The 144179-nt window shown below is 39.3% G+C and overlaps 3 protein-coding genes across 16 annotated transcripts in view; 1 reads left to right on the top strand and 2 right to left on the bottom strand.

The window, feature by feature from the left end:
• Positions 1–9284: 9284 nt before the first annotated feature.
• RPRD1A (regulation of nuclear pre-mRNA domain containing 1A) lies at positions 9285–83634 on the bottom strand. 4 transcript variants are annotated; one of them, XM_025365091.1, is made up of 9 exons: positions 83294–83634; positions 59064–59122; positions 51503–51632; positions 48819–48925; positions 48637–48734; positions 45599–45725; positions 45316–45491; positions 12567–12765; positions 9285–10057 (listed from the first exon to the last, which is right to left on the bottom strand). In XM_025365091.1, exons 2-8 carry the CDS (start codon positions 59119–59121, stop codon positions 12616–12618), a joined length of 846 nt encoding a protein of 281 aa, XP_025220876.1. In that variant the 5' UTR covers position 59122; positions 83294–83634; the 3' UTR covers positions 9285–10057; positions 12567–12615. The 4 variants fall into 4 exon arrangements, with proteins under 4 accessions (XP_025220876.1, XP_025220874.1, XP_025220875.1 ...); XM_025365089.1 differs by lacking the exon at positions 59064–59122; XM_025365090.1 differs by having other exon boundaries at positions 9289–12765.
• Positions 83635–114488: 30854 nt separating this feature from the next.
• SLC39A6 (solute carrier family 39 member 6) lies at positions 114489–136178 on the bottom strand. 2 transcript variants are annotated; one of them, XM_025364876.1, is made up of 10 exons: positions 135478–136178; positions 132627–133364; positions 130916–131096; positions 129895–130064; positions 128450–128668; positions 123040–123145; positions 120131–120508; positions 118522–118602; positions 117048–117238; positions 114489–115702 (listed from the first exon to the last, which is right to left on the bottom strand). In XM_025364876.1, exons 2-10 carry the CDS (start codon positions 133353–133355, stop codon positions 115550–115552), a joined length of 2208 nt encoding a protein of 735 aa, XP_025220661.1. In that variant the 5' UTR covers positions 133356–133364; positions 135478–136178; the 3' UTR covers positions 114489–115549. The 2 variants fall into 2 exon arrangements, with proteins under 2 accessions (XP_025220661.1, XP_025220662.1); XM_025364877.1 differs by lacking the exons at positions 114489–115702; positions 132627–133364 and having other exon boundaries at positions 116989–117238; positions 135489–135769.
• The window catches only part of ELP2 (elongator acetyltransferase complex subunit 2), a 39566-nt gene continuing 31564 nt past the window's right edge, over positions 136178–144179 (top strand). For 6 of the 10 annotated variants that reach the window (XR_003116615.1, XR_003116616.1, XR_003116617.1 and 3 more), the window contains exons 1-3: positions 136244–136440; positions 139622–139700; positions 142669–142739. Coding sequence is in view for 7 of the 10 variants with exons in the window: in XM_025364868.1 (XP_025220653.1) it covers positions 136303–136440; positions 139622–139700; positions 142669–142739 (288 nt within the window). In the remaining 3 variants the exon portion in view is untranslated. Of the gene's footprint in view, positions 136441–139621; positions 139701–142668; positions 142740–144179 lie in introns of all 10 variants that reach the window. The other 4 variants (XM_025364873.1, XM_025364870.1, XM_025364875.1 and 1 more) reach the window with 2 other exon arrangements.

Genomic DNA, 144179 nt, shown 5'->3' on the forward strand with positions numbered 1-144179 from the left:
TTTACACAATGGTGACTTCTAATTTGATCCCTACTCAAATTTTAGAACTCCCAAGTAATGTTCCCAAATGGATCATATCGAAGAGGAGCAGTACCAGTGAATTAACTGGGTCTCAAAATACAATTGCACATTTCAGACGTTGCCTTAAAGTTGTGTCCTCTCATTTTCTCATTCCTGTTCAGTTATAATAGGCAGTCTTCCTCTTATTCACCAGGGGATTCCATCCCTCTGATTCAGGACCATGGTATATGGAATCGCCCTGCCTTCTCATCTTCAGCCTCTTGCTGTACGGGATCCATCCTCTTAGCACTTTTTTTCTCTAAGTAAACTATTTATTGCTGTGTAACACAGAGAAACACTCATAGCTCTGATCACAAATCTGAGTCAGATGCCTCCTGAAGAATGGACTGCTGAGGAGCACCATACTCACCCTAGCGCAGCTCTCACACAGGAGTTTGCTGAGAGTCTCCTGCCTGTGTGCCTTCCAGTATGTGAGCTCTGTGAGGGCTGTAACCCCAGGGTGTAAGTAACTCATCTAGAACATGTGCAATAAACTTCTCTCTGTACTGATGTTAAACTTACAATGAAATAGTTTTCAGAATAAAAATAAATTTGTATATATTAGTTATTTGGAAAGAAAATCTCAATTTTTCTTTTAAAAACGTTATGACAGAAACAGTTTTTCACAGTCTACTTGTTTTAATTAATTACAATTTGTATTTTCCATTTTGGTGCTCAAGTTGTTAAATCTTGGCCAGTAGGAGCTCCTCGAGCTCCTTGTAAAAGCTGGCTGCTTTGTTCAGCACCATCAAAACTTTGAAGGCATCCCCTCCTTGCTTCTCTGCAAAGAAAAGTTCCAGGACCATCTTCACTCCTTCAGCCCCTGACATGGAAGCAGCCACTGTCCAAGAAATCCTGCTACTTTTGAGCAGAAATTCATAGTGACACCAAAAACCAAAGATTGGGCTGCTTTTACTCAGGAACGGTAATGGTGCTGCTACCCTAGACCACGTCAGAGACAGAGCTGGAAGAGAGAAATTCCTTTAAAACATCATGAGTTTGCATATCTTATCACTTAACATTACTTGAATGTTTTAACCCTTCAACCAAATAATAGTATCTTTTCTAACTTGATAAATCATATAATTATTCCTCATTGAAAATTCATGGCCAGGCATGGTGGCTCATGCCTGTAATCCCAGCACTTTGAGAGGCCAAGGTGGGCGTATCACTTGAGGCCAGGGGTAAAAGACCAGCCTGGCTAACATGGTGAAACCCCATCTCTACTAAAAATACAAAAATTAGCCAGGCATGGTGGCACACACCTGTAATCCCAGCCACTAGGGAAGCTGAGGCATGAGAATCGCTTGAATCTGGGAGGCAGAGGTTGCAGTGAACCGAGATTGCACCACTGCACTCCACCCTGGGCAAAAGCTTCAGGTTTTTTTGGAGACTGTCTCAAAAAAAAAAAAAAAAATTCTTAATTATGACCAAGAATTACGTGTTTGAGAGGCAATATAGCCTGCTGGTTAAGCTTGTAGTCTTTGAGGTCCTGTCCTGGTACAGTACCTGGCTGTGTCACTTATTAACTGTGTAATCTTCAACAAATTCTCAATTTATCTGAGTGTTTCTTTATATGTAAAACGAAGATATTAACAGTACCTACCTCATAAAAACTTTGTTGAGGTCTCAATGAGATGGTGCATGAAAAACATCTAGAAGAGTAGATGGAATATTGAAAGTGCTCAGCTGAGCTGTGCTGTTATCATTGATCGATACATCTATGAAATATTAATATCACTACCAACAATAAAACCACTGATGACCAACAAGATTTTAGCACCTACCCTACAGTGGTTCTTCTTTGAATACATCCCACTAATAATGCAGGCAAATTGTTTTGGGGTATTTGTAAACATTTTTTGGTTGTGATAATTTTAACAGACTCTCTTCTTTAGACAGGCTTCTCTGAGCCCTCTTTTCAACTAGGCCTCATCCTTGGGCTCTGTCTTTGGCTTTGCCTAGCCCAGTTTTAGCAAGAATCCTGCTAAATCAGTTTAGTGGGAATTCCCCACCCTTGATATCTGACCACTCTGGCCTGCCTTCAGCAAGAATCCTGTCAAAGTCAGTTTAGCAAGAATCTCCCTATCCATGATGTCTCCTCTTGGTAGTTTTCCATCCACTATCCCCCTCACTCTGCTCACTGGCTACAAAGCCCCAGCTGTCTTTGCTATATTGAGGTTAGCCCAATCTCTCTCCCTTATCGTGATAGTCTTGACACCTATAGCAATAGTCCCGAATAGAATTTTCCCTACCGTTGTAACGTGTAATTTTTTCTTTAACAATATAAACACTTTTCTAATACATCTTTAGTTGTTTATGTTCATTTGAAGGCAGCTTAGTCAGTCTAAGACAGACTTACTTTGATAGCTGCTTTCACTTATGATCCTTTCTTGAAGTGGCATGTAGGTACTAGAGTTAAAGAAGCCCTGATCTGTGAATTCACTTCATGAAATGTAGAAAACACAAATGACCCGATCTCCAAAATTACATACAAGAGGTCCTTTCAGCCTCAGTTGGGTCTTCCTGTAATGACTTAATGCATAGTTGTAAGTACAAGATGTATATAAATCATTTTCGGCCAGGCATGGTGGCTCACCCCTGTAATCCCAGCACTTTGGGAGGCTGAGGTGGGCAGATCACCTGAGGTCCGGAGTTTGAGACCAGCCTGGTCAACATGGTGAAACCCCATCTCTACTAAAATTACAAAAATTAGTTGGACATGGTGGTGCGCGCCTATAATCCCAGCTACTCTGAAGGCTGAGGCATAAGAATCGCCTGAACCCAGGAGGCAGAGGTTGCAGTGAGCCGAGACTGGGCCACTGCACTTCAGCCTGGGTGACAGAGTGAGACTCTGTCTCAGGAAAAATCAATCAATCAATCAATCAATCAATCATTTTCTCTGAAATAATTCCAAATCTTTTATTTTTCTCAAGGATGGAAATTATAGCAAAACTTTTAGAACTGACATATTCTTTTATAAATTGGGCATCCCAAAATGATGGTTTACAAACCTTGGGTATGGTCCTCTGTTGTCAATATTAACAGACAAAAGAAAATGCAATAGTATAGGTGTTTAAAGTACACAGTTTTCAATATATTCAGTTCAACTTTAAGCCCTTTTTAGCCCAGTCTTAATATGAAAGCTTTTAAATTTATCTATTCAGAGCTATCAGCTTTTTAGAGAATATTTTCTTACCAACTTTAATATGAAATCACACACCCCAGTATACCAAATTATGTTTACATTTACAATATTTAAAGCATGTTTTAAAATCCTTAACTTTTAAAGATATAATAAAATCTCTAACATATCAACAGATCATATGTATTTCAAATTAGTTATTGCATTATTTCATTCTGGACTTAGGAAAAGATCACACAAAGCTTATGGGACAATTGGGTAGTAGTATTAAGTATCCATGTTTTGGATTTTTGTTTCGATATCTTGGAATTACATTTATAGCATATAGATCTAAATAATTCTCCCTGTCAGTCTTAGTGTATCATAGTACTAGCTACCGTTCTTCATATGCCCTCAGGGAAACCTGGGAATGATACTTGATACTTGGTATTGAAATAGAATTGTATGTGATTCGTATAAAAAAACTAGCCTAGGTGCACTCCAGCCTAGGTGACAGAGCAAGACCTTGTCTCAAAAAAAAAAAAAAAAAAAAAATTTTTTTTTTCCCCTCTCTAAAGCCTCACCCTTTCCAACAGACCTACCCTAAGCTTAACCATGTAAACTTAACATGCATTCAGATTCATTTGATGCATTCAGATTTACACTGGGCAAAGACCATTAACAGCACAAACCTTTTTTTTTTTGAGGTGGAGTCTCACTCTGTCATCCAGGCTGGTGTGCAGTGGCACGATCTTGGCTCACTGTACCCTCTGCCTCCCAGGTTCAAGCAATTCTCCTGCCTCAGCCTCCCCAGCCTCCCGAGTAGCTGGGACTACAGGCATGTGCCACCACGCCTGGCTATTTTTTTTTTCTTTTGGTATGGGGTTTCACCATGTTAGCCAAGACAGTCTTGATCTCCTGACCTTGTGATCCACCTGCCTCAGCCTCCCAAAGTGCTGGGATTACTGGCATGAGCCACCGCACCTGGCCACAGCACTAACTTTTGGTAGTGCTTTATAGTTTACAAAAAGTATGTTTATATATACTGTCTCATCCTGTTTAGTTTTCATTTAATTCATCAGTATGTTGAGACAGGTTTTCAAAAAAGAACTTTTAAAAGTCTTTTTCATTGTTTGTTTGACCCATGGTCAGTTGATCAACCTTCAGAAATGAGTACATATGTCATTCCTAGAGCTATAAAGCACTATCCATCTATTTCCCACAGATATCAACCATCCCTTCCTCAGTGTTGTGTAACTTTTTCACACCACTTGTGTAGAACTTATGACATTATTTAAGCATCTGTCTCCTACATTAAATTCTGAGTTCTATGAGGGCAAGCTGTATCTCACTCATCTTTAAATCCTTTCTTATGCTTCTATAATGTCTGCCACATAGTAAAGGCTCAACATATCCATTCAACAACCTTAGAAACTATGCTTGCTATATTGAATGGGTAAGAGGTGTTTATTTAGATACTCTGACTTATTAACTGGACTTCTGACAACTTAGGTCCATAAAATGCAGAAAAGCTGAGAAGAATTTTTCAATGGGTACCCTTAGGAAACCACAAAAGCCGAGACCATGTTCCTCTTACTGTTCACTATAGTTCAGTTGGCACCACTTCTGAAGCTGAAAGGAACCCATCAAACTTTTCACCTAGACAGATAGCAAAGAAATGTATTTTAACTCCTGTTCCAACTCCAGTCAACTTGGTAATGGCTATTTGGAGTGCTGATTGTATTCAGGCTTCATAGAATTAGTGATGTAGGCCATAAGCAAGAGACAGAGGAATGTAAGATGAGAAAGGCATATATGGCATACACCTGTCACCCTTCTCTGAAGGGATGATGGCATGGGTTCAGACACAATGCAAATCTGTAGAGTTCTTTGATACACTATTGTCCAAAGTAAAGAGAACTGAAGATGCTACAATTTTGAGTTTATAACTAAATTTTGTTGGCTTTTATTGATAAGTTCAGATGGTATGTATGTCTAAAGACTAAGATTATTTTTTAAATCAGAACACATCTGCAAACAATTATTGAAGTCATGTTTCAATTTTATCCTTCGGAAAACAAAAGTACACTGTGTGGATTTTTAGAAGATATAAAATACTATTTTAATTTCATTAAGTAGCATATAAAGAAGTCTGTGCATCTTTAACGTATTTAAAAAACAAATGAGATTTCTAGTACAGAATGAAGGAATTCCAAAGGGCTTACAGAAGCTATCTAAATCCACGCAATGTACTAAGTAACTTAGGTCCATAAAATGCTGCAAAGGTGAGGAAGAATTGTGCAATGGGTATTCTTAGAAAACTACAAACTCAAAGAGCACGATCCTCTTACTGTTCACTATGAATGTTCTAAGTAATATATATTATAACGAAGATGGAAGCCAAATCAGAGTCCAAAACAAAATGAAACTGAAGAATATTTTAACCAAATGATGTATAATGATGGCAATAACTTTCCGTAATAAAAGTATTTAGAATTTGTAAAATGATACATAACACTTAATATGTTCATTGTATCTAACCTCATTATAGTATTCAAAGGTTATTAACTGCCAAAAATATATGTAATGAATATTTTATTTCATATATGACTACAAGTAAGATAACAGCTGAAAATAAAATTGCTTAACTATTCCCCTGGGTTATCTAAAAAAGCAATTGTTTCACTTTATAAGAACTTATAAACTAATTTAAATATTAAAATATATAGCTTTTTAAAAAATTCATATTCTGAAAACACTTTCCTTATATTTTAAAAAATTAAGCTTTCTGTTTCTAAGTGGTATTCTTCAAAAGAGATGCCCTTAAAAAAAAAAAAAAGATTTTTCTAACCCAAAGCTTTATGCCATACTGCAAAAACTGGTTAAAATTATATTTTAACCAATCAATAAGTTCATCACTAGCAGTTAGCTTCCTACTGGTTCCTGGAAGGAAAATTATGCTCACGTGGAAAAAGATGGTGCTTTATGCTACCGGTATAAAATTTTACCACAACTATAACTGTTCTGTTCCATCAATGGATATAAAAGAAAGAAAGGAAAGAGACAGAAACTAGAAAGAAGTTGCAATCTTTCTTCATCATGCTAGCCAACACATAAAGATACTAGAAACTCAAACAGGGAGAATGCTAAGCACCGATGACATCTGCCTGTACTTGGGCATCCACAGCTATTAGCTATATAGGGATCCAAGGAATTGGACATGAAGCTCACCAGAGGTCCTGCAGCACTCAAACACCAGCTCGGAACGCAGAATGCAAACAGAATTTAACCTACCGCAGTTTACCACATTCCTGCTGCAGCCTAGCAACTCAAATCACAAAACCACAACCCAGGCACCACTTCCCACCTTATGGAAGTATAATGAAATTACACAAAAGTACCTCTAAAAGAATCAAATAGCATTGTGAGCACTCTGCTAATCTTGTACTTTTTCTATAAAAATACAAGATTTTATAACTTAAATATCAAGAGCTAGAAAAGACAATAAATACTAACACAGTATTTTGAAAAAGCCATGTTTTAATGTATGATTTAAACTTCTTAAAATTTCTCACTTATCTTGTTTTTCCATTAAGTAACATGAAATTTCCTTCACTGAACAAAGAAATATGACTTTAAAAAGATTATAAAACTGGCTTGGTGTGGTGTCTCACACCTATAATCCTAGCACTTTGGGTGGCCAAGGCAGGAGGATCACTTGAGGCCAGAGTTCGGGACCAGCCTGGTCAAAATAGGAAGACCCCAACTCTATTAAAAAAAAAAAAAAAAAAAAAAAAGATGATAAAACTAACGACACAATACCTGTACAACTGAATTTTTAAAGACAGATCTGAATAAACTTAATGGCTCTGGACCACAATATCATTTACATTAATTCAAAATTTCAGTTTTATACTTTTTCCATGAAGCACAGAACTCAGATATATGTATAATTCTATGGTTCACTGCAAATTCTACTTTAGTCCATGATCCATTTATCGAAGAGACATTAAAATACAGTTTCCATTTTTTTATGTCATCCAAAAAACCTGTGGTGGTATAATCATACCAAGGGCTACTAAGTCTTTTATGGTAAGGCAGATGATGGTCAGACCCCAAAATGCATTTCTGTTTCTCTTTCACTCTTCCATCCTCAGAAGAATCATAAGAACTGTGCTAGACAGAGAAATGAAATAAGAAAATATAGAGGAATTTGCCCAGGTGGACAACGGGGTTCTTAAGTTTAAAATAAGGAAGATGAGGAGGAAGAGCATCAGGAAGAATAGCTAATACATGCGGGGTGACGGGTTGATAGGTGCACCAAACCACCATGGCACGTGTTTACCCACGTAACAATAACAAACTTGCACATCCCGCACATGTAAACTTAAAAATAAGGCAGATGAAAAGCATTTTTTTGGCTTGTCAGGAAGGCCTGCTATTACAATTGCTTTTGTTGGAACAAAAAGTCCTTTTAAAACCTCTAAAGGTTTGCCATATGTGAGAAGAAGTCTATTTGAGGTAACATGTTGGATGCCTAGAACAGTAGTTCCCAAAACAGACCTGGAACTCAACAGTGCGTTTAGCTGACATCTTGCTTTTTAGTTTGAATACTTGGATAACATTAATTTCACTATCACATGAAATGTTATGCAAAATATAGACTTAGTGATAGTGGAACTGCAAAACAACACATCAGTGTAAGAGGCAGCATCACGTAGTGGTTAAGGAGCACCAGCTTGGAGTCAAACTTGGAGCCAGGTTTGAATCTCATCTTCACCATCTACTCGTGCAGAGTCACACAGAACTTAAATTATTTTCGTTGCCCAGATATAAAAGTGGAATAATCAGAATATTTACCACAAAGGATAAGTGAGGTGCTTAGAACAGTTCCTGGTGCACAGTAAGTACCATATATGTGAGCTACCATTATTATCTGTTAGAAACCATACATTGCTTTGTAGGGCATGTTTCTCAAAGTGCATTCTATGAATTACCTGCATTAGAATCATCTGGGTAGCTTGTTTAAAATGCAGATTTCTGCATCTATCCCAAATCTTCTGAAACAGAATCTATGGGTATGGGTTCCACTGTATAAAACCTACTACTGCAGAGGCAAAAAAGTGGATGGGAATGGGAAGTATCTGAATTCAGATAAAGTGACCAGATGCCACCCAGGAATAGAGAACCAGGGGTACCGGCCAGAGGACTGCATCTCCCCAACTTTTTAGATGGTAAGAATCACAGAAAATTTTCTCACTAGGTATGTATCCTTTTTGTAAATGCTCCAACTGAGTTTATCAAAAATTATGGAAAACACTGCCCTGGAGATTCTCACAGATTTCTAGTATTTTCAATTTTGCTTTAAATTCAAGGAGTGGTGAAAGGGCATAGGCTCCAGGAGGTTGAAAGTACCAATTGAATCTGTTCACTCAAAAGCACTTAATAAAGCACTACTAAGCAGTGGACCAGAAAAGAATATGTGGTCTTATTCTTTTCCCATAAGGAACTTGCTATATAATGAATTGTAAAAACCATACTTTATTATATTATCTTGTTACCTGGAATTTGTTTAGAGCAGTGGTTGTCAGAATGTGGTCCGTAACCCCAGTGGCATCAGCATCAAGTTGTTTGAACTGTAAACCATCAGGCCTTACCCCAGACCTACTGAATCAGAAGCTCTGGGAGTGGGGACCAACTCTCTGTAGTTTATAAATCCTCTAGGTCAGGGCTGTCCAATCTTTTGACTTCCCTGGGCCACACTGGAAGAAGAATTGTCTTGGGCCGCACATTAAATACACTAATGATAGCTAAATGAGCTTTAAAAAAAAAAATCTCTTTATGTTTTAGTTTACAAATTTGTGTTGCACCACACTCAAAGATGTCCTGGGTCACGTGCAGCCCACAGGTTGGACAAACTGGCTCTAGGTAATTCTGATGCTCGCTCAAGTTTGGGAACTACTAGCCACATAATCTCCTCCTTCAGCAGTCTCTCTACCATAACATCAGAATTACTTCCAGTACTTTGCTTCCCTCCCAGTCCATTAATCTTTCCCCTTCCCACCCCACATCCAATGAATCAGATTCACAAAACAACCTACACATTTCAAAAAGAACATAAAACTTTATTAAGAACATCTTATACTGTCATCAGATACAGCCAAAGAAAAACAGGTAAACAAACAGGGAAAGTTCATCTTCCCATGTGCTATTGCCACCTCAAAACAGACTCCTGTGTGGATGGCTGGAACAACAGTTGGCAACAAATGCTCTGTATAAATAATTCATTAAGTAACACAATGTTTCCTTTCTATACAGAGAAGAATTGGGCTTACATTTTAAGCTTTGATATAGTGCAACAACTATGAAACAAGACTACATCTTTAGGAGCTATTTCTTAATAGAATACAAAGCAGTTTAGTAGCTTTATGTTATTTCAGATAATGTAATTTTTTTAATGAAAAGTTCAGAAAGGACATTCTAACTTTCCCAATTAGTTATATTTGTACTGTTGAGTTTTTTCTCTCTAAAGATTTCTCAGAATCAGTTCAGTAACTATACTTTAAAAAGATGAGCTGCTCATCTATAGTGATAATTGACAACTTAGTTTTGTGATTTTGCAAATCAAGATGTCTGGGTCATCCCCACTTTTGCTGATTCTGAAAGATTTCTTATAGAAAAACCCTGATTCAGAGTGCATGTGAGAGGAGGTACCAAAATAGCTGCATCTGGACAGGGAGGTTGGCTATTGAGCACAGCTGATTCTCTGATTCCTGGTTCCCCTCTATGGTCCTTTTACTTACTGTAGTGATGGAAGGAGAGAAGGAGCACCCGGGAATCTGTTCAGATTGCCACTCCAGACAGCTCTCTGCACTGTATGTGGAGAAAAGAGTGATGGTATCCATTCAAACCATAGTAGCCCTACGGCACCATGCTTTTCTCTTGAGGGGCCAGACCAAACTGCACTCAAAGATGCATGATTTGCCTCAGGTACACAGTGGAGAAAATGCTCATGATTTACAATTTGGTATTATAATACCCCCAACTAATCCCATTTCTTGAGAAAATGAAGTCTTCCTTTTAGGAAGAACGTTTGCTGCTAAGGCTTACCATGTTAATTATCACACGGCTGAAAAGATGACTTCTAAATCAGACTGTATTGTCTGTGTTCAGTTAATAAGTTAACCAACAACTGAAGTTTGTGGAGGATTGGTCGAGGGGTGGGATTCAGGTTTTTGAGTACTATCACTTATCACAAATCTCATCAAGCTTTTTAAAAAAATAATGCATTTTTATCATAAATATTTAGAGCAGATACTGGCATTAAAATCAGTATCTAAGTCAGAAGTCTGTCTGAAATGGTGAAAATATTTCAACAAACTTCTAAAAGATTTCAAATCTTCCCAGGAGTACATAGTTTATAAATTAGTTTTAAATGGAAAAAAATATATATTTTGAATGGATAAATCACCACATTAGCAGATCATAAATAAGGTCAAGAGATTGAAAATAAGTTAACATACAAGTTTTTGCTTTCACATTAATAAAAACTTAGTATACTTTCATAACATGTACAACCAGGTTTCATAATTGTGCAATTGTCACCTCCCCACTCGGCTGAATCTTTTTCTTCAATTTCCTACACCTAGGGACAGAGGTACACAGCACAGGCAGACATCCCAGGGTGTGAGTGTGGCTGCTGCATGCTGTGTTCTACTTAGAGCGGTGTTACAAATGTTGGTCAAGATCTATGATTAGTAACCTGTGAACCACGTTACAAGTAAAGGACATTCATGGTTAAGTGGATTCAGTTCCCAGGTGAGCTATCAGCGGTAGTGTTAGGGAATCTACTATTCTTTCTGTGAGAAAATGCACCCCAAGTCCCAAAAGTTGACTAAAAAACTTTGGAATAAGCCATGTATTATTAGTAGTGCATGGAGGGGCACTACTTATATGTGTCTCTGTTTTGGAGAGAGGTCAAATTGTTAAAAGAACTATTTGCAGAACTACTTGGCTATTAAAAATAAATGTCTGCCTTCTTCATATGTAATTCATTTTAACTACAATTTCTAATACTGAGAAAGAAACAATGAAGCCATTCAGACTAGAGAGACATAACTGGCTTGTGGGATTTTTCAAGATGTTTTATTGACTACCTAATTTGAATCTACTTACAAGGAGAAGAAAAATGTCTACTATGTAAAGCAATGAATGAAAATAAACGTTTATCCTAAGTCATTATTAAGTACAAATCCACAGCTTAACAACGTGTTTTTAAAAGCAGGAGAGCATGCAACTGCTCTAACACACAGGGTTAGAAATAAAAGGTAAAAGTACATTTGTTTTGGTAACTGCAAATATACAAATATAAAATTTACCATATCTACCCTGTAGTGTGGCACTGCTTAACTGCCAAATACACAGTCATTCAAAAACCTTAAGGAAACATTTAAAATGTCTCAGGCTACTTTACTGAACATTAACGAATATTGTGTTCTTGAGCTATTAGAGCTAAAAATACTATTTTTTAAAGTTATATGAGTAAGGGAATAATAAAAGTATCATTATTTCATGTGTCTTTTAAACCCATAGAAGGCTTTTTGTTAAAGGGATCAATTATGTTAAAAGGAACTGATTTGACAAACTGAAACCAGTTCCAGAACCAAAGTTGTCCTCTTGGTAGAATGTCAAAATTTATATTATTTCCAAAGTATTTTCATTATTAATCTACTCAAATAATTACAAACAGTTTAATCAAGGGAGTCACTATTTAACATTTTTAAAATCTACACTGGCAGTTGGAATGGAACTTTTACAATGCTATTAAGGAACAGTTTTCTAGACTTTCATCTGCCCCTCAAAGTGACTTCTATGTTGAATGTTAAATTACCGACCTCTAAGGAATCAAAGGCATGTAGAGACACAGAATAGATATTTTGTTTGGGGAGAAGGGTAAAGATTATGTTGGAACATTTAGTCCCTTCTACAATCAAGTCCTAACTATACCATAATAAAGTCTCAATCAACTCCTAATTAGTTCTTCCCCTTTAGGAATTACATAGTATACAGTGATTAGATGCTGAAAAAAATAAAGAAAAACAATGGAAAATACCTGAAGAAATAGAAACAAGGGATTTCTCACAAGGCCCCAGATCAAAAAAAAAAAAAATTTACAAAACATCTTTTGAAAATAATCACTATTTGTGAGCTTATTAATACACACAAATCATCACTTTGTTCAAATCAAGTCATGTTAATTTACCAATAAAATAGTAAACAAACCAACATTTTAAACAATTTTATAAATTACTCGTTGTTCCTTTTGTTAGTGTTTCTTTCTCAACAATATACAAAAATAACACTACAGGACTATCCACCTAACCTGTCTCCATCTCTTGCAAAGTCCTGGGACCTGGGAAGAGGCTGGTCCATCAATCTTCACTGTAGATGTCTCCCGCAAAGGGCAGGTGCATGTGGCTGCCAGTGACGTTGGGCAATCGAGATAAGTCTGGCAGGTTCTGGATCCGGGACCTGAGTTCTTTGCGCACCAGGGAAACTCTGGCTAGCTTGCGCTTGTACTCCTGTAACATCAAACCACTTTCATTAGCATTCAGGGATTGAAAGAACTTCCTAGCTAATAATGACCTACATCAAGTTAATGCCATATTTAAAAAGGTTATTCCAGTGTGAGTTTTCGCATCAAAAGATGAGCTTTGGAAATACATAACTAGTAAACTATTATTATTAAGAAAAACCACAATCTTTAGCTGTTGCTTCACACCAGTAGAAAGAAGACTAACATTAATATGCTTAACCTCGACATATAAGATGTTCAGTTATTCTTGAGTTTGGGCAAGAAAAAGTACATATTTATTTTCACCAACCTTAACTAAAATTTGGTAAGAACATCTATGAAAACTCAGTAAGAATGGCAAGAGTCTGTGGTGTCTGAAGCAGGACTGCTCCCTTCCTGTGCCCTCCCATCTAAGCAAGGAGGGTCCACTCCAGACTGCTGCAGCCAAGAATACAGGATCACTCTCCCTACAACTCCCAGCAGGAGGGCTTTATTCCCAGAAAGAGTGCCTCTCATCCTACCCCAGCTACCTGGTGCTGAAGCTAAGTCCTGAGATAGAGCAGGCAAGAGCCTGGGGAATCCCTCCTGCCCAGCCCCTACTCTTGGAAAAGAAGTTCTTTCTTATGCATGGAGGACTGAGAATACTTGGGCCCTGATAAGCCTCACCCCCAACTCATGAGGAGGTGGCTCCACAGAAGAAGAGGCAAGCCAAGACAGCCTCAGGCTGCTGCACCCCTCCCCTTCTCCAACAGCTCAGCACCCACAGCAGGGTATCACTCAGAGAAAAGCTTCCCACTATATCCATCTCAGTTCCACGGTCCTGACTCAGAGATTTGGTCTGAAGGAAGTAGCAGGCAGTAAAATAGATATGTCCATGGCAATTCACTACTACCACAGTGCATGGCACAAAGCAGGGAGATTCAGGCTCTTTCCAAATGTCACAGGTAAGTCCTGAGAGGACCATCCTAGCGAGTGCATAGATGAGGAAACACCTAAGGAAGAAACCCAGCTAGGAGTTTACTGCTACTCTTCAGGAAAGAAAGGACTAGGGCCTGAACCAAACCAACAGTAGTAAGGATAGAGCAATGTCCTTTATAAACTACATTATATGTACATAATACCTTAATTTCAAAGACTAAAACAATGTTTAGAAAGAAAAATCAGCAGGAATTGGCTGTGGTTCTGCTGTGAGGAATAATGAGGGTTCAGGCTTCAAAAGCAGGTGGATATCAGGGCCATCATCTGAGATAGCAAAGACAGGGGCACAAACTCCTTTGGAGAAGGATACAGAGTTCATTTTTAAGCATGTTAAGTGTGAGTTATCCATGGGATTTCTAGTAGGCACTTGGAAATGTGATTACAGTATTCTCAGCTACAAATAAAAATTTAGGCTTTATAACTGACAAATTCTAGCTAAAACCAAGAGAAGAGTATGAGCCACTTAGGTTTATATAAATAACCTACATTTCTCAATCATTTTGCCCCTCCCTTCTCTACTCTTCTGCACATCTACCATGAGCCAAGATTTTGTCAAACTTTATTTTTTGTGGTTTTAGTAAAAACATACATATAATGAATCTATCTGATTTTCTATCTTTTCCATCACACCACACTACCTCCCATGATTCTAATGTGTCCACCCAAAAGATGGCATGACCCCCCTCCCTCTCCTGGTTAAGAATCACAGTACACACAGGAAGGAAGAGAAGTGAGCTAATAGCAAAATGCAGAAATGTCACCAATGTTGAAAAGGATCATGAAAAGAGCAGTAAAAGAGTAGTAGATACCAGGATAGAGAAGTGAGCATGTATCTGGAAAGTTTCCAACTTTTTTCTTATGAAAATACTGGCTTGCTGAACAGATGCTTTGGATGTGGTAACTATAATCCAACCCTTCAAGAACAATACCACTCACATCCATTATCTGAATAACTCAGTAATTATCCTTAACTAAGAATATCTACTTTTTTTTTTTTTTTTTTTTTTTGAGACGGAGTTTCGCTTTTGTTGCCCAGGTTGGAGTGCAATGGTGCCATCTCAGCTCACCACAACCTTCACCTCCTGGGTTCAAGTGATTCTCCTGCTTCGGCCTCCTGAGTAGCTGGGATTACAGGCATGTGTCACCATGCCCAGCTAAGTTTTTTGTATTTTTAGTAGAGACGGGGTTTCTCCATATTGGTCAGGCTGGTCTCGAATTCCCGACCTCAGGAGATCCACCTGCCTCGGTCTCCCAAAGTGCTGGGATTACAGGCGTGAGCCACTGCGCCCGGCCTGCTCTCCAAGATCTTATAAAAGAATACAATAACAAATTCATTGTAATTTGATATTTGAAAAAGGTTCACCTACAGTATTTCATATTTGAAGTTTCCCACTTCTTAAGTGTGGGCTGTGCGTGATGACTGACTTCCGAAGAGTACAGTATAAAAAGGAGGGAAAAAAGATCAACTTTACAGAGGAGAAAAATGACAATACCTAAGCCATGTGATAAAGGCCCTATCAACACTATCACTCAGGTTGACAGTATTTCCTTTGACATGAGATGAAAATGGCATTCTCCTTCTACGGTCTTCCTCCCTGAAACATATGACTCCACTTTAGCTGTGAGAAAAACATCAGAAAATCCCAACTGAGGGACATGACCAGTAGCGCTGAAAACTATCAAGGTCATCAAAGACAAGGAAAGCCAGAGGAACTGTCACACCCAAGAGAAGCAGAACAACCAAATCTAATGTGATATTCTGGATGGGATCCTGGAACAGAAAAAAGGACATTAGGTAAAAATTAAGAAAATCTGAATAAAGTATGGCCTTTAGTCAATAATGTATCAATACTGGTTCACTACTTATGACAAATGTATCATACTAATGCAAGATGTTACAATAGGGGAAACTGGATGTGAAGTGTATGAGAATTTTCTATACTGTCTTCATAGTTTTTTGGTAAACCTAAAATTATTCTAAAATTAAAACTTAAAAAAAAAGTCTGATGGACAAATTAAACATTTTCCCAGATTATCAAAGCTGTTTTGCATAATTCTTAATCTTCACGAAAATGTTAAAACACAGGCATCATTATTTCTGTTCCATAGATAAGAAAACTGAGGCTTTGAAAACTGAAGATAACACGCTGGTTTCCCTTCAGGTAATACAAATCTTCCAACTTTTACTAAAAACTGAACATAAACTGCTCAAGGTTCATTAACACCAGGCACCATGTAACATAATTGATTTTGATACATCAAAATTGATGAATAAATTAATAGATCTCAGTTATTTCTGGTCAAATGATACAACATTTGCTATTCAAAAAGATACAACCAAAAACATTTTGAGATGTTTTGCAGAGTAGCAGTTGTATTATCCACTGTGATGCAACTTGGTTAAAAATACTGGCCAGGCACAGTGGATCACACCTGTAATTCCAGCATTTTGGGAGGTCGAGGCGGGTGGAATGCTTGAGCTCACGAGTTTGAGACCAGCCTGGGCAATACGGTGAAACTTCTTGTCTCTACAAAAAGTACAAAACTTATCCAGACATGGGTGACATGCACCTGTAGTCCCAGCTACACAGAAGGCTAAAGTGGGAGTCACCTGAGCCCAGGAGGTCGAGGCTGCAATAAGCCATGATTGTGCCACTGCACTCCAGCCTAGGCAATACAGTGAGACCCTGTCTCAAACAATAAAATAAAATAAAAAATAAAATAAAATAGAAAGAAATATCTGTATTTAAGATTACAAATAATGTATGGCCACTACAGCAAATATATTAGTTATTTTAAACTGTATAGAATTTTTATGCCCAATATGAACAAAATTCCCTTAAAGTCAAATACAGTAAAAATTCCTATTTAGAATCTTTTGTTCAAGATTTTCCTCCTTTACCTGTCCAGGATTCCAATTTCTTTCCATATTTCCAAGTGCCAGCTGAAACTCTACATTGAACCTTCCCTAATGCCTTTTCTCATATCTAAACTTTCACTATTTTCTGACCATGTAACATTTAACATCCTATTGACCATTTACATATCACATATATAGAAAACACTTTTTTAAAAAAACTGATGAATGAAATGTCAAAAATAAGAGGGAAAAAATTCTATCATTTGAATGGTTAAACCTCTTTCACACACGTGTATATACATATGTCTCTCTTAAGAAATGCAACATTCATAAGCAAAACATTCAATATCCAACATTCATAAGCAATTTATTTATATTGACTTAGCTACATGCCTTTAAAAATTATTTTTGGAAAGCAGAGAATGTAAATAAAAGGAATGTAACTGAGTATCTATTCTACTACAAATAAGATCAGCAAAGAAAACCAACTTTGCATGTTTTTCCTCTACTACAAATTTTGCTCTTCTTTCCATCTTACCCATCTTTAGTCAAAAGCTACTTGAAGTTTTTAAATTGGGGCACAACATAAAACTCGTTACTAAGAAGATACTTCAGTTAGTATATATGTGTATCCATCCGTGTAACCAACACCTAGATCAAGATACAGGCTTTTTCAGAACCCCAGAAATTTTCCTCATACCACCTCTCCCAACTTTTAATCACTATTTTCCAAACTTCAATTAGTTAACTACCATCCTTCATAATGTTCTTTACCACGACTCACTTACACTATTTACATAATATTTAAATCAACTCATTTTTTAACATCTTCATTCTAAGAAATAATATCCATGCAATCACAGGTTTGTCGTGCTCATTTTGGTTTTGACTCATACATCAAAATAAACGTAACTAGGGCCAGGTGCGGTGGCTCACGCCTGTAACCCTAGCACTTTGGGAGGCCGAGCCAGGCGGATCACCTGAAGTCACGAGTTCAAGATCAGCCTGGCCAACATGGTGAAACCCCGTCTCTACTAAAAATACAAAAATTAGCTGGGTGTGGTGGTGGGCACCTGTAATCCCAGCTACTTGGGAGGCTGAGGCAGAAGAATCACTTGAACCTGGGAGATGGAGGTTGCAGTGAGCCGAGATTACACCGTTGCACTTAAGCATGGGCGACAAGAGCAAAACTGTTTCAAAAAACTTTAAAAAAGTAACTATTAAAATAAATGTTATCAGGTGGCACCATGGCATGGGTGCATTTGGGAACCAATGCTTTACCTCATTCTTTTTACTCTGTTGACCTAAGCCACTTTACTTCCCGTTTTCCTCATTCAACAAGGCCCACCTTTCTGTCCTTAATTTACCCTTTACTTGCCACCAGTGTCATCACTACCACCCTAAAGTTTGTTATCACCTCAGTCATGAGCAACCCTCATGTCAGTTTCTGCAGTTCCAGCTTCATACCAAGGCTCAATTCCACTGATCATATCCAAGCCCCTCCACTCTTCAAAATTTTGCCCACCGGTCATAAGCCAGGCAAATTTTCACTTTGCCTAAAACTTTTCCACTGTTCTTACCATCCTTACTCTAGGCTCCTAGCTGAAACTATGTCTGTACTGTTTGGTTGTTAATACGTGTAAGCCTCTGTCTTGTCTTTCCGAGGGCAGAAGCCTTCTTTACACTGCTATACTTCAGCACTAGTGAACTAGGAGGTGTGATTTGCCTTGTGTGCACTGCAAGTGGGCTACAGCTTCTTGAAATCTGAACCACCATTACAGATTTCTTTACAGTTAGGATCCAAATTTTATATATTGTTCAAGACCTACATTAAGACTAAACACTGCCATAGAATCTTTTCTGACTCTGGCCTCAAGCTAACTTCCTAAGATATGCTACTACATGAGTTATTTCTGAATTACTACTGGATTGTTTTCTAATTTCATACCCATAATTAGGAGAAAACACACTTTCTATGTATCGACATTACTTGCAGTGTCCAGCAGGGGACTGAGTATTAACCAGTACGCCCCAGTCAACACTCCATGAAGTCAGAAGATCTGGATGGAGTACTGTTTCCTCAATCTACTATCTATGTAACCCTGGGCAAGGACTCCCAAAGATTATCTAAGTAAGTATCAGATGTCTCCTTCATAAAATAAGGGTACTATTTTACAGTGCTGTGTGGCCAAACTGATGTGGAAATTTTCAAATTAGGAAATGCTATATAATTGTAGTTATCATTCTGAGATGATATCAGAATCACCTTGCAGTTAAGAACATCTAAGCGAATAAATTTCCTGAAATTTGTAATTCTTGTTCATTTTAGGACTGACCCAGATAGCTGTTCTAAACTTCTAGTTGCTTTAAATATATATTATTTCTGAAATTAAAATATTTACATTGCTACCTTTTTCTTGCAGATGCTGCTAATAATTCTGCTTTTATCTTTCCTACATAATTGTAACAAAAAAAAAAAAGAGAGAGAATTTCAACTACATCCATACGGGTATTTTTAGTGGTCAATTAAAGGCTTTGGTCAATTCTAAGCATCATACTTACTGTATTGCAGACCTATGGCTTCCTACCCATTTCTTGATAAAAACAGCAGAATTTGTAGAGAAAACAGGTACAAAGTTTGTTTTCTCTGGTGACCTCATTTATCTTTAGTATAATGTCCTTTGCCTCTTTTAAGAAGTTAACATACAAGTCTTTCTTAAGCCACTGCCTTCAATAGAACTATTAAGAAGCTTCAGTTCTCATTTTTAGGAGCCATCACCATTTACTTTTACTTCGTTTAGCATGTCCTGGAATTGGGCCTCTTTTCCAGATTAGAGGGAAAAACTAACTGAAGTATTAATCAAGATATAACACGCACACATCCATTTTCTTTTTTAATAAGGCCAAGAAATTCCATGACGCCAGGGAGTTTCTGAAACTGCAGACTAGTCAAGTCTGTTACCATCCCCGGGGACAGAGTGCAAAGGAGATAAAGATCTCAGTGGCTTGCCCTTACCTTCTGGGAAACAAATGCTCAAATTCAGCTTGGTCTCTAATCCTGGAATTGACAATTTTAAAAATATACCACTCCAATGTATCAAATCCTTTCTCATTTCTTTTTACAAGTTATCCTATACATCTCAGATGGAGCAGTCATTTTTTTCCCCTTGACTGCAGAAGTTTTACTTTAGTGTAAGTATCACCTAATGAACTGTCTCACTTCCTTTAGTTCATTTCATTCTCTTAAGAAATCTACCACTGCGAAGTTTCATTAATCTTCCAGATTGTTAACAAGCATGTGGAAAAAGATATTTATCAGGTTTTCAGCAAGGAATCCAATGCCTGACTGTCAACTGGGTTTTGAAAAACCGGTAATGTTAAATTATTAGGGTAGATGTTACAAATAAACTTTATATATTCCAAGATTTCATATACCACACTGTGACCCTAACCAAATAGCTACTACACTTTTCATCTTACTACATGCCAAACATTGTTCAAAGTGCTCCATTTAACCTTCACAGATAGAGATTATTACTAACCATGTATTACAGATGATGAAACTAAATCACATTTAACCACTGATTAAGAAACTTCACCCAAAGTCAACAGACAGGGGCCAAAGGGGGCTCCAACTTTAGATAATCTGTCTTCAGAGTCCTCATGCTTAACCACTATGCTAACCTCTCTCTCGTATCCTGGAATTATTTTGGGGGTGGGCATTCTGAAGATGTTATCCAAACGAAAGCTCAACTAAGGGATCAGCACAGTGACAGGAGAACTAGTTATGTTCCTAAAACTCAAAATCCAACAAGGAAACACTGTGACTTGTATCAGGTAGTCTACTTCTGTCCTTAAAACATCTCTGACATTCCTAGCAGTGAAGCAGAGTTGTCATTTTCCCATGAATAACAGCATATGGGCCCCACAATAAATTTTCTTAAACAAGAGTAATAGCAGCAACATAAAGACACTAGGGAAAAGGCAGCAAGGGGCTAGTTGAACCAGAAAAGGTGCCCAGTGTCAGGAAAGCTGAACCTCCTAATAATGTTTTGACCTTGAGGGTGGAAGGATGGAGCAGAGAGAGTAAGCCAGGAGCTGATAAGCAGCATTTCACTTTGGTTATTTCTGTTAAGAAATTTCAAATCAAGCAGAGAGAAAGAATTTAAAGAAATGACCCTCCATAATCAGTCTTTCTACATGTACTCATATTCAAATGAGGAAGTTAATACTGTTACCTTTGTTTTCTAAGTAACGTTTTAGCCTCACTCACTCAGTACATATATTAGTTAATAAAGAATCCCATTTCTCAGGGTCATAAATGTCATCTAATCTGGTGTTTCCCAAATTGGGTGTTCCATGAAACATCATTCCATAAGGTTTTAACAAGTAGGCCAAAAGTCAGAGATTCTATGCTTATGTTTGTAAGCAAAAATAGGGTTCTTTGCTACAGGCCTGCTCTGATCCTCAGTATCTGAGCAGAGTGAAGTTCCAAGAGTACAATCCGGTTTGCAACATTCCTCAAAATCACTGAAATACATTTCTGCTGAACACTTACTACCATCTTACAGAGCTAACAGCTTATGTACCGAATACAGTTAGGCAAACATTGAACCCAGCATTTCTCGTCCTTGTTATTCAACCTCTTTTTGACCACCCCCAGCAGCAGCAAACTCACTAGTTTGTCTTTCACTTTTGAAGAATAATTTCATTGGGTATATAATTCTAAGTTGGTGAGTTTTTTCTTTCAACACTTATCATCTATCTTCTTGCTTGCATGGTTCTGCTGAGAAGGCCATAATTTATCTCTGTTACGCTACAGGTAAGGTAAGGTGATTCCCCCTCTGGCTTCTTTCAAGGTTTTACTTTGGTTTGCTGCACTTTGAATATGGCATGCCTAAGTAGAGATTGTAGGCATTTTGGTATCCTGCTTGGTGTTAGAGCTCTGAGTTTCCTGGATCGGTGATTGGGTGTCTGTCACTAATTTTTAAAATTCTTGGCTATTTTTACTTCAAATATTTATTCAGCTTCATTCTCCTGCTTTCTAGTATTCCAAGCCCATGTGCATTATACCTTTCCAAATGGTCCCACAATTCTTGGCTGTTCTGTTTATTTGTGGGGACTTCTTTTCCATTCTGTTTTCACTTTGCATTTCAGTTTGAGAAGTTTCTATAGACCTAGTCTTCAAGTTCACCACCTCCTTCCTTGGCAGTGTCCAGTCTGTTGAACTGCCCATCAAAGACACTTTTTTTTTTTTCCCACAGTCTCACTCTGTCACCCAGGCTGGAGTGCAGAGGCACAATCACAGCACATTGCAGCCTTCACCTCTTGGGCTCAAGTGGTCCTCCCACCTAAGCTTCCCAAAGTGTTGGTTATTTTTTCCCCCTAGCATTTGCTTTGGATTTTTTCTGGGCATTTCCACCTCTGTACTTATATTACCCACCTGTTCTTGCATTGTATCTACTTTTTCTGTTACACCCCTTTACATTTCAATTATTTTAAATTGTTGGTCTGATCATTTCAAAATTTGTGCCATATGTAAGTCTGGTTCTGATACTTGTTTTCTCTCTTCAGACTGTTTCTTGACTTTTAGCAGGCCTTGTAATTTTTTATTGAAACCCGAACATCAGGTAACAGTGAGGTAAATAGGTCAATAGTGTTATTAATCTAGCTAGGAGTTAGACTGTGCGTAAGATCTGCTATAGAGGTAGATGCCAGAGACTAAAACTCACAACTTCATTAAATAGCCCTTATACATTAGGAAGTTTTAAATGGCAGAGTGGTCTTGCTTGTCACCTGTAACACATCCACTTGTCCTAGTTCTGCTAGTAAACCCAAATCGTCTTTTCTGATAGCTTTCAAAGGTTCTGAAGATAGGTATTCACATAATTTATATCCCTCCCCAGCTCTGATCTCCCCAGTTCCCTCAACCATTCTCCAAGGAACCTTAGTTCCATTTCCCTTTGTTCTTGTCTCTGCCTCTGGATACACTGTAGCAAGTTAATTCATTTTGGTAATATGGAATCCAGAGTTGAAGGCAGAAACCCTGCTGTGGTTTAACCAGCATCTGATGAAACAGAAGCTATCTTCCACATTCTGATCACTTAGTTTATTAGCGTAGCTTAACACTAAACAAGCTGCATCACCATGCTAATAGCTATACTTGTTCAGTGCTTTCTCCCATTAAGTGATGCCAAGCCAGGTCCAGACAATACTGATGCAAATTAACTTTGGAAAATCAAAATAAGGGAATTTATACTAGAAATGTTTAGGCAAAGAAAGGTATAAAGAAAGAAATGCAGTGTTTCACAGTGATCTCCATTCAATTTGCACTGGTTATAGACGAATGGTCTAACCTGTCAAGAACATTACTTGACAGAAAGGTACCTTAACCATGGTTTAAGTGAATTAGCTACTGATGGGTGAGTTTCAGAAGCAGAAGTTCTAAGTAAATTCGTGTGCATATGTGCATTTTTCAAAACTGTTGGCAACTCAAAAAGTTAAAACTTCCATATTCTGCTTTTTGATATAACTGCTTTAAGAGGTTTGTATTTTAAACTTCTTCAGTGCAATGATATCAAAATATCAAAGTCTAAAGGTTTTTTTGTTTGGTTGGTTTTTTTAGAAAAGGTCTCACTCTGTTGCCCAGGCTGGAGTGCAGCAGCACAATCACAGCTCACTGCAGTCTCGACCTCCTGGGCTCCAGTGATCCTCCCACCTTTGCCTCTCAAGTAGCTATAACTACAGGTGCACACCACCAAACTTGGGGAGGGAGAGGGAGACAGACAGACAGACACAGAATTTTTCTTTTTTTTTTTTTCTTGGTAGAGACTGGGTTTCACCATGTTGCGTAGGCTGGTCTTGAACTCCTGGGCTCAAGTGATCCACCCAAAGTGCTGGGATTACAGGCATGAGCCACCATACCCAGACAAATTCTAGCTCTAACATGAATCTTACTTCAAAAGCTAGGAGGGGTTAAATACATTTAGAAGGTATTGTTACCAATGATAGCATTCCACCAATAAATCACAATGGCACACTGACAGATCTCCAATCTTACTTTCTTTTTTCCAAGATGGGTTCTCACTCTGTCACCCTGGTTGAAATGCAGTGGTACAGTATCAGCTTCCAACAACCTCTGCCTCCTGCGCTCAAATGACCTCCTGCCTCTGCCTCCCGAGTAGCTAGGACTACAGGTGCACACCACCATACCCAACTAATTTTTTTATTTCTTGTAGAGACAAGGTCTTGCTATGTTGCCCAGGCCGGTTTTGAACTCCTGGTTTCAAGCAATCCTCCCACCTCGGCTTCCCAAAGTGCTGGGATTACAGGCATGAGTTGGCGCCCAGACTCAATATTCTTTTCAGTAATCCACTGCCTGATTTGTTATGTAGGCCTAGTTCTTTCAATAAATCCAACAAGAATAACTTATTTATCCCCATGTGGATAAACAGACCTTTAAAAAGTTCCACTCTTATTTGAAATGAAAGAAACAAGAGATACCAGTCTGGCCAATATGGGGAAACACTGTCTCTACTAAAAATACAGAAATTAGCTGGGTGTGGTGGTGTGCACCTATAATCCCAGCTACTGAGGAGGCTGAGACAGGAGCATCACTTGAACCTGGGAGGCAGAGGTTGCAGTGAGCCAAAATCCTGCCATTGCACTTCAGCCTGGGCAACAGATCGAGACTCTAACTCAACTCAAAAAAAGAAAAGAAATAAAATAAATTAAAAAAATAAAAGACAATATAAATCTGGCTACCTATGTTAAGTTGAAGAAACTCACTTTCACAAAGACTTTTTAAAAAATACAACCACATATTTGCAACTATTTAAAACAAAAAAACAGTGAAACAAAATATATGAAAATTTTAATAATGGTTTTCAGTGACTGCTGTAAATTTGTGGGCGGTTTTTCTATTTTTCAGTATTTTCCAAATTTTCTCTAATAATTATGTATTGCTTTCATGAAGGGAAAATTCTTAGCAAAAAGAGGCAAGGAAAGAAAATTTTAAACTCTGTATGTCACTTTCATAAGTTGAATTAAAGTACTCAGAAGTATTCAACTATGAGACAGAAATACGGAAAAAGTTAAAAGGCACTGAATTTTAGAGCTAGGTCTTATAAATCATTAAGTTCAAAATCCACAGCATGAAAATGAAGAATGCCTCGATAGTATACAATTTATTCAAGTTCATACAGTCACTTCTAGAACCCATAACTCTCAATTCCCAGTTCATGATTTTACTCCATGTATCACTCACTGGAGACTAACCAAGATAGACAGCCAAGCAGGAATTAACTTTGTACACACAGCATGGCTACAACTGTGTTTTTGTTGTTGTTGTTTTTACAACTAGGTTTACAATGACATTTTTAATCATGATTTTTTGTAAAAAAAAAAAAGACTAAAGAAAATATATCAAAATGTGACCGGAGCTGTTTGAATGGTTTTAATGTATTTTTTCAAATTTCCCTTAAAGACAGTATGTTAATACCTCTGTGCCTCACTGTTTTCATTTATAAAACAGGTAAGATTAGAATCTACCTATGACACAGTATTAATGAAAATAGAAAAAGTACTTAGAACAGTGTCTTGGCACAGAGCTAATGCTAAGTATTATGTTATGATTAAATTTTAGAGTATTATCTCACATACAAGGGAGTTTAAGTGCCACGGCAGGGTTTTATTTTTTGGAGACAGGTCAGACAATCTGGAGTGCAGTGGCATCACCATGACTCACTGCACCCCTGACCTCCCAGGCTCAAGCAATCCTCCCACCTCAGCCTCCCAAGTAGCTGGGATTACAGGCATGTGCTGCCATGCCTAGCTAATTTTTTAAAAATGTTTATAGAGACAGGGTCTCGCTATGTTGCCAGGGCTGGTCTCAAACTCCTGGGCTCAAGCTATCCTCCCACTTCAGCCTCCCAAAGTCTTGGCATTACAGGCGTGAGTCACCATGCCTGGCCATAGCAAGGTTTCAGTTAGGTATAGACTGGCAATTTTTCACCCCCGTAGTGTACAGAAATGTTTTATGTAGTATTGGAGATTTAATTTGAGAGGCTTAAGAATTCTGAGAATCTTGAAACTAATAAGCTATTGGAGGCTTCAAGGGCAGCATCACCTGATAAAAAGGGAGCCCCCCCCATCCCCTAGCCCAATTATGCCTATAAATCCTCAAATGGAGGGAAATGGTGCTTGATGATTAGCCAGAAAGGGGTAAAAATGCCGGAATACAGACAAAATAAAATCTAGCAGGCTAAGCCCAACCTAACAATCCTAGAACCTGACAATCCTAGAACTCCCAGCTCACTAGCAGGTGACACCTAGATGCTCCCCTCCTTCCCACAGATGATACATTCTAAGAGAGTTGAGGGAAAAGGGTCATCTGGCCTATATGACACCTGCTTCTGCATGGGGACACAACATTCTGGCAGGCATGAATAAAGCTGTATTATGTGTTCCTGTCTTCTTTCCTCTTCCCAGTTTTCCTTCTGTCCTTTTTTCTCTTCTTTACTTTCCGATTTTGTCCCCTTGCCATCCTGTGGTTTACTGTCAAAGGAAACTCTTAACACTTTCATCATTTACAAGTGTACTGTGAAATTTCCAGTAGTTCTGAATTATCTACAAGAGATCTCCAACTTTCACACAAAGTCCACTTTATTACACAATACACTGTTAATCCTGAATGGCTTTTTTGAAGCAAAATTCAGGCTTTCACATATCAACTAATAAGCAGGTCAGAACTATCCCATGATGATGTTAGTCAGCATTTCAGTTTTGTACAACAGGGTCTGCAATGTGGGTGATACTTGTGATAAGAAACAAGGATAGGAATTAGACACACTGAGTGGCAAATATTCAGGTAGCTCACGTTATGTTCAACACTAAAGGAAAAGAATAAGAGAATTTTCTGATTCTGAATTGGAATTTAGCATCAAAAGATTCTAGAGATCCAAATGCAAAGGAAATGCAGGGATTCAGAGGAGGACACTGCTTCTTTACATCTCATGAAAAAGCAAGAGAATATAACTGTTACACATTTTTGCTTGACAGATTTAAGGTAAGTTAATAAAAATGAGATCACCATCAAAATCAACATAATTTCCAGATTGATCTACTAAAAACTAAATTCTGGCAGGGCGCAGTGGCTCATGCCTGAAATCCCAGCATTTTGGGAAGCTAAGGTGTGCAGATCACGAGGTCAAGAGATCAAAAACAGCCTGGACAACATGGCAAAACCCCGTCTCTACCAAAAATAAAAAATTAGCTGGGTGTGGCAGCGTGTGCCTGTAGTCCCAGCTCCTCAGTAGGCTGAGGCAGGAGAATCGCTTGAACCTGGGAGGCGGAGGTTGCAGTGAGCCGAGATCACGCCACCGCACTCCAGCCTGGGTGACAGAGATTCCAACTCTAAATAAATAAATAGACACAACTGCTTTTGTCCAAGAGTTTGAGACCAGCCTGGGAAACATAGAAAGACTGTCTCCAGAAAAAAACAAACCAAAACAAAAAATAACCTAAACTTCCCAACTTGAGGACCAGTTCCGCTTAACTACTAAAGTTACTTATTCCTGTTTAGCTGGGAGAGGCTACATTTTTAAAAGGCATTGACTGCATTTAATAATTTTTCCTATGATTTTACTAATTTTAAACTATTCCTTGGGTGCTTAAAAAGCATCAGTAACTGTAATTTTAAAAATTATAATTAGACTGGGTGCAGTGGCTCCTACCTGTAACCCCAGCGCTTTGGGATGCCGAGGTGAGAGGATCACTTGTGCCCAGGAGTTGAAGACCAGCCTGGGCAATACAAAGAGATCTCCTCTCTACAGAAAATACCAAAATTAGCCAGGCATGGTAGCATGCATCTGTAGTCCCAGTTACTCAGGAGGCTGAGTAGTGAGGATCACTTGAACCTAGGATGTCAAGGCTGCAGTGAGCCATGATTGTGCCATCACACTCTAGCCTGGGCGACACAGCAAGACCCTGTCTCAAAAAATATATATATATAAAAAACTTTAAAAATCTCTCTAGGAAAAAAATAACTGCCCCTCATGTATATCAATTTTGATATACTGAAATTCTGTATATTTTTATATACATTTGATGCTGGAATTTTGTATGACTTATTTTCATATATATTTTTAGGAATGCATTATGTGCAACGGTAGAGCACCATTTACTACATCAAGTTTAAACCACATCAGCACAACTCCAGTTTTCCAAAATCTCACAAAATCTCTCACTTGTTCCACTCTCATTCATCTCCTCTCATTTCACAGTCATTATGGCTTTGACTCTGTTACTTATGTTGTTCCTTGCTTACCTGCCTAGAATTCCCAAACATTCCTTTGCTGATCAGAAGTGAAGATACTCTCATCACACGGCTGTAAGGACACCCTGTTTTCTGATGGACACTAACTGGGTATGGGAGTAGGGAGAGGAAACTCCAGATGTTCAGGTATTTTCAGCAGTTATTTCACATAATTTTTTTTTTTTTTGTATTAACTATTTCCTAGGGGAAAGTTCTTCCCTTTGAGCTTTTTCCCTTACGTATTGTCTTTCCAAAAATGCTTAGTGGTTCAACCATCTTTACTTAAAGTACAGACTGTATGAATAACCCACTTGGGCTGTCAGAAGGGTGGAAGAGATTCAACATGGATTATCCCAGCAACTGGTTTTCCATATCGATTATCTCAACCACTTCTGGCCCTCATCAGCCTGGAGAAGACACTGCCCTTTTCCTCTGTTCCAAGCTCCAACACAGGCAGACTCCTCACCATTGCTACCTGGCCCAAGAAAGGATATTGAGGGGTTTACCCGCCTGATTGTTTCCACTGCAATGGAGTCACTGTGTGTTGTTCCAAACTCCTGCTTCCAGGTGTCTCACTTCTGGCATGGAACATTTGTGTAAACGCTTCCACCTTTACAACAGTACATGCTAGGATGTGAAATCTTTAATTCAATCCTGTCACTGTTCCATCTTCCATGAATACTGTCTCTTCTGGGGCACCCACAGCATTTCTTCTCTTATTAGAACAGAGATATTACATATATATTATAATTTCTTCATTTCCTATGTATCTATTTACTTCATCAATACTTATCTTTTTGGCAATCTTTATCAACCATTATGAATAGAACTGTGACAACGAAAATGTTCTTTATCTGCATTACCCAACATGGTAGCTAATAGCCATATGTGGTTACTGAGCACTTGAAATGTGCCTACTGCTACTGAGAAACTGGATTTTAATTCTTATTTAATTTTGATTAAACAGCACATGTGGCTGGTGGCTGCCTAGGGAACAGTACAGCTCTGTAACTCCACAGTGCACCCTCTCAACCCCTGCATTTCATGTGTCCCTCCCCCATTTCATTCCCATCTCCATTTCATTTCTCTCCCATTATATCTATCTTCACAGTCAACAGACATGTAACTTAGTATATATTTACATACATCTTTGTAATATATGAATTTTGTATACTATATAATATGGTATGATATATAAATTTTATAGTTATTTTAATATAAGGACAGAATATACTGTTTTATGTAATTATCATATTCTAACATACATTCTCTTTTCTATAAATTCTAGGAAAGAAAAGCTGCCGGGCGCGGTGGCTCACGCCTGTAATCCCAGCACTTTGGAAGGCCGAGGCGGGCGGATCACAAGGTCAGGAGATCGAGACCATGGTGAAACCCCGTCTCTACTAAAAACAGAAAAAATTAGCCGGGCGCAGTGGCGGGCGCCTGTAGTCCCAGCTACTCGGGAGGCTGAGGCAGGAGAATGGCGTGAACCCGGGAGGCGGAGCTTGCAGTGAGCCGAGATTGCGCCACTGCACTCCAGCCTGGGCGACAGAGCGAGACTCCGTCTCAAAAAAAAAAAAAAAAAAAAGAAAAGCTACAGACAGACCTGGTGGCACACGCCTGTAATCCCAGCACTTTTGTGAGGCCAGTGCGGGTGGATCGCTTGAGCCCAGGAGTTCAAGACAAGCCTGGGCAACATAGCAAGACCTTGTCTCTACCAAAAAAAATAAAAAATAAAAAATAAAAGATCAGTCAGGTGTGGTAGTGTGTGCCTGTAGTTCTAGCTTCTTGGGAAGCTGAGGTGGGAGGACTGCTTGAGCCCAGGAGTTGAAGATTTCAGTGAGCTATGATAATGCCACTGCACTCTAGCCTGAGCAACAAACAGAATGAGACCCTATCTCAAAAAAAAAAAAAAACAAAAGTTGAAACTCAGTCTAATACCTTAAAATAGAAGTTAAGGGTAGGACGTAAATGTCTTTTGTTTTTCTCTACAAAAGAGAGTGAAAATCTAAATCAGGCAAGGAAATGGGGCAAAACACCACTTTAATTGAATCCAAGTGTCCTAATTTCATCAATCATATTTGAGAACACTGGCAGGTTGGGGAATGTGGGGAGAAGAAAACACTTTGCACCAACTTGATTTCTGAAACAACTACTTCCAAGAAATCATGAAAAACTACCAAAACGGTAAACAGCAAATACTTTATTACCTCCAGTTGAAAGGAGATAGACTTCATAAAAGGCAGACAAGCAGGCTTGACTCAGATAAGCCAGAATCTCAAAAAAATGATTGAACATATTGTTTAAAAGAACTTGGGAACCCAGTTGCAATCACTGAGATACTAAGACTTAACTAGCAAAACACACACTTCCTCTTTGGTAGGACCACTGAGCTGCAGATATAAAAATACTACAGACATCTGAAAACTCAAGAGTATCCCCATAAAACTACCTGATTTCACTGGTTAAATGCTAGAGATATGCGAGCTAGAAAATCTCCAGGTTTTGTTGTTGTTGTTGTTGTTGGGGGCTAAAACCTCTGAGGTATTTACTGCATGTGTGGCAGTTTAAAGCACCTAACTCACTTAAATCCCATAATAACCAGATAAAGTCGGTACAATTATTATCCCTATTTTACAGACAAGGAAACAGAGGCCAAATGTGTTGTCGAATGTCACTGAGATAGTAAGTGGTGAAGCAGAACTGAAACTTAGGCAATCCTGCTCGAGTCCCCACTCTTCACCACAAAGCTAATCTGCCCCTCCAAATGTTTACTAATTTAAGACCAAAGTCAACCAGGAAAAGTTAATAACCACTGGCCTCTTTTCTGGCCTTGTATCTTCAACATGTAAAAATATTTTTATTTTTTTCTGTAATTAAAATACATCCTTAAGAAATCAGCAGAAGAAACAAAGCCAAGAGAGCCAAAATAAGAAATCACAAAAGTCAAGTTTTAAAAAAATTCAACAAGCTAAAACACTGGTTCAGCAAGATAAAAAAGACACATATTTTTTAAAACTACATAAGAATCTGATGAATATCTCCAAGATTAACAATGGCAGATGTTAAAAAAGAGAGGTTTGAGATAGTCCCAAAATTAACACAAGCAAAAAATGCCAATGCCACACTGCCAAAAATGTGCACCTTCCACAAGCAAAAAAGCTCAGAGTCTGTAAGTAAAATAATAGCTTATATGCAGCAAAAATAAATGTCATAAACTATTTATGCCACAGTAAAGATTTTGTAAGAGTCCACCCTTGTCTACAATTTCACCTTCCATGATTTCAGTTACCTAAGGTCAGTCTTGGTCCAAAAATATCATATGAAAAGTTCTAGAAATAAACAGTTCCCAAGTTTTAAATTGCATGCTGTTCTGAGTAGCATAATTACATTTTACATAATTACATCTTTTTGTCCATTCCACCCAGGACAAAAATCATCCCTTAATCCAGCGTTCTGTGTACGTTACTGCCCCCATACAATGTGACTGTATAGAAACAACAGTACAGTCATACACTGCATTACATTTTGGCCAACAATGAACTGCATATAAAACAGTGGTCCCATAAGGCTATAATGGACCTGCAAAATTCCTATCACCTAGTGACCATTCCTATCGCCTAGTGTAGCCATCCTAGCATCATAACACAATGCACTGCTCATGTGTTTGTGGTGACAGCCATGCTACCAGTTGTATAAAAGTACAGTACAATTATGTACAGTATATATTTGATAATGAAAATAAATGACTTTGTTATCGGTTTCTGTATTTACTACACTTTTTATTGTTAGATTATATTCTATTAAAAAAAAGTTAACTGTAAAATGGCCTCGGGTCCTTCAAGAGGTATATCAGAAGGCATTATCAGATACACAAATACTTACCACTGTATTACAACTGCCTACAGTATTCACTACAGTAACATGCTATATAGGTTTGTAGCCTAGAAGCAACAGGCTATACCATAAAGCCTCAGTGGGTAGTAGGTACATTGTCTAGGTTTGTGTAAGTGCATGCTACAATGTTCACACAATGACAAAACGCCTAACTATGCATTTCTCAGAATGTATCCCATCGGTAAGTGACACATGACTATACACAGTGTATAAGGTTCAGTATCATCACAAGTTTCAGGCATTCACTATGGGTCTTGGAACACGGGACCTACAGATAAGCAGGGGACTACTGCATTTACTGAAGTTTGTTTAAATAGTCTCTATTCAAATAATAATTAAAAATGTAAAAATTCATTAATGTTTATTAGTAGGCTAATTAAACAGTATTTTGCATTTACATTAAATAGGTCGGAACATTCCTACAGACTCTGCCAAGCTCTGGAGGTGTGAATATTTTAGTCATTACTCCACATCATTTTAACAAGGACAGCTGGTGACTGCTGTGGTTTCCAGAGGTACAGGGAGGATTCAGGGAGTACAATACCGGAATAATTGGATGGCAGGGCTGGTGTGCTGGCAAAAATAGAGGCAAGGTCCCAGTCAGATCTGGGCTGACTCAGCAAACTCTGGCACTAACATCTACGACTCCTGATTCCTTCTTAACTTGACTTGAGTTGTAGATCTGTGAACTAGCCAAGTAAACACAATGATAAATCCCTTTCTTCAACAGAGACCACAAAAATCTGACAAAACAATCTACGCTCCCAACATTAGACAAGCAGAGTTCTCATGCAGTAAGGAAGCATTAGTATAACAAAAAATAGCAACAACAACAAAACCATAGGAAATACTAAAGGAAAATGAGAAAAGTGAGGCAAAACAAAAGATGAGCAGCATGAAAAGTCAGAACATTCAATATACCTATAATAAGATTTAAGAAAAAAACTATAAACTGAGAAGCAAAAATAAAAGACAACTTGGGTCTTCCTAAGGGCACATCAACTATCAAGCAAAATTAATGAAAGACCAATATCCGAGATATGTGCTAGTCAGTGTAGGATAAAGGAAAAAAATACAGTATCTAGGCCGAAAGACAAAAAGATATTCAGTCAAGCTATTGTCCACAGGTGAACACGAAGGACAGCCACTCTCAGACATGCAAAGACCTGGGCCATTTTTGTTGCTCTTCATGACGTCTTTATTTTTATCCCTTATATTAAAATTTTAAAATGTAATTTCTCTTTTCTTTTTTCTGGAGTATCTTTTCAAGTAAAAAAAAAGCTTTTTTACATTTCTGACACATGAATCAAGTAAAATTTTAAGTGAGAAATAATGCATGAATAATGATAATGAAACAGTAAAACGTTTCAAAAATAAAATTTCTTAAACACCAACAAAATGATCTATCTAGAATCCTATAAACAAAGTAAGTCCATAAAAAACCATAAGGAAGGAGTCTGAGAGAAACTGATAATGGGCTATTGTTTCAAGTCATACATTTTCAGTATTTGTGGTTTTTATTATCTTCCTGTGATTTCTGGTACTCCACATTTTCTCCAAAGTGAGAGTATATAAATATACACACACCTACATACACATACATATATAAAAGAATATATGTATTTGGACAAATATTTTTTGCTAATTTCTTTAAAAAGCTTATAAATTTCTATTACTGCCAGCATGTGTCATAAATATTTAAACAAATAAAAAAGCTTATAAATTTCTAGCAACTGCCCAGAAGATAGAACAGACTACTCTCAAAACAGTATGTTCCCTTTACACCAGAAACTTCCAAGCAGAAGCTGGCTAAACTATCTCATCTTTCAGGAAAGATTCTAGAATCACATCCAGTACAAACTCAGTTAGATGGTCTCCAAATTCTTTCTAGTTCCTGGCTATAACAAATATCATCAACCTAAAATGATACCATCACTTACGACAGAAAAACAACCTGATTTTAAACTAGGAAAAGGACTTGAACAGACATTTCTCCAAAGCTAAACAGTCCATGAGCATATGAAAAAGATGTTCAATGTCATCAATTATTAGGGAAATGCAAATCAAAACCACAATGAGATACTACCTAATACACATTAGGATAGCTACTATCAACAAAAACAGAAAACAGCAAGTGCTGGTGAGGATGTGGAGAAAATGAAACCCTTGTGCACTGTTGGTGGGAATGCAAAATGTTGTAGCACTATGGAAACCAGTATGTCAGTTCTCAAGAAAATTTGAAAATAGAATTAATGTATAATCTAGCAATTCAACTTCTCAGTATATGCCCCCAAGTTGAAAGCAGGGTCTCAAAGACATATATATATTATTATTTTTTTTTTTTTTTGAGACAGAGTCTCACTCTGTCACCCAGGCTAGAGTGCACTGGCGTGATCTCGGCTCACTGCAACCTCCACCTCCTGGGTTCAAGTGATTCTCCTGCCTCAGCCTCTCAAATAGCTGGGACTACAGGCGCCAGCCACCACGCCCAGCTAATTTTTGTATTTTTAGTAGAAGCAGGGTTTCACCATGTTGGCCAGGCTGGTCTCAAACTCCTGACATAAAATAATCCACCCACAAAGTACTGGGATTACAGGCATGAGCCACCATGCCCAGCCTCAAAGATATTATTTGCACACCAACATTCATAGCAGCATTATTCACAATAGCCAAGAGGTGGAAGCAACCCAAGTATACATCCATGGTCAAATGAAAACATGCAGCGTATACATTCAACGGATTATCATTCGGCCTTAAAAAGGAAGAAAATTCTGACGTGTACTACAAATTGGATGAACCTAGAGGGCATTATGCTAAGGAAATAAGCCAGTCACAAAAAGAGAATACTGTATGCTTTCCCTTATATAAGGTATCTAGAGTAGTCAAATTCATAGAGACTGAAAGAAAAATTGGTGGCTGGGTGCAGGGGGAAATGAGAAATTGTTGTTGAATGGGTAGGTACAGTGTTTCAGTTCTGCAATACAAAGAGTTCTAGAAATAAGGTGCAAAATCATGTGAATATAATTAACACTAGTGACCTATATACACTTAAAAAAGCTTAATATGGTAAATTTTATGTGTATTTTACCTGAAGTTTTTTAAAACAGTAAAACAAAACTATACCATCCCTTTGACTGAACCCAGAATTTGGTCTAGTAGTTACTTTAAATCACTACATACATTTAAGTAATCTGATAAAAGGCAAAGAGAAAAAAATAAAATAAAATAAATGCTTCTGATACTTATTACCAAACTGTCCTCCACAGAGTGGACCGAATGAATTTACATCAACAATGTGTTAAGAGTTCCCATTTCCACAACCCCATGTCATTACAAAGAATATCACTTTCTTTCTTTTTTCTTTGTTTTGAAACGGAGTTCCGCTCGTTGCCCAGGCTGGAGTGCAATGGCGAAATCTTGGCTCACTGCAACCTCTGCCTCCTGAGTTCAAGCCATTCTCCTGCCTCAGCCTCCCGAGAAGCTGGGATTACAGGCATGCGCCACCACGCCCAGCTAATTTTTTATTTTTAGTAGAGATGGAGTTTCTCCATGTTGGTCAGGCTGGTCTCGAACTCCTGACCTCAGGTGATCTGCCCGCCTTGGCTTTGCAAAGTGCTGGGATTACAGGCGTGAGCCATCGTGCCCTGGCTGTTTTCTTAAACTGTCACTAATTCAAGCATGAAAACCGTATCTCCTTATTGCTTTTTCTTTTTCTTTTCTTTCACTTCTAGGAATTTATGAGAAGACTATCACGGATAAGCCAAAACTTAGCTGAAGGGTGATTCAGAGCAATGTTTTCAGTATCAAACTGGAAGTAACATAAATGCCAAAAGGTGATTTAAAGCAACATTCTTCAAGAGCAAGGAACTGGAAGAAATATAAACACTAAATAGTTAGCTGGCTAAACAAATACTACTACCTTTTTTTTTTTTTTTTTTTTGAGACGGAGTCTCGCTCTGTCACCCAGGCTGGAGTGCAGTGGCCGGATCTCAGCTCACTGCAAGCTCCACCTCCCGGGTTTACGCCATTCTCCTGCCTCAGCCTCCCGAGTAGCTGGGACTACAGGCGCCCACCACCATGCTTGGCTAGCTTTTTGTATTTTTAGTAGAGATGGGGTTTCACCGTGTTAGCCAGAATACTACTTCTATAGAACAATATAACTTAGCTATTAAATGAAATTTATAATCAGAAAATGTTTATAGTAAATGTGCAAAAAGACACTATATAAAATGGCATGTACAGTCTGATTCTATCCTTCTAAATCTCGCCAAAGGTTATATAATGGGTGATAAAAATTTTAGATGGTATCTGCATGTGCCTATCAATGATTTTTCAACTATGATAAGCATGTACTACTTTTGCAGTTAAAAAACAAAACAAAACAAAAAAAACCACTGTCAGATGTGGTGGCTCACGCCTGTAATCCCAGCACTTTGGGAGGCGAAGGCAGGTGGATCACCTGAGCTCAGCAGTACGAGACCAGCCTGGGCAACATGGTGAAACACTGTCTCTACAAAAAGCACATAAATTAGTCGGGCGTTGTGGCATTCGCCTGTAGTCCCAGCTACTCGGGAGGCTGATCCCCTGAGGCCTGTGAGGTCAAGGGTGCAGTGAATCATGATTGTGCCACTGTGCTCCAACCTAGGTAACAGAGTGAGACCTTGTCTCAAAACACACACACACACTTCACTGCTACCACCCACTGTAGTTCAGGCTTTTACTGCTCAGAACCTAAATTTTTGTAATTAAGTTGCATCTGGTCTCCCTACTGCGAATCTCCCTCCAATCCAATCCACTCAGCAACTTTAACCATTTTCAGACACTGCCAACACCACCACTCCTTTCTTCCCTTTGGCCTGTTATCAACCTCTACTGGGCCTGACATTCAAGTGCCCTCCACAATGTGGCTCCAAACTACTTTTCAGTCTCATCTAACTTCTAAGAACTGATACAGTAACAACAAAATGTAGTCTTTGTTACCAGTTTATTAAGGACTTCCTTTGTCTCAAGAAAATGTAACTGCCCATATACATCCTTTTAACCATCAGAGTTCCATGAACACCTCTCTTGACAGTTATTAGTATTAGTATTACATTTCCATTCCATGAATGAGTGAACAGGCACAAAGGGCAATAGACTGTAAATTCCTCTCTGTTACAGACTTTGATGTAAAGAACGAACACTGGCTTAAGGACTCTGGTTTCATCTGTAGCTCCAGTTCTTCCACTAGATGGCACTTTTACTCTGGCACTTTTACTCTTTACAAATTCAGTACTTATACAATGCTATGGATTACTACCGTTCATTTTTTATTCATGTTATTCTCACATATTGTTAGTGTTATTCTCCTATAGAAGGGAAAAAAACACAAGCTGGTAAAATAATTCTACAATTTAAAAATGATCATTTACTCCTTTGTTCAAAATGCTCAGCTGCAGCTCTACAAACTGCATGCCTTGAACACACAGCCCACTTAAGACTTTTTAAGTATTGGACTCTACTAAAATGATTTAACCAATTATGTTGGATATAAATTTTATTCAAAATCCTCAAGGGTCTTTCAATCATTTTTATTTATTAAAGTATCATTCTTTCCTGATTTAGCTGCAAATAAGTTATCAATTTAAAATATATACCTCTTGCAGGTTACATTTCTAATGGCATTCATTTACTTAACACAAACACCTGAGTGCCTACCAGGCGACAGAAACTACTCTAAGCATGGAGGGTATGGCAATAAACATGAAAAACAAAACAAGGTTCTTCATCTCATGAAACTAACATCCTAGTGGCAAGTGCACATGAAAACTAAGTATATAAAGTATTAATAGAAATAAATAATATGGAAGAAAAACAAAAACCAAAATGACAATGTAATACAGTTGGGAAGAGGGCGCCAGAGGAATGGGTAGGTGGGACCAAAAGAAAAAGATGTAGGACTCTCTGAAGACCTGACATAGGAATATAAACCTGAGTGGAAAAGGAGCCAGCTAAGGAAAGAGCAGGAGGCAAGGGCATTCCAGTCTCTCTCTCTTAACAATCAGCAAAGCAAAAACTCCGATTTTAGAACATGCCTGATATGCCTGAAAAACAAAAAGCACACCAAGGAGATGATACAAGATGAGGTTAAATGGTGTCTGATATGAGTTCAAAATAAGATCCAAAAGTGTATTGGGGGACCATTGATGAGTTTTTAAAGAGGGGTGTGATGGGATCTTATTTCTTAAAAGATCCATATGGTTGCAATGATGTAGGAAGTTGTGAGAGGGAGCAGGAAGATCATCTTTTAAGCTAGGTAATACATGACAACCACTTAGACAGGGGTCGTTTGGCAGCAGTTATGAAACACACATATTACAGTTCTACTTAATTAAGACATAAAAAGTCTTCCATTTATATGATAGAGCAAACTCATGTTTATCTGCTCCCTCCCAATAAGTCACTAAAATAATAAAGCAATTTACACAGGCAGAAATCCATAAGGACAGAGGAAAGTGGACCACAGCACACAGACGCCAAGAACCTGCTGGAAGGCCGGGTGTGGTGGCTCACGCCTGTGATCTCAGCACTCTGGGAGGCTGAGGTGGGCGGATAACTGAGGTCAGGAGTTTTGAGACAAGCCTGGCCAACACGGCGAAACCCTGTCTCTGCTAAAAACACAAAACTTAGACAGCCGTGATGGCACGCACCCGTAATCCCAGCTACTCAGGAGGCTGAGGCAGGAGAATCGCTTGAACCCAGGAGGCAGAAGTTGCAGTGAACTGAGATCATGCTACTACACTCCAGCCTAGGTGACAGAGTGAGACTCCATCTGAAAGAAGGAAAGGGAAAGGGAAAGGAAGAACGAACCTGTTGGAAGATGAGGACAACTGCAACAGGAAATAATGACCAAAAGTAATGCAATTCATCCCAAGGAATTGTGGATACGTTCCAGACTTTGAAGTACCAGCCTCCTTAATATGTAACGATGAGTCTTAAGGTTGACAATAAGGATCAACTAAAACTCTTTACACAAATCTGGTAAAACCCTTATCCCACAGAACTAAAAGATGGTAGAGAGAAACTCAGCAAAACAGTGTGTGCATTTAGGGACCCAAATCACAGTGCTAAGAGGTAAAGCACTGTTCTAAAACAGATGTCCTATGTTATCTAACCAGTAAATCTGAGGTGTTTCCCTCTGGAGAAAATGAATGGCCTTGGACAGAAGACATATAGATAATATTCAGAAATCATCAAAGACGGCAATAAGACTGGTAACAAGGATCAAGTCTTTAACATGAATCAGCGATTTCATCTTTAGAAATTTATCAGAAGAATTAACAGTATCAATATATACGGGTGAAAAGTTAACTAAAGAGATGTTCCCTGAAATTCTGTTAAGAATATAAAAGCAATAAAAATAGGCAGTCTGAGCAACATAGCAAAACCTTCTCTCTGCAAAAAATAAAATAAAAAATTGGTCAGGCGTGGTGATGTACACTTGTAGTCCTAGCTACTTGGGAGGCTGAGGCAGGAGTGTGAGGTTACAGTGAGCTGATCTTGCCACCGTACTCCAGTGTGGATGACAAAGTGAGATCTTGTCTATTAAAAAAAAAAAGTAACAACAGAGCAGTTAAATAAACTATGATACATCCATATATTCAAAGAAAAACAATGACATGTAAGATGCATATAATGTATTACATGAAAACAAAAGGATAGAAAATACAGAGCCCATAAACAGGGCTAAGTCTTTTGCTTAAGAAACTTTTTCCCTATGATGGAAAGAGATTACTTGTATCATTAACAACTAAAAGACTCGATTCCTGAAAAAACTGAGTTAAACATAAAATATTTTAGACAATATTTAGACCTCAAAAATATAAATCAAGAAACTAGTCACATGCTTCTTTGAAACATCCACAGAGCTGCATCTTACCAAATTCTCAATTTAAATCAAATACAGGCATACCTTGTTTTATCATGCTTCATTTTAATGCACTTTCAAGGTATTGTGTTTTCTTATAAGCTGAGTTTGTGGCAACCCAGCACCAAACAAGTCTACAGGTACCATTTTCCCAACAGTGTGTGCTCACTTAAGTGTCTGTCAAATTTTGGTATTTCTTGTGCTATTTCAAACTGCTTCACTATTCTTATGCATTATGGTAATCTGTGATGAGTGATTTAAGACAGCAAACTTAATCCACACACATTGTCTGTGTTCTCACTGCTCCAGTGACTGGCTGTCCCTGTCTCTCTCCCTCCCTATTTGCTGAGACACAATATTGGAATTGGGTCAATTAAGAATCCTACAGGTATCTCACTTTAAACCAAAAGCTAGAAGTGATTAAGCTTAGTGAGGAAGGCATGTCAAAAGCCAAAACAGGCCAAAAGTTAGGCCACTTGCACCAATTAGCCAAATTGTAAATACAAAAGCAAAGTTCTCAAAGGAAACTAAAATCGCCACTCCAGGCCAGGTGTGGTGGCTCATGCCTGTAATCTTAACACTTTGGGAGGCCACGGCAGGAGGACTGTTTTGAGTCCAGAAGGTCAAGACCAGCTTGGGCAACATAGTGAGACCCTGTCTCTACAAAAAAATTAAAAATTAGCCAGGCATGGTGTCACATGCCTCTATTTCCAGCTACTCAGGAGGCTGAAGTAGGATTGCTAGAGCTCAGGAGGTTGAAGTTGCAGTGAGCTGTGATCAAGCTACTGCACTCAAGCCTGGACAAGAGTGACACAATATCTCAAAAAAAGGTGGGGGACTACTCTAGTGTACACACAAATAAGAAAGCGAAAACAGCCTTACTGGTGATATGTAGAAAGTTTTAGTAGTCTGGATAGAAGATCAAACCAGCCACATTCCCTTAAACCAAAGCCTAATCCAGAGCAAGGCCCGAACTCTCAATTCTGTGAAGCCTGAGAGAGGTAAAGAAACTACAGAAGCCAAGCTTGAAATTAGCAAAGGGTTTATGGGGTTTATGGAAAGAAGCCGTCTCCATAACTTCAAAGTACAAAGTGAAGCAGCAAGTGGATATAAAAACTGCATCAAGTTACCTAGAGGCTCTAGCTAAGGTCCTTGATGACGGTGGCTAAACTCAACAACAGATTTTCCATGTAGAAAAAGAGACTGGTACGGGAAGAAGATGCCATCTGGGACTTTCACAGCTAGAGAGAAATAAATGCCTGGCTTCAAGCTTCAACAAACAAGCTGACCCCCATTAGGAGCTAAAGTAGCTGATGACTTTTAAGCAGAGGCCAATGTTCATTTACCATTCTGAAAATTCTAAGGTCCTTAAGAATTAATTATGCTAAATTTACTCTGCCTGTGCTTTATAAATGAAACAAGTATGGATGACAATACATCTATTTACAGTATAGTTTACTGAATATTTTAAGCCCACTGTTGAGACCTGTAAAATATTACTATTGGCCAGATGTAGTGATTCCCACCTGTAGTCACAGCACTTTGGGAGGCCAAGGTGGGAGGACTGCTTGACCCAAGAGTTCAAGACTAGCCTGGGCAACATAGCGGGAACTCTTCTTTACAAAACATTTACAAATTAGCCAGGCATGGTGGCACACACCTGCAGTCCTAGCTACTTGGGAGACTGAAGCAGGAAGATAACTTGTACTCATGAGTTCAAGGTTACGGTGAGCTGTGATTGCATGACCACTCCAGCCTGGGCGACAGAGCAAGAGCCTGTCTCCAAAATAACAACAGTAATAAATTACTATTCATTGACAACGTACCTGGTCACCCAAGAGCTCTGATGAAGATGCACAATGTGACTAGTGTTCATGTCTGCTAACACATGTGTTCTGCCACTTATAGATCAAAGAGTAATTTCGACATTCAAGTCTCACTATTTAAGAAATACATTTCATAAGGCCATATAGCTGCCATAGTGATTTCTGTGATGAATATGGGCAAAGTAAACTGAAAACTTTCAGAAAATGATTCACAATTCTAGATGGCATTAAGAACATTCATGATTCATGGGAGGAGATAAAATACCAACATTAACAGGAGTTTGGAAGAAGTTTATTCCAATTTTCATGACTGACTTTGTGGGGTTCAAGACTTCAGTGGTGGAAATAACTGTGATCTGCTGCAAATAGCAAGAGAATGAGAAATAGAAGTGGAGCCTGAAGATGCGACTGAATTGCTCCAATCTCGTGAAACTTGTTGATGAGGAGTTGCTCCTTATGGATGAGCAAAAAAAAGTGGTTTCCTGAGACGGAATCTACTCCCAGTGGAGGTGAAATGACAACAAAGGATTTACTAGATAAAGCAGTAGCAGGGCTTGAGAAAATTGATTCTAACTTTGAAAGACGTTCCACTGTAGGCAAAATGCTATCAAATTTACTGCATCCTACAGAGAAATCTTCTAAGAAAGAAGTCAATTGATACAGCAAACTTTATCACTGTGTTAATAAATTGCCACAGCCACCCCATCCTTCAGCAATCACCACCCTAATCAGTCAACAGCCATCAATATCGAGGCAAGACCCTCCACTAGCAAAGAGGATGACTACCAGAAGGCTCAGATGATTAATTTTTAGCAATGAAGTATTTTTAACTAAGATATACACATTTTCACGTGTAATGCTAATGCAAACTTAGACAACAGTAAAGTGTAAACATAACTTTTGTATGTACTAGGAAACAACGTCAAAATCAAAATGTCATTTTAATTATCCTATTCATGTATGCCTTCCAAGACAATAAGCTAACCGAACAACAGTTTATACAATACTTTCAACTTCGGAATGGTAACTGATTCCTATAGCAATCCCTAAAATAAATAAATGTAAACTAAATTTATTAATAGTCTATTTTAACAGTTATCTGCTGTATGTGTGCGTGTGTGTGTGTGACGGAGTCTCGCTCTGTCACCCAGTCTGGAAGGCAGTGATGTGATCTCAGCTCACTGCAACCTCCACCTCATGTTGGCCATGCTGGTCTTCAACTCCTGACCTCAAGTGATTCGCCCAGTTCAGCTTCCCAAAGTGATGAGACTACAGGCGTGAACCAGCATACCCGGCCCAACAGTTATCTGCTTCTGCTTGTAACCAACTATAGTCAGAAGTTTTAAAAATAATGATTAATGATTTCTTAAAACACAAATTTTAAACCACTTCATGTTTTCATTCATTACACATGCTTTAATAATGGCTTCCTTAAAAAATATGAAATGGCCAATTCCTGAATTGATACTTTAAATTTATGTTCCATTTTCAAAAAAGCAGCAACTAATGATACATCAGTATCTGGTCAATCACAGTTAATGCTCAAAGTTACAGTAGATGAAAATTATTTGATGGTATCACAGCTGATTCAGAAAATATAAATCTTCGCCTCTCAGTCTCAACTTCAAAGTGATGCCACCTACTTGGTACAAAAAAGTCTAAGTATCTCAAATCATTTCCACATCTTCTACAAAGGAATAACAGTTCTAAGTGATAATTTACAAAGAGTTCTGTGGAATAACTTTCAACTTTATTTCTCTACTTGTAAAGAGTATTTCTTTACTTGTTAAAAAAACAGCTGAACATAATTGAGGTGATTTCTTCTTTATAATATAAAATCCAGTTATGCAGAATAACAACAATAAAAGTTCCTAGAAAGCTTTATTTCAAGACAATAATTACCTCTGAGGAGAGAGGGAGCAGAAAAAGTTGGAAAAATAGGGCTTTAGCATTTGCTGTAATCTTAGATTTAAGTAAAAACAGGAAGCAAATGTGTCTTTTTGATGAAGCGCACTGGCTCTGGAGGCAGATTCTCTGGGTTCCAAACAACTCACTAGCTCTTTGTGACCTTAGGCAAGTTAACCTCCCTGCGCCTCAGTTCTGTATCTATCAAATGTGGATAATACATCCTGCTGTATAAGATTAAATGAGTGGATTATGTGATGGGCCAAGAATAGTACCTGACACATGAATGTTAACATTATTATTATCATCAGCCTCATTACCTATGACTGTTATTATCATCAGCCTCATAATCTATGACTACCAACTATGAAATGTGGCTGGAAGGCACTGGGAAAAGAGGGGATTATGCAGAGTGGCATCTGATCTATTTTCTACAGTTACACTTCAAATATAAGTTCTATTTTTGTAAACAGTGACAAAAGACCATCATCATAAGTGAGAAAGTATAAAGAAGAATAAAGTTACAGTCTTCTCTTCAATTTTCAAAAACATGAGACAATACAGGCTTTGGGGTTTGATATTTATTTTTAGCAGGAAGAATACACTAATGGTGATGACATCGTTAGAAGATACGCCCATGTCCAATATCTGCAACAGAAGCTCAATAGAAGTTAAAGAAACCGTACTGAAACACTAAAGACAAAAATTGTATGACATTACTTACCCTTAATTCTGTGGACAATAAAACAAGTAACACTATGTTTAAGATTCAGGTTTCATCACAAGGTGAAATACTGGCAAGTCAATTATCAAATTCATCTTTTTAAGAAAACCATCTTTTCCTTTCCATGTAGAAGTGGGCAACATCTTCAAAGGTAGAGCATAGTGCCCGCCAACAATTATCATCTGAGGGTATTTACATGAGCAGAGAAGGAGTAAATTGAAAAGGAGTAGTGCTAACTTGAGAGCCAGGAATTTGAGGTGGGAATAATTAAGTAGCAGCTCTCATTGGTAGCAATGGCAATCTAATCTAAGCACCATTTTTGGCACAATTAGAGACTGCTGAATCAATAACTAAACACGAATAAAAATAACTTAATGGGGTAGTACCATGACATTCCTACAGATTTACAGTGAGCTTTCTGTAAATAAAGGGATTCAAATAAGAAATTCTCCTACATATTATTACAATAAGAAATTGCCACAGCAATACAAGTTAAACAAGAACTCATCAACTAAAAGATTTTTTTTTACATAAAACCAAATCTGGCTCATGTATCCCTAACAATTGCTACTCTAATTAAAGGAAATATGAGCATTTTTTTTTTATTATCTCCTGCACTCCCAGATTTCTCATCAGCAGTACTAATTATTACTTAATTTACAGGAGCAATGAATTTCTACCTAAGGGTGTGAGCCAGGAGTGGGGCTGGGAACACGTAAGCATTAGAATCGGTGGGTGGAATTAAGTGAGTAATTTAAAGACTTAATGGTGTACCTAAAAGACTACATCTTCTCAAAACAGAAACTAAATAAATCCTACAAGTTACTGCCACCTGCTATTTTCCTATTATTTCTGTGATAGATAAGGGTTAAACTGATAAGACAAATTACAGTTGCATGGAATTTCACAAGAATAATTTTTAAATGCAACCAATTTTGCTAATTCCAAATTTCTAAGTTTACTTGCAAGGTTAATTTCGTTCAAGTAGAAGAAAAACCATTAATACAAGGAGAAGCTTACCTAGGCTACTGCCTAAAAAGGTCTATGTTAAAAAATGCAAAATGTGCATATAGATTAAAATATTTAAAAATTCCTAACAAAAAGTAAATTAAATAAATAAGCACTAAAGAAGAAAAAGGTTACGCACTTCCAATTTATGCTCTTTCTCTGCAAGGGCTTCCTTTTGACAACGAAGAAAATCTGCTAACATTCGAGTGAGTTGCTTCCTATCATCTATTTCTGCCGCCAATCTGCCATTGTAATCTGCCAGCAACATACACGCATCCTCTACCATTTTGGAAAGCCTTTCTCCAGATTCTTTATCTAAGAGAAGCACAGGATAATAAAATATTATACAACAAAAACAATGACATATGCTGTTCTCTCATCCAACTCCCAAAAAAGTTCTGGATCACATTTTCTTTTCTTACCTGTTATTTTATCTAATAGAGATACTTCTTGGACTTCAACAGGTAAAGAAGCTATCCTCTGATGAACTGCTGCATCACCTGAGGCTGCATTTTCTAGATCTTGTAATGCTCTAACGAGATCTAGAGTCTAAAAAGTACACAACTTCAGAACCAAAACAAATTAAGTTTAAACAAGTGCAAAAGACTTCAATTTCATATTTTTTCATCCCTATGGGCTATTTACTAGCACAAAGCTTCTAATATAAACTGCTTTTGAAGACAATCAATTTCTTTTATATATTAAGAAAAAAGGAAGCTATACTATGTTAGGTGTTGAAAATATAAACAAGGCCCTAGACCTTGAAGACAGCTTACTCCAGTGGTAGAGATAGAGTGTAAAAATAATTATCTGAGTACTAAAATGAGGTAAGCAACTGATTTATATGGCAAATACATCAGTGGTAAAAGAGAAGGTAGACTTTAACTTCAACCTAGAGAATACAAGTTTTATGTATGATATATTCATTACATTATCATTGTACACGAGATTTTTTTTTAGTATTAAATTAGATATTAGGGAAAGAGGGTTACAAATCATCTACTACAACACAGAAGAGTCTCCCAGATATCATTTCTAAGTGCTGTAATTAAAGCCCAAGAGAAATGTAGTTCCGGAATATGTTCAAATATGATATCTTCAACTACCCAATGGCTTGTTAATAAGATCATTAAAATATTTCAAAATTCCATAATCTGATGACTAGTATTTACATACTGCTTAACCAGTACTGAAATTATTTTATCATTAAAATATTTTACTTCCACTGTTTTCATACAAGCTATAATTAGGAGGGAAGAGCAACTCTTTGCTGGTGATTTCACAATTCATAATGTCTATAAAGTTATTCCAAAGAAAAACAATTGAATTTTATTTTACTAGTCTCCACTCTCCAGCCCATCTTTTTCATCTTTCTTTCTTCTTTTAATTTCTAAGACTAGACTCAGAAACACTAGGAAATTATACATACGCTTTAAAAAATATATGATATTAGTAATTCTGTGTATATATAAAGATTTTTAAACTATTCCCTTGAAAACAATGGTAGCACATGACAAATGATCAAATGTGGTAGGAATCAATGAAACTAATAAGAAATATACTATCCTACGTGTGCCCACTCATTAGAAGTGTTTAAAATTTCAGTATTTTAAAAAATAATTTCATTGTAAGATATATCCCCTCTACAATTCAAGTGTGCTTAAGAGTAACAACAATTACCAGAAAGCTTGTTTCTCATGTTGCCCCAACTAACTACTATTTTTTAAATCATTCTTAGAAAATTCTAATTGCCTGGAGTTCTAAGAAGAAATCTGGCTTTACTGTCTTGGCAATGCATTGATGCTTTAATTACAACCTGATCTCATCACGCCTTCACAATCCTACATAAGTACATTCTAAGTTCCCAACGCCTGATCAAGGATCCGGTAAGAAAGCAAAGTTGTATGAAACAACACTAAGCCTAGTACTTTCTACTAGAGGAGAATGAAATGAGTTTAACCGGATCCTACAAAGAGATTTTAGCCATTCTTATAAAGAATAACACACACAAAAAATGAAAACCACAAAGCTGAATCATTGATAATTAAGCAGCACAACTAATCTAAAAAACGGTCATTATAAAACAAAGAGCAATAGCATTTTATACAAGTATTAGAGAAAAGGCAAATGATTACTTAAAAACATTCCTAAGATATGCAACTGTGGTTACTCTTTCATCAGGGAGAGTGGAAGGAGGCCAGATCCTTTATCTAGAACTCAGGCAAAACACTGTTCATGGAATCATGAGGCTCTTAGCCAAAAATGATTTTCTGTCATGAGTTATTACCAAATAGGAAGAGACATAACTCTTAGCGTTTGGTTGTTCCAAATGTTACGTTTTTATCACTTTTCTATTCAAGCTCTTGTCCATAGTGGCCAGCGGGCTTCAGCATTCCTATCACTGAACAAACAGGTAGGCTGACTCAGGTCCTGGCCTTGGTCTCATTCCTTCTGCTTCTCCAGTACTCAGACTAATATAAATCCACAGTTACAGGTAGTAATTGATTGTATTTTTTTTCAAGTTCCCTTTATGGGGGAAAGAGCTCCTCCAAGCCTCTGATTTTATTCAGTGAATTTGGGTCCAGTCCTCTCACTCCCACGGAGCACTGTGAGTTCCTGCTGTCCTTGTGAGTTCCTGTGACCCTAGAGGATACTAATTTCTGGCAACCCCATGTCTGCTTCTGGACCAGGGCTCAGCAGGTGCCAGGTTTTGTCTCACCGCACTCAGCCACTCTAACACTACTTTTTACATTTAAAAACAAAAATACTTAAAGGGGCAGTGTTTATGTCCAAGAATGAAAATTTTAGTGTACATAAATCATATATGGGCCGGGCACAGTGGCTCATGCCTATAATCCCAGAACTTTGGGAGGCCAAGGCAGGAGGATCACTTGAGGCCAGGAGTTCAAGACCAGCCTAGCCAACATGGTGAAACCCTAATTCTATTAAAAATACAAAAATCAGCTGGGCTTGGTGGATCATGCCTGTAATCCCAGCTATTTGGAAGGCTGAGGCAGGAGAATCACTTGAACCCGGCAGGCAAAGGTTGCAGTGAGCCAAGATAGTGCCACTGCACTCTAGCCTGGGGTACAGAGTGAAACTCCATCTCAAAAAAAAAAAAAAAAAAAAAAAATCATATAACAGAATAGGCATGTTTTATTTTTAAAAGAATCTGTTTAAATAGCTGAAATCTCACCATATCTAACCATGATTGGCAATTAAAAATCCTCTTTCTATGCAAAATATGATTTCTATGCAAAATATACAATATATATAATATACAACATACTACATACTACATTAATTTGTTAATCAGGAAATAAGAGATATTCATGTGGCTTCTTTCTTATACCCAAAAGTATAATAGAAATCAATTTACAAAAGTGAAACAAAATTAATAAAGCTTGGTGGCAACATGAAGTAGAAGTCTGTAACTCTTTTAACAGGGTAAAACTTCTACCTGTGGTGGTTCACTTGGAGATCCCAGAGAGGAACAGTTTTCATTTTCATCCACCTTTATCTGTTCATAAGTTCGCTTCCTAGGCTTCTTATCGCCATCTGAAATGAAAGAACATTTAAGTTTTAATGAAGAATACATTTTAATGAAGAGATCAAGATAAGAGATCAGGATTCTACACTTACACAGAGCTTGTTTAAGTTGTTCCAACACGTCATTTTCATAAACAGACCTTTCTTCCCAAATAGATAACACTCTTCCAAGGTGCTTCTTACAACTTTCATCAGTTTCACTAAAAAAAACCAACAAAAAAAAGAAAAATGTTAACAGTAAAAATACATAGTGCTATTAAAAAGGTAATGGTAACTTTAAAGATAATCAGACATTCATTCCCTGGAAAAAAACTGTCCAAATATCTACTTAGCATCACTGTGTGGCCAGCAGTTCAAAAGTGAAGTGATCAAGACATACTGCTTGCTTCTAGTAAACATTTTATAAACATATTATTAAACAACCAAAAAAAGTTTAAACTGTAAAAGTTTTAGTACCGGCTACTAGGGATTTTCCTATCCTAATGGGGGCTAAACATAGGGCTAAGGAAGATTTCTAATAGATAGTTTTTTAATTTACTCAACAAATATTTATTGATCCAGTTACTATCTTTGACAAGGAGATACAAACGCAGCTTACAGCAGCTGTTACTTTATAAGTATCACAAAAGAGAACAAAGTGCTTAAGACAGACCTGGCCCAGTTTAAAAGATACCCGAAAGAGTATTTAAGGAAATGATACTGAATTGAGATCTTAAGACTAGACATATGGGGAAATGAAAAACAGACTACTCCCAACTGTTTCCTACCTCCTTCACTGCTATCACTGTAGACTGAAACACTATTATCTCTTGCTTAGAATTCTGTAGTCTTCTCACGATCTCCCTGCCTCTACTCTTTTACTCTATTCTGTACAAAGCATCCTAATGTAAATCAGGTTATACAGCTCTTGATCCTCCAAGAGCTACCAATCATATCAAAAATAAAGCCAAAATCCTTACTCTGGGCCACAAGGCCCACATGCTCTGCTTTCTGGCAATCCCTCAGTACATACTCCCTAATACCATACAAATTTCCTTGCTAAGGTCCTCAAACATGTCCAGCACACAGCTATCTCATTTCTTTTGGCCACATATTCTCTCTGCCTAGAATCCTTTCTGCCTAGTCAAATGGCTCATTTCATCCCTTCCTTTGGTCTTTGTTCAAATGCCACCTTCCCCAAATTGTTGTTCTTTATCTCATCACATAACTGAGCACCCTCATACCATCTAGTTCCTTCCCTGCTTTGTATCTCTTGCTAGCATTTGTCATCTGACATTATGCATTCACTCATCTATCTACTTATTACCTTTGTCATCCACTGAAATGCAGGCTCCAGTAGACCAAACTTTGGCTTGGTCACTACTACTCAGGGTTTTTGCATACAGTAGGCAGCCAAAAAATATTTTATTGAATTCTAGGGAGGGGCAACATATACATAAGCCTTAAGGCAGAAAGAACTAAAAATTAAGGTTAATTTAGCTTAAACTGTAGACTACAGATTGTGTGGAATAAATGTGAGACAGGAGTCTGGGGACACAGGAGTGCCACAAAGGAACATCTTAAGTCTTGCTCAGGACTTTAGACTTCATCTCTAAAACAAATGGAAACCACTCAAAAGCAAGGAAGTATTATGACCAGCTCTGCAACTCTGTTTAGTTTTCTAAAGAAATTAAACAATACTAAAGACTATTGCAATTATACCAAAAAGACATTATGGTAACTAAAAGGGAAAGAAATCCAAAGAACTGAGTCAAGGTGTACTATATGAGATATGGGGAGTGAAGGAGAAAGAAGAGTTTAAAGATAACACAATTTCTTGCACAGGCATCTGGATAAATCGAGTTGCCATTCAGAGTATAAAACCTACGGGAGGGGCAAGTATGGCGGGAAGCAAGGACATAATGAGTTCTGTATCAGACACAGCGAGTCTGAGATGTCTGAAGACACATACAACTAAAAATGTCAAAAGACAATTGGGCACACAGGTTTGGAACAAAAAAAATCTGGACTGCAGCATAAAACTATAAATCATTAAAGTGTGGAGAACATGCAATGTACAAAATTACCCAGAGGGCAAGTAAATAATAGAAACAGGCTGGGCATGGTGGTTCACGCCTGTAATCCCAACACTTTGGGAGGCTGAGGCAGGTGGATCATGAGGTCAGGAGTTCAAGACCAGCCTGGCCAAGATGGTGAAACCTTGTCTCTACTAAAAACACAAAAATTAGCTGGGCGCAGTGGCAGGCCACCTGTAATTCCAGCTACTCGGGAGGCTGAGGTAAGAGAATCGCTTGAATCCGGGCAGCAGAGGTTACAGTGAGCCGAAATTGCACCACTGTACTCCAGCCTGGGCGACAGAGTGAGACTCTGTCTCAAAAAAAACAACAACAACAAAAAATAGAAACAGTACTAAGTGCATATGGAAATATTCGTTACAAGACTGACAGCTATATAAACACACAAATTTTTAATTGTATACCTTCATTCATTTTTAATGAAGTTCATTCCAATATAGGAGTTGGTTCTGGTCTCTTAAAGGAAAGCTGTAATTCAAGTACTGCAAAGGCCCGCCTTAGCAACAGTTCAAAAAATATTTTTCCTTCAGAGAAGGCATGTAATACATTTATAAATGCCATGTAGAGGGAAGTCTTTTCAAATGAAAGCATCAAAGAACTATATTCCCTATTTTTTATTTTAATAGCTTAAGGCAAATTTTAGTGAAAGGATATATGGTACATTTAAAACAGATTACCTAATACCCAAAACAATGATCATACCTTGAAACATGCTTAAAAGCCTCCACTATAACTGGTGCAAAATCTTTTGTAAACTCTGGTCCCTTCCTCTTGCTGTTCTGTATGACATCATTGGCTAGGTAGAGAAAAGTAAGCTTCCTGTTTGGTTTGGCTGAAAAATAAGAAAAAGTTAAAAATCTACTTAAAACATCTTTACTTGGACAAACTTTCTCAATATCTGAATTAAGCATTTTGAGAACTAAAATAACCCTACTAACCTTATGTATCATTTCAACCCTAGTTTCTCATTTTACTACCAACTAACCAGAGTCACTGCTGCTAACTCACCAGAACGACTAATGTCTATGTAAAAATGCATCTCGGTGACTCCTGTCATCTAAATTTTATCTATCCTGTTACTAAATTTTAGTAAAACCATTACAAACTATATGAAATACAGTCATTTAAAATAAGATGGTGATTAGTCATGTTATTAAGATGACACCCTAAATCCTACATTGAATTTAGGATTATTTTAATAGACATGTTAATTCAAAATCATTGTTAAGCTACTGTAAAACAACAGAAGAGCATGAAATGTAAAACAGGTTGAAAGAGACATCCCTTCAATCAATTATACATTTTTTGTTTACGCAACAAATATTTTCCAAGGTAACAGATTAACTGCTAGGGAGAATAAATGGGAAAAGTTAAGATGTTTCTGTCTTTAGAATACATGGCCATAAATTTTAAACTGAATTCATTGTGACAAAAATATTCCCCTACTCACTATGCTCTGTGGGTGTCATCATTTCTCTAAGGAAGTAGACAAGATTTCAACAGTTGTGGGCCAGAGTACATTTTTACTGGTTACAATGTTAAATAGCAGAGTAGTACTGAATATGACTCAAACAAGACTATACATAAGGAAAACAGTGTTGAACATAATCTTTTATACTATTATTACATTTTACTAGAATTAAACTTGAATCACTCAACGTAGTACAGTCATATTCAGAAGCATTATACCTTGTGGCATCCATAGTACGACGCTGTAGGAAACTTATGCTCAGGACCAATTATGCAGTATCCTATTGATGTGGGCGATCTTATTGAATTTAAGACAAAAATTTTGATCAGGCTACATGTGGTCTTCTAGATGTTAAGAATTCAATTTACAAATTTAAGCATTCGACATATTAAAAAGTCACCTCTGAGTTCACATCATTCTTGAGGTACAACCAGAAGCCCAACCTTCTCACATACTGTCACAACTGATCAAACTTTACAAAACCTGTGCCATGCCACTGTATAACCTGGTTTGTCTGTTTAAACTGCTGTCTACCACTTTTCCTGCTTTTGAAAGTTGCTGGCATGGAATAAAGATAAGAAGAGATGGCAATAACAGAGAACAACTTCTGGTTTTCAGGCTCCTTGTCTGGTTAGATAAACCACAGTGTGTAACTGGTTAAGATATCAGGACCCTTTCGTAACATTCAGTCCTGTCTCTTTTTTACCCATCCCTGCCCTCTCAATCTCACCCACAAAATAGGTTGGTATTATTCAATCCAGGTTTTTGCCTTCCCAGTGTCAAATGAGTTTAGAAACTCAAATTTGTATTATCTAATTGGGAGGCTGCCTGCAATACTTTTGAATGGGTACCTGAACAAACGGAATCCTTTCACTGCTCTTTTACTATGTGCTACACACTATTCCAAGCACTTTACATATATTATCTCACTTAATCCTAACAATATGTCTCTATTTGGCAGTTGAACAAAGTCAAAAACGTTATTTGCCCCCAGGGAAATAATGAGGAAGAGATCAGCCAGGATTGGAATCCAAAAAGTCCAACAGCCAAGCAAATCCCTCTTAACAACTAGACCATGCTTCCTGTCATAATTAAAAGGGCATGTTAACCTTTTGAGACTCAAAAGTAGCAACTCAAAAGAAGAAAAAGATAAAACAATGCAAAACAAATAGTAGCAACTCAAAAATATTTTACAGCGTTAGCAGCATTATTCACAATAGCCAATAGGTAAGAGTACTGATCAATGAACAAACAAAACGTGAATTATATATTCAATAAAGTATTATTCAGCCTTATAAAAGAAGGAAATGTTGACACCTGTTACAACATAGATGAATCTTGAGGACATCATGTCAGGTGAAATAATCGAGTCACAAAAAAAGACAAACGACTGTCTGTTTTACTTATTGGAGGTAGTCAAATTCATAGAAAAAAGAGAGTAGAAGGGTAGTTGCCAAAGGCTGTGGGAATGGGAGGAGAATGGGAAATTATTAATGGGTACAGAGTTTCAGCTTTGCAAAATGAACAGTTCTGGAAACTGGCTACACAACAATGTACTTAATACTACTGGACTGTACACTGAAAAAATGAAGATGGCAAATAATATTTATTACCACAAAAACAAAAAACTTCAGTTTGTTTTTTTTTTGGTTTTTTTTTTTTTTTTTGAGACGGAGTCTTGCTCTGTCGCCCAGGCTGGAGTACAGTGGCACAATCTCTGCTCACTGCAAGCTTCGCCTCCCAGGTTCACGCCATTCTCCTGCCTCAGCCTCCCAAGTAGCTAGAACTACAGGCGCCCGCCACCACGCCCGGCTAGTTTTTTGTATTTTTTTTTTTAGTAGAGATGGGGTTTCACTGTGTTAGCCAGGATGGTCTCGATTTCCTGACCTCGTGATCCGCCCACCTCGGTCTCCCAAAGTGCTGGGATTACAGGCGTGAGCCACCGCGCCCGGCCAGTGTTTTTTTTTTTTTTTGAGACAAGGTCTCGCTGTCTCCCAGACTAAAGGCTCACTGCAGCCTCGACCTCCTGGGCTCAAGCAATCCTCCTGCCTCAGCTTACCAAGTAGCTGGAACCACAGGGGCATGCCACCATGCCTGGCTAATTTTTTTTTAACTTTTTGTAGAGATAAGGTCTTACTTCGTTGCCCAGGCTGGTCTTGAACTCCTGGGCTCAAGTGACCCTCCTATTTAGGCCTCCCAAAGTGCTGGGATTACTGGTGTAAGCCACTGTGCCTGGCCCTAGAATGTTTTTTAAATTCATGGGTTAATTTCTCAAAGAATCCAGAATTGTTTTTACAATATACACTAAAATAAAAATTTACAAGATTTAAAAATATATTTACCATTGTTTTCCAAAGGACAAATTCTATATTAGATGATTGAGCATAGGGTCCAAATACCAAGATACTATTTTTGCTTTTATCCTTGTAGAACCAAGCAAAAATATGAAAAATACCCAGCAATCATCACAACTTATGCCCTTCCCTAAATTTTCAGTGAATGAAATTTACTTCCATTTAAAATTATGTGTCCCTATACATACAACAAATAATTAATGGTGGTAATCACAACAAGCAATGTAAGAAAATTACAAAAAAAAATTTCAAATGAATTTTGATATTTTTAAAAATAACAGAGCCATAAATTGTTATTAAAAGAAAAACAGAAAGCTAACAGAAACGGAAAACAAACCATTTCATAATTCCTCAAAGAAATGCCACTGTTGGCAACAAAGAATGTAAGACTAAGTCTGACCTAGTTAATTCCTATATTTCCGTTGCTCATGGGGTTCCTTCCAAAAACATCTGTTTTCCAAACCTTCCATTCAATTTAAATAGCATTTATTATTTTAATGTTTTCCATGTACCAGGTACCACTCTAAGTACAGACTAAAATTAACCTTTCCTGTTCAATCAGGAGTTTGCAAGTTTCATACAAATTGGCAGATGACAGGTCACATCACTAAAATGTTAGTTCTTTTTTTTCCTTTATTTTTTCTCTCCATGAATATATCACAGCAACACAGAAACAATCATAAATAATATATATATTTGTGATATGGTTTGGCTGTGTCCCCATCCAAATCTCATCCTGAATTATGGTTCAAATAATCCCATGTGTCATAGGAGGAACCAGGTAGGAGATAATTGAATAATGGGGGCAGCTACCTCTATGTTTTTCTCATGTTAGTGAGTTCTCATGAGATCTGATGGTTTTATAAAGGGCTTTCCCCCACTTCACTCTGTACTTCCTGCCACCGCCATGTCAAGAAGGACGTGTTTGCTTCCTCTTCTGCCATGATTGTAAGTTTCCTGAGGCCTCCCCAGCCCTGAAGAACTGTGAGTCAATTAAATCTATTTCCTTTATAAATTACCCAGTCTCAGGTATTTCTTCATAGCAGCATGAGAACAGACTAATACAGTAAACTGGTACCAGGTAGTGGGGTACTGCTGTAAAGATACCTGAAAATGTGGACGTCACTTTGGAACTGGGTAACAGACAGAGGTTGGAACAGTCTGGAGGCCTCTGAAGACAACAGGAAGATGTGGGAAAGTTTGGAACTTCCTACAGACTTGCTGAATGGCTTTGACCATAATGCTGATAGTGAAGTAGACAATGAAGTCCAGGCTGAAGTGGTCTCAGATGGAGATGAGGAACCTGTTGGAAACTGAAATAAAGGTGACTCTAACTACGCTTTAGCAACAAGACTGGTGACATTTTGCACCTGTCCTAGAGATCTGTGGAACTTTGAAGTTGAAATAGATGATTTAGGGTATCTGGTGGAAGAAATTTCTAGGCAGCAAAGCATTCAAGTGATTTGGATGCTCTTAAAAGCATTCAGTTTTAGGCATTCACAAAGATATGGTTTGGAATTGGAACTTATGTTTAAAAGGCAAGTGGAACATACAAGTTGGGAAAATTGGCAGCCTGAGGATGCAATGGAAAAGAAAATCCATTTTCTGAAGAGAAATTCAGGCGGGCTGCAGAAATGTGCAAGCAACAAGGGGTCAAATGTTTATCCCCAAGATGATGGGGAAGTCTCCAGGGCATGTCAGAGACCTTCATGGCAGCCTCTCCAATCACAGGCCCACAGGCCAAGGAGGAAAAAATGGCTTCCTGAGCCAGGCCCAGGGACTTGTCGCTTTGGGCAATCTCAGGATTTGGTGTCCTGCATCCCAGCTGCGCGAGCTCTAGCCGTAGCTAAAAGGGGCCAGGGTACAGCTTGGGCCATTATTTCAGAGGGTGCAAGCCCCAAGCCTTGGTGGGTTCCAAGGTGGTGTTGGGCCTGTGGATGCACAAAAGGCAATAACTGAGGTTTGGGAACCTCCACCTAGATTTCAGAGGATATATGGAAACACCTGGATGTCCAGGCAAGTCTGTTGCAGGGGTGGAGCCCTCATGGAGAACCTCTACTAGGGCAGTGCGTAGAGGAAATATGGGATTAGAGTTCCCGCATGGGGTCCCCAGAGGGCACTGCCTAGCAGAGTTCAAGAAGAGGGCTACTGTCCTCCAGATCCCAGAATAGTAGATCCACTGACAGTTTGCATTCGTGCCTGGAAAAGCCACAGGCAGTCAACATCAGCCCGTGCAGGAGCTGCCCAAGGCAGTGGGAGCCCACCCCTTGCATCACCGTGCCCTGGATGTGAGACAGGGAGTTAAAGGTGATTTTGGAGCTTTAAGGTTTAATGGCTGCCCTGCTGGGTTTCGGAGTTGCGCGGGGCCTATATACCCCTTGTTTTGGACAATTTCTCCCTTTTGGAACAGGAGCATTTACCCAATACCTATGATACCCCCATTGTATCTTGGAAGTAACTAATTTGTTTTTTATTTTACAGGCTCATACGTGGAAGGGACTTGCTTATCTCAGGTGAGACTTTAGACTTGGACTTTTGAGTTAATCCTGGAATGAGTTAAGACTTTGGGGGACTGGTGGGAAAGCATGATTGGTTTTGAAATGTGAGAAGGACATGAGACTTGGGAGGGGCCAGGGGTGGAACGATATGGTTTGGCTGTGTCCCCACCCAAATCTCATGTCAAATTGTAATCTCCACATGTCAGGGGAGGGGCCTGTCTCAGGTATTTCTTCATAGCAGCATGAGAACAGACTAATACAGTAAACTGGTACCAGGTAGTGGAGTACTGCTGTAAAGATACCTGAAAATGTAGAAGTCACTTTGGAACTGAGTAACGGGCAGAGTTGGTGCCATGACAGTAAGTTTCCTGAGGCCTCCCCAGTCATGCAGAACTGTGAGTCAATTAAATTTCTTTTCTTCATCAATTACCCAGTCTTACATAGTTGTATATAGCAATGTGTGAGGAGACTAATACAATCACCTAAAAAGTTGAGCACATCCCCCAGAAGGGGCATGGTAATAAAAGTTCAGTTCATCACATAACCAGGAGACAGTTATAAAACATACCACAAACAATTCAACTAAAAGATCAATTACCAAGCTTCAAAAAGAAATCAGAGTATGCACTATTAAACAATATGAAGCAGACTTAGTGAAAGGATTAAAACATCATCTCTAGTTCCACTAATTCATAATCAGTTCATAGTTTTAGTTGTTCATAATGGTAGAAAGTGGTAGAAGTGGTGTTACCTATTTTCTTACATTGTAGATGCCTTATGTATACTCATTTTTATATGCTGCACGATATCATAATCTAATTAATCATCCATGGTTTATGAAGATTGAATTTAAAACTACAGTAGATGGCAATGCTGATAAATACAATAAACAGCCAAAATCCTGTTATCTATAAACATAAGAACCATCGTTCCGAGGGAAACCTTCTATATGGAAAGCAGCAGCAGGAAATTGAATAAGGAAACACAAACACACACACATGCACACATGCACATATACATACACAAATAAATATGTACATGTACATATACACACACATACATATCAATGGGAGGAATGAGCATTACTGCAGGTCTTGTACAAGGAAATCAGGAGAAAAGTCATTTTGAAAAAAAAATCTATTAAAGATTTATTAACAATTACTGGACATCCTCCTTTATTTCCCTGGTAAAATGAATGACTATAGACTAGAAAAAGGTTCTATATATCCTGCTTATATAGTATATACATATTAAATCCTCAAATTTTAAGTATAATTTAATTATCTTCTCTAAGTTTGAGTTGGGTGGAACTATAAATGCACTTAACTAAAGGATAATTATAAATGATTAAGGTCTCATGCCACTCATACAGTCAACAAATAATTACTTGGTATCTACCATTCACAGACACTGCATTAGCTACTACGAATAAAAGACGACTCAACAGTCAAGTTGATAAAAGCCTACTTAAGTCTTATGTGTAAATGTGTGATGAAGCATTAGTGAAAAGAATATCCTTGGCAGAAAGAAGCTCCGCTCATGACCTAATGAATGCACTGTACATTATATATGAGGGAATAATGAAGTGTAAAGCTGGAAAGAAAGGAAGACTTAAACTAAATACCAAGCTAACAAGTGTTTCAGCTTCATTTTGTAAACAAAAAGAGAAGTATTGAAGTTTTAATTTGGGAGCAGGGGCGAACAGGAGGAGATCCTGAGGTACATTAGGAAAACTAGAAGTAGGTAACACTGAACACTAAGAATACTGCAATAGGCAAGGAAAGAAGAAAGAATTCAAAACTAGAGTTGTGATAACAGGAATTTTGCCTTTCATTTTTCTATGTAGTACCTCCTTTCCCACATCTAATCACCCCTAAAAATTTCTAAGCTTTTTAGGGAAGTGGTACTTACACAGAAGAAAACTGTTTTTATTAACTTACAGTAAATTCCTGTTTGACAAAATCTCCAATTGGAATTTCTCTTTTGTTGTACCTCCATTCTAAAAGGAAGCAATTAACAAGAAAATATTTACTACACCTTTTAGAGTTAAATAGTTCTTTACAGTAACTGTCTTTCAGAATGAACCAGAAACACTGCTCAATTTCAGGTGAAAAAAAAGAATTCCACATAAGGGTTTAATGCAGAACACTACATTAAGTATCTTGAAGTTGAGTGAAATTCAAATGTGAATTGAAGAAAGGTTTTCTGCATAGTCTCAAAAATACTAGAAAAATTAATCAAAAATAACTTAGTTCCTAACTTTCTGGATAATCTTCGGGTTTTCTCAATTATCACCTATACCAGCTCCATTTATAAAAATTTTTTGGGCCGGGCGCGGTGGCTCAAGCCTGTAATCCTAGCACTTTGGGAGGCCGAGACGGGCGGATCACGAGGTCAGGAGATCGAGACCATCCTGGCTAACACAGTGAAACCCCGTCTCTACTAAAAATACAAAAAACTTAGCCGGGCGAGGTGGCAGGCGCCTGTAGTCCCAGCTACTTGGGAGGCTGAGGCAGGAGAATGGCGTTGAACCCGGGAGGCGGAGCTTGCAGTGAGCTGAGATCCGGCCACTGCACTCCAGCCTGGGTGACAGAGCGAGACTCCGTCTCAAAAAAAAAAAAAAAAAAAAATTTTAAATAATAAATTTTTTCATTAATAATCTCCACATACCTCTCCTGAAACCAAGGAGTTAATTATGTAGCATTTCCTATTATGTACGGCTTTTAAAAGGCCCTAAACTTATCTTCCATCTTATAGAACCCTTTTCTCCAAATTCCTTGGTATCCTCATGCTCTTTTAAGTCCTACTACAGTAATCACTCTCCCCACAGCAGGGCTATCTCCAACTTACTAGACTCTCTCCCAACTAAACCCTGTTTCTTTTAGTTCAGAAAAGCATGGAGATGGATCTAATTCAGTTCCTTAAACCTGAGATAATTTTATACCTAAGCATTCATTTTAAAAATGTAGTGCAACAAACAAATTAAAAACACACGTTTGTGGAAATCAGCATTTTCTGAGGCAAAAAAAGAAAGGTCTGTGCTGTGCAGACTTGTATCCTGAGAGTGTTTCTCTGAACCTGTTTCCAAAACAACTTCAAGACTTTTCCTTCTGCCTGTGGCATTGTGGGGAAGACATGTTCCTATGGATGGATAGGTGGTTGTAAGCCAAAAACTGCTTTAAGTCAGTCAACATCTTTGTCACAGAAAGCATATAATCAATAGATGATTCTTCAATGGATTCTATCTGTCCCAGACAGGACAAAGAGTTCAGTCAGACACAGCTGGCTGCTTCTCCACAGCAGAGGTGGGTGAAAAGTGGGTAGAGGTGATGTACTCCTGTACTACTGCCAGGAGGTCTCAGATTTGGCAGCCTATTCCTTGGAAGAGTTCAGGTTCACATTTCAAATTACACAGTAGGGACTGATCCTGTCAATTCTTGCTTACAAGCCTTTGAAGATTTTCTACTGTTCTCCAGACAACATTTTAAAATCCTTAATATGCACCAAAGGCCTTAAACAAAGAGGTCTCCACCATCTACACTACTCTTCACATCCAACACTATCCTCCAACTTCCCCAACTCCTACCATACTTTAGACCTCAGTTAAATGGGTTCCTCCAGTTTTCCCTGACCAACAAGACCACACAGGTTAGGCAGCCGTGAGATGCTTTCATAGCACTCCACACTATTTCTATGGCACATCTACCCTAACTATAATTATTTTTATTTCATGTAGTGCTTCCCAACTAAACTAAGTTCCACTGAGAACAATGACTGTCAAATCTACCAAAATCAAACCCAACAGCTAGCTCCTAATTTGATCAACGTTTACTGAATACATTTTGGCCTAGACTTGTGGCTTTAATTACTTGTCCCAGTAACTTAGTTTCTGATCATTAACCTCAGCCAGCACAGGAGACAGGAACACATGTAAAATCACACTGCTGTCAGAAACCGCAACAATTTTTAATTCAGATTATGAAAGACAAACTTCCTTAGCACTCTTATTTGTACTTTTTTAACGTATTGAGTTCAACTATTTTCATTTTCCTTCCTTCACTCTACAGTTCTCACGAAGCAATAACTTATAGAAAAACAGTCAAGACATGTGCACAGGAAGTACAAAAACAGAAATGTTAAATAATTAAAACCAACTACCATTTTCAACCTACTAGAGTGACCAAGACTAAAGTCTGACACGAACTAAAACTGACAAAAGTATGGGTGAGATGACCAAATTTAGATACCTTCAGACACTGGTGGTTAAATCATAAATTAGTACAACCTCTCAGAAAAACAACTTGGTAATATCTATCAGAACTCAGAAAACGTAATTGCACATAGCTTCTTGACCTTACAAATTTTACTTGCAAGAATTTATCCTATGGATATATTTCTCATAAATGCACAAAGAAATCATTAAGGATATTCACGACAGCATCAAGAAAGAACTGAATAAACCATGGCACATTCATACAATCCACACAATATTCTGCAGCTGTTCAAAAATGAAATAGAGGTTGATGTACTGATATGGAAAAATATCAAAGACATAGTATTAAGTTACACACAAACACAGTAAACAATATCTTTGGGAAAGACCAAGAAGAATCGGGGGGAAGAGGTGGAGTTACCAACAAAGAACTAAGTTATAAAAGAGAAACATGTAAATTATACGTTAAATGATTACTCTGAGCCTACATGCTGAAAAAGGCTTCAGCATAGGGCTGGCCTGGTACTCCACCAACCATCTTCGTTGTGTAGGTGCATTTATTCATGGCTTCTCCTGTTTCAATGCTTGGTTAAGGAGAACAAAAGAATATCTAGGTCCAAGCAAAGGAACATCTTTTCCATTCTAAAAGGCCAAAGGAAATTCAAATTGCTGAGAAACTTTCGTAAACAAAATAATTTTTAAAACCTTGGTTTCAGTATATGCAACAAATGAATTATAAAAATCCTGAGATGAATAAACTTCATCCTGGACCATTAGACCACTATAAAATACACTGTCAAGTGGAATGCCCATTTATTCACATTACACTTCTAGAATGAAATTGAGACTAAAACTTCTTTGCTTTTTTACAAATAAATTGAAAGAAATAATACCGACTACAATTTTTATGACCTGAGCATTGTTCTAAAAGTTTATTATGTATCTCATTTAATCTTCAAAACAACCCTACAAGGTAAGCTATTCTCATTTTACCAACCATGAGAGGTGACAACGTGCCAGCAGCCCTCACTCTCAGCGCCTCCTAGGCCTCAGCGTCCACTCTGGCAGCACTTGAGGAGCCCTTCAGTCTGCCACAGCACTGTGGGAGCCCCTCTCTGGGCTGGCTGAGGCCGGAGCTGCCTCCCTCTGCTTACAGGGAGGTGTGGAGGGAGAGGCGCTGGCAGGAACTGGGGCTGCACGCTGGCGCTGGCGGGCCAGTGCGAGCTCCCACGGTCGCAGGCTCGGTGGGCCCCGCCTGGCCGGCTGGCACCGCCAGCCCAGGGCAGTGAGGGGCTTAGCACCCGGGCCAGCAGCTGTGGAGGTTGCGCCAGGTCCCCCAGCAGTGCTGCCCCGCCAGTGCTGCACTCAAATTCTCGCAGGGCCTTAGCTGCTTCCCCACGGGGCAGGGCTCCGGACCTGCAGCCTGCCATGTCTGAGCTCCCACCCTGCAGTGCGTTCCCGCGCAGCCCGAGCCTCCCCAACAGGCGCTGCCCCCTGTTCCATGGTGTCCAGTCCCACCAACAGCTCAAGGGCTGAGGAGTGCAGGTGCAGCTCGGGACTCGCCCGCAACTCCGCCTGCAGCCCCGGTGCAGGATCCACTAGGTGAAGCCAGCTGGGTTCCTGAGTTGGATGGGAACTTGGAGAACTTTTATGTCTAGCTAGAGAATCATAAATACACCAATCAGCACTCTTGTGTCTAGCTCAAGGTTTGTAAATACACCAATCAGTTCTCTGTATCTAGCTCAAGGTTCGTAAATACACCAATTGGTACTCTGCACCTAGCTAACTCTGTGTCTAGCTAACCTAGTGGGGACTTCGAGAACTTTTCCATCTAGCACTGTGTCTAGCTCAAGGATTGTAAACGCACCAATCAGCACTGTGTCTAGCTCAGGGTTTGTAAATACACCAATCAGGACTCTGCATCTAGCTCAAGGTTTGTAAATACACCAATTGGTACTCTGTATCTAGCTAACTCTGTCTAGCTAACCTAGTGGGGACCTGGAGAACTTTTCCATCTAGCACTCTGTGTCTAGCTCAAGGATTGTAAATGCACCAATCAGCATGCTGTCAAAATGGACCACTCAGCTCTCTGTAAAATAGACCAATCAGCTCTCTGTAATAACTGACCAATCAGCAGGATGTGGGTGGGACCAGATAAGGGAATAAAAGCAGGCTGCCCAAGCCAGCAATGGCAACCTGCTCAGGTCCCCTTCCATACTGTGGAAGCTTTGTTCTTTCGCTCTTTGCAATAAATCTTGCTGCTGCTCACTCTTTGAGTCCACGCTGCCTTTATGAGCTGTAACACTCACTGCGCAGGTCTGCAGCTTCACTTCTGACAGCGAGACCATGAACCCACCAGAAGGAAGAAGCTCCAGACACATCTGAACGTCTGAAGGAATAAACTCCAGACACACCATCTTTAAGAACTGTAACACTCACCGCGAGGGTCCATGGCTTCATTCTTGAAGTCAGTGAGACCAAGAACCCACCAATTCCGGACACAAAACAATTATTAAAGTACAGCTACCCTTCAACAATAGGGGGTAAAGAGGGTCAACCCCCTGGGCAGTAAAAAACCCATGTATAACTTCTGACTCCCAAAAAACTTAACTACGAATAGACTATCACTGAGCAGAAGCTTTACTGATAACATAAATGACACATATTTTGTATGTTAAACTATATACTGTATTCTGACAATAAAGTAAACTAGAGAAAAGAAAATGTTAAGAAAATCACAGAAAGAAAACAATTATTATTAAGTGGAGGTGTTTTCATCAAAAAGGTTTTCTCTTCGTCATTTTAATGTTGAATAGGCTAAGGAGGAAGAGGGGGAAGAGGAGCGGTTGGTCTTGCTGTCTCAGGAGCATAGGAGGCAGAAGGCGTTGGAGGAGGTGGAAGGGAAGGCAAACACACTCATGTAACTTTTATTGAAAAAAATTCACATAGAAGTAGACCTGGGCAGTTCAAACCCATATTGTTCAAAGGCAAACTGTAATTAAATGTAAATTACAATGAAATCAATCAGCACTCTCAAGCCCCATACTGTGTCCCTAAAAAACATTTCATTAATAAAAGCAGATCAAAGCCGGACATGGAAGCTCACACCTGTAATCCCAGCATTTTGGGAGGCTGAGGTGGGTGGATCACCAGAGGACAGGAGTTCGAGACCAGCCTGGCTAACATGGTGAAACCCCATCTCTACTAAAAATACAAAAATTAGCCAGGCATTGTGGTGCACGCCTGTAATCCCAGCTACTCAGGAGGCTGAGGCACAAGAATCACTTGAACCCAAGAGGTGGAAGTTACAGTGAGCCAAGATCACACCACTGCACTCCAGTCTGGACAACAGAGCGAGACTTGGTATCAAAAAATATAAAAAATAAAATAACTAAATAAAAACAGGTCAAGTCTCACGTCCTCTGGCAAATAAAAGCAGGAAATGCACAAAATGTACCAAGGACATCTTGTCATGCTAGAAAGGATAAAAGTGATTTTAAAAACTGCAATTGTATCCAAAGGACACAAGCAAACTTCCAAGAGGCTGCCACTGACAAAAGAGCATCAAAAATAATAATAGTCTGAAATACAAACATATAAAAATCCATGAGCTGAAAATGATACTTAAAAAAAGAAAACAGGCCAGGCATGGTGCCTCATGCCTATAATAACAGCACAAAAACAGTTCTGCTCCAGCCAAACACCATAGAAAAAAACTTCTGCCACACCCATACTAGCAAAGAAAACGGTAAGCCTAGACTTCCACCCTCACAGTACTGTAATGTGGAGCCCAACATTCCCACCAGAGTAGTGTCAGAGAAGGCAGAGTAGGGAACCTGGACTTCCAACCCCACTCAGCAATAAGGAAACACTCCCCACTGGGCTGTATCACAGGAGGCCTAGGGGAACAACAAGACTTTCACCATGGTACGGCAGTAATGGGAACATATACTCCTTCTCCCCCTCCCCACGGTGTCAGCGGAGACCTACTGGAAAGCCAGAACTTCTACTCGCACACAACAGTACCACAGTACCTCCTTCTCCTGATGAGGCAGTGTCAGAGAAACCTAGTTAAATTAAGATTAAATAAGATCTATCATCTTGGCTAAGCACAGTGGCACATGACTGTAATCTCAGCATTATAGGAGGCCGGGGTGGGTGGACTGCTTGAGTTCAGGACTTCAAGGCCAGGCCGGGGCAACATGGTGAAACCCCGCCTTCACAAAAAACACAGAAAAATCAGCCAGGCATGGTGACGCATGCCTGTAATACCAGGTATTCAGGAGGCTGAGGTGGGAAGATTCAGAAGGTGGGAGGATTGCTGAGCCTGGGAGGTCATGAAGTGAGGTGCCACCGCACTTCAGCCTGGGTGACAGAGTGAGAGCCCATATCAAAAAAAAAAAAAAACAAAAACAAAAACCAACAACAACAACCTAGAGTCTCATAACATCCCTAAATCCATTGTATCCATTAAAAAAAAAAAAAATCACCCCATATCAAGAACCAGGAAGATATGAAACAGAATGGGGAAAAACAGCAACAGATCCCAACACAAAGTAGAGAGGTTTACATGATCTTACAAAGACTTTAAAGCAGCTGCCAAGGCTGGGCAACACAATGAGACCCCCATCTCTACAAAAATAAAAATTAAAAAATTAGGCATGGTGGCTCATACCTGTAGTCCCAGCTACTCAGGAGGCTTGCCTGAGCCCAGAGGTTGGAGGTTACAGTGAGCTACAATCACACCACCATACTCCAGCCTGGGCAACAGAGCAAGACCCTGTCTAGAAATAAAAAAATAAATAAAGCAAGCAGCCATCATAAAAATCCTTTATTAACTAGCATATAAAATATGTTGAGGCCGGGCGTGGTGGCTCAAGCCTGTAATCCTAGCACTTTGGGAAGCCAAGACGGCGGATCACGAGGTCAGGAGATCGAGACCATCCTGGCTAACACGGTGAAACCCTGTCTCTACTAAAAAATACAAAAACCTAGCCGGGCGAGGTGGCGGGTGCCTGTAGTCCCAGCTACTCGGGAGGCTGAGGCAGGAGAATGGCATAAACCCGGGAGGCGGAGCTTGCAGTGAGCTGAGATTCGGCCACTGCACTCCAGCCTGGGCGACAGAGCGAGACTCCGTCTCAAAAAATAAATAAATAAATAAAATATGTTGAAAATACAACATATCAAAAATCTGTGCGGCACAGCTGAAGCAGTGCTGAGAGAAATTCTGAACACTAAAGGTACAAATAGTCTCAAATCAATAATCTGTAATAAGTTCCCACTTCAAGAACCTAGAAAAAGAACAAAATTAACCCAAGCAAGTAAAAGGAGTGAAATAATAAAGGCTAGAGCAGAGATCAATGAAAATAAAAACATAAAAATGCAGAAAAAAATTAAATAAATGAAGCAAAGCACTGGTTATTTGAAAAAATCAATACAACTGAAAAGTTTCTAGCCAGAACGACAAAGAAGTAAGAGGGAAGACACGAATTATCAATATCAGGAATAAAACAGGATATCACTACAGACTTTACAGGCATCCAAAGGATAAAAAGGAAATACTATGAACAACTCTAGGCATATAACTTTGACAACTTAGATAAAATGGACCACTTCCTCAAATAATACAAGCTAACACAACTCACTCAGTATGAAACAGATTTGAATAGCCCTATAACAATTAAGGAAATTGAGTTCTCAATCTTAAAATTCCCCCCTAAAAAAATCTCCAGATCCAGATGGTTTCCACCAGAGAATTTTACCAAATGTTTAAAGAATCTTTAAAATTCTACACAATCTCTTCTAGAAAATAGAAGAGGGAACACATCTCAATTCATTTTATGAAGTTAGTGCTATGGCACTCTGATATCAAAACCAGACACAGAACCCAAAAAAAGGAAAACTACAAACCAACAGTCTTCGTTAATACAGATGTACCCATTCCTTTTTTATTTTTTAATAACAGAGTTTCGCTCTTGTTACCCAAGCTGGAGCACAATGACGTGATCTGGCCTCACCACTGCCTCAGCCTCCCAGGTTCAAGCAATTCTCCTGACTCAGCCTCCCAAGTAGCTAGGACTACAGGCATGCACCACTACACCTGGCTAATTCTGTATTTTTAGTAGAGACCAGGCTTCTCCATGTTGGTCAGGCTGGTCTCGAACTCCCGACCTCAGGTGATCCACCCATCTCAGCCTCCCAAAGTGCTGGGATTACAGGCATGAGCCACCGTGCCCAGTCAGATGTAAACATTCTTAACAAAATATTAGTAAATAAAATTCAGCAACATACAAAAAGAATTATACAACACAGGTAAGTGTAATTTATTCCAGGAATGCAAAGCTAGTTCAAGATTAGAACATCAATGTGATGCACCGTATTAACAGGCTAAAAAGAAAAACTGCATGGTCAAACCAATTAATGCAGAAGAGGCTTCTGACAAAATTAAACAACCATTCATGATAAAATCCCTCAGAAATCAAGAATAGAGAATTTCCTCAATTCGATAAAAAGCACCTAAAAAAAAGAAGAGAAAAGAAAAAAACCTTACAGCTAACATTCCATCACAATGGAAAAAGACTGTTGATCAGGAACAAGGCAATAACTGTTTATTCTCATCAGTCTTATTACACATGATGTTGGATATTATAGCAAGTACAACAGGGCAATAAAAGGAAATAAAAGACAAAAAATTACAAAAGAAATAAAACTGTCCCTATTTGCAGATGACATGATTATCTACAAAGCAAACCCCAAGGAATTTATCAAAAAAAAAAAATACTTTTACAGCGAATAAGTGTGTTCAGCAAGAGCTGAATTGTGCAGGCTGGAGTGCAGTGGCATGAACTCGGCTCACTGCAACCTCTGCCTCCCAGGTTCAAGCTGTTCTCCTCCTCAACCTCCTGAGTAGCTGTGATTAGAGGCGTGCGCCACCGCTGCCAGCTAATTTTTGTATTTTTAGTAGAGATGGGGTTCTGCCATGTTGGCTAGGCTGGTCTCAAACTCCTGACCTCAGGTGATCCACCCACCTCGGCCTCCCAAAGTGCTGGGATTACAGGCGTGAGCCACCAGACCCTGCCATGTATTATTTTTACCACAATGAAAAAATGCACATGCACAAAAATGTACTCAAGGATCAAGATTTAACAAAATTGGCCATTTTTACTGCTTTTAATGTGCACATTAGGTAAAACTGACTTTTTTTTTTTTAACTGTGAGTGTGTGGCGTTAAAAATAGTTGACTTTTGAATAGCACAGGTGTTACAGGCACCAACCCATCACACAATCAAAAACCTGCATATAATTTTTGACTCCCCCCCAAAACTTAGGGAGTTGGTGGTCTTGCTGCCTCAGGAAGAAAATTAATGTATACATGGACCCACAAAGGTCAGACCTATGAATTTGACTACTCTAGGTGTCTCATGTACGTGGAATCATACAATTTATTCTTTTGTGACTGGTTTAATTCACTTAGCATAATGTTTTTGAGGTACATCCATGTTGTAGCATGTGTCAGAATACCCTTTCTTTTTAAGGCTGAATGATTCCACTGTATGTATATACTACATTATGTTTATTCATTTATCTGTTGTTGGACACTTGGGTTGCTTTCACCTTTTGGCTGTTGTGAATAATGCTGCTGTGGAACACTGGAATTATGGGTGTGCACATATCTGTTTGAGTCCCTCCTTTATTCTTTAGGAGTTTATACTCAGGTGGAATTGCTGAATCATGGTAATTGTACATTTAAATTTTTTAGAAGCTGTCATACAGTTTTCTATAGCAGCTGCACCATTTTATATTCTGGCCAGCAGTGTGCCAGGGTTCTTACTTGTTTTGACATCCTCACTAACATTTGTTATTTTCTGCTTTTTGATAACAGCCATTCTAATGGATATGAAGTGGTATCTGCTTGTGCTTTTGATGTGCACAGAGACAGAAAATAAAAGGGTTGCTGGGGGAGAAGAAAATGGGGAGTTAATGTTTAATGGATACAAAGTTTCAGTTTGGGGAAATGGAAAAAAGTTCTGGAGATAATGATGAGTGCTAACAACAACTGAATGTACTTAATGCCACAGAACTGTACAATAAAAAAGGTTGAAATTGTAAATTTTGTTATATATACATTTATATATGTTATATATACATACATATATATGTGTGTATACATATATATATTAAAAAAAACAAAACAGGGTCTCACTCTGTCACCCAGGCTGGAGTGCAGTGGCACAGCCACGGCTCACCACAGCCCCAACCTCCTGAGTCGGGGATCCTCCAACCTCAGAGTATGTTGTTCAATGGAAAACTGTGCAATGATTACTACTATAGTTTGCCTTAATTAATGATTAGGTGCTACTGGTTTTCACCCACCTTTGCTTTTGTATCATCAAGATGCGTGTCATATATGGCTTGCAAATCATTGAACTTCTAAGAGATTAATAGCCAGTATATACACACACACACACACACACACACACACACACACAAACTCCTACAATTCAACAACAAAAAACAACTCAATTCAAAACAGGCAAACTGCTTGAACAGACATTTATCCAAAAAAGATACACAGAAAATCAGTAAGTACATGAAACTATGCTCACCATCATTAGTCATTAGGGAATAGCTGAAACTACAGCACACACTACCAAACCCAGCTAATTTTTGTATTTTTTGTAGAGACGGGGTTTCACCATGTTGCCCAGGTTGATCTCAAACTCCTGGGCTCAAGCAATCCACCCACCTCAGCTTCCAAAAGTGTTGGGATTACAGGTGTGAACTACCACACCAGAATTAATTTTTTTTTAACTGCTTTTAATGTGCACATTAGATACAACTGATTTTTTTTTTAAACTGTGAGTGTGTGGCATTAAAAATACAGTTGACTTTTAAATAACACAGGTGTTACAGGCACCAATCCATCACACAATCAAAAACCTGCATATAATTTTTGACCCCCCCCAAAACTTAGGGAGTTGGTGTCTTGCTGCCTCAGGAAGAAAATTCATGTATACATGGACCCACAAAGGTCAGACTTACGTTGTTTAATGGAAAACTGTGCAATGATTACTAGTACAGTTTGCCTTAATTAATGATTAGGTGCTACTGGTTTTCACCCACCTTTGCTTTTGGTATCATCAAGATGTGTGTCAATATAGCAAGTATAAGGACAAACAAGCGTAAGTAGTATCAGGAAAATCATTTTGACCTTTTGGACCCATATAACCCCCTAAAAGGGTCTTGGTGATTCACAGTGGTCTGTTGACCACACTTTAAGGACCACAGCTCTAAAAAGGGTTAAGTATGAACAGGGTAGAACAATGTAATAGACTAAAAAGGCTAGAAATTTTTCAGGTCTTTCTCAACCAAGAAAATTATAACTCAGGGTTCATTATTTGGCTCAAGATATCAGAAGTTCCTAAATCATACACTAGTTCTAAAAGAAACAACCAAATATTCTCTAATACCCCTTCCAATTCTAAAACCCTCAGATTCTACACACTTTTCAACATTCATTCAGTAACTCATTCAACACACAATTATTGTGTCTATTGTATGCTGGGTTCTGAGGAAATAAAGAAATAAGTTCAGTCCTCCAGTAATAAACTCAACACACTATTATAGATAAATGCTATAATAACAACAGTTAAAAGTACATGACACCATGGAAAATGTCAAGAGTAGGGAAAATTAGTGAATTTGAAGACAATTAAAATTATTGAGTCTGGGGAGCAGCAAGAAAAAGAATGAAGAGAAACTAACATAGTCTAATGGATCTGCCAATTAACAAATGCATTATGAAGTTACAAAAAGAAAAGCAAGAGAAAAGGATGAAGAAATGATACATGATTAACTAACGGCTAAAAACTCCAAAACTTGAAGAAAGACATGAATCTACAAATCCAAAAAGCTTAACAAACTTCAAGCAACATAAACTCAAAGAAACCCACACTAAGACACATTATAATCAAACTGTCAAAAACAAAGACAACGAGAATCTTGAAAGCAGCAAGATTAAAAGCCAATTTCTCATCAGAAACCATGAGACCAGAAAACAGTGAGACAATGTGTTTAACATCCTAACAGAAAAAAAAAAAAAACTGTCAACCAAGATTTTATACTTAGCAAAACAATCCTTCAAAACTAAAGGAGAAATTAAGGCACTTCGAGCTAAATAAAAGCTGACAGAGTTTGCTACTATTAAACCTGACCTACAAGAAATCCTAAAGAGAGTCCTTCAGGATGAAATTAAAGGATACTAGATAGTAACTAGAAGCCATAAGAAATAATGAACATCAGTAAAGGTAACTCCCTAAGTAAATATAAAAGCCAATATTGTTGTATTTTTAGTCTGTCACTTCTCTCTTTGTTTCCTATGTGATTTAAAAATCAAATGCATAAAATTTAAGTTTATCAAATGGTATACAAAATATAAAGATGTAATTTGTGATAACATAAAAGGAGGATAGGGCTAGAGAGGAACAGAGTTTTTGTATCCTATTGAACATAAGTTGGTATCAATTTTTAAAAAAATTATTATTATTATTATTTTTTTTTTTTTTGGGACAGAATCTTGCCCTGTCACCCAGGCCGGAGCGCAATGGCACGATCTTGGCTCACTGCAACCTCCAACTCCTGGGCTCAAGTGATTCTCCTTCCTCAGCCTCCTCAGTAGCTGGGATTACATGCACCACCACACCTGGCTAATTTTTTGTATCTTTAGTAGAGACAGGGTCTTCACCATGTTGGCCAGGCTGGTCTCAAGCTCCTGACCTTGTGATCTGCCCACCTCGGCAGATCACGAGGCGGGCAGATCACAGGTGTGAGCCACCTGGGATTACAGGTGTGAGTCACCATGCCCAACGCCCAACCTCAATTCAAATTTAAGATGTTAACTGAAATTATAAATTTAAATTATAAATTATGTTTATAAATTATAAATTTAAAGTTTTAAAGTTTAATTCAAAAAATGTTTTAAAGAACCCATCTCAAAAAACAGAACTAGGGATGATGGGTGGGTGAACAATTAATTCTTCCCAGGAGAAACTATAAAAACCTGAAGAGAGGAGTTGTCATGAGAGTCTGGAAACTAGGGGATAGAGGAGAAACAGAAAAAAGAAAAAGTACATAAAAGCACACAGACACATTAAAGTACAAGATACTTACATCATTTATAAAACTGAAGTGAATCTCACATACCATAAATTTAACCACATTAAAACATACAATTCAGGGGTTTTTACTGCATTTGTAAGATTGTGCAACCATTACCTCCATCTAGTTCCAAAATATTTTCAGCACCTCCAAAGACAAGCCCACACCCACTAAGTAGTTATTCGCCATTCCTCTCTTCACTCTAGCCCCCAGGAGGATTATGGACTTACCTATTCTAGATATTCCATATATTATGAAATTACACAATATGTGACTTTTTGTGTTTGACTTCTTTTGCTTTGCACGTTTCTGAGGTTGCTCGACACTGTAGAATGTATCAGTATTTCACTCCTTTTTATAGCTGAATATAATATTCCAGCATGTGGATATACCATATTTGTTTATCCATTCATCTGCTAATGAACATGCAGGTTGTTTCAATCGTTTGGTCACTATGAACAGTCCTATTATGAGAATTCTTATAAAGTATTTGTTTGAATATCTGTTTCCAAGTCTCATAAACATATACCTAGGAGTGAAATTACTGGGTCATATAGTAATTCTATGTTAACATGAGTAAGGAGGACAGCTAGTAGGTGAATGAGATTAGATACAAGGAGATCCGCCGGGAGGCTATAGCAAGAATATTAGTAAATATGAGACCTAGGCAGTGGGGTGAAAAAGGAAAAGCAAGGGAGATACTGCCAAAAATAATTTAAAAAGCTGAAGGTAAGAAAACTATGAAGAGGCCGGGCGCGGTGGCTCAAGCCTGTAATCCCAGCACTTTGGGAGGCCGAGGCGGGTGGATCACAAGGTCAGGAGATCAAGACTATCCTGGCTAACATGGTGAAACCCCGTCTCTACTAAAAATACAAAAAACTAGCCGGGCGCGGTAGCGGGCGCCTGTAGTCCCAGCTACTTGGGAGGCTGAGGCGGGAGAATGGCGTGAACCCCGGGGGCGGAGCTTGCAGTGAGCCGAGATCGCGCCACTGCACTCCAGCCTGGGAGACACAGTGAGACTCCGTCTCAAAAAAAAAAAAAAAAAAAAAAAAAGAAAACTATGAAGAAAGAGGTTGAAACAATCTTGAAATTCTGAGCATAGGCAACTAGAAGATTAGGAATGCCCTTCACTGAAATAGGAAAGACAAAGCAATAGGGAAGAGGAATGGGAATAGGGGAAGATGACAAAAAAGGGTTTATGGGCACAATGAGTTTGGGATGTGTAGGAAATGCCATTCAGTGATGCTGAGACTGGGGCTACAGAAAAAGATCATCGAACCATCAGCATATTTATGACAGAAACTAAAAACACCATCTAAAGCATCAAATTATAAACCCGTACTAATTGATTTACCAATTAAATGCTAGTGAATCTATGGCCGGGCATGGTGGCTCATGCCTGTAACCCCAGCACCTTAGGAGGCCAAGACAGGCAGATCACTTGAGGTCAGGAGTTCAAGACCAACCTGGCCAACATGATGAACCCCGTCTCTACTAAAAATAGAAAAAAATTAACCAGATGTGGTGGTGGGTGCCTGTAATCCCAGCTACTTGGGAAGCCGGGGCAGGAGAATCACTTAAACCAGTGAGGCGGAGGTTGCGGTGAGCTCAGGTCACATCACTACACTCCAGCCTGGGCAACAGAGCGAGACTCCATCTCAAAATAAATAAATAAATAAGTAAATAAATAAAATGTTAGTAAATCTAGATGAAGTGCTCAAATTACTTTTACTTGGGGATCTCCAAAGAAATAGAATCAATAGAACAGAGAGAGAAAAAGTGACTGATTATAAGGAATCAGCCATGGGAATCTGGAGGCTGACAAGTCCCAAGATCTGCAGTTCAGACTGCAGGAGAGCCTGAAGACCCAGGGGAGCCAATGGAGTAGTTCCAATCCAAGTCCAAAGGCCTAAGAACCAGGACTACCAATGGTGTAATTCCAGTTTGAAGGCTAGCAAACTGGAGACCTGGAAGAGCAGCCAATACTTCAGTTTGAGTCCAAAGGCAGGAGAAAAAAAGACAAAAGAAAAAAAAAAAAAGTCCAGGCTCAAAGGCAGTCAGCAGAAGTTCTCTCTTATTCATGGAAAAATCAACCTTTTCGTTCTATTTATGTCTTCAACTGGCTGGGTAAGTCCTACTTACATTAGGGAGGGCATCTGCTTTTCTGTCTGATTCAAATGTTCATCTCATCCAGAAAACACCTCCACACACATATCCAGAAATGGCTGGCTGAATGTCTGGGCATCCTGTTGCCCAGTCAGGTTGACAAAGAAAATTAACCATCACAAATGCTGTTCAAGATAATACCTCAAGATATTCAACTAAGAAAAGTGAATTTTTTGATAGTTTGGCAAAAATATGGTCCTTGACAAAAATGATTTGCTAGATTAAATGTCTAAGGTATTTTTAAACCATATTCTGAAGCAAAATGATGTTCCTTTAACTGGACCAAAGTGTGCCATCACAAAAATCAATCAATACAAACCATTTTCCCAACTTAGAGAAAAACTAATTGATGTTTTCAGTTTTAAGTCTTTTTTCATAATGCGACTTAATCCTTCAATACTTCCTTCTATTAGCCTGTACAAGAATCAAGTTAAGATACATTTAGCACAAAGTTAGACAATTATTTTTAACTTAAATATGCATTTCATGATACTCTTTACAGAGTTTTTACAAAGCATCAAGAAGTGACATCTGAAGAAGTTTGAAAATCACTTAAACAATTAAATACACATTTAAAATAAGATTGCACAGTTCTCAGCCTGACATTTGCCATCACAAAGACATACGTTCTCTTTTAGATACCGTAACAAATTAAAGTGATAATTCCAGAAATACCAAAACATTTGTTCTTGTAGATAACAAGTTGATTCTAGAGTTTATATAGAAAAACAAAACAAGAATACACAAGAAAACTGCAACAGGGAAGAGTAATTGCTGAAGGGAAAAAAGCATGTCTGAGAGGGTACATGTCCTATCAGCCATGAAAACATAATAAAGGGTATAACAGTGCTACATGAGTAGACAGATCAACGCAACAGAATGAGAGTGAGAATACACACCGATACATAGGAAAACTTAAAGTAATGAACTTTTCACAAAATGGTGTGATACACTAATGCCTAGCCCGTCTATCAAGGTCTCTTAAATCATCACCTAAAACCATTAAGAAAATACTAGTATATTTACTAATGACATACACATTTTAATAGAAAAAACAGACATCCTAAACGTTCATCAACAGAGTAACAATTACGTAAATTTTGACATATCCATAAAATGAAATACAATACAATCATTTTTTGAAACAAAGCAATGCCATTAAACTGTTAACAGACTGATTCTGGGTAGAGAAATGGTTAAGGAGGGAATAGGAATGGAAAGAACCCATATATCATTCTTTACAGGCTTTTGGTCGTTTTTTTGGTTTTTTTAGGTGGGATCTAGCTTTGTCTCCCAGGCTAGAATGCAGTGGCACAATCTCGGCTCACTGCAACCTCCACCTCCCAGGTTCAAGTGATTCTCCTGCCTCAGCCTCCCAAGTAGCTGGGATTACAGGTGCCCGCCACCACACCCAGCTAAATTTGGTATTTTTAGTAGAGACAGGGTTTCACCATATTGGCTAGGCTGGTCATGAACTCCTGATCTCAAGTGATCTGCCCACCTCAGCCTCCCAAAGTGCTGGGATTACAGGTGTCAGCCACCATGCCCAGCCTTTTATGCCTTTTAAATTTCATTTTATGCATATATTACCTACTAAATGTTTTTAAAAACACACCTGGAAAATCCAAGCATTCAACATAAGCATGGTAAACCATTTTGTTTAAAAAACATTATCAGTTATTACAGATAAAAAGGAGTAAGAAAAAGCTATAAAAAGGAGAACAGATGAATAGGCACCTTAGAACAGCCACGAGTTATGCAAGAGAACCAAAATGACCACAAAGCTCAGATGACAGCAAGGTGACTAAATAAATAATTCATCATTATAATCCTTTTTTTTTTCTGTATAATCCTCTTAATATATTTTTACAAACAAAAAATAAGAAAGGCGAGGAGCAATGCTGACACCTATAACCCCAGCACGTTGTGGGGCCAAGACAGGAGAATCATCTGAGCCCAGGAGTTCAAGACCAGCCTCAGCAACATGGCAAGACCCTGTTTCTATCAAAAAAAAAGAAAAAAAGAAAAAATCAGCCAGGCATGGTGGCATGCACCTGTGGTCCTAGCTACTTAGGAGGATTGATCGAGCCTAGGAGGTTGGGACTGCAGTGGGCCCTGATCTGCCACCACACTCCAGCCTGGGCAACAGAGTCAAACCCTGTCTCTCAAAAACAACAACAAACATATAACACACACACACACACACACACACACACCTTAAGACACTTATTTTCAGACATAAAACACTAAAAGTTTATCTAACCCAGGCTCCATGGCTCATGCCTATAATCCCAGCACTTTGGGAGGCCAAAACAGGAGGATGACTTGAGCCAAGGAGTTTGAGATCAGCCTGGGCAATATGGCAAACATGGTCTCTACAAAAAATGCAAAAACAATTATTAGCCAGGCATGGTGGTATGCACCTAGAGTCCCAGTACTCAGGGGGCTGAAGTGGGAGGATCACTTAAGCCCAGGAGGCAGAGGTTGCTGTGAGTCGAGATCATGCCACTGCACCTGGGTGAGAGAGTAAGACCCTGTCTCAAAAACAAATTAAAAAATTAAAGTTTATCTAAATGTGTATTATCCTGTCTACCTCCAGAAAGGACTTATGAACGGAAATGTTCTATTTGAAAAGTCAAATAATGTTGTTCTACATAAGACCACATTCGAATGATTACAACAGCTAAAACCTATGTCTATATTCTTGGTACAGCTCCTAGTAAATTCTACATATACTTCAAATCTTAAATCAAAGGACCCTTCCCTAATTTCATAAACTAGGATAGGTTCCCAATTACATTTCTCCTTTGTATTACTGTGCAGTTACTAGTTTAGCAGAGTGCACTTGCCTGGCTGATACGTAAGCTCCATGAAGACAGCTATATGTCTTTTTATGTGCTCAATCATCCTTGTTCACTAAGAGAGTAAGGAGGTCACTAAGTATTTCTTGAATAAAGAAAACAGAAGAAATTTCTTGTATTTTTTGTGACAGGGTCTCACTCTGTTGCCCAGCCCAGACATGCACTACATGGGAGTCATCATGGTCAGTTTGACAACATTAATCCTCTTCAATGTAAGAACTTAGAAGGTGCAAGCATTGTCTACTTTTTCCAATTCTAACTTTGAAAGAGAAACGAGTAACAGTATCAGACAATATAAAAGTCACTGAATTGTCAACTTAAAACAGAATCTCCTCATTTTTAGGATTTATATTGCTATATATTTTTAAAGCAAATGAAAAATGTTCTTTAACTTCTCCATTTTTCTAAAACCAAATTAGTAAGAACAGCCAAGAATATACAGTACTTATTTTAGCACATCTTACAAATTTAAAGTCGTATTAGTGAATACGAATGTTAATTCAACAAATATTTAAGATCTTTCATCCAACGCAGTATGCTGGGGCTATGGAAGCTAAAAATTGAAATGGGAAAACAACGTGAAGGAGCCTACTATCTACTTCACAACCAATATGTAACTCCCCAACCTATAATACAATATGAAATGGTACTTAGTTCCCTGAAAGATATCTAACAGAGCTTACTGATGAAAAAGTGCTCATTTCAACAAATGATTACAAATAGGAGGAAAATCTAAACCTTAAATAATGTATTATTTTAATTGTTGCCAACCCTAGAAAAAAATAAACCCAGCATGGTAGTGTGCACCTGTAGTCCCAGCTACTTGGGAGGCTGAGGCATGAAGAGTACCTGAGCCCGAGTTCAAGAGCAGCCTCCGCAACATAGTGAGACACTGTCTCATTTAAAAAAAAAAAAAAAAAAATAGGAAACACAGTTAAAAGGCATTCAAAGGCCGACCATTTCCAGGTTTGGCTCTTTGCATCCAAAGCTATTTATCACCTCAGCACTTTCACATATTCCCAGTGGCTGCAGGCCCAACCCCCACCCCAACTTGTTCAAAGAGGTCTTCTATTAAACATCACCTTGCAGAGATGATTTCCCTCTAACTAAAGATTTCCTCCTTCAAAGAACTAAACACAAAATTTATATTAAAAATGTTTTGTTTATTGGTTGCCCTTACCACGAGACTATAAATTCTGAGGGCAGGAATAAACTTGTCTTTTCTTTACCACTGTAATACACAATCAATAAATACAGGGTGAATTAACATACTTTAAAGGGTTGAGGCACTTATAGTTTTGTTAAGACACCAATATAACATTAAAGAGGCTGGTACAAAGGATACAATCACCAGACAAGGGAGGGCAGTGACCTTCACCAACTACAAACAATTTCCTCCTATCTATCTTGTTTTCTACAGCTCTTATAGAGATCTTTCAGTGAGTGTGTGTAGAAAAGAGCCCAAATGTTAGTGTTGGTTTCTAAGTTCAGGTATGTTCATGGTCAATATTTCTACAGAAATGAATATAAATAATGTATATTAAGTTTTATAATTTAGCCTAGCATTGACTGAGACATTTACAGTTTAAAACAGTTTAAAGGACATTATTATGAAAGTAAAAAGACAACCCACTGAATGGAAGAAAATATTTGTGGTATGAATATAATACAATACTTGTACCTAGTATACATTGGGAACATTGGGAACACTTACAACTCAGTAATAAAAAGACAAATTTTAAAATAGGCAGAATAAATATTTCTCCAGACAACATCCAAATGGCCAGTAAGTACATGAAAATAGGCTCAGCATAATTAGTCATCTGGGAAATGCATATCAAAATCATAATGAGATACCACTTCACACCCACTAGGACAGCTGCAATCAAAAAGACAGATAACAAATATTAGCAAGGATGTAGAGAAATTGGACCCTCATACACTGTTGGTAGGAATGTATTTTAAAAAGATGTACCCACTGCGGAAAATAGCCTGGTAGATCCTCAAAAGGTTGAACACAGGATTCCTATATGACCCAGAAATTCCACTCCTCAGTAAATATCCAAGATGAAAACATATCCACAAAAACAAAACAAAACAAAACAAAACCTTGTACAGAAGTGCTCACAGCAGCATTACTTATAATAGCCAAAAAGTGGAAATAACTCAAACGTCTATCAACTCATGAATGGCTAAATTCATACAACAGAATATTATTCTGCCATAAAAAGGACTGAAGGACAGTAAGTGGTCTTTTGCAACTGGCTTCTTTTAGTTAGCATGTTTTCCAGGCTCATCCATGTTATAGCCTGGATGGAAAACGTGCAAAAGACCACATACTAAGTAATTCTATTTATATGAAATGGTAAAAATAGTCCAATCTATAGAGGTAAAGCAAATTAGCAGTTGCCTAGGGTTTGGGAGAGATGGGGGACTGGGGACAACAGCTAAATGGCATGGAGTTTCTTTCAGGGTAACAAAAATGTTCTAAAATTGGTGACAGCTTTACAATTCTATAAACATATTAAAAATCACTGAATAGTATACCTTGAATGGATGAATGGTGTGGTATGTGAATTACATCTTCATAAAGAAGTAACAAAATGGTCACTTACATTTTTGCTTACACTTTACTGCATTTATCAGGAAAATTATATGTCATTTTGGTCTTCATAAAGGTCTTGAGGTTTATCCCTCCAAACAGAAATTCTTTCATTAAAGGAGACAAAGATAAGGAAGGTAGAAAAAGAAGGGAAACCTTCATAACTGAATGGCTACCATATCTAACATATATAATTTAACCATTCATTCTTAATTTTTTTATTTTCTGAGACAGGGCCTTGCTCTGTCGCCCAGGTTGGAGGGCAGTGGCGCACTTGGTTCACTGCAGCCTAAACCTCTTGGGCTCAAGTGATCCTCCAATCTCAGCTTCCTGAGTAGCTTAGGCCCGCGCCATCACGCCCAGCTAATTTCGGTATTTTTTGTAGGGACAGGGTTTTGCCATGTTGGCCAGGCTGGTCTCAAACTCCTGAGCTCTGGCAATCCACCTCCCTCAGCCTCCTAAAGTGCTGGGATTACAGGCATGAGCCACGGTATCCAGCTCATTCTTATACTTTGAACAGTAGCTTCTCCCACTCTCACATTTTTGTCTTTACACTTTGAGAAACTAAAGAATGCCTGGCTTAATACAAAATGTTCAACTAATTTTCCTTAGTTTGTTTTAATATATTTTCAAGATTGATTGATTTCTTTTGTAATTATTCTGCAGAGATAATGTGATCCAAGATATGGGAAAATAACTAAAAGAATGTCTGGTACTCAGTAAGTGATTGCCATTATCATTAAACTATAGGAGATGAGAATCCTGAAGTTGATGAGCAAAACTGCAAGGAAGGGGAAGGACACAAAGGCTACACCCTACAAAAGCAGTCATCTGTCAAGAAAAGGAAACCCTTGGCAGAGTAGGCCAGGCTAATATGAGGATTGCAGCAGCAGCGGTATGTTCATCAGCATCACCATTACTATCAACACTATCATCACTACCACCCTCCTCCTAAAACATCTTTTTATATGCTTTAATTTTTTCTACTTATGAAACACTTAAACATATGGAAACATCACAAACCTTGCTAAAAGCACATCTTACAATTTTCCTACATTTGCACCAACATTTTCTTAAATACATGAAATATTAGATAGCTTTCTTCTATGGCAACCACTATCTTGGAAAATGGTGCTAATCACTACTACGCATATTCTAATATAGGTATCTATAAACAAAAGGAGTACCGTTTTGCATGTTTTTAAACTTTACCCCATAGCATTATTCGTCTGTACCTTGTTTTCTTAGCTCAAGATTTTGTTTGTTGTTTTCCAGTTCAGTCATGTTGTTTCATGCAGCTCTAATTCACTCGTGAGAACTTTTGGATAGTATTACATTTTATCAATATCACAATTTATTTGCCCATTCTCAAGCTAATGGAATGGTTTTTTGTTTTTCTTATTTTTTGTAAAGACATGGTCTCACTTGCTTTCAATTTTGTTATGAAGCTGCAATAAACATAATCCTTCAGCACAATACTTATTTCTAGAATATATTCCTAGAAAGAAAACTGTTAGGTCAAAGGATATATTTAATATATACCTCCAACTTCATCAACTAAGTTGATCTACAAAACAGTTACATGTTTTTACACTCCCGCCGAGTGGTGTAAGAGTTCCTGTTTCTCTTCGTCTGCAACAATTAACCATACTGCCATACTTTTTGCCAAGTGATGACCATAAAGTGGTACCTCACTGGCTTACTTTTTCTGACTCGTAAGATTAAGTATCATTTGTTGACCTTTCAGGTTTCCTCATGTGAAATGCCTATAAACAGTATTGCCATTTTTCTACTGATTTGTAATCGTTCTTAAGACAGTCTAGGTACCAACCCTACATTGATTACATGTGTTTCTAAATGCTCTTTGCAAAAACAAAAAACAAGATAAACCTGCTACTGATTCTGAAATCTAGTAAAATGTAAAAGCAAAGCTAATTCCTGACTTTTCAAAGTTCACAGCTACATTCCAGATCTTTATGTCAGTGTTTCTCAAACCTTTCTGTCCACTCACAGAAGATGAATTCCTCATTCAGGGCCAAAACACATATACCTACACATAAACTGAAAAACAGGGCTGTAAATCAATTTCTTCTAAAGAATGGGTGACGTTTTCATAACCACAAACAATATACAAGGACAGATTGTCTCCATTCTATACAGCCAACATTTTGGTTCACATTTTGTCTGTTATGTAAATACATCATACAGCTTTCACAAGGTTCAGTAAGCAAGCGTCTATTTCGATTAACAACAGTTTGTTAAAACCTTTAACACTTGATAACCATCATATCCATCAGGATGTTTGCAACAATAATGAAGAGTGTCCACTCTACCCCACGAATTAAGAATTAAAGTACAAGCTCAGACTAAGCAAATGAAATTTTTCATTTTCAGTCGCACTAGCATAATCAATTTTTTACAGATAAAGTTGCTCAAGTTGCTCTGTATACGTGAACTGATTCTGAATGTTTTAGTGACAGACATCTCAAAAAAGTTTACTTCATTTACAGGAACACTATCAAATGTTTCGGAAAACAAAGACACTGCATTAGGGCATATAATCATTGAACAGAAAAGGACTTTAGGTCACTTACTCTAAATCTCTCATTTTCAGGTAAGGCATCTGCAACCCAGAAGTTGTAAGAAACTTGCCCAATTGAGATCCTCTAAAATCTACAAATTCAGAGTCTTTTCCACTGCATCACCCATCTTCTTACATTAGACTTCTAAAACTATTTCTCTATTAATTTCACAAGAATAAGTTGTTGCGTTATAGAAATGACAGAAGTAACTCCGAAACCCACATCAATCTTTTTCTTTCCACTCCCCTACCTTTTCCCTCCCTTATCCTCCATTATCATTCACAGAATGAAAAAAAATACCTGACCACCTGAATTTCTGGCCCTAATTGGCTGTGGAGTCCCGACCCCCTGCTACTGTTTCCTTGTTAAGCTAACTGGAGTTTTTAAAATTATTCATTCCTTTATTCAAAAAATATCTAAGCCCAGACTTTGCAGAAGCGTGGTGCACGCAGCTTCTCCAAGCCCGCAGACCACCGCGGGCTGGCATCCCGATGCCAGGAAGCCGGGGGCGCTGGAGAAGCGGGGTTCCCGGGGACGCCTGGAGGCCGGCCGGGTGGTGGGGGGCGGCCGACAGGTGCGGGGGACTCACCTTTCCGCAGCTCCCGCTCCCACACGGTGACGATGGGCCGCGAGTGTTTACGGTGGTGAATGAGCCACAGGGACAAGGTCTGCACGCTCTGCTGTGAGTTGCTCAACTCCGACAGCTTCTTCTCCAGCGCCGCCTCAGAGAAGGCTGACATCCCTCCGACACCACGTTCACGCCGTCCCACGCGGTGGGGCCGAGGGGAGGAGAGTTTCGCCGCCCTAGCCGCGGCCTCGCCCCCTCACCCCACCCTTCCCCACGCTCTCACCACTGCCGCCTCTTCATCCAAGTCCGGCCGCAAACCAGCAAGATGGCGTCCGCCCGGCAGTGACGTCACACGGACCCACGCCCCGCCCCTCCCGCTGCAAGCCCTTGGAAAACGCGCGGCCTAAAAGCGGAACTACCAGGCGGAAGGGGCGGAGCCGAAACAAGTTCAGGGGAGATGGGCAGGGGCGTGACGCCTGGGTTAGTCTCAGAGGCATGGTGGGAGTTTGCCAGGCCTGAACCCTCCCTAAGGGAAACTCTGTCAAGGAAGCAGTGATTACAGATCTCTATATAGGCGTGTAAATTGGGATAAATTGGGGCAGGCACTTTAAAGACTATTTGCATGACATTTAAAAATACACCTTCCTAAATAGAGTATAGGATGGTTACCAGAGGCTGGTAAGGGTAGTGGGGGAGGGCTAAATAGAAGGACTAATAGAAGGACTAAATATAAATAGGACCTAGTATTTGATAGCATAACAGGGGGACTAGAGTCAATAATAGTTTAATTGTACATTTTAAAATAACTAAAAGTGTAAGTGGATTGTTCGTAACAAAGGATAAATGCTTAAAGGGGTAGATACCCAACTTTGCATAATACGATTATTAGGCATTGCCTGTACCAAAATATCTCATGTACTCCATAAGTATGTACACCTACGATGTACCCACAAAAATGAAAAATGAATAAAAATTTAAAAACTATAAAAATACACTTTCCTAGCAATTTCACTAATTGCTGTCAATGCTGGAAAAAAACACCAGCATGTTTGCACCAGGAGGCTTACTCTAAGTGTTCAGTCCAACACAGTAAGAGTGAAAAATTGGAACATTCACTGTTGCAATCTACACAAATACATGTATATTCCATAATACATGCAGCAGTTTAAAATAAGGATTAATCCAAGATATGGTGGATTTGGAGGGGTTTGAGTGGGTTTTTGTGGGATCTTTTTTGAGAGAGGGCCTCACTCTCACCCAGGCTGGAGTTCAGTGCCATGATCACAGCTTACTGCAGCCTCGAATTCCTGGGTTCAAGCATTCCTCCCACCTTGGCCTCTCAAAATGCTGGGATTACAAGTATGAGCCACCGTGCCCAGCTGGATTTTTTTTTTTAATTACAGAAGCAAAAGTATAGTATACCACTTCTTGTTTAAAGGTATGTAATTCATATGGGTTCACAAGTACGTAAACACATGGCAAAGGTTTGGAGGAATACACACCACATGAATATTGGTCTCAGGGAGAGGATCAGAATTGGAGCCCTTAAATTGTGTCCATATTGTTTTCATTTTTACAAAAAGAATATATGAATATATTACTTATATAGTTAAAAATTAATTACAGAAATCTTATTATTAATCTAATGCAAACACTGTCACATTCTAAATTTTTTTTTGAGACCGGGTCTTACTGTGTTGCCCAGGCTGGAGTATGTGGTTCAGTCATGTTCATGGCAATCTCAACCTCCTGGGCTCAAGCAATCCTCCTCTGTGTCAGCCTCCCAAAGTGCTGGGAATACAGTTGTCAGCCTCTGCGCCTGGCCCTAAATATTAATACAAGAAACTTCCCGAAAGATACATAAGAAATGATAGGAATTCCTAAACTATCTTTTGAGAAGCACCATTCAAGAACTTTGTGGCCAGATGCGTGGTTCATGTCTATAATCCCAGCACTCTGGGAGGCCAAGGAGGATCGCCTGAGCCCAGGAGTTAGACACCAACCTGGGCAACACAGTGAGACCCTGTATTTACTAAAAATTTAAAAATTAGCTGGGTATGGTGGCATGAGCCTATGGTCCCAGGAAGCTGAGGTTGGAGGATCACCTGAACCTGAGAGGCAGAGGTTGCAGTGAGTCATGATCGTGTCACTCCACTCCAGCCTGAGCAACATAGCAAGACCCTGTCTCAAAAAAAGAAAAAGAAGGGCAGGGTGCAGTGGTTCACACCTGTAATCCCAGCACTTTGGGAGGTCAAGGCGGTGGGGGGCGGTGTGGATCAAGAGGTCAGGAGTTTGAGACCAGCCTGACCAACATGGTGAAACCCCGTCTCTACTAAAAATACAAAAATTAGCTGGGCGTGGTGGTGGATGCCTGTAATCCCAGCTTCTCAGGAGGCTGAGGCAGTAGAATCGTTTGAATCCGGGAGGCGGAAGTTGCAGTGAGCCGAAACCACACCATTGCATTCCAGCCTGGGCAACAGGGCGAGACTACATCTCAAAAAAAAAAAAAAAGAAAGAAAGAAAGAAAAGAAAAAGAACTTCCAACAAGTAGGAACTGAATATGTATATTTGTGCCTGAGGTTCAGAGATATTGTTGTAGAGGTGAAGTTCACTCTTTTTTCGCCTCCTTTCACTCCAATATCTATTCCTATCTTTACATTTCTTTCTCCATTGTACATCTTTTTGTTTATCCAATCTATTTAGCCTAGTTTTTAATTTTAATTTAGTTCAAGTTTAACCCTTTTTTTTTTTTTTTTTTTTAAAGGAGACAAGATCTCGCTTTGTTGCCCAGGCTGGAGTGCAGTGGCATCATCACAGCTCACCGCAGCCTCAACCTCCCAGGTCAGGTGATCTCCCCACCTCAGCCTACCAAGTAGCCAGGACTACAGGCATACCATCATGCCCACCTTATTTTTAAATTTTGTTTGTAGAGATGGGGTCTCGCCATGTTGCCCATCCTGGTCTTGAATTCTCAGGCTCAAGCCATCCTCCTGTCCCTGCCTCCCAAAGTGCTGGGAACATGAGCTACTGAGGCTGGCCAAACCTATCTATCCTCTGAGACCTTAAAAGTATCTTCAACGCTATTCCCTTCCATGAGCCCTGTAGCCACCAAAGACTATTTCCCATCTCCCAGTGTCTTCACCTGAGATTTCCACTATTCTCATTCTCTATCTCTGTCTTCCTCTGTGTCTCAATTCTACCTAAAATTTCAGCTTAAATTCTGCCTTAAATTTCAGCTTTCTTTTCTTTTCACCCAGTCCAATGTTAGATTCCTTCCTTGTGTTTTTGAATTGCTTGAATGCCTTATTTAGGACTTACACTACTAGTCTATGTTATTTACAATTTAATATCTGTATTCTCTCTCTCCAGCTAGATTTTGCACTCCGTGATTCAGTCATAGCACCAACTCTTCTGTCTTCCTTGGTCCACAGTCTGATTTGACTGTCCCTGCTCCAGGCTCCCAGAACATTCTATGTATGAATGTACCATGGCTTTTGGCACTAGGCTGTTAGATCTACATTTGTTGACGTTGTTACTTATAGTTATATTTTCAAAATATTGACTATTTATACCTTTAGATACTTATGACTTGTTTTTATATCTTGTCTCTAAATTGGAAAGCAGGAGGTAAAATGGTCTCCATTCACAGAAGATATGATCTTAGATATAGATCTTAAAGAATCCACCCACAAAAATTAGAGATAATAAACAAATTCAGCAAAGTTGTGGGATGTAAGATCAACACACAAAAATGAGTTGTATTTATATACACTGTAATAAATCATTTGAAAATGACATTAAGAAAAAAATCTTATTTACAATAACATCAAAAAAGGCTGAAATACTGTGAAATAAATTTAACCACGGAAGTGTAAGACTTGTATACTGAAAACTACAAAATATTGGTGAAATAAATCAAAGATCTAAATAAATAGATATCCTGTGTTCATGGATTGGAAGATTTAATATTCCTAAGATGGTAATAATACCCCAAGCAATCTTCAGATTCAATGTAATTCATGTTAAAATACCAATGGCCTTTTATGCAGAAATGGAAAACCTGACCTTAAAATTCATATGGAATTGAAAGGAGCCCTGAATAATCAAAACAATCTTGAAAAAGAAAAACAAAGCTGGAGGATTCACAGTTTCTTATTTCAAAAATTACTTCAAAGCTACAGTTATATCAAAACATATATCAGGCCGGGCATGGTGGCTCACACCTGTAATCCCAGCACTTTGGGAGGCTGAGGTGGCAGATCACAAAGTCAGGAGTTCGAGACCAGCCTGGTCAATATGGTGAAACCCTGTCTTTACTGAAAATACAAAAATTAGCTGGGCATGGTGGCGTACACCTGTAGTCCCAGCTGCTCGGGAGGCTGAGGCAGGAGAATCGCTTGAACCCGTGAGGTAGATGTTGCAGTGAGTCAAGATCATGCCACTGCACTCCAGCCTGGGCAACAGAGCGAGACTCCGTCTCAAAAAAAAAAAAAAAAAATCAAAACAGTGTGGTCTAGGCACAGTGGCTCATGCCTGTAATCCTAGCACTTTGGGAGGCCGAGGCAGGCGGATCACTTGAGGTCAGAAGTTCGAAACCAGCCTGGACAACATGGTGAAATCCCATCTGTACCTAAAATACAAAAAAAGTCTCCAGGTGTGGTGGTGGGCACCTGTAATGCCAGCTATTCAGGAGACTGAGGCAGAAGAATTGTTTGCACCTGGGAAGTGGAGGTTGCAGTGAGCCGAGAATGCGCCAGTGCACTCCAGCCTGGGTGACAGAGTGAGACTCCATCTCAAAAACAAAAGCAAACAAAACCAGTGTGGTATATTATTCAGCCATAAAAAGAGATGATATCATAATGCATGATACAAGACAGATGAACCTCAAAAATATTATGCTAGCTGGCACAGTGGCTCGTGCTTGTAGTCCCAACAATGTGGGAGGCTGAGGCAGGAATGAACCCTTGAGGTCAGGAGTTCAAGACCGTCCTGGACAACATAGTAAGACTCCATCTCTACAAAAAAAAAAAAAAAAAATTTAAGCCCAGGCATGGTGGCTGACACCTGCAGTCCTAGTATTTTGAACTCCTGGACTCAAGTAATCCCCCCACCTCAGCCTCCCAAAGTGTTGGGATTACAGGTGTGAGTCACTGCTCCCAGCATAATATATTTTATGAACTGAATTAAAGGCTTTAAGTCTAGGCACAGTGGTTCATAACTGAAATTCCAGCACTTTGGGAGGCCAAGGCACGTGTATTGCTTGAGGCCAGGTGTTCAAGACCAACCTGGGCAGCATGGCGAAATCCTGTCTGTACAAAAAGCACAAAAGTTAGCCGGGCATGGTGGTGCGTACCTGTGGTCCCAGCTACTTGGGAGGCTGAGGTGGGAGGATCTCTTGAGCCCAGGAGGTCCAGGCTGCAGTAAGCTGTCATCGTACCACTGCTCTCCAGCCTGGGTGACACAGTGAGACCCTGTCTCAAAAAAAAAAAGAAAAAAAAAGGAAAAGAAAAAACAAAAAATTAAAGGCTTTGGAGTTTAAAAAATACTTACTATCTATAATATGTTAATACTCTCAATATCTATTCCAATAAGACTGTTAAATATAATCATAATATAATTAGGGGAAATTGTTTAGTCTCATCACCAATAGATATGAGCTGCCACTGTCTCACCAGCAACCTAAGAAAAAAAATACACGATTTTTTTTTTTTTTTTGGAAACATCATCTGACTCTGTCGCCAGGCTGGAGTGCAATGGTGCAATCTTGGCTCACTGCAACCTCCACCCCCTGGGTTCCTGCAATTCTCCTGCCTCAGCCTCCCAAATAGTTGGGATTACAGATGTGCACTGCCATGTCCAGCTAATGTTTGTATTTTTAGTAGAGATGGGGTTTCACTATGTTAGTCAGGCTGGTCTGGAACTCCTGACCTCAAGTGATCCGTCTACTTTAGCCTCTCAAAGTGCTGGGATTACAGGTGTGAGCCACCACACCTGGCCTTCTACATGATCTTAGACCAGGAGATTTTAGGTTCTGGAGGAGATCAGATAATAACCTTAAAGGAAAGGACTTTAACAAGCACTGTTACCAATTTAAACAACATAAATTCCAGAGTATTTATATAATATTGATCTCGTGAGATGGAACATGTGCTATCTTAAAAAAAAAATCATACACTTACATCTCTACAGACTTCTCTGGAATATTTAATATTCCTAAAAAGTTCCAGGAAATAAACAAATTAGGAGGTTAGGTATTCTAGATGACTCTAGCTGATACTCCTATACGTGTAAATACTGCCTTAGAGCCATTGTCACGTCAGATAACTCAACAGCCCATCTTCCTACAACAGGAATATGAAGTACTGCCTTTAGTTGAACAAAAGATGATGTTCTCTCTGCAATCTTCCGATCAATAGAATCTTAACAATGAGCCTGAATTTCACAGAATAACATTCCTGCAGGTTGACTTCAACTACATCAAAATGGGGTACTGAGAAAGTAGGACGATAACTGTGGTTACTGACAGCTAGACTGCAGTCTTGCCAGTGAAACATAAACTGTTCTCACAGGATATAAACAATAATTAGGCAAGTCCATTCTATGACTGTAGTAGAGCAAAACAGAGCCAAGGCTACCTTGCAGCCATGAAAATTGCTGGTATTGCCTTCTGGTAACTAACATGAATAATTACACCTTCTTAGCCAGTGACATCTCTACCCCCATCTCAACGCTCTGACCTCCTACATAAAAAATGATCAAAAATCTACCCAATCACCTAGTTGCTCCTGCTCCTCACAGCACCTAATCCAGAACTGACTTTGCACCTCTAAAGTATCCTTAGAATCACGCAAGCTCAAATCTTAAAATAAGCCTTCCCAATTCCTTCTTAATAACATACCCCATAGTTTCTGTGGTGTGTTCTCATTCTTGTTTGCTGCAGCAAACTAAATAAACTTTGTTTAAAGTTATATGGTTCTTATGGTCTTTGGCTGGTGGGTTTGGTTTTTGTTTGTTTGTTTGGTATTTTTAAGATAGGGTCTTGCTTTGTTGGGTGACAAACTTCTCTATTTCCCAAATCCATTCCTATTCCATTTTCGACTGCCTTCTATCCATTAAACAGGCAAACATCATTCTTCCTGCAGCACTCTAACTTCACCCCACCATCAAAATAAAGAACTTTCTCAGCTGGCTCATGTCTGTAAGCACTTTAGGGAGGCTGAGGCAGGTGGATCACTTGAGGTCAGGAGTTCAAGACCAGCCTGGCCAACATGGCGAAACCCCATCTCTATGAAAAATACAAAACTTTGCCAGGTGTAGTGGTGCATGCTTGTAATTGTAAGCTGCTCAGGAGGCTGAGGCAGGAGAATTGCTTGAACCCGGGAGACAGAAGTTGCAGTGAGCCAAGATCATACCACTGCACTCCAGCCTGGGCAACAGAGCAAGACTTTGTCTCAAAAAATAAATAAAATAAAATAAAATTTGATTTGAACCAACATGTAAATGTATAGTCAAAATGTGGTATAATGCACTACATAATGACATTTGGTCAATGACAGACAAATAAGGTTATAATGCAGCTGAACACTTCCTATTGCCCAGTGATGTGTAACTGTTGTAACATTGTTGTGCAACGCATTACTCATGTGTTTGTGGTGATGCTGGTGTAAACAAACCTACTGTGCTGCCAGTTGTATAAGTATAGTGCATAGAATTACGTACAGTGCATAACACTTGATAATAAACAACTCTGTTACTGGTTTAAGTATTACTGTGGTTTTTATCTTTATTTTAAAGTGGACTTCTACTTCTGAAAACGAGTTAACTGTGAAACAGCCTCAGGCAGGCTTTTCAGGATGTGGAGTGAAACTAACCCAAGAGCCATGGTGAGTGAGAGCAGCGCGGTCACACCCCATTTGATCCTGGAGAGGGAAACTCTCTGAGTTGAGACACTGTGGTGGGGAAAACTCCCACCAACCACTTGAAAGGGGTATCCAACAGAGACTTCTGGTTTGGGTTTGGAAACTACAAATTGGGACTCAACTGTTTTCAACCAATCAGGACTGAATGAGTTTGAGTTCCTCATTTGCATATACAGACCGGATTGAGGACAGGGGCAGGACCTTTCCTTATTTAAGCCAGAACCCCTTTTTGTTCTCCAGAGCATGCTTTCTTTTTATATCAGAGGCTTCCTCTCCTGAATCTGCAGATTGCTCATTTTTAGAAAATAAAGCTCACCTTTGTTTTTCCTCTGCATACCTCATGGTCTTTTATAAAAAGAAGGTATTTCAGAAGGCATTGTATAAGAGATGACAGCTCCATGCATATTATTGCTCCTGAAGATCTGCTGGTGGCATAAGATGTAGAGGTGGAAGACAGTGATATTCATAATCCTGCCCTTGTTTAGGCATAGGTAATATGTGTGTGTCTTAGTTTTTAACAGAAAAAGTTTAAAAAGTAATTTTTTGGCAAAAATAAGTTTATAAGATTAGGATGTAAAGAAAGAATTTTTGTACAGCTATACAGTGTGTCTGTGTTTTAAGCTAAGTGTTATTAGGAAATAGTTAGAGATAAGAATTCAAGATGAAAGATTGGAGACAAAGCTGACGTGCAGCTCCCACTTGGACAGACAGAACAATGTGTGGAGACTTACACCATGGACTTTTGCTCTAGGAACCACTGCAGGAATGTACCAGGAAAACCAAAAGAATTCACACATCCTTTGAAAGAAGTGGTAGGCTGCTGCAAATTCTGTGAGACAGGTGAAAAACTGTGAGTTCTCAAGGTGTGTGGGGGGGTGGGGAACCTGCCTCTGAACACACATCTCTACAGGGGAACCCGTAGATTATGGGAGAAGGATTTAGCCTTACTTAGACCTGAAACAGACTTAGTGTGAAATATGAAAGTCATGAGAAGAGCCTTGTGGGCACTTCCATTTTCCAGCTTGAGCCCAGGGAAGCCATCCCTGACTATATCTCACAGAGGCCCTCGGGAAAGGCAGCCAGTGGAATTTGGGAGGGATCGCCAGGTGAAAGTAGCTTCCAGCTAAACTTTGTAATAACTTTGACTGGGCACAAACTCTCTTGAACAGAATCCAGGGCAAATGGGAACTGCTGCAGAAAGGAAAGCAGGAGTCACAGCTGACAGTGAGGGCAGATTGGGGGGGGGGGGGTGGCTAAAAGCCATGCTTGCTTGCTTTCTTAGTGGGTGAAACTTAAAGCTTGGAGCTAAGTCTGAGTCCTGTGGACAGGCTGTCTGAAGATGAACTTGCACTGTTAGTGGGGTACCTTGAGAGTGAGACCGGCCTTGCCAACTGGTTGGGAGTTGGCTGAGGTCTATTGCTACCAGCTTTCCTCCACTTCCCTGGTGACAGAAGCAGCCATAATCCCCTCTGGAACATACCCCATTGGTCCAAGAACTGCCTTCCCCATCTCCCACAGTGGCTGCCGCAAGCCCACCCAAAGACAGTCTGAGCTCAGACCCACCTAACCCTGCCCCCCGCCATCTGATGGTATTTCTCTACCTGCCCCAGTAGTTGACCACAAAAGACAAACTCTTGGGCGCTTTATGACCCCACCCATCGCCTGAGAAAGCTGAATACTTAACATGGCCAATTTAGGGCAAGCCTATATTCCCCTTCTACTGTTGCAGCTGGTGGTCTCTTAAAATTGCTACCTCCTGGCTAAAGGCCAACCAACTCAGGACATTACAGCAACTCATGACTGAACATATAAAAAATACATATAAAAAATGCTCATATACAACAAACATATAAAAAATGCTCAATATCACTAATTATCAGGGAAATGCAAATCAAAACCACAGTGTGATACCACTTTACTTCTGCAAGAATGACCATAATTTAAATATCAAAAAATAACAGATGGTGTTATGGATGTGGTGAAAAGGGAATGCTTTCACACTGCTAGTGGGAATGTAAACTAGTACAATCACTTTGAAAAACTGTATGGAGATTCCTTGAAGAACTGAAAGTAGAACTGCTATTTGATCCAGCAATTCCACTACTGGGTACCTACCCAGAGAAAAAGAAGTCATTATATGAAAAAGACACTTGCACAAGCATGTTTATAGCAGCTCGATTTGCAATTGCAAAAATATGGAACCAGCCTAAACGCCCAGCAACTGAGTAGATAAAGAAAATGTGGCGCATATATATATATATATATATATATATATATATATATATATATATATCTCAATCAGGTAATACTACTCAGACATAAAAAGGAATGAAATAATGCTATCTGCAGCAACCTGGATAAAGTTGGAGACCGTTATTCTAAGGGAAGTAATTCAGGGTTGGAAAACCAAATATCATACGTTTTCACTTGTAAGCGGGAGCTAAGGTATGAAGACACAAAGGCATAAGAATGACATAATGAACTTTGGGGGCTCTTGGGGGAAGGTTAGGACGAGGAGTGAAGGATAAAAGACTACACATTGAGAGCCAGACATGGTGGCTGCTGGGCACAGTGGCTAATGCCTGTAATCTCAGAACTTTGGGAGGCCAAGGCAGGCAGATCACTTGAGGCCAGGAGTTCGAAACCAGCCTGGCCAACACCATGAAACCTCATCTCTACTAAAAATACAAAAATTAGCCAGGCATGGTGACAGGTGCCTGTAATTCCAGCTACTCAGGAGGCTGAGGCAGGAGAATCGCTTGAACCTGGGAGGTGGAAGTTGCAATGAGCCAAGATTGCGCCACTGCACTCCAGCCTGAGTGACAGAGCAAGACCCTGTCTCAAACAAAAACAAAGACAAAAACAAACCCAACGGCTACATATTGTGTACAGTGTACACTGCTTGGGTGATGGGTGCACCAAAATCTCGGAAATTACCGCTAAAGAACTTTCACATGGGACCAAACAACATCTGTTCCCCAAAAACTATTGAAAAAAAATTTTTAAACACAAAAGAGTCAAAAAATAATTTAAATATTTATAAAGTACAGTAAGCTAAGGCTAATTTATTGTTCAAGAAAAAAATCATTTTTACAAATTTAATGTAGCCTAAGTGTATATAGTATTTATAGAGTGTACAGTTGTGTACAGTAATGTCCTAGGCCTTCACATTCACTCACTACTCACTTACTGACTCACCCAAGGCAACTTCCAGTCCTGCAAGCTCCATTCATGGTAAGTACTCTATACAGGTGAACCATTTTTTATCTTTCATACCATATTTTTACTGTACCTTTTCTACATTTAGAAAGATTTAGATACACGAATACCATTGTGTTACAGTTGTCTACAGTGTTCGGTACTATAACATACTATACAGATTTGTAGCCTAAAACAATAGGCTATGTGATATAGCCTAGTTGTATGGTAGGCTATACCATCTAGATTTGTGTAAGTATACTATACGATATTTGCACAAAGATGAAGTTGCCTAATGGTGCATTTCTTTTTTTTTTTTTTCAGACAGCGTTTCACTCTGTCGCCCAGGCTGAAATGCAGTAGTGCAAATATGGGCTTATTACAACCTCTGCCTCCTAGGCTCAAGCGATCCTCCCATATCAGCCTCCCAAGTAGCTGGGGCTACAGGCAACACCACCACACCCAGCTAGTTTTTGTATTTTTTGTAGAGACAGGGTTTCATCACGTTACCCAGGCTGGTCTCAAATTTCCAGGCTCAAGCCATCCTCCCGCCTCAGCCTCCTAATGTGCTGGAATTACAGACATCAGCCACCATGCCCGGCCTGGAACATTTCTTAAAACATATTCGTGTTATTAAATGACACATGACTGTGCATTCAATGGAAAATTATTCAGTCATTAAAAGAATGAAATTCTGGCCAGGCATGGTGGCTCATGCCTGTAATCCCAACCTTTGGGAGTCCAAGTTGGGTGGATCACCTGAGAGATCAGGAGTTTGAGACCGGCCCGGCCAACATGGTGAAACACTGTCTCTAATAAAAATACAAAAATTAGCCAGGAGTGCTGGCACGTGCCTGTAGTCCCAGCTATTTGGGAGGCTGAGACAGGAGAATCGCTTGAACCCCGGGAGGTGGAGGTTGCAGTGAGGCAAGATCACACCACTGCATTCCAGACTGGGCAACAGAGCAAGACTCCGTCTCAAAAAAACAAACAAACAGAGAAAGGTTTAAATGGTAAATTTTATGTTACGTATATTTTGCCACAATAAAAAAAAACAACTCAATTTGAAATTGTATTGTGGAAATTTCTAAGCATATACCAAAGTTAAAAGTATAATGAACTTCCATGTATCCATCACTAGTTTTAACAATTATCAATTTCTGGCCAAATTCTGCTCTTTTACACATCACCCTCCCTACTGGATTATTTTGCAGCAATATCCAGACATTTTATTATCTACAAATATTTGAGAATTTTTTCCAAAATAAATTAAGCTTTTTTTTTTTTTTTTTTAGACAGTGTCTCACTGTGTCGCCCAGGCTGGAGTACCGTGATCTCAGCTCACTGCAACCTCTGCCTCCCAGGTTCAAGCAATTCTCCTGCCTCAGCCACCGAAGTAGCTTGGATTACAGGCCCATGCCACCATGGCCGACTAATTTTTGCATTTTTAGTAGAGTCAGGATTTTGCCATGTTGGCGAGGCTGGTCTTGATCTTTCAGCCTCAAGTGATCCGCCCGGCTTGACCTCCCAAAGTGCTAGAATTACAGGCTTGAACCACCACGTCTGAACATAGTAAGCATTTCTTTACCAAGGATTTCCTATTCCTCCCTCAAAACCCACCTCAGATACCACCTTCTCTGTAAGACCATTTGTTTCCCATTTCCCTTAGAAGCAGCATGACCCATTCCTCTCTATGTGTATTGACAACTCCTTACCTCTTCCTCTGAACCATGGTTTCTCGACCTTGGCACTGCAAGTTGCTCCCCTATCCTAAATGCGGGGGCCCAGCGGCTCAGCCTGTAATCCCAGCACTTTGGGAGGCCGAGGTGGGTTGATGATTTGAGACCAGGAGTTTGAGACCAGCCTGGCCAACATGGTAAAACCCTGCCTCTAAAAACAAGCAAACGAACAAAAATCCACAAATGATTGGGACCAGATGTATTTCAGATTTTGGATTTTTTGTGGATTTGGGAACATTTGCATATACATAATGAGATATCTTGGGAGTGGGATCAAATCTAAACACAAAATTCACTTATGTTTTATATATACGCTGAAGGTACTGTAATTTTATACACTATTTTAAATGATTTTGTGCATAGAACCAAGCTGAACCATCAGAAAGCAAAGGTGTCATTATTTTAGTCACCCACGTGGACAATTTGTGATTGATTGTCATTATCATCATTCCTGGCTCTGAATTTATACACTACCAATAAGCCATCATTTTCTTACACTTATTCACACGTAAGTGCTTAATAGTGAAACATGACATACATGTCTGGCATGTGTGGAAAAGACCCCTGAAGGGGCCTGGGAAAATCTTTTTTCCCTTGGGGATGTTGAATAAACTGTGTGTTGTGCACCTGCACTTTGTCTGCAACCCATCATATGAGGTCAGGTATGGATTGTCCACGTGGCCTCATGTCAGCAAAAATGTTTCCAATTTTGGAGCATGTTGGATTTTGGATTTTTGGATTAGGAATGCTTAACCTGTACTGATTTTGACAGGGATCATTCTTTGATGTGGGAAGTGGTCCTGTGCATAGAGGATGCTTTGCAGCAACCTGGCCTCTGTTAACCATTTGTAAGTAGCAAACGCCTCACTCCTTGTGACAGCAAAAAGTGTCTCCACACATTATCAAATGTCATATGGGCAAAATTGGCCCCAGTGGCAACTACTTCTTCAAAACTACCCTGAAGAACTGCACTGCAGATATTTGCTTTTACACCTGTCTTCACTTCTCTTCTGTGAAATCCTTAAGGCCTGGACAATTTCTTCCTTATCTTAGGGTAGCCAGTGACTGATTCTTGCTCAGATCTTCATAGGAAGCACGCTGAAAGGCCAAGGAGGCATTGGCAGATCTTCCTAGAACTTCAGGAAATCTGAGGCCATCACATTCAGCCCTCCGTGCAGTGTCCTTCTACAATGTCCCCTCAAGATTCTGTTAATCGCTTCTTAATCACTTCTACAATGTCCCCTCCAGATTCTGTTAAGAATTCAAGTGATTGACACTCATCTCTCTGCAGGGGTGGGGTGCTCATTGTATTTTTAAGTTTTTATGGTAAGCTGAAGCTTACTCACTGTCTGACTTTACCCACTGTCTCAATCCTTTTTTTTTGTTTGAGACATAGTCTTGCTCTATCACCCAGGCTGGAGTGCCGTGGCACGATCCTGACTCACTGCAACCTTCACCTCCCAGGTTCAAGTGATTTTTTTGCCTCAGCCTCCTGAGTAGCTGGGATTACAGGCAAGCGCCACCACACCCAGCTAATTGTTGTATTTTTAGTAGAGATGGGGTTTTGCCATGTTGGCCAGGCTGGTCTCAAACTCCTGGCCTCAAGTCATCTGCCTGCTTTGGTCTCCTAAAGTGCTGGGATTACAGGCATGAGCCACCCGTGCCTGGCCCCATTGTCCCAGTTCTACTCTCTGAATTCTTATAAAATTAGCCTAACTACTTCCACATGATAGCCTTTTAGGTTTATGAAGACTACCATTATAATCAGTCACTCAATCATTTTACAAATATATACTTGAAAAAGAGAAAAGAAACCACTGACATGGGCAGTTGGCCTGGCTCTATCAGCTGGCCCTCTGTGATGTTAGGAGCTCATCTGGCATCACAGACAGGTCATGGTATTCTCCTGATGAACATAAACAATCTCACAGAGCACCTACATCAGACAAGGGCACTCTATGATCTTGGTAAAGTGAGATAAAAACCAAACCAAACAAAAACAAGACCACTTCATAAATCTTATCCAAGAACAGGAAAAAAATAAAGTCACTGTGTAAACCACAAAAATAGTCCCCTCTTCCTGCTAATATAACTGCTACTTCTTTACCGATTATATCCTTAGCCTTGCTCTCTTCTTCCCTCCTTCTAAAAAAAAATTTATTAAGATACCCAATCAGAGAATTATTCCTGCTTCCTGGCATCATCCAATTCAGAGCAAAACCTCACTTCCTTGAAACCTCTGCCAAATCACCTAACTTAAGCCCAAATGCTCCTTGCTAATAATCCACTCCATGGTTCCCCCTCTTGTACGTTCTCTCTCATGACAGCAAGCCAAAAACTCAATTTGTTCAATTACGGGTATGTTCCTGGTGGTCTTTGGCTGGAAGGCATTGACATACTGAACACCTAATATAAGCCAGGCACTAAGGATAGGGCAATGAATAAGACAAACAAAAATTTGTGCCTCCATCAGAGCTTCCGTGAAAGTGAAGAGTGAACCAGTTGAAAGCGTAATATGGTGTGTTGGTTGTGCCATGCGGAAAAGTGTCGAGGAAGGGATATGGCAGTTGGGATTTTGGTTCGCTAGGAACAGCCTTATTGAGGTGCCACTCTAAGATCTGAGGGAGGGGACATGTGAGTCGCGCAGCTATTTCGGGGTATTCAAAGAGAGAATGGCCAATACAAAGGCCCTAGGACAGGAGGGTGCCTGGGGTGGCTCAGGAGCAGCAAGGAGAACTCCTGTGGCTGGAGTGGGTGATCAAAGAGGAGCGGAGTAGGACACAGTCAGTAAGATGAGGCGTGAGGGGAGAACAATGATCAGATAGGGCCTTATAAACCACTGCCGGAATTTTGGCTTTTACTTTGCATGAGTGAGAAGGGAAGTTGTTGCAAAGTGTTGCACAGAAAAGTCACATGGTTTCTTCTGCTTTCTTTCTTTCTCTTCTTTTCTTTTCTTTCTTTTTTTTTTTTTTTTTTTTTTTAGACAGAGTCTCTCTCTGTCACTCAGGCTGGAGCGCATTGGCACAATCTTGACTCGCGGCAGCCTCCACCTCCCGGGTTCGAGTGACTCTCATGCCTCAGCCTCCTCAGTAGCTGGGATTACAAACACATGCCACTATGTCCAGCTAATTTTTGCATTTTTAGTAGAGACAGGGTTTTGTCGTGTTGGCCAGGCTGGTTTCAAACTCCTGACCTCAAGCGATCCTCCCACCTCAGCCTCCTACAGTGCTGGGATTACAGGCGTGAGCCACTGACCCCAGCCTCTCTGCCTATTCTTACTATTCTTACTAGAATAAAAGTTCCATGACAGCAAGGATTTGGGTCTATTTTTCTAATTAACAAACGCTGCATAGAACAGTGTCTGGTTATAGTAGGGGCTCAATAAGTACTTGTTGAATGAATAGTTTTCAGATCCATTGTGACCTTTGTCTCACATCTATGAGCACGTTCCTTTGGCAGTGTTTCTCTAAAATGATCAGGGGTTGTTCCAGCCAAATTCTGGAATAGTAGGATGTTTCCCCTTTGTTCAAACCCTGGCATTTTACGATGCAGCCCAGCAAGCCTAGCTTGTTTGGCAGGCATATCAGCCACTTCATGCCTCCCTATCCAGGACCATGTACTTTTCCTGCAAAGAAGAAAATCCACAGTCAGCCAACCCCTCATAGCTCAGGATATGTGCTGTATCTCTAACGGTGGAATCACACATCTCAAACAAAATGGAGAAAAAGGACATCAGACATCCGATTGGGAAATCTCTTTTAAGAAAGGATGTCCCCAACAAAAAAAGAAAGAAAGAAAGAAAGAAAGAAAGAAAGAAAGAAAGAAAGAAAGAAAGAAAGAAAGAAAGAAAGAAAGAAAGAAAGAAAGAAAGAAAGAAAAGAAAGAAAGAAGGGAGGGAGGGAGGGAGGGAGGGAGGGAGGCAGGGAGGGAGGGAGGGAGGGAAGGAAGGGAGGAAGGAAAAAAGGAAGGAAGGAAAAAAAGGAAAGAAGGAAGGGAAGCCCCAGCCTAGGCAACATAGCAAGATCTCATCTCTACTAATATGTATATAAATAAATAAGCCAGGCATGGTGGTGTGCACCTATAGTCCCAGTTACTCAGGAGGCTGATGTGGGAGGATCAATTGAGCCTAGGAGTTTGAGGTTGTAGTGAGCTATGATTGTGCCACGTGCACTCTAGCCTGGACAACAGAGTGAGACCCTGTTTAAAAAAAAAGAAAAGTAAAGATGCCCAACTTGAACTCCCAAATTTTCAACTTTGGAGACCATAGACAGGAGTTTAAGTTTCTTCTGTGGCATCAACTAGCTTTGGGACTTTTACCAAACCAATTAACCTCTCCAAACTTCATTTTGTCATCTGCAATATGAAACTAATAAGGCCTACACAGCAAGGCTGTTATGAGGATTGGAGAGAATTACGTAGAGGACTATAGTAGACCTCAGTAAATGCTATTTTTCTTACTTCAAAACCTCTTCCCATTTGCCAAATGTTTTAAGCTAAGATGAAATGGAAGTAAAGGGCTTATTTTTAAAGGATGACACCATATTGAAAAAAAAGAACAAGGGCTGGACGCAGAGGCTCACACCTGTAATCCCAGCATTTTGGGAGGCCAAGGGGGGGCGGATCACCTGAGGTCAGGAGTTCAAGACGAGCCTGGCCAACATGGTGAAACCCCATCTCTACTAAAATACAAGAAAATTAGTTGGGCATTGTGACGGGTGCCTGTCATCCCAGCTACTCAGGAGGCTGAGGCAGGAAAATCGCTTGAACCCCGGAGGCGGAGGTTGCAGTGAGCCGAGATCATGCCATTGCGCCCCAGCCTGGGCAACGAGGGAGAAACAACAAAACTCCATCTCAAAAATAATAAATAAATAAATAAATAAATAAATAAGGGACAACTATGATATCTATTCTTTTGTATCTGGCTTTTTCCATTTTACCATATGTTTTCAAGTTTCATTCATGTTGTAGATAATTTTTTGTCTACAACTTTTTTGGAGAGAAATTTGTTCTGTCTACAATTTTTGTAGACAATTTTTAAATTGCATTTTTTTCGTATGAGTGAGATTGAAATCCTGTAATATGTAAGCTTTTATATGATAAAAAGCCATTTGTGTCTTTCATGTTTGTAGTCCATTCCTCCTATCCAAGAATAGGAAATAACTTTACATTTACTCAAATATTTTGGCCTATCAGCAGCATTTGAAGTTCTCTTCACATACATCTTGCATAGTTATGTTAAATAAAACTAGTTCTTTAAATTGACACCAGAAAATAACTAGTAATTGAACACTAGTAGCATCATTTCTAAATTAGTCATCTTCTCAATTTGTAAAATTTGAAGTTGCGTTAAAATTCCACAAGGTGGCAGAGTGGTTCTACTAAGTTGGGCTCACCGCATGGGTTTACATTCTAAATCTGTTATATGCATTCATTGGAATAGTATTTAGCTTTAAAAAAGAATGATATTCTGACACATGCTTCAACATAGATGAAAAAACTTTGATAACATTGTATTAAGTGAAATGAGCCAGTTATAAAAGGATGCATATCATATATTCCACTTATATGAGTAGTCAAAATCAGAGAGACAAAGTAGAATGGTGTTTGCCCGGGGCTGGGAAAAGAAGAAATGGGGAGTTATTGTTGAATGGGGAGTTATTGTTGAATGGATCCACAGGTTCACTTTCAGAAGATGTAAAAATTCTGAATATGGATGGTGGAGATGACTGCACAACAATGTTAATGTACTTAATGCCACTGAACTGTACACTTAAGAATGAGTAACATGGTAAATTTTGTGTTATTGTATATTTTACCACAATAAAAAAGATGGTCAAAAATAAAATTCAAGTAAAGAAATGTATAAAGGATACAAAAGTCAGCCAAGGGCCGTGGTTTACGCCTGTAATCCCAGCACTTTGGGAGGCCGAGGCGGACGGATCACGAGGTCAGGAGATCGGGACCATCCTGCGAATGGTGAAACCCCGTTTCTACTAAAAATACAAAAAATTAGCTGGGCGTGGTGGCCGGCACCTGTAGTCCCAGCTGCTCGGGAGGCTGAGGCAGGAGAATGGCGTGAACCCGGGAGGCGGAGCTGGCAGTGAGCCAAGATCGCACCACTGCACTCCAGCCTGGGTGACAGAGGGAGACTTCCTCTCAAAAAAAAAAATTATATATATATATATATATATGTCTTCCACTGTACTGTGTATCCTTCCAAAATCTCTGTAAGTACACCCACACCCAGGCATAAATAACTCAATATTTTACACTGTATGGTTCAATCAAGAGAAATATCCACCTCATCCTTCTTTAGAAAAAAAAGCTTACGACTAAGTTTTTTCCTATGTAGTAGAATTCTGTGAGTTTCAATACATATAGATTTGTGTAACCACCACCAAAATCAGGATACAGAATGATTCCATTACCATCTCTCAACTCCTGTCCCCGCAAAATCAAACTCCTATGCTACTATTTTACATTACCGTCACACCCTTCCCAAAATTAACCCTGGGAAACCACCGATCTTTTCTTCCTATCATATTATCTTTTCCAGAGCACCATATAAATGGAAACATGTAATATGTAACCTTGTGAGTCTGCTTTCTTTCACTTAGCAAAATCACCATGATATTCATGGAGGTTGTTGCCTGTGTCAATAGTTTATTCTTCTCAATACTGGGTAGTATTGCATTATACAAATATACCACAGCATTATTTATCCATTCAACTGTAGAAAAACGCTTGGGTGGTTTCCAGTTTCTGGTGATTATAAATAGAACTGCTATACAAGTTTTTGTGCAAATGTTAGGTTTTAATTAGTCTAGGGCAAATACACAGGAGAGGGATCATTGGGTCATAATGTACCCATAATGTGGTTATATATTTACCTTTGTAAGAAATGACCAAATTGTTTTCCATAGAGGCTGTACCATTTTGCATACCCACCACCAATGTATGAAAGTTTAGTAACTCCACATGCTTGCTGGATATTGATATTGTCAGAATTTTTAATTTTAGCCATTTTAGGAGGTGAGAACTGATAGGTTGTCATGGTGTTAATTTGCGTTTCCTTAGTGATTTATGCTGTTGAACTTTCTTTTTTTTTTTTTTTTTTTTTTTTTTATGTGAGACGGAGTCTCACTCTGTTCCCCAGGCTGGAGTGCAGTGGTGCAATCTTGGCTCACTGCAACCTCCGCCTCCCGGGTTCATGCCATTCTCCTGCCTCAGCCTCCCGAGTAGCTGGGACTACAGGCGCCCGCCACCACGCCCGGCTAATTTTTTGTATTTTTTAGTACAGACGGGGTTTCACCATGTTAGCCAGGATGGTCTCGATCTCCTGACCTTGTGATCCGCCCACCTCAGCCTCCCAAAGTGCTGGAGATTACAGGCATGAACCACCATGCCCGGCCCTATTGAACTCTTTTCATGTGCTACCATGTGTTCTCTTTGGTGACATATCTATTCAAGTTTTTTCCCCATTTTAAAGAACTAGGTTGTTTGTTTTCTCACTGTTGTGTTATGAGAGTTGTTTTTATATTCTGAAAACAAGTTCTTGGTTGGATATGTGATTTACAAATATTTTCCTCCCAGTTCATAGCTTCTCTTTTCTATTCTGACAAAACAAAAATTTTCAATTTTTTTTTTTTTTTTTTTGGTGGAGGAGACAGGGTCTCACTCTGTTGCCCAGGCTGGAGCACAGTGGCACCAACATGGCTCACTGCAGCCTTGACCTCCTAGACTCAAGGGATCCTCCTATCTCCGCCTCCTGAGTAGCTGGGACCACAGGCACATGCCACCATGCTCAGTTAATTTTTTACTTTTTTATTTTTTGGCAGAGATGGAGTCTCACCATGCTGCTCAATTGCTCAGGCTGGTCTCGAACTCTGGGGCACAAGCTTCCTGCCTTGGCCTCCCAAAGTGCTGGGATTACAGGTGTGAGCTACTGCTCCAAACATTGCCTGTCCAAACATTTTCAATTTTGCTGAAACAAATTATCAATTTATTCTTTTATGGATTGTGCTTCTGGTTCAAGTTTTGCCTAACCCCAGGTTAGGAAGATTTTTCTCCTATATTTTCTTTTAAAAGTGTTACGGTTTTATATTCATATCTATGATCCATTTTGGATAAAGTTCTGTACAGGTATAAAGTTTGCATGTTCATTTTTTTTTTTTTTTTTTTTTTTGCCCGTAGTATTCAATTGTTTCAACACTATTTTTTGAAAAGACTGCTATTAAACCATTTAATTGTCTTCTCGCCTGTATCAAAAATAAGTTGGTTATATTTGTGTAAGTCTATTTCTAGGCTTTCTATTCTGCTTCATTGATCTGTATGCTTTTCCCTTGGTCAGAACAACCAAGTCATGATTATGGTAGGTTTATAGTAAGTCTGAAAGTCAGATAGTATGATTCTATCAACTTTATTCTTCTTCAGAAAAGTTTTGGTTGTTCTCATTCCTTCGCCTTTCTATATAAATTCAAGAATCAGCTGTCTATACTTAAGAAGATCCTGCAATGATTTTGATTGAAATGAAAATATTTATTATGTTGAGTTTTCCAATCTATGAACATAGCATGTCTCTCATTTAGCTTTTTTTTTTTTTTTTTTGAGATGGAGTCTCGCTCTGTCGCCTAGGCTGGAGTGCAGTGGCACGATCGCTGCTCACTGCAAGCTCTGCCTCCCGGGTTCACGCCATTCGCCTGCCTCAGCCTCCCGAGTAGCTGAGACCACAGGTGCCCATCACCACGCCTGGCTAATTTTTTGTATTTTTAGTAGAGACAGGATTTCACTGTGTTAGCCAGGATGGTCTCGATCTCCTGACCTCATGATCTGCCCGCCTCGGCCTCCCAAAGTGCTGGGATTACAGGCATGAGCCACCACGCCCGGCCGCTTTTTTTTTTTTTTTTAATAGTATTTTGTAGTTTTTAGTATAAACATCCTGTACATGTTTTGTTAGAATCACACCTAAGTGTTGCAATTTGGGGGGAGCAATTTTAAATGGAATGTTGTTTCTTAATTTTAATTTCCAATTGTTCATTGTCAGTAAATAGAAACATAATTGACTTTTGTGTGTTGATATTGTATCCTCTACAAAGCTAAATTCACTTATTACTTCTAGAAGTGTAACCAAACTCAGGTCCAGCTGCTCACCACCAATCAAGCTAAACACACAAGAAACAATGCATGGTAAAAGAAAAGTAACCTTTGTTTCAAATGCCATCAGTTAGGGAGATAGCTGAGCTCAAGTCACAAAGAGATCATCTCAAACTCTTGGGCTGACTGAGGGAATTTCAAAAGAGAAACTTGCTGTGAGAATCATGTAGGAGTGCTGCAGAGTGCAGCTCTGCATGCCTTGTTCTGATGGCTATCTTGGATAATCACCTATTCAGAAGTCTTGTTGATGTTATCTTGACTTCAGCCTGATGATGGTGAACTAATTGTTTATGGACTCCCCTAAATAGAAGGATTTCCTAAGGGCTCCATGCCTAGCTTGTTTCAAGATTAGCCCCTGGAACTTTTAAACAAGCAGATGGTTAGATAAGTGAGTATGGTGCAAGGGAGTGTCTGGTAGAAAAGGGAGAGAAACAAAGAGTTTCAAAGTACATTTCAAGCCCATATTCTGAGTTTGGAGAAAAAAGTTCAAAAATGCATTTTACAGTGAAGACACTCAGTTATAGAAGGGTCTATATGCATTTCTCTTACTTTATTTTACTAATGAATATTATTTTAAAAATTTAATTTTTACTTTTAGAGACAGTCTTGTTCTGTTGCATAGGCTGGAGTGCAGTGGTATGATCATGGCTTACTGCAACCTCAAACTCCTGGGTCCAAGCGCTCCTCCCACCTCAGCCTCCCAAATAACTGGGACTACAGGCACATGCCATCATACCTGGCTCATTTTAAAATTTTGCATAGAGACAGAGTCTTACTATGTTGCCCAGGCTGGTCTTGAACTCTTGGCTTCAAGCAATCCTCCTACCTTGGCCTCCCAAAGAGTTGGGATTAAAAGGCGTGAGACACCATGCCCAGCTGACATCCTTGTTTTATATCTGAGTTTAGATGAAAAGCATGTGTCTTTCACCAATAGGTATGATGTTAACTATAATTTACTGAGTTGTTTTTCTTAATCATATATGGTTAACTTTTTTTTAAAGAGACAGGCTCTATTGCCCAGGCTAGAGTGCAGTGGTGTGATCATAATTCACTACAGCCTTGAACTTCTGGGCTCAAGCAATCTTCCAACAAAAGCCTGCCTAGTAGCAGGTGCACACCACGATGTCTGGCTTATTTTTAAATTTCTTTATAGAGAGGGAGTCTCACTATGTTGGCCAGGCTTGACTTGAACTCCTGGACTCAAGTGATCCTCCTACTTTGGCCTGGTTTGCTGCACCTATCTACCCATTACCTAGGTGTTAAGCTCAGCATGTGTCAGCTCTTTTCTCTAGTGATCTCCCACCCCTACCCTCCCCAAAAACGTCCAAGTAAATGTTGTTCCCCTCCCTGTGTCCACTTATTTTCATTTTTCAACTCCCACTTATAAGTGAGAACATGCCATGTGTTTCGTTTTCTGTTCCTGCATTAGTTTGCTGAGGATAACGGCTTCCAGATTCATCCACGTCCCTGCAAAAGACATGATCTCATTCCTTTTTATGGCTGCATTGTATTCTATGGTGTATATATATCACATTTTCTTTATTCAGCCTATCATTGATGGGCATTTGGGTTGATTCCATGTCTTTGCTATTGTGAGTAGTGCTTCATTGAACATACGTGTGCATGTGTCTTTAAAATAGAATGATTTCTATTCCTTTGGGTATATACCCAGTAATGGAATTGCTGGATCAAACGGTATTTCTTGTTCTAAATCTTTGAGGAATTGCCACACTGTCTTCCACAATGGTTGAACTAATTTACATTCCCACCAACAGTGTAAAAGCATTCCTATTTCTCTGTAACCTCGCCACAAGGGAATCTCCTGATCCACGGATTGGAAAAAACTGTGGGAAAAGCATTGTGCTCCTGGTTGGTGGCACAGTCCCTCACCACTTCCCTTGGCTAGGGAAGAGAGGTTTCCCTGGTCTGTGCACTTTCTGGGTGAAGTGACACCCCACCCTGCTTCTGCTCTCTCTCCATGGGTTACACCTACCGCCCAGCCAGTCCCAGTGAGATGAACTGGGTACCTCAGTTGGAAATGCAGAAATCAGCCACCTTCTGTGTTGGTCTAGCTCAGAGCTGCAGATGGGAGCTGCTTCTATCTGGCCATCTTGGTGCCTCCCCACTGTTAATTTTTATCAGACATCTTTTTCTGTACTAATTGATAAAATCATGAGGTTTTTCTTGGTCTGTAGTTTTCTTGTATTGTCCTTGTGTTGTGGCTCTTGTAGTTCAGCAAGTGGAAGGGAATGGCTCCCAGCAGTTTTTTTTTTCTCCCCCATTGCTCAGCGAGCAGAAGGGAGGGTTTCAGTGTTACAGGATTCCTTTGGTGTTACATTGGCAGCTGGAAATCTCTTTGGCTGCTGTGAACTCTGTCCAGGACCTTACTTGAGCCTGCTGGGTGCACTCTGTGGGCTCGACCCAGAAGGCTCTGCTTGGCTCGCGCCGGGCTTGGATCCCACACAGGCTGTGGGATCCGCACTCAACCTGTGGCTGGATCAGGCATGCTGTGAATGGTTTCCATGTTAGGCACCGGCATCTAGATGAGGGGAACATGGTGGCACCTGAAAACTTGGAGACATCAGTAACCACAGAGCCCCAAAGAGTGTTACAGCTCTTGCCTGGGAGTCCCAAGTTCTGCCCCCAAGAAATGTTACAGCTCTCTCTCATTCCTGCTGCCCACAGCTTGACGAATGGGGTCTTGTTACAGCTTGTTCAGTCCTGCCGCTCGCAGCTTGGCGAGTTCTGGGTTCTTGTCCCAGGACCAAGAGGAATAAGGTACAGAGATACCAGAGAGTGAGTAGGGCAGAGAAGAATTTTACTGAGCCACAGACAGAAAGCTCTCAGCAGAGAGGGGGCCCGAGAGTGGGTAGTGAGGCTAAGTCTGGGGTTTTTATGGGCTCAGAATGGGGGAGTACATGCTGATTGGTCCATAGGTGGGCTGGAAAAAGCACCATTTGATAGGCTAAAATGTATCAAGAAAGTTCTCACTCCAGTCATGGACTCTATCCACAACTGGCAGCTCGGTTTTCAGGCTTCAGGCTGTCTTTGGCTTGAAGGTTGGGTTTCACCAGGGACCTCTCCCTGTCTGCCTAGGAATTTGTCTGTCTCCTTTTTGCTGTCGCTTGTCTGGTTTTGATACCAGGGTAATGTCCTTATAAAATGGGTTAAGAGGTGTTTCCCTCTCTTCTATTTTCCAAAAGAGGTCATGTACTATTGCTATCATTTTTCTTTACATATTTGGTAGAATTCACCAATGAAACCATCTCAGCCTGGAATTTCTTCTTCAGAAGGTTTTAACTATAAGTTCAACTTTTTATTTATTTATTTTTTTCAACAGAATCTTGCTCTGTCACCCAGGCTGGAGTGCAGTGGTATGATCTTAGCTAACTGCAACCTCTGCCCCCCAGGTTCAAATGATTGTTGTGCCTCAGCCTCCCAAGTTGAGTAGCTGGGACTACAGGTGTGCACCACCACGTCTAGCTAATTTTTGCATTTTTAGTAGAGATGGGGTTTTGCCATGTTGGCCAGACTGGTCTTGAACTTCTGGACTTAAGTGATTTGCCTGACTTGGCCTCCCAAAGTGTATAAATTCAACTTCTTTAATAGTTACAGTGCTATTTAGGTTGCTTATTTATCCTGGGTGAGTTTTGATAATTTGTGTGTTTTGAGGAATTGGTCCATTTGATCTAAGTTTCCAAATTTATGCAAGTGTAATTTTTCAGTATTCTTTATCCTATTTTTTTTTTAAAGATAGGGTCTTACTAAGTTGCCCAGGTTGGTCTTCAACTCCTGGGCTCAAGAGATTTTCCCATGTCAGCCTCCCAGGTAGCTCTCCTTTTAGGACTCCCTTCTTTTAATTTATTTTCAAGCAGACAAAATGAAAATGCAATATATCAAAATTTGCGGGATTGTAGGTAAAGCAGTGTCTAGAGGGAAATTTATAGTATTAAATGCTTGTATTAAAAAGATTTCAAATCAATATTCTAAGGTTCCACTTTAATATATTAGAAATTAAAATCAAAGTAAAACCAAAAAAAATGGAAGAAAGGAAATAATGAAGATAATTGCAGAAATCAATGCAATTGAAAACAGATGAATAAGAAAATGAAACCAAAATCTTATTTGAAAAAAAATCAGCAAGATTGATAAACCTGTAGTCAGACTGATGAGGGAAAAAAGAGAAAAGACACTTTAACAATAGTATGAATGATATCCCCACAGAAGCTACTGCTGGTAAGAAAATAGGCAAAGACTATGAATAACTCTATGGCTATAAATTTGGCAACTGAGGTAAAATGGAACAACTTCTTGAAGGACACAAAGTACTAACTAAAACTCATTCAATATCACATATGTATCCTGAATGTTCCTATATCTATTAAAGAAATTGAATTCATGGATAAAAACTTTTAAAGAAAACTCCATGCCCAGATTGTTTCAATGGTGAATTCTACAAAATCTCTTCCAGAACATAGAAGAGGAAAAAATACTTCTCTGCTCGTTTTATGTGATCAGGATTACTCTGATACAAAAACCAGACTTACATAAATATCGTGATATGGTTTGAATTTGTATCCCCCCAAATCTCACGTCGAATTGTAACCCCCAGTGTTGGAAGAGGGTCCTGATGGGACTTAAATAGATATTTCTCCAAAGATATATAAATGTCCAAAAAGCACATGAAAAGATATTCAACATCACTAGAGAAATGCAAGTCAAAACCACAATGAGACACCACATCCATTAGGATGGTTATCATAAAAGAAAAAAGAACCCTAAGCAACAAAAATAATATAAACATTGCTAGTGGGAATGTAAAATGGTACAACTATTGTGGAAAACTGTATGATGATACCTCAAAAAATTAAACATAGAATTACCATATGATCCAGCAGTTCCTCTTCTGAGTATATACCCAAAGGAATTGAAAGCAGGGACTCAAACATGTATTTGTATACATATGTTTATAGCAGCATTATTCACAATAGCCCAAAGGTGGAAGCAACTTAAGTGTCCATCAATGAATGAACAAACACGATGTGTCATACACTTACAATGTGCGATGGTTAATTTTAGGTGTCAACTTGATTAAGGAATACTCAGAAACCTGGTAATCCATTATTTTGGAGTGTGTCTGTGAGAGTGTTTCCAGAGGAGATGAGCATGTGAGTCTGAGTGGACTAGGTAGGGAAGATCTGCCCTCAATGTGGGCAGGCACATTGCAATCTGCTGGGGGCCCAGAGAGAACAGAAACAGAGACAAGGTGAATATGTCGGTGTATCTGTGGGAACTGGGGTACATTCTTTCTCTTCTGTCCTTGTACAACAACTCCAGGCTTCCTGGCCTTTGGGCTTCAGGACTTACACCAGTGGCTTTCTGGGTTCTCAGGTCTTTGGTCTTGGTCTGAGAGTCACACTCTCGGCAACCCTGGGTTTGAAGCCTTCAGACATGGACTGAACCATGCTCCTGGCATTCCAGGGTCTCCAGCTTGCAGACGGCCTGTTGTGGGACTTCTCAGCCTCCACAATTGTATGAGTCAATTTCCCTAATAATCCCATAATCCCCTCCTATCTATCTATCTATCATCTATCTAATCTCTCTCTCTATCTATCTACCTATCTTTCTATCTCCTATTGGTTCTGTCTCTCTGGAGAACTCTAATACACATTCATTTTCAGCCTCAAAAGGGAATAAAATTCTGACACATGTCATAACATGGATAGACCTTTAAGACATTATGCACAGATAAATAAGGCAGGCAAAAAAGGAGAAATATGGTACGACCTCACTTACTTGACCTATCTGGAATACTCCAGTACGTAGAGGAGAAGAAAGTAAGACAGTGGTTACTAGGGGTTGGGACCACTGTCCTGCTTTCTGTCAGGGAGGAATGGGGAATTATTATTTAATGGCTACAGAGTTTCAATTTGGGATGACGAAAAAGTTCTGGAGATGAATGGTAATGATTGTACAACAACGTGAATGTACTTAATGTCACTGACCTGTATACCTACAAATTGCTAAAATGGTAAATTTTATGTTATTTGCATTTTGCCGCAATTTTTAAAAAAGGAAAAAAAATAATTGTAGCCATTAGTGACTCAGTGCTTACGATGATAGCTATGGAATTGCAGCAATTTGCTACCTCAATTTTCATAGTATTTTATAGGTAAGCAGACAAGCTGAGAAAGTCAAGCTCCATCCATGAGTTGTATTATAGTTTATCTTTCTGGTCTACCAGTAGTTCCTTCCTCTCTGCACATTTTCACCCCCCTCTGCTGCTCATTCTTAAACCCTTGACTTCACAGGATGGGAGTATTGAGGAAAAAGGCAAGTTTTTAGTAGACCTTCCGAATTGTAAACATTTTCTTCTATTTTTGTATGCTGAAATGTTTTTCTTTAATCCTGAATATTTTATTAAATTTGTGATTTTTCTCTTTAATCTGTTAACATGGTATATGATGGTACTAGGTTTTCTGATGTTGAGCCATTCCTTGTATTCCTTGGGATCACCTTACTTAATCATATTATATACTGTTGAGCTTGATTTGCTATTTTATCTAGGATTCTTTTATCTATATGAATTTCTGCTTTTCCTATGAGGTTTTGTCCAGCTCTGAAATTTTACCCACCTTATAATTACAAGTCAGCCTGTTACTGTTTCATGGATGCTGGAAGATGTGACACTCCTGGGTCACCGAAGAAGAACTTTATGGCTCACAGCAATAAAGTTTACATCAGTTCCCCTTGACCCCTGAATCCCACAGGAGCAAAGTGAAAAGTTCCAGAGAGGGGCTGCACATGCAGTGAGTTTAGGTGGCATTTAGCAGTTGAAGGTCACTGGGCTTGGGGAATCTACTTCCTTTATATTATACAACACCTGCCCTTTGCCTCAGAACCTCTTTTTTTTTTTTTTTGGCTTGTTTTGGATTTTTTTTTGAGACGTAGTCTTGCTCTGTCACCAGGCTGGAGTGCAGTGGCACCATCTCAGCTCACTGCAATCTCCGACTCCCTGGTTCAAGCGATTCTCCTGCCTCAGCCTCCTGAATAGCTGGGATTACAGGCATGCACCATCACGCCTAGCTCATTTTTGTATTTTTAGTAGAGACCATGATTTCACCATGTTGACCAGGATGGTCTCGATCTCCTGACATCATGATCCATCCGCCTCGGCCTCCCAAATTGTTGGCATTACAGGTGTGAGCCACCGTGCCCAGCCAGAACCTCATCCTTCAAGGTTGCTCACTGATAACTGGCCAAGGCAAAGAGTGATCAGGGCCTTGCATTCTTGACATATCCAGCACAAAAGTGCAGGGACTCTTAGGGTCCAAGGCAAATTGCCTTTCCTAACATGGTTTTGGTATCAAAGTTACACTACAAAGTTAAACCTCAATTAACATGAGCTTTCTCTTTTAAATCCCGGAAACTATTTGGACAAATGAGGGATTTATGTCTTGAAGTTTTGGTAAAACACTGTAAACTGGGCCTATGTTTGGGGCGGAGAAGGGGAGAATTTTGATGTGGTGATCATATTTTTTTTCTTGAGTGAACATTTTGTATTTTCCCAGAAAATTAATCCATATCAAAAAGTTCTCAAATATGTAGGCTGATTTTTACAATTGCTCGAATCTACTCTATTTATATCTCCCCTTTAATTGAAGATATTTCTATTTGTGACTTTTTTTTTTTTTTGGCCAGTCTGACAAGTTTTGTTCCCTCCCAAAAATCAGCCTTTGGTCCATATTCTACAGCTCTTGCATTTTCCTCTCATCTCCATCCTCTGACAGAGAGTGATGGGGACTATTTGAATCTTCCACATACCCGTTAACAGGTTCCAGCTGGAGTGGGAACCGTAGTTCCTATTTCATCCTGTTTCTGTGGGCTGGTCCAGCACACCTTCTACCTTCAGAATCCCTGTGAAAGAAGGGACAACTGTGCTCACCACACTCCTAGAGGTGCATTTTCAGTTATTACAAGAACTTCCTCACCTTGCACTGATCTAGCAGTGGCACTGTGGTAGGTCTGTGAGTTTCTGAAGCAGAGTAATCTATTCAACCAAAGGGGATGCTTAATTTCATCCATGTAGGCATCCCCAACCAGGTAATTCTGATACCCATCCCCTTCGCTTGGTCTGAGAAACAGAAATGCTGGTGACGTGGTCTCTCAGTAAGCCCTAGACGAAGGAGGGGTGGTGTTGTCCACTTGTTACTGACTGTAGCAAATGCTTGTAATTTTATGTGGCCTTGGCAGTCATTGTGAATATAAGTTGGACTTTCCCATACAGAAGCAGAGCTCAGTCACCCTTGACAGTTTCCAGTTCTATGTCTCCCAGTTCCCCAATGTGGTCCATCCAGATGGCTGCCTTATACAGCTGCTCACTGTCAACCACTTTGCTATGGGACAGCTAGATGCAGCTTGCCTGAATGGCCTCGTTGACCCTCACATGGGCTGTGTGGATATGTCACAGTGACCACCTCTCAGTCAGAGTGGTCCCCTGGAACTGATGCCTGCTTGCTTTCAACCTAATTGAAACTCCTCATGGGAAACTTGTTTGAATAATGCCCTGGACCCAATAAAGGCACTGGCCCACAGGTCCCTCTCTTTCCCTGCCTGCATTTCCTGACCTTCATGTGTGTGGCCTCCAGATGTGCCATGTACTTCCCAGGACCTATAAATAATAATACCTGGAGTCTCTCTCAAGCACTGAGTCTCATCACAAGCTCTCCATCGTAAAGATCTTAAATTAAAACATTGACTCTCTTGAGACTGTAGAGTATTAATAATGATTCTTCTACAGTTTTAGGCCCAGTTGTTTAGGAAAAAAAAAAAAAAGACACCCGAGAACAAACTGGACCAATATTTTTTGAAGTACCCTTTGTGATAAACAATTTAAAAATTGAATAAGGCCACCTAATACGATAATATAAATGAATTGATCAGTATACTACAATCCAAATTATAATTTAAAAAAATCAGATAGCTCAATTTTTTAGGAACAGAAAGTAGAATGGTGGTTACCAGGGGCTTAGGGAAAATGGGGAGTTGCTGTTGAGTGGGTATAGAGTTTCAGTGTTGCAGGATGAAAAAGTTCTGGAGATTCATTGCACAACATGAATATACTTAAAACTACTGAACTCTACAGTTAAAAATGGTTCTGATGGTAAAAAAATTTTTTAAAAAGAAAAGAAAACCAGACGTCTGATATCAAGCTGATATAAGGAATTTATTGTGTAAAAAAGAAACATCTAGAGAATCCCACAGACAGGCCTAGTATGGCTACAGTACTGTATATAAAAGACAATTGCTCACAATGATAGCACTGAAGCACTGAGAGATACCAAAGTACTTTCTGAATCGAAGTCAAATGATACTCAGTATGGTTTTAATATCCTCATATATATCAAAGTTTTACTACTCTGATACTTTTGTAAACCAGGTAACCAGAATACCCAATCAGACAGCTTTTGGTGATATATAACTTGGCAATAACCCAGTCTGGTGATACATAAAACTACTCACTGTACTCATCTGGTATATACCCGCACAAACATTTTGAAATTCCAATTTCTTGGTCAAGTGATATGTTGCTTGAATTCATTAAATATATTTAGATTTCTGTATTATACAAAGTTAAATGTACAACTAAATTAGTATATGAAAAGTGCTCACTATGTTTTTATGGGAAATAATCCTGACAAAAATGTTTAATGAATATACTCTATACTAATTCTGCCTTTTTATACTTAATTCTAAATTTATCCCCTCTAATTTACAACAAATTTTGTGATTTTTATAAGAATCTATGCCTCCACAATTCTCAGATTCTTCTTTTTTCCCCCTTATTTCTTTGCTTAAATTCAGTATAAGCTTTCTTGGTATTTTAGGCTTCATGCATACTCTTATTCCTAAACACCAGCAGTTCCTCAGAGACCTAAAATCCAGTATAGGAATTACTGTGTTAGTTCTTGAAAAAGCATTAAAGACATTTTTTCCTGAAATATACAGAACATGTCATGCCAAATCTCATTTACATAATAGAATGGTAATACCAGTGAATTGCACATATAGATTTTATCTCCAAGATAGAATAACTTAAATATTAAAACGTACCTTTAATTGACTTTGTAACAGACGGCAATATTCAATACAAAAATCACAAAACCCACTAACTTTAAATGCTGCATAGTACAGCATACAAACTCATCTCCCTATGAGCTATTCAAACTATGACAACTTTTTAAGCTACTCTAGCATTTAAACCATGACTAGAAATTTATACGAAACACGATTTTATGTTCAAATATGGAAATAAGTAACATAATTCCAAAACCCAAAAGCATCCCAGCATTCTGTAAAAAGAAATATCCCCAGCGGCTACATCCGTGGTCACTAGCATCATTGTGCAGCATTTCAGGTACCTTAAAAAAAAAAAAAGGTAAGGGAAAATAAGAGTGACATTTAAGTTTTTAGAACTACAGATTAGTTTTTAGAAAAATTTGTAGGACAGTATACTAGCTTTATTTGTAGCTAGATATACTGTGAGTTAATTCCTTAAAACATGATTACATACATACTGACTCTAGCTAATAATGTCACACAGCATTTCCTAGCAGTTTAACAATGACTACTCATGATGTTCTGGGCAAGAAAAGGTTTGTATTGGTTCAGTGTGCTCCACTGGAAATTGAAAAGCTACATTGATTTTCCTATTTCAGTAACTGGCTGCATATCTGAACTGGATATAACATGTAGTTTGTCTTTAGTTCAGAGATAGAAAACCTTATACTATATAAGATATATATTGTCTTTGCTTACAAAGTAAAAAATAAAAATAAAATAATAAAATACAATTTTAGCAGTAAGATTGGCTGGGATTGTTTTGAGGACATTAGCGACAAAAAGATATGACTCCTTTGTTGACTAATAAACTAAGCATTCTGAAGTATACAGCATGCCAACAATATGTGTCTTGTCCTAGATTTCCTACAAATCTATAGAAAATTCACTGCCTGATTACTGAGATCGTATCCTAAAATAATACATCAGAAGGATATAGGTATTTTTGTGAATCCTGATACATATTAAGCAAGATAAAGGTGTGATCAACAATCCAAAAAAAAAAAAAAAAACTCTGAAGAACCTATATTCTTATATGTCACAAATTTCTGAATATAGAATCACTTCTCATAATGACTGCATTTAAAACCTTTTTTAAAAAAATGATTTTTTTTTTGAGACAGTCTTTCTCTGTTGTCCAGGCTGGAGTGTAGTGGTGCAATCTCAGCTCACTGCAACCTCCACCTCCTGGGTTCAACTGATTCTCCTGCCTCAGCCTCCCAAGTAGCTGGGACTACAGGCACATGCCACCACCCCTGGTTAATTTTTTTGTATTTTTTAGTTGAGATGGGATTTCACCAGGTTGACCAGCCTGGTCTTGAACTCCTGGCCTCAAGTGATCTCCCTGGTTTGGTCTCCCAAAATGCTGGACTAACAGGTGTGAGCCACTGTGCCCAGCCAAAAAAAAAAAGAAAAAAAAAGAAAAAAGAAAAAATGCTATTTTATTGAGCCTATAGTCCTAGCTACTCAGGAGGCTGAGGTGGAAGGATCATTTGGGCTCAGGAGTTTGAGACCAGCCTGGGCAACATAGCAAGATTCAACTTCCTGCTCCCCTAAAAAGAGAGAGAGAAAAAAATGAGGCTTTACCGAATATTTTCTCTATTTTATTGTTGGTCAATAATGTAATAAGATTTCTTAAAAACTTACCATATCAACCAGAGCAACATACATGAATAAGCCAGCAGTAAGTGCAAATATCCACATAGAAACATTTTCAGCATAATGACCAATGAAAATTCCTGTTGCCATTCCAAGATACGCCAGCATGGCTGACAAAGCATTATAAAGGACAGCCTGTTTAACGGTCATGCCAGCCTTTAGTAAAACAGCAAAGTCACCTTTAACAGAACACAAAAAAGGAGGAAAGTCATTGAGAAATCATTTTTAAGACACATACCAAGATACTTCCCAGATTTAAGAAAATTTTCCAGTGTTTTTGAGAGGGGGGAAAAGAGACAAAATTAAGAATTACCTAGGGTTAAAGCAGTGTTACTCAGTAAATCACCCTAACAGCTGTATAAACTATTGTTTTTCCTTTTTATTCTTCATCATTCAACTTGATGTACAAACTCTTTTTTTCCTTCTTCTTTTCTTTTTTTTTTTTTTTTTTTTTTTATAGACAGCATCTTGCTCTGTCACCCAGGCTGGTATACAGTGGTACCATCTTGGCTCATTGCAACCTCCGCTTCCTGGGTTCAAGCCATTCCCGTGCCTCAGCCTCCTGAGTAGCTGGGACTACAAGCACATGCCACCACACCTGGCTAATTTTTTTATTTTTAGTAGAGATGGGGTGTTACCATGTTGACCACGGTGGTTTCAAACTTCTGACCTCAGGTGATCCCCCTGCCCTGGCCTCCCAAAGTGCTGGGATTACAGGCGTAAGCCACTGCGCCCGGCCAGATACCTTATCCAAAAAAAATTTTTTTAAGGCTTACACTTTGTCAAAATGATAAATACTAAAAATTTACTATTGTGGTCTTGCACTGTTTTCAAGGAGCTTGGAATTTGGCCATAAAGAAGGGAGGAATGGGTGGAGAAGACACATGAGATGATCAGCAAATGATAATGGTAATGCATAACTAAGAGCTGAAGAGTTTAATGCTACAATTATAAAAGGAGAAAAGAGACACATGAAGATGGAAATAAGAGAGGGGCTTCATGGGACTTGAATGTGGAACATAAATTAGATGCTGAAGATTATAAGGAATGGCTGAACATATAACAAGGAACAAAAGTGAAAATGGTATCGGCAGTATGTGTGTGAATATATCCCTGTAAGAAGAAAAGCAAGGACGTGAACTGGGATCCAGAACTAGGGAAGGTTTTAAGGCCCAATGACAAAGAAGAACAATATTCAAAACACAACTCATCCACTTCCCTTCAATTCCAATGAGATTCTCTTTCTCAGCTTCTGTTAATGGAAGATGATTCCTTTGTATCCTGTAGTCTTATTCACTTTGTATGTATGAAGATGATCCCTGATGTCATCAGTATGCTGGTTAGCAGACATATGAGAAGGCACGGAATTGATGAAGAAGCTTGCTCAACTACCATTAGCAAAAGCCAGTAACACTAGGACGTTTCACCCACCTGGTAAATATAATTTATGTGGTTATCTTACCTAATTCATGAGGCAACTCATGACAGAACACAGCAACAGAAGTACTTAAACCACTCGATAAACCTTCAGTAAAAGCAGCACCTGTGTAAAAATCAATCAGAAAAAGTTTGGTTACATTAATTTGTGTGCTTTTAATCTTATCAGTATGCAAAACGAGGTAACAAAAAAACAGTATTTTGGCGTGAATGAACACAAGTTTCCCAACCCAACTCTGTATCTTCTTTGTAAGAAATCTTAGAGTACATTCCATGAAGTCTAAATTTCCCAAAGGAAAACATCAGGCATGAAAGAGAAGGGAAGGTTTTCTATGCCTTAGAGTGAGCGGATAAAGTTATACAAATCTGAGGAGTAACTGCTACCATATAAAAGGCATATTCAAGAATATAAAATAAACTGTTAAAAAGGTTTAGGAAAAACTCTCCTGTCGAGGGTATAAACATGTTTCGCTTGCCTCAGAAGAATTTACTATGTAACCAGATCTGTTTACATTTATTCTTTCACTATCTCAGTAAGAAAACTCTAAGACAAATAGCTGTCCCCTTTTAAAAAGCTGACATAGTATACAATCAATCAATTAGAAACCATGACTGTGCTTTTTTTTTTTTTTTTTTTTTTTTTTTTTTAAAGAGATAGGGTTTCATTCTGTTGGCCAGGTTGGAGTTCAGTGGTGAGATCATAGCTCACTAGAACCTCAAACTCCCGGGCTCAAGCGTTCCATCTACCTCAGCCTACCAAGCAGCTGGGACTACAGGTGTATGCCACCATGCCGGGCTAATTTTTTTTTATTTGTAGAGATAAGGTCTCACTATGTTGTCTAGGCTGATCTCGAACTCCTGGGCTTAAGCGATCCTCCTGCCTTGGCCTCCCAAAGTGCTGGGATTACAGACGTGAGCTACCACACCCAGCCGACTGTGCAGTTGGACGTTCCTCCTTTGTCTGTTTTAGGGCTGCATAATATAGTACGAGAGCAAGAGCACTCGACTCCCAGGGAGCCAAGGCCAGGCCTAGCTATAACACAGCATAGCCTCTTTGGGCAAGTGGCTCCACCTTTACAGGCCTCAGTTGCCTAACTGCATGGTTCCTTCCAGCACTAAATTATTAAAATTTGTAAGTATTCTGTTATCTCCCAATTGTGGTATAACAATTTATTAGCAAAAGTTCTATAATTCTTCTTAGGATAGAGATTGGTAACTGGACTTAGATGTATGAAGATTCCTTTAGCAGAAAAGATGACAGAAAACATAATTTTACTTTTATAAATATTACTTACATTATCGATAAGGGAACTTCAATGTATAGGGAGAAAAAAAAATCTCATACATGCATCATACAAATTAAAGGCTGATCTTAAGACCTTGCAATTTAAGAATAGCTTTTGACAGTTACAATTTAGGTTGTGGACTAGGCACAATTCCTAGCATTTAATCATACCTAACATTTATCAAGTACTTCATTGTCAAAGTAGTAAAAGAAAAAATAACATTTTTATAATCTTGGAAGTCACTAATATCCTCATCTAAACTAATCTATTCTCTGTTAAAATTTGACTAGGTGTTTAATGTGAAAATTTCAGAATCAATCAACAAGGAACAAATATGTAGACATATACCAATTGCTAGGCCATCGCTGAAATTGTGCAGGCCATCACCCATGATCACCATCCAGGCCAGAGTGGCGATGCCGGCATCTTTCAGCTCCTCCCTAGAGTAGCGCTGGCTGTGACTGTGAGGATGGTGGTTTTGGTGGTGGTGGTGATGGAGAATATGATGGTAGTCATGATGGTGGTGAATGAGATCGTCTGACTGGCCAAGTGTATCGTGGAAATGTGAATGGCATTTATTCTTGCACCCTCTGGGTACATATTCATTGTAGACTTCCTGTGGATGAGCATGAGCTATCATGACCTCTTCTTCTTCCAAGATTGCAGGCTGCTGAGAATCAAAGTGGGAGGGCTCTTGTGAGTCTGCTCGTAAATAGCCTTCAGTTCCTAGGAATAAACATAAAGGGTATGGGGCAGTTAGAAGGCTTTGTTAATGGACTTGGAGACATTTCAAACCTCACTGAAAAAGTCAACAAAAGATCTTAAAGCATGATAACTCCTTCATATCTGCAGAACTAAACATTAAAGTATTACTAATGAAAAACGTCAATAGATTTTAATGAATTCCATAAATGGAACGGTCTCAAATATTAAGAATGGATTTTAAATGTTAACCTTCAGTAACTACCTCTCAGATTCTCCCTTAATTTATTCTGCCTCCCTACCTTTTTAAAGATGTCTTTTTTCCTCATCCTAAGAGAAGAACCTGCTTGTTTTAGAAAACATGTTACATTAGATATTTAAAATATTTATTTTAGAAAAATATCTTAGAGAAGTAATGAAAATTAGAAATAAAAAACATGAATAATCCTGCCATGTGACTTCCTTTTTTGGAAGGTAAAATTCAAGGAAAAAACAGAGAATGTGAATTATTTCATCATCACCAAGAAGCAATTATTATGTATTTGTGCAAAGGAAAATAAATAGCCACAATAAGGTTACTTTTTTTTCTCCTGTACATAGTTATCAATTTTCTTGGAACCATCTCTGACACTATAGTCCATTTCTAGGGCAGGTATTTCCTCCCCATCATTACACATTTCATTGGAGTCCATTTAAAAAACTGAAGAGGGGGCGAGGCGCGGTGGCTCATGCCTGTACTCCCAGCACTTTGGGAGGCAGAGGTGGGCAGATCACAAGGTCAGGAGATCGAGACCATCCTGGTTAACATGGTGAAACCATGTCTCTACTAAAAATAAAAAGAAAAATTAGCCGGGTGTGGTGGCAGGCGCCTGCAGTCCCAGCTACTCGGGAGGTTGAGACAGCAGGATGGTGTGAACCCGGGAGGTGGAGCTTGCAGTGAGACCGGATGGCGCCACTGCACTCTAGCCTGGGCGACAGAGTGAGACTCTGTCTCAAAAAAAAAAACCAAACAAACAAAAACAACAACAACAACAAATAAAAATAAAAAAACAAAAAAGGGAACAAATGCAGAAAACAGCGAAAGCATTTTACTTGGTCTTCAGAGAAAAACAGCATGTTAGAGAATATATAGTGGACAGGAAACCATACAAATAGGCAGCAGCAACAATAAAGTTGTTCTCTCCCCTCAGTCAACAACTATCTATTACATACCGATACTAACCCAGGTACTCCAGCACTAGGCAGTAGGGACGGAGTAGAGCATGACAAAGTGTCTGCCCTCAAGAAGCTTATCTAATCTTGTGGGGAGACAGCCACTGAGCAAGAAAACACATGTATAAAAAAGGTACTGGAGGCACTGGTTTTAGAGATGTGCAATATGGAGAGTGACTGGGAGACCTGTTGTAGTTGGGTGCTCAGTTCCGGCCTCTAAAGGAAATTTCTGATTTGACACCTGAACAACAAGAGGAGAAATTTATGTGATGGTCTCAGAGAACAGTATTCCAAGCAGAAGGAATAGTGAGTGCATGGCCCAGAGACAAGCCTTATGTGCTCCCAGGGTGAAAAGAGGGTCAGTGGGGCTGGAGCACAGTGAACAATGTGGGAGAGTTGTGGGCTCAGTGGGACCTTGAAGATCATGGCAAGGAGCTGGGTTTAAAATATGAATCTTAACTCAGTCTGTCTGACAAGATATGTCAAGCAAACAGCCAAGTTTCAGGAGAAACATGGTAGATACAACCTTAGGCAAGTGATCAAAATCAACACCACCAATAAGTGACAAAGAATCATATCAGGTGGCACACCATGTCACAGAAAAGGATAAGCACCATTTTGTGGTATTCCTGCCAAAACTGATCAACCTAATCATACAACAATACTAAACAAACCCAAAATTAGAGGCAACTAAATGCAATATTTGATCCTGAATTGTACTCTGGAACAATATTTTGGTGGGGGTTGGGAGGAGTGTTGGGGTAAAAAAAAAAAGCACGATTAAGGCATTTGGAACAAAAGAATAACGTCTGCAGAGAATGGCACTGTATCGATATAAATTTCCTGATTTAATAATTAAACTCTCATTATATGAGAGAATGTCCATTTTCCTAGGGAACATACACTAAAGTATTTAGGAGTAAAGAAACATCATATCTATAACTTACTTTCAAATGGTTTAGAAAAAAAGTGTGTGTGTAGCTGGCCCTTTAATCACTAAAAAATTAAAGAAAAAGGTGTGTGTGTGTAGACAGAGCTAGAGAAAGACAGTGAGAAATAAATGGTAAAATAACTGGGGAATATGAGTGAATGGGATACAGGAATTCTTTGTACGATTCTTGAAACTTTTCTATGAGTATGAATTTACTTCAGAAGTTACAGGAAAAATAAATGTAAATATACATAAAACAACTTACTCACTGGCAATTTTTTAAAAAGTATGAGATACTGAAAAACCCAAAACCAAAGGACATGGTCCCATTTCTTCCAGATAGTCAAGGTGCCTGCAAATCATACAGCAATGAACTCCTTGCAGCCCTAAAAATTTACGCATAAGAACTTACGATCATCTGTATCTACTTTCTCCTCATTTGTTGAAAGTTGAGATTCATACTTGGACAACTGCTTCTTAATCTCCACATCATCATCATTTTCGGGTTTCTTCTGATTCTAAAATAGTAAAGGAAAACAATACTTTAAAACAGTAATTTGTTTATATATATATACAGCTTTTGATCAATAACCAGGTAAGCAAAAGACACAGAATGCCCCCACAGTCATCTGCTCTAAGCATGGTCCCACACTAGCAGCACAATATCTCCCGGGAAATTGTCAGAAATGCATACTTCCGGCTGGGTGCCATGGCTCACGCCTGTAATCGCAGCACTTTGGGAGGCCGAGACAGGCAGATCACAAGGTCAGGAGTTCAAGACCAGCCTGGCCAATATGGTGAAATTCCATCTTACTAAAAATACAAAAATTAGCCAGGCGTGGTGGCATGCGCCTGTAGTCCCAGCTACTCAGGAAGCTGAGGCAGAAGAATCGCTTGAACTCGGGAGGCAGAGGTTGCAGTGAGCCGAGATCGTGCCACCGCACTCCAGCCTGGGTGACAGTCTCAAAACAACAATAACAACAACAAAAAACCCACCTAGGGGCATTTCCTTCAGGCATCTAGTGATCTGGTAACTACCTGCCTGGCTGCCGCCATGCCTCTTCTGCACACTGAAACCCCATACTTCTCATACTTTTTATAACCTAAAACTATAGTTTTTTAGTTATTAAAATAAAACACTTTTCTTTAATAAAACACCATTAACATGATTTCTCTTTTAAAACAAGCCTCTATTAACCTTGAATTCATCACTGGGCTTTAACCATCCCAAATACCATACCAGAGAGATTGTACCTAAGTCCAAGCAGCCTCTATGTTGTGTAAAGGTCAGTGTTTGAACAATGGTGCCTATGTATCATCTACTTAGACAGAACACTTAAAATAAAAGTTTACACATAAATAACAGATTTCTTATTTGCAGTACCTTTAAATAAGATGATCACCACCATACCTAAGATTTCATTCGAGCTCTAATAGCATATCAAGTGTCTATACATTCTTAGGTTTTAAGAGCTTTTAAAGGCAAACACACACACAAATCTTTACACTTATCCTAAATATAATGCCTCAATACTTTCTCAAAGTATTAAGAAAGTACTTAAATATTTGTAAAAGTAAATGAACTCAGGGTATCTTAAATCATTTATGCTGGTGCTTTATTTCTCATTGGGCAATTGTTCTAGAACGTCGAGTTTAACAAATTCTTTCATTCCATAAGTATTAAGGGCCCATAATGTTCCCTATGCTAAATGCTGGGAGTAGAACATAAAATAAGCCCCACACAGTCTCTGTTCTCACGGAGCTTATTATCCACAGGGAAAGGGATTTTACACAGGTAATGATTATACACTTCTTCGACTATAATTTTTGACACTTTTTATAATAGACAAGAACAGAATGCTATTAAGAGTGTATAATAACATGACCTCAATAATTTCCAGGTGGCCACTGAAAAAATATAACTTATACCAAGACCTAAAGATAGGCAGGAATTTGGTGGGGAAGGTGGGGGAGGCAGCATTCCAGGCAGGGAGTAGCACCTGGAAGGGGTCAGCACTGCTCTGGAACTCAAAGAGGTAAAAGGTGGCTGGGGCCTACTAGGTCAGAGAGGGTGGCCAGAGATGAGGCTGAGGCAACTAAAGGAGATCAGACAACAGAACTCTGTTAAGAATAGTGGGCTTTGTCCAAAAACTTATGCAGCCACTGAAGGAAAGATTCTAAGTAGTGGTGGGCAACCTCATCATATTTTCATTTAAACAAATCACTGCCTGCTCTGTGAAATCTAGATTGGGAAAAGGAGGAAAGCAAAATAATGTGGACAGGCTCCTACTAGGAAGCAATAACTGTCACTCAAGTGGGAGATAACCATGGCTTGGACTAGAATAACAGCAAGAAAGATGGAGAGGAATGGAGACACCGTGGACATACTTATTAAAACTTGGTTGGATATGGGGATGAGGGGGACATCAGAGATGATTCTCTAGTTTTCAGCATGAACAATAACCTTCACTAGCAGAAGGTTAACCTTAAGCAGCAGAAGGCAGGTAGCCTAAAAAGATGATATATAGAATCTCCCAGGGATGCAGGATGAACCTCTTAAGAAAAATCCTAAGTAAAATGCCCTGTTATGAGCTTGAAGAACTCCCCATACTCACAATATAATGAATAGTATTTTTCTTTTAGAGAGAATTAGATTAAAAATTATTAAGTAACTTTAATATCTGGATGCCTTTAACAAAAGATAAACTCAGCATATTCCAAAAAGGGAAGAGAACATGTAACATTTGCAAAACTCCTATGGGAAGTCTTCGTCTAGAAATCATGCTTACTTGCTGTTTCATGCTCCTTAAACATTGAATATTTATTACCATCTATCATGTACTAGACACTATTCTACACATTGGAGACAGAGCTGTAAACAAGACAGATCCTGGCTTTTAAGAGCTTACATTCTAGTAGATACTATTTTAAAGCAGAGCGCATCAAACTACTCTGACTATAATCCACATTAATATACGTAATGTAAAACAGTAATATATATATACTACTGTTGCATTTAAAAATATTGGTTATGACATACAGATTTATTTTACAACTCAGTAACAATCTAGAGTTATAACCAAAATTTAAAAAGAAAAATATATTCTGTATCAGATAACAGAGGGCCTATTTCTTGGAGTCTTAGGTTAAAGAGTGCTAAGTTAAAGAAAAGCTATCCTTAGCTGGGCATGGTGGCATGAGCCTATGGTTCCAGTTACTTGAGAGGCTGAGATGGGAGGATTGCTTAAATCAAGGAATTTGAAGCTGCAATGAGCTATGATCATGCCACTGTACTCTAACCTGAGCAACAGAGCAAGATCCTGTCTCTTAAAAAAAGATCCTGTTTTCTTAAAAAAAGAAAAAAAAAAAATGAAAAAAGAAAAGCTGTATTTAGGTAAAACTTGGAAACAAAATTGAAATGAGAATGTTAAATAAATTATGGCATTTTGACCCAGACATACGGTTAAAAAAAGAAAAAAACCAACCCATCCTCAAGTCTCCAGAATGAAAATTGATCTTTTTTTTTTTTAACATGAGAATAATTGCAGAAGACTTAAAGTAGGAATAAACTAGTCCATATATGGCAGGTAACCTAAAACTATGATATATGGGATCTCCCAGGGGTGCAAGATGGCTCCTAAGGAAAATTCTAAGTAAAAAATGCCTGAAGAGCTCACAGTACTCACCATATAATGAGTAGCTTTTTTTTTTTTTTCTTTTTGAGAGAATTAAATGAGATTAGAAACTATTCAATAACATTAAGAAACAGTCCAAGGGAAGCAATTCGGACAATGGGAACACAGAAGATGACTTCCTTGATTAAGAAAAAATAAGCTATTCTTATTTTACTTCTTCCCTCTATATTTAGGTGCACTAAAGAGAGGGTTCCAAATTTTTAATTTGAGGTTTCAGTGAATGTAAAATCTGTAAAAGCAAATACTCCTAGTATGTAAACACTCTCCTGTTTACACATGCATTTGTTTCCCACAGTGGGCTCTATGCTCAGCAAGAATCAACTGTGTTAGTTTTTTTTTTTTTTTTTTTGAGACGGAGTCTTACTCTGTCGCCCGGGCTGGAGTGCAGTGGCCGGATCTCAGCTCACTGCAAGCTCTGCCTCCTGGGTTTATGCCGTCCTCCTGCCTCAGCTTCCTGTGTAGCTGGGACTACAGGCGCCTGCCACCTCACCTGGCTAGTTTTTTTTGTATTTTTTAGTAGAGACGGGGTTTCACCGTGTTAGCCAGGATGGTCTCGATCTCCTGACCTCGTGATCCGCCCGTCTCGGCCTCCCAAAGTGCTGGGATTACAGGCTTGAGCCACCGCGCCCGGCCAACTGTGTTAGTTTTGAAACCTCTTCACGCCAGTTATATTTATTACTGTAATTGCACAATTTAATTACACATTGCTCAAACTATGAAATGATGGTAAGGAGTTACTTCTTTTTTGGGGAGTAGAGATACGGTCTTGCTATGTTGCCCAGGCTGCTCTCAAACTTCTGGCCTCAAGCAATCCTGCTGCTTCAGCCTCCCAACGTGCTAGGATTATAGGCATGAGCCACCGTGCCTGGTAGGGGATACTTAATTCCATGAACACAAAAGCTGAATGCTTGGAAGATTCAAAGGCAAGGTGCTAAAAAAAGATATCAAATTACATAAGGCTACCACTGAATAAATTTTTTTTTAATTTCTAAAACCTAGATTCTACATTCAGAATAGCTTTAAGTGTGTAATCTCTTGTTCAATTTTAGAGATACCAAAATTGGAAATCATAGATGAAGCAGCATGGCTGATAAAGAAAAAAAGAAAAGATAATACAGAACACAGAACTCCAACTCGAAGAAAATCCTGGTCAATATCAAATGACCAAAATATGAGTGTACAGATGTATTAGGTTAGATTAAAATGTTGAGATGTGAACACATCATTTTTTTTTTTTTTTTTTTTTTTTGAGACAGAGTCTCACTGTTGCCCAGGCTGGAGTGCAGTGGTGTAATCTCAGCTCACTGGAGCCTCCGCCTCCTGGGTTCAAGCAATTCTTGCGCCTCAGCCTCCCAAGTAGCTGAGATTACAGGCATGCACCACCTCACCTGGCTAATTTTTGTGTTTGTAGTAGAGATGGGGTTTCGCCATGTTGGCCAGGCTGGTCTCGAACTCCTGGCCTTAAGCAATCTGCCTGCCTTGGCCTCCCAAAGTGCTGCGATTACAGGCATGAGCCACTGCACCTGACCCACATTATTCTGAAGAGTCTCCTGACAGTCTTCTGAATGACTTGCCTGATCATATCAAATAAAAAGTGGCAAATTACCATAGGGAACTCAAAAGTGTTTTTTTGGCCAGAAAGAAAGAGCCTATTGTTTGACTTCATACCATTTCTAATCCAATTTGCAAAGGTCAAGCCTGTAAAAGTGACATACCCTTTAAAAGAAAACAGAACATTTAGTTACTGGGTGACTAATTACAAATTAATCACATTAGTCAATCATAATTACTAATAAATATTGATAGTGTATCCATGTATACATGATGCTTCTGGTCTTCAAGGCCCTGCTGGTACCTTGTCTGGTCATTTATACAGATGTTCATCCTTCCCTTTCTTACCCTGTCATGAGTTTCAAAAGAATAGCAAAGATAGAAAATTTCAGAGCTATTAAGATATAGAAATGCTCCTCACAAACATCTCTGGGACCAAAAAGTACTTCAAGGGTACTGAACTCCCTCTCAAATAAAGCTCATACAACCTGGGCATGCTAGTCTAACAATCTAGTTAGAGTACTACTATAAATAAACGTCTGAAGCATAGTAAGTACTCAGTATACTTTTTCTTACCTTTTTCTTCTTATCTTTAAATTGTTTGATCAATGTGAGGACATGTTCAACAAGAAACATGAAATACAGGCCTCCTAGAGCTGTTAGACCCTTCCATGTGGAATCAAAATAGGCACTTTCTTCTATGTTTTGAGAAGACAGATGACTGAAAAGTGGTCCTCTTTTCATTTCCATTGCTGGTTCTTCATGGCTATGACCATGGTGGTGACTTGCATGAGACTGAAGGCAAAATAATTTGTTATTTATAAATTCATCAGTTTCACACAACGAGTCAGAAAGTTGGCTAGGTAAGGTCAAAACTGAAATCATTCAGTTACGCAATTATTCAGATATTTCAGAGACGAGGTGCAGTTTAGGACATTAAAAATAAAATGACCAATGAGTGGCTAGCTATCTAGAACTTAATGCATGTCATGTACTTCAGATACATTTCCAGTGACCCTCATAATACATAAATAGTAAGCATTTTCAATACTTGACAATCTCCATGGCCACAAATAACAGGAATACTAGACTTAATGTGCACAGTTTCTACTGCTTATATTCTCAACCGAAAAGCCCATACCAATGTCATCAGACTAGCATTGTAAGAAGCCTAGTGTGTGTGTGTTGGGCCCTGGCAGGTACCCGAGATCCAGGTGTACTGCCCTAGCAGCCTGTAGCTGAGTAGAGTAGTAACTACCGCTATTGCACATTAGGGAATTGGGTGTGGAACACACTAAGAGACTGGGGGATCACAGAGTACGCCCCATACACATGCCACTTTCTATCAGCAGGTCTTCCCGAACATCTGCCATCTGGTGGTCCGAGAGCTTGTCAGAGCAACATAGTTTTCTTTCACTACTGAATGGAGCATGAGATTTGTAGTGCTCTACGCATGTTGTGATTTCCTTTTCCCAATTACCCGAAAACCTTTAATGGGAATTTAAATAATGAAACACGCATATTTTTTGACTGAGCACCTATTCCAAATATCTGATGGAAAAGTAAATTCACTTTACCAAACTTGTTTTATGTGTCATGAAGTGTAAATCTCTAAACACATATACAAACATTCAAGTCTGAAGAAAACCTCCAAGTTTCTTGGATACATAAAGGGTCACATATTTTATTTCTGTGGCAATTACACTAACAGATAAAGCAGATAACTCACATTGCTGCAGTACCTCACAGTACTAATAGCCGGGCAGAATTTGTCTCTTTTTATTAAGTGGGTTTCAAAAAGTTAAATTAGTCTGTGTTTTGTAAAAGGAAAGCAAAAAATTCACAAATGTATTAAGATCCAGCAGAAAAATACAGATTTCACTTACCAAATATATTTTAAAATAAGCCTTTCTAAACCAAATTTCTAACATTTTATACAAAAAATTCTAGTATAAACCAAAACATATTATTTTTTCAGTGTTGAATAATCAAACACTAACAGGAAAAACTACTATACTTACATGTGGAAGAAGGTGTAAAAAAGCATCACCACTCAAAGTCCCAACGGCCAGTGCAACAAGGAAACTCAGGAGAAATTTGAAAAACACCCGATTCATGAGGGGCACTAAGATAACCCCCAGCAGAGACAGGAAACTGATGATGGAAATGGCTATAAAACCACCAACCCAGGCTGTCAAACAAAACAAAACAGAGCAAAGAAAAATTATACAATTAATAAACTTCACAAGAAAGACTTTTGGAGAGTAGCATAAAGCAACATGTAAAAGGAGAGAAGCTAAAAACACACAAATTCAATGCGAATAGGACCTACTGTAGCAATAGCACAATAACCAAGAAATCTGTTGTTGGCTCAAATGAACAACCTGACGGGTACTTAAGAACTCTCCAGGTAAGGAGCATAGCTCTAACGGGAAATTCTTCAGGTAGGGGTGAAAGAGGAAAAATAAATGGTTACCAAGAATGAACTGTAGCTCACTTAGGAACTGAGCTTTCAGATTCCCATAAGAGCTAAATTATAAAACAGGTTTTTTTTTTTCTTAGAGAAAAGGAAAATAAAGAAGAGGAGGAAACCGGGAATTCAATAATGTCCTCAGAAAACAAAGCAGTGATTCCTTCCTCATTACTTTTGAGCAATGCGACCCTACCCTATAGCATAGCTTATCCTAGTTTCACTTATCAATAAGAATGTATCAGTATTAGGTTTCTAAGCAGCATAAATGAACCCAAGACCTCTTCCCAAACAGTGTGACATGATATAAAAATCCCAAATTTCAGGTGATCCTGACACCTTCTTGTAGGATGAACACAGAGAAGTCCTAATTGAAATTTGATTTTCTGGGTTTTTTTTAAAGGGCAGGGCTAACACCCCTTCCTTGCTTTCTTCACATTCAAGGCAAAGAACAACTAAGATGACATATGTGGAATTGTACTGGAAAACAAATGGGCTGATGCAAATCTGAGGAAAAGCACAACATAAATGAATCTACTGAAATTGATTCTACATAAAAAAGGCAATTTTACCTATTTGTAATGAATAGGTCTTTGGAGGGATTTCAGCCTTCTTTTCGCTTGTATGAATCAGACAAGATCTAGCATCAATTTGGTTGATGATGGCTGGACAGAGATAGTTGAATTCTGTTGCATTCAGCGGAACCTGGATGCCCATGCCATGAGATGTCAGTAGTTTTGATGCATTGAAACACTGAAAGAAACAAAGCAGTGAAAATCACCAAAAGGCATCCCCATCAGAGTAATGTGATGACACAGTACCCTTTTTTACTAAAGCTACTTCTTTGTTTTCTCGAGTTAATGAAAATTAAAATCAACTTCTGTTTTGAGCACTTTGGAACTTGCCTCCAGCTACCTGGCAATCCTATGTCACCATAGTGGTATCCCACCTCTTCTGTCTACCTCATCAGAGAAGCAGTACATCACGAGCCACCTAGGGAGAAAGCCTAAAGTGGAACAAGCATGAGGATAACTGGAGATTCACAAGCCTGTTACCTCACTGTATAAATGTATTAAGGAAATGAGCTTCAATTTCAAAATGGGGTTCATTAGAGATTGAGAAATATGTTGCTTCAGTACTAACGCTATCCTACTTGGCCTAAACAAGTCCAAGACATGCCCCTCTTCTAGTAATGACTCTACTTGCAAAAACTCAGTTCTGTCTACATACCTGGCAAAGTAATGCTCTGCAATGAGAGGATATTAAATTATGCAGATTATTCTTGTGGAGGGCAAGGCTGGTTAATAAAACAAACCTGTACCAGCAGGCAGATGTTTTCAACTATTTAATTAGATGACAAACTTAGTTTGAAGTTATTCCTTTGTGCAATCTCTCCCCCAACCAAAAAAGAAAAAGAAAACAAACAAACAAACAAAACCCAAAACTGGCTTCAGTACCAGTTTCTCATCTTCTGTAAAGACATTTTCAACTCCCACCACAATTCTCAGTTGGTACTACTCAGAGCAAACTTTATCACCAGGGCCGCTATGGCTATGACCATTACTAGGATTAGTCCAGAATTAGTACAGTCACATGCTGGTTTGAATGAAGTACTGAAGTTTTGCTTATTAAACTGTATCAACAAATTCCTTGTTCCTTTTTTTTTTTGACATAATTCCCCATTCTTGACAACTGTCAGCCAAGGTGAATTATGTACAGTCTGGAAGTCTACTCTAGAAAAACCACATGAACTCAGAACCTCACTGCCCAGACTTTTCCCTTGTCCAGCATGACGTTCATGGAAATTGCTCCAATTTCAATCATTCCTCAAGTCATGGTGGACCTTCTGTCAAGGAAGCAGCAGTGGTATTCTCAGTAGTCTTCAGCCCCCTCAGTCACACAATATGGATTCTAACATCCTGCTTTCTAACATCCCTACAATATGGATTCTAACTCCTGCTTTCAACTCCTCATTTTCTATTTTTTATTAATAATGTTCACCTTTATAGACTTTCTCTAAAGATAGCCTTGATATCTTTCTCTACATATTTTATATTCTATATTACAAAAACTTTTAGGAGGCAGCACTATAGTCACCAAAATAACCGTTCCCTAAGTTCTGATTTAGGAATGTTTACAATATAGCAGGCAGCTGAGAAGGTGGAAATTCCCTTTTCAATAACTTCATCATTTTACTTTTACTTTAAACTCCTCACAACTAGAAACAGAGTAGCAGAGACAGGACAGACACACAGGTATATTAAAATAATGCACTCATCTTACCTCCTGAGGATTTTCATTCGTGTTTCTAGAATACATAAAGCCTTTTCGGGGCTCACTCATAGATCCATTTGTTTTCCTACCAGCCAGCCGGCTCACCAGGCTCTTTTCTGTGACACTGGGTGGAGTGGAGCTGCTTACATCTTTGGGGAAGAGTTTTGGAGTCTCTATTGTCTCTAGAAAGTGAGTTCCTTCAGAGACAGTGTTGTACACAGTTGAGGTCACTTCACTAGCACTAACACTGTCCTTGACATTCCTTCTACCATTGGCATGTTCTGGTCGGTGAGCTCCTTTCCCTTGGCTGTTTCTAGGATCTTTACCTGAACTATCTGAGTCATGTTCTGGGCAAAGAGCTTTTCGCTTATTTTTACCAGAAGCAGCATGATTACGGTGAGAGTGGTGCTCGTGGTCCGAGTGATGCTCGTGGTCCGAGTGATGCTCATGGTCATGGTGTATATGGATTCTTTTAATCTTATCTATGCCTATATTTTGAAGTAATTTTCTGAACCCTTCAACTGACAAAGAATTATTTTCCCCATAGCGGTAGAAAAGCTGTTGTAGATGATACTGCCGTGTGGTAATTGCCAAGTCAACATTAATGCCAGATTCCCAATTCGGACTAATTTTCTCAGTGGTCTGGGGGAAAGCAGCTGCTGATTTTAGTTCATGAAGGGGATTTGTGACAGAGAGGGTGAAGGTCAGGATCAAGATTACAGATAACTTCCTCGCCATTGCACCTTCCTAGAAAAGACAGGAAAAAAAATTAACTCACTTCTAAAACAAATTAAGAAACCTTATACTGAAAATTAATGTGTAATCAAGTAATCAAAGTTGCCAGAGCATCATGTGGTGTGACCAGTGTGGCACTAGGTACTGTGAAGATGGAAAGAACTATAGTCCTAGGCGCTACCCTTGCATTCCTAAAAGACATGAAACAACTGGAGAACAGCTGAGTGCTAAGAGGCTGCCATTAGCACTGCAAAAGCAATAGTAATTCAGAGACAGGAGAGATCCATGTGGCCACAGCCATCAACTTCTTACTGAAGTTGAGAATTTATTTGAATGATTATTTGAATCACTGAGGCCAATGATTCGAAATGAAATCTAGGCCAGGTGTGGTGACTCATGCCTATAATCCCAGCACTTTGAGAGGCTGAGGCAGGCAGATCACCTGAGGCCAGGAGTTTGTGACCAGCCTGGGCAACATGGTGAAACCCTGTCTCAAAAAAAAAAAAAAAAAAAGAATGAAATGAAATCTAGCTACCTTGATCATCACCATCATTTCATAAAATAATCTTCAAGCACCAAAAAATAGAAACAATAATCTCAATTCACATGTTTAAAAAATTTTAAACTAATACACTCTCCTTATATACAAATCCATTTAAGACCCCTTTCTGCAATCACAATCCTCAAAGGTGCTCAATTTTGCCAGTGTATCCCTCAGGATATTTTCTATGCATACTCAAATACATGTATACTTAATTTTTCAAAAAAGATTTTTTTAAAATTTTATTTTATTTTATTTTTGTGTAGAGAAGAGGTCTCACTATGTTGAGGTCTCACTATGTCGTCCAGGTTGGTTTTGAACTCCTGGCCTCAAGAGATCCTCCACCTCCACTTCCCAAAGTGCTGGGATTACAGGCGTGACCACTACGCCCAGCCTCAAATAGGTGTGTACTTTAAATACACACTGAATCTTTTTTTCCTTCTTGACAATGAATCAGACACGTTATGTCCATACATAGAATTCTTAAAGTAAACTGAACTTCATGAAAAACTCACTGTAGCATCCTTGTGTTACTACAAACCAGTCAACATTTAATCACAGACTGTTAATAATCCACAGCAGTGTTTGGAACCAAAGGCCTATGCCCCAAGGAGGAGGGAGCAATTGAGTTGGAGCTTGAAAAGCAGAATTCAGTTAAGCAGAGCCAGAATTCAGTTAATTCAGATCCAGTAGGATGTCCAGCACCAACGGTGGAGGTGATGGTGGTCAAACCCACATCTCCAGCAAAAGACGCAGACGTCAAGCTTCCAACTAAGCAAGAGCATGGGGCTATCCAGCTTTACCAGGGTCAGCTGTTCTTCTCTGGGCAGGGCTCTCGCATTCATTACCGTATCTAAAATACCGGTAATTCCTATTTTGCAAGGCGAATGAGGAAAACACATGAAGGAATGTATATTACAAGTACTCGTTAAACTCATGTGTTGCACAAGTGCGGGGTATCATACAGGGAACAGTGGGAAATGGAGGTACGGGGTAGAACGACGCTCCTGAAAGAGGAATCTTTGGTGCTTGAAGTTTCGGGAATTCTTCTACTAGGCAAAAGATAAACATTTAGAAATCATTCCTAGGAGAGAGGCGAGGAGCGGGGTGGGAGGGGACTAGCACAGGGGACAGCTCCGAGCCTTTCTCCAGGGAGGATGCTGAGCGCGGTCGCGGACCCGTTGAAGGATCTCCTTTCCTGCAAGTTGGCGTGTGCTGGAGGAAAACGGAAAGCAGAGGGGAAGGGCCTTGGAGAAAAAGGCGAGTACAGAAAACGGAGAAGGCACAAAGCTCTCTTCTAAAAGCTTTTTATTTCTAAACACATCAGTCCCTTCTTCGAATATGGGATGAAAAGTACGGATCTTTTCCTCAAAAAATCCTCCGTTGCACCCCGAAGCCCATCTGAGCATCCTAAGAAGTCCGCCTCTCTAGGGAGAGGGGGCGCCTGCGGCGGGCTCCCCCCAGCATCCTCTTTCTGGAGCCCCCCTGCCCGGTCCGCAGGACACTGTTCTCCGCAGAACCCTCCCTCCCCGCCCCGCCTGTCTGGCCTGCGGAGCTCCCCTCCCAGCCGCCCTGCGCCCGGACCTGAGAGACACGTCTCCGCGGCCTCGTCGTCCCACGGCCCGGCCACGCGCGCAGGTTTGGTTCCACACGGGCGGTCCAAAGGGCTCGGAACGGGCCCACTGGTTTCTTCAAAAAATCTCTACCAGGCGCGGACACGCAGTGGTTTCATTGGGTTGGCTGCCCCTCGGTCCGGAGGTAGCGCCGCGCAGCCACCCGGCAGCCGCGCCCCTAGCCTTTGCGGAGCTGGAGGACAATCACTAATTACCGCCGCGCGCAGCGCCGCGGGGAACCACCGCCCCCTTCGGCCAGGACTGCGAGGCATGCGCAGTGCGACCCCGGAACCCGGCTCCGCAGACGAATCCGCTTTTCCGTGTGTTCGCCGACGCCGCGGGGGCGTGGCGCGGCCTAGCGCACTCTGAGCAGCTGGGGGGTCGTTTCCTCCAGGCCTTACTCGGTAGCCAGGGGCTCCGCGGCCAGCTGTGGCCGCTGCTGGGAGCCGGGTCATAAGGGGTAGCGGCATGTTTCTGACGCTGCCCTGGCACATGAGTCCCGGGTCCTTCAGGGAGGGTCCCGAGCCACTCGGGTTTCGCTCTTGGGACAAAGGCCTGGCTCGTGCGCGGGGCGGGGCCACAGCCCCAGAAGAGAGCTAGCAGAGCGGCGGCTTTGCACAGGGGTTCAAGAGTGGGGTGGAGCCAGAGGGCCGCAGGGGGGCGGGGCTGCCTTCGTCTGGCCCTCGGCTGCCTGCGAAACGCGGACCGGGTGATGTCCCAGGAGAAACCACTCTAGTAGTTCCGCTCGGAGGGCGGAAGTGCGCGTCTCAGTCTGTGCGGCTGACCAGTTAGCGACATGGTGGCGCCCGTGCTGGAGACTTCTCACGTGTTTTGCTGCCCAAACCGTGTGCGGGGAGTCCTGAACTGGAGCTCTGGGCCCAGAGGACTTCTGGCCTTTGGCACGTCCTGCTCCGTGGTGCTCTATGACCCCGTGGTAAGAGGTCGCTGGACCCCTGACCCTTGTGCTTTTGAGGTTGAACCTGTGGACGTGCACCGGGCGCGCTGTAGTTGCCGCCCCAGACCTAGGAGGCGAGTCGGGTCGTCTCAGGGGAGCGGGGTTTGGGCTCAGTCTCCAGTGGACCTGTCGGACTCGCTCCTCGCCCCTCACCCTTCGCCGTCTCACGCGTGGCGTCATCCTAGGGTCATTGCTGCCTATCACCTGCCAGTAACTTGTTAGTCGCAGACAGAAACCCGAATGATGAGAATCTTACCTGAAGCCTTCTTTGAGGAACTGTAGTGCCGTTAATCAATTTGGGTTTTAAAACAATTGAAATTTATATGTAAATTAAAACCATCATCCCACAGGTGCAATCTCATTTCTGTATTTCCTTCAGTTTTGGTTCATGAACTTTTGTTGTATTGAATTTCAAGGAAATGTTACCTGTGTTTTAGCTACGGGAATGAACATTTTAGAGAAAGTGATAGTTTGGGGGAAAGATCATAGGGGATGGGGATCCTAAGCCCTGGTTAGAAGGCGGGAGTTCCCTCGACTTCACCCAGTCGATTATTTTCTTGGCGCTTTCCTTACCGTATTTCTCCAGTGAATAGTTTTTATATGCTCCCCAGAATTCATTGTAACCCCATTCCCACTGGCTAATTTAGGTCGATACAGTTAGTCTTGCATCTCAAAAGGAGACTCAGTATAAAAAACAAAATGTTGAAAATTAAAATACAATGTAGGAGATGGCTATATGTATTTCTGATCATACTGCTTTATTGATTTGATTAAACATTTCATTGTTGGCCAGGAGCGTGTCTCATGTCTGTAATCCTGGCACTTTGGGAGGCAGAAGTGGGAGCATTGCTTGAGTCCAGGAGTTCGAGACCAGTTTAGGCAACAGAGCGAGACCCCCAGTCTACAAAAAGTTAAACAAACAAACAAAAAAAAATAGCTGGGTGTGGTGGCGTGCGCCTATAGTCCCAGCTACTCGGGAGGTTGAAGTGAGAGGATCGCTTGAGCTCAGGAGTTTGAGGCTGCAGCAGAGTGGGATCACACCACCGGACTCCAGCCTGGGCAACAGAGCCAGACCCTATCTCAAAAAAAAAAAAAAAATTCTTCTCACACCCTTTGCAGATTCAAATATATACATGAAATATTTTTATCCACATTACCCCATCTTGAGCTTGCTTCCCTCTTCCTGGTTTTTGTTTCTTGTTATTTGCATACTTGAATGGCAAGAGAAAGTGCAAAAAACAAGGGTAAACTTTAAAGGGACCATGAGGCAAGGACCGGCTGTAGAATAGGAGAGACCACAGCAGGCTCTCCATCATCTCCCACAGCGTCTCCTCATCCAGCACCGTGAGCGCGGAGCCTTGCGGCATTGCGGCACAGTTCCGCCATGGCTGGGCACTGGGAGGACCCTAGGAGGGCGGCTCTGGGGGTGGAGTTGTCAGGGAAGCAGGAGCCCGGGAGAGCCAGGGTGACACCATTTTAAAATCAACTCCGTCGTAAAATTAGCAAGGCACACTCTGCCAGTCAACCCACGGTCCTGAGATGTTTACGGCAGAGGAAGCAGCTTGGTAACGCCTGCAAGGACAAACTCCCACAACGACAAAATGTCCAGATGCCCCGATATCACAGGACAAGATCTGCTTTTAAGATGATTATACTCATGCTTTGATGTACTTACACACTGAAATGAAATTCTGATTCAGCTGTAGAATCCCATCTTTTTGCAGCAGTTGAATGGATTTGTTCCCATGTATTCCATCAGATTTTAAATCATAACCTGGTGGCTGAGCTAGTGAATTTTAGCCTATTGACAAAGAAGTGTTGAGCCTAAAAAGTACTTTGTCCTGTTAAATATTTGCTGGTTGGGCTTTTTTTTTTTTTTTTTTTTTGGAGTGTAGTGACACAATCTCTGCTCAGTGCAACCTGCAACTTCCACCTCCCAAAATCAAGTGATTCTCGTGCCTCAGCCTCCCTAGTAGCAGAGATTACAGGTGTGCACCACCACACCTGGCCAATTTTTGTGTTTTTAGTAGAGACGGGTTTTACCACATTGGCCAGGGTGGTCTCAAACTCCAGGCCTCCCAAAGTGCTGGGATTAAAGGCATGAGCCACCGCACCTGGCCTCGATTGAACTTTTAAGTAAATATGGGAATAAAATCATGTCAAATGCTAAAATAAAGTTTTGGGAATGATGCTCATTCAGCAAATCTTCGACAACCATCTGTGGGTTGGCCCTGGGCTGAGTGATGATGACACAAGGTAATGAGTGGTAACTTGTGGCCACCAAGAAATTCTCAGTCTAGTGGGAGAGACAGTGAAATACAATAAATTGCTTTCCAGCCTCAAATAACCTATATGTAAAATATATTAGTTTATGCACATTTGCCTTTTTCTTAGCCATGAGAATTCTAGTTGGTATATAAGCAGATAACAAAGCCATTGCCATTGACAGCAGATAGAGAAAGGGGCTGTAAAGAGGAAGGTGCGGTAGTCACAGTTAAAATCTTTAGTGATGTGTCTTTAGTATGAGAGCTCCAAGTGTGGGGTGAGGTTGGTGAAAGCAACCTGTTGAGGATCTGTGGGGAGCCTGGCAATAGGCCCTGTAGGAATCTGATGTGTGAGGACTTTAGTAGTTGTGGCCTTGTGACATTGTGCCACTGGGTCTGAAAAACCCACCATCTCATTGACCATGGCATGCAAAGTGAACTGTGCTTGTACCCATTAATCACAGATTCCTCTATTGAAGGGCTTTTTTTTTTTTTTTGTCAGAGAAACCCTCAGATTGTTGCAAGCATAGTAGGCCTACTTCCACAAGGAAGCAGCTACTTGTCTAGCTTGGTGTGTCAGGACAGGCTGCCCAGGTGAGAGGGATGTGGGCATTGTAGGAGAGTGAGCAAAAGCAGGTGGATGCAGACCCAAGAGTTGAGTGTAATGGGAGTACAGAATGCTGGGAATGTGGAGTCTCAAGAAAGGCAGGACTGATTTAGAGGAATGGATAACTTAAGCCATGGTTAAAAGCTCATGGATGGAAGAAGGCAAATCTGTTTGATGTAATCCTGATGTTTTTACTAGTATTGAAAACACTGAAATCTGTTTTTACTTACTTATTAATTTTTCTGTAGGATAAATTCCAGTTTACTAACTGGTATTTTCTTCTTTAAAGAAAAGGGTTGTTGTTACCAACCTGAATGGTCACACTGCCCGAGTCAATTGCATACAGTGGATTTGTAAACAGGATGGCTGTAAGTATTAACCAGATTGTTAAAGTTGATCTCAATTGCTTTCTGATAAAGTATGGTTAGCTATTTTTTTCTCATCACTTCTCTTAATTTAGCATCACCTTATATGATGTTATACAATCAGAGAAACAGAAGAAAAATGGTATTCTCAGTGAGAAATCTGAACTGTATTTTTACTTCGTAGCAGTTGAAGCTTGGATTATACAGCAGTGCTTAGGATAAGGGTAGTGCAGCCCTAGACTTGGGCAGGATCCCGTCCCACTTCCCCCGTTGCCCATAACCTTTGTTAAAAAACTTGTAAGCAGGGCCTAGACTGAGGCTATGTTTCAGAGACTTGGTTTCTTGGTCTGTTTCTGCCATAAACAAGCTATTGCTTTTTCTTTTTATTCTTTTTTCTTTTATTTATTTAAAATTTTAGATTTTTTTTTTTGCCAACTGGTTGGAGACGAGAATATTTATTTTTTTTAGAGACAGGATCTCACTTGTTGCCCAAGCTGGAATGCAGTGGCTCCATCAGAGTTCCCTGCAATAGCTGGGACCACAAGTGTGTGGCACCATACCTCTCTAGGTTTTTAGTTTTTTTTTTTTTTTGAGACGAAGTCTCACTCTGTCCCCCAGGCTAGAGTGCAGTGGCGCGATCTCGGCTAACTGCAAGCTCCACCTCCCAGGTTCACACCATTCTCCCTCCTTGCTGTGTAGCCCAGGCTTGTCTCATACCCCTAACCTCAAGCAGTCTTCCCTCCTTAGCCTCCCAAAGTGCTGGGATTATAGGATGAGCTACTATACCCGGCCAGCTATTGCTTTTTTAGGCAAGACATTACATCTCTACTGACCCTAGTTTGCACCTTAATAACATCTGAAAAGTAAAAGATCAGACTAGATCAAGAGTGTCTTAGAGGTTTGTAAGACCTATGAGATCAAATTATTTTCATAATGATATCAAGAAGTTATTCACAGTATTCATTCTTATTCTGTCATGAATGTACAGTGTTTTCCAGCAGCCAGATGATGTATGATACTGCAGCAGATTAAATACAGAAGCAGATAGGAAAATCCAGCTATATTCTAATAAAATCATATGTTAAAGAGATTTGTAGGAGTGTAAAATAGTTCCTCTCTTTCATTAAGTTTTTGTTTTGGAAACCATTGGGGTTTTTCCCCATCAAAATGTTATATATGTTCACACATCATGGAACCCTAAGTAAATGGTTAAATACATATTTTTCGTATTTGTCAGTTTTAATTTCTAATGTGGTTAATATTGGTACATATGGTTCATATAATCAAAAGCTTTTTGGGGTCCTCAAAAATTGTAAGACTGTAAAGGAATTCTAAGACCAACAGTTTTGAAAATTTCTGGGCAAGATTATCTCCAGGTCTCTTCCCTCTCTTAAGATTCTGACACTAGAATTTTCAGTTAAAATATTGGTTGCCTTTAGATGGTGCTCTCAAAATCCTATGATATTTCTTTAGTTGCTTTAAATATACCTACTGCAGTGTAGTTATGGGTTCTGAATTAGGTTTATTTTTCATTCCACACTCATTTGAGGGCATTTTGAGCCAGGCACAAATACAAAATTTTCTGAATTATTAAGACTTTGCTATGATTTTATAAATGATGTTTAAAAAAGTTTAATAAGCTACTTATTTCATTTGGTTCTGTAGGATTAGTCACGTGTTAGGTCAATAAAAATCATTAAATGGTACAAGGGATGACTGTTAGTGTGGATAATAAAACATAATTGCAATTATATTAATTGCCACCAGATAACATCAAAGACTGACTCTCAGAATAGGAATTTGTTATAAAATATTAATTTAGGCTTGTATGTTTTATCTTCCTTTTAAAAGTGAGGTTACATAAAATGAATTGCTTGTGTATTACTGTAATCTATAACTATTATGATTGATTTCCTTTAATTGAACTGTCAGATAATGCAGATAGCCTTTCCAACCATTTGTCAGTGATATATAAAATTTTAATATCATTTTGTATTTTTAATATGTCTGAATTTTAACATTACTTTTATGTATAGACATTCTTAAAATCATATAGTTAGTTAAGTGGCTTAATTACTGTGACGCATGAAGTTGAGGCCCATGATCACAGTTGGCTGGCAGCAGAGTTAGGACATGAACCTGGGCCTTCTGAGTTCAAATCTAATGCTCTTTAGTCCAGCTGCTTCCCTGAAACAAATAAAAAGAAAATCCAAACCCAAATTAGGTTATTTACCCCTTTTTTTGGGTACTACTTTTTCTTCTGTTATCACTGAGAAGTAGCAAGTGTTTAAAAGATCTATTTTGAAGTAGGTCTCTAATTTCAACAATAAGTCATATTCTTGGTAGTAGCACCTGACTACAATGTTTCATATAATGTTCCTGCCAAGAATGTTTAGCCTGTATCTAATCATGAGGAAACAATCAAACAGATTGAGGGACATTCTGCAAAATAACTGCTGGCTACTATCATTGTCACAAAAATGAGGGGGACTAGGAAACTATTCTAGATAAAAGGAGACTAAAAAGGTGTGATATCCAAACATTCAGTGTATTTCTTTAGATTCTGAATCCCAAACAAAAATAGTTTTGAAAGGCATTCCTGAGACAATTAGGACATTTTAATATGGACAGTGTATTATATAATAATACTTATAAATGTTAGAATTTTTGAATGTGATAATTGTATTGAGGTAATATAGGAGAATATTTTCGTCCTTAGGAGATGTATGGTCTTTGAGGATCAGAGATCACAGTGTCTGCCACTTACTTTTAAGTAGTTTGCCTCCTAAAAGGTGTGTATGTGTACGTATATAGAGGAAGAGTAAGATATTAAGCAAATATGGCAAAATGTTACCAGTTTGTGAATCTAGGTAGAGAGTACAGGGGTATTGTTTTTTGGTGTAGCTTGGAAATTTTAAAAAATTGCAGAAAAAGTGAATAAAGATATTTACTGAGATATAATTTTTTTCAGCCCCTTCTACTGAATTAGTTTCTGGAGGATCTGATAATCAAGTGATTCACTGGGAAATAGAGGATAATCAGGTGGGTAGACATGTTTATAATCATAAGAAATGACTTTTTTTGTTTGTTTTTTAAGAGGTAGAGTCTCACTCTGTCACCCAGGCTGATGTGCAGTTGTGCAATCGTAGCTCACCTCAGCCTGCTAAGTAGCTGGGACTAAAGGTGCCTGACACCATGCCTGGCTGATTTTTGCGTGTGTGTGTGTTTTTTGTTTTTTGTTTTGTAGAGATGGGGTCTTACTTTGTTGCCCAGGCTGGTCTCAGAAGTGATTTTTATGTTTACTTTTATTTTTAATTTTTTTCTTCAACTGTGTTGTTCTTTTATGAAGTTAATCTTGCTCATCAGCAACACAAATGCTGTGTCTTTTGTACTACACAGGCCCCGTACCCTTTGCTCGGATTTCTACTCCCATATTTGTATGCTGTTAACTGTCTCTGTGAATTTCCTGTCATTTTGGAATAATTTTCAAACTATTCTTACTTGGGCTGATCTGTTTTCAATGCTTGTGGCATACGAATATAGATTTACAAGACTCTCCTCAGTGCCACCCCACCCTTCTGTCTTGTTATGTTTTTAAAAATCCTCTGATTAAGCTATAACTGTGCTTAAAGATGTGAAATGAGTATTTTCAATAGATTTAATTTTTTTAGGGGGTAATGTCAGACTTGTTTAAAAAAAAAGATTATAAATACGAAAAGTATAAAGAAGGAAAAACCTATACAAAATCTGAGCAGAGTGAACTTTCTGAAGAATGTCAGAAAGTCTCTAGTTATATGTGTATAATTATGCATAACAGAAATTATATTGTATCCGAGGATTTTTTAAGCGTTTTTGAGGTGAGATCTGGCTGTGTTGCCCAGGCTGGAGTGCAGTGGCTGTTCATAGGTAAGATGATAGTGCACTATAGCCAAGGACTCCTGGACTCAGGTGATACTCCTACCTCAGCCTCCTAAGTAACTGGGACTGCTGGCACACAGCACTGCACCTGGCTTAAGTGTTTTTTCCAAGAAGCCAAAGGCTAATCATTCTAAAGAAAGTTAGTGTACAGACCCTTATACATGAGTATTATGTGCACCTTCTTTAGTGGCAGAATTCTGTTTTAAGTATTATAATTGGAAAAACAAATGAGGAGACATTTAAGGAACACCACTATTTCAGCAGACAGTTTATAGAAGATACCTTTTGAAAGAAGTGGTGGAATGTCACACATTTGAAACTTAAAAAAAGATGAACCCAAAACATCAGTAGAAGGGATGCCAGAGGGAATAATCTTGATGGCAAGTAGATAGACTTGATAAGCAAATGGGATTTCCCACTTCTCTTTGCTTTTTTTCTGTTTTGCAGTCCTACTTGAATTAGGCAAGTATCATGAGTAGATGCTAAAAGTACTTAGTACAAGTTTGATGGAGAATAGAATGTTTACTCAATGCCAAAGTATACTCATATTATCACCCAAAAAAA

Source organism: Theropithecus gelada, chromosome 18, assembly GCF_003255815.1.
Source record: "Theropithecus gelada isolate Dixy chromosome 18, Tgel_1.0, whole genome shotgun sequence".
Taxonomy (NCBI): domain Eukaryota; kingdom Metazoa; phylum Chordata; class Mammalia; order Primates; family Cercopithecidae; genus Theropithecus; species Theropithecus gelada.

What these genes read in the sequence shown, in the direction of transcription:
- RPRD1A (XM_025365089.1), bottom strand. Translation starts at nt 83,444, where the DNA reads ATGTCAGCCTTCTCTGAGGCGGCGCTGGAGAAGAAGCTGTCGGAGTTG. An exon ending in GGAGCGGGAGCTGCGGAAAG is followed by an intron (nt 51,633 to 83,293) that starts GTGAGTCCCCCG and finishes CTTATTTTTCAG; the next exon opens with CCAAACCAAACAGGAAGCTT. An exon ending in TCTATTAGATAAAATAACAG is followed by an intron (nt 45,492 to 45,598) that starts GTAAGAAAAGAA and finishes TGCTTCTCTTAG; the next exon opens with ATAAAGAATCTGGAGAAAGG.
- SLC39A6 (XM_025364876.1), bottom strand. Translation starts at nt 133,355, where the DNA reads ATGGCGAGGAAGTTATCTGTAATCTTGATCCTGACCTTCACCCTCTCT. An exon ending in TTAAAGATAAGAAGAAAAAG is followed by an intron (nt 123,146 to 128,449) that starts GTAAGAAAAAGT and finishes TTACTATTTTAG; the next exon opens with AATCAGAAGAAACCCGAAAA. An exon ending in GAAAGTAGATACAGATGATC is followed by an intron (nt 120,509 to 123,039) that starts GTAAGTTCTTAT and finishes GTTTATTCCTAG; the next exon opens with GAACTGAAGGCTATTTACGA.